The sequence below is a fragment of the Ascidiella aspersa genome, chromosome 2 (assembly GCF_963924565.1).
Source record: "Ascidiella aspersa chromosome 2, kaAscAspe10.2, whole genome shotgun sequence".
NCBI classification, from domain to species: domain Eukaryota; kingdom Metazoa; phylum Chordata; class Ascidiacea; order Phlebobranchia; family Ascidiidae; genus Ascidiella; species Ascidiella aspersa.
This window is the reverse complement of record NC_139448.1, coordinates 27967854-28073951: the sequence shown is the minus strand read 5'-3', so window position 1 is coordinate 28073951 and position 106098 is coordinate 27967854. Positions and strand designations below refer to the sequence as shown.

Below are 106098 nucleotides of genomic sequence, written 5' to 3'. Positions count from 1 at the left end.
GCTGCTTCACCCAACTGTTGCAAGCAAAAGCACGTATAGTTTCTTGTTGCAATTCTATTGCTTATTCCAATTAACATTCGGTCTTATTTTAGAACATATAGCTAATTAGTAATAAAATACAGCAGGGAGAAGGGTTGTGCGTTCGCCGTTCAGCCTATTAGCGGAACGAATTGACAACTTATTTGGGAATCGCAACTATACTGTGCTTCCATGCTGAGCAAAACATTTTAGTTCAGTTTTTTAAACTACGCCAACGCGGCGACATATAAGGTTGGAAATCATCGCAGCACGTTACGAAAGTTTAGTTGGAAAACAGGGATACCTTGTGAAGTTTCAACTTTGGAATTAGTTTAAAAATAGAGTTAGCTCCACCAGGCAACATGTCAATAGAACCGACGTTTCGGCAGCAGATACCAGCTGACAAGCTTTTCAACGTTTTGTTTGTTTTCAGGCGAGACCTTTTAGAACGAAACTAAACTAAAATGGCCGAAGTACTGATTCGCAGATGTCGGCAGTGCGCTTGAGGATGCGAAAACATGACGAAGGCAAGCTGCAATGGATTTAAACGCGATAAGCAGCAGCAGCAGCATCAACAGCACTCCAGCTTCGCTCGGCGCAATGTCCCATCTCACCATAGCGGATGACCAGCAGTGCCTACTGGGCAACGTATCGACGGCAGACAACAATGCTGTGAGCGCTGAGGAAACCGCCAACACGGCCATCATTGCCATTTGCACCTCCCTGCTTTCCCTGCTTATCGTAGTAGGCAACGGACTCATAATAGTCTCGGTGGCGTTGGTTAAGAAGCTACGACAGCCAGCCAACTATCTCATCGTGTCTTTGGCGCTGTCCGACTTCTTGGTCGGCTTTGTGGTGCTGCCCTTCTCCATCGTCTACGACATCCTGGGCGAGTGGGTGTTCGGGCCAATTCCCTGCGATATTCACGTCAGCTTCGATGTTATTTGCTGCACGGCGAGCATCATGAACCTCTGTATGATCAGCATCGACAGGTAAAATAATAATTAATCGGCTGACGTTTCGACCCGAACCTTTGATTGACAGTTTGAGATTGTTTTCGGATTTGTTGCGACACGCTCGCGCTGCTGAATGTGGCATTCTTGTGGGCATTGGGGGCGGCTTAAGGCGGTTTGGGGGTGTGGTAAAATCGTTAACGTATTTTCCCCCTTGGGCTTTGTGTACGTTTGTTTCCTTATAAGCGATTAGACAGATTAAAATAAGGATATCAAAAATAACCTAATTTTAGGTTTAACTTCATCCATTTATTACCAAATTCGGTCCATGAGGTAGCAAGTCATCTCAAGTAACTTGTCTAAATGCCTAAAAGTTAATTCAACTCACTTGTTCGATGAACTATGTCAAGCAAGGTTATTTTCCCCCAAATTCTTCACCAAGTCAAGTCATTGAATAAATACAAAACTGAGTACATCAAGTTATAAAAGTGGTCCTTTGTCACTACATCGCTGAAGCGGCAGTTGTGGGCCTAAAGCCGCAAAAGTGCTAAAGTATGCGTCGCTTAATTATTGCTTGTTTTACTTTGATTGCTAAAGCGGAACCTCTCAAGGGAATCAAGAAGCCATGCGCCCTCCTAAACTTTGTTTGCCAACAATTGTAATGCAAAGACGAATCTAGAATGACTTCCCAATATTTTTTTCTTATTTTTGGGAAATATGTTAGCCAATAAGTTTATCTAATCATGTAGGCTCGCCTTTCCAATTTTTTGAAGATATACGGCATACGCAATATATACCGTTTTGCGCTTCGCGCGAAGTTTTTATGATTTTCAAGCATGGAGATAATTGTCCCATAAACTTGTCTGCCAAAATTATATTCAATAAAAAGAAAATTAGTGATTTTTTCATGGGCCCAATGCGTAAGATTTACTTCTAATTTAACCAAATTAAGAAACGTGTTTTGACAAATTTTTAGTTGCACATTGTGCACGAGTTTACTCGACAACAGCAGATTTCTCACTATCACCTTTTTGTTAAGTACTGTTTAAAAAAAAACTCAATTTTCATGCCCCTTTGCCCCGCCCCTCAAAGAAAAATCCTGTGCCCGTCCTTGGTTAAAATCAAAGACATCTCGATTGATCTTAACACGTGTTTGATTGACAGGTCGTGTAGTTTTGTCACCGTGTTAAAATCCCCCCTCTTTGGTTATAAAATCGACCAGCTCGATAATTGCATTATTTTTACCTTAGATCCTGTAACCGCAAAAGTTTTATGTCGCGACCTTAACACATTTGATTGAATAGCAACTTAACCCTGTTTAAGCCTCTAACCTCTAGTAACCTTTATTTATTGAGAACACATTTCCACAGGGATTTGACATTTTTAAATTAATTACTAATTTGTGTTTACCGCGCTGCGCAATGTTCAATAGAATGCTTATACATCGACCTATAGTATATCGATGTACAACATACCGGGTATAGCCAACACGTCATAATGTATAAAGTATGTTTAAATGTTATGCACTTTGTTTCGTTCATAACTTTTTGCGTTTGGGCTTTGGGTATATTTTTTACTTTCTCACACTTAAAATTGTCCAAAATTTTAATTCACCGTCTTGGATTTATAGATGCTGCAAGACAATTAGTCAAAAGTTGGTAGCGCCTTGGCGCAAAGGCGTCACATGATATACTCGACTAAGAAAAAACAATTTTGTAAACAAGTAATAGTCTCCTAAAACAACCAATCCGTGAGCAAAACCAAAATGGCTGACTCAAGGATTATCTACTTTTTAAGAAAGATGTGAATTACGAAGAAAAGTAATCGGGTTAGATTTTCCCGTATGAAACGTATAGGTAATATAATTTGTGCACCGTATCAATATTTACTTTCAAGTAATTGCAAAAATGACCAATCTTGTGAAAATATGATATTGTTTAGTTCAGGCTAGTAGCAGTTTATTTGAAACGTAGTTGTATGACGTATTTGCACCAAAAACGATTTTCGTATAGTGCTCAATAAAATTATAGTCAGTTTACCTAGCACATGATTATTTTGTGATATTACCCAGGCAAAACGTTGAAAGTACCGCTGCTGCATTGTAGCCAAAAATTTACTGAAGAGGTATCGAAAAATAAATCTGTCAAATGCAAGGGCCATTGCCGTGTTCAGGCGTTCACCTATTACTTTGAACCTACTTCGTTCTTGGGTGTATTCGAGGAGACATATTTTCGCTTGTGCGACACACAAAGCGTGTTTATAAGGAAACAGTTTGTTCATCTTTTTCGCAAATATGATTTAAAGCTTTGCTGCTGACACACCGGCCGAAATCCGCGTGGGAAGTCGAAAGGGTACGCGGCGTAATCCTATTGTTCGAAACCCGGGTTGTGAAAATAAGGTATGGACTTTACGGGGTCGCGTAAAGAGCAACCAACACTCGACTTAAACGAAGACACGCAAATACGTGCATTTATCTGGCGGCAACATAACTGGCAATGCCAACAAGCCTCGAAGTAACTTGGATTTTTTGCTGCTGTGGTTCTTACCCCGTGGTTCAAATTGAAACTTGTTAATACACTACGTCAGCATACTTATGGGTTTAAAATTCCGTAACAAAGTGTTTCTCGAATTAGTCGCATAAATATTTTTATGATTAAATTATCTTAGGTTCCACAAAAAAGTGGACAGCTTGGATTTGACGAAAACTAATCGGAACCAAAATACAAAAAACAAGTTTGATTGTTTGTTCGAACAGCTTATAGCTTATATTTGCTTCAAGCAAAATTAAAATAATTCAGTAAAATGGAACATCCCACATTCCTACAATAATGACATCCTGATTGCTTAGAAAAGGGTGGTCTCTTTGGATTGCCAGCATCTGAACTGAAGTCACAATATCTATTTTCGCAGGGCACACATGATAGCCAACAGCAGTTTATGAATTATCGTGCTTAACATATTATTATTTTTTTTATTTGGTAAAATTTCTTAGATTTGACTTCATGTTTAATTTTTACTTTTACATATAACGCGAACTTTATAGAAACATCCCAATATTTGCGTTTATAGAAGCATTACTAAACTAAACAATGTTCTGCGGGCAACAGAAAATGATGAGGCACAAGTGAGCAAACCTAAATTTGGACCACCCTGATGGTTCAGCAAATATCGGAGATTGTTTGCTTATTTCACCTCTGTCGAATTGTGCCACAAAAATTTCACTTTGTTTTCAGATACCTTATGATCACGAAGCCGATGACTTACCCGAAGAAGCGCACCGGCAAGTTAATGGTGCTTCTCATCGTTACCGCTTGGACGATTTCCTGCCTCATCATACTTCCAGCTTTGTTCGGCTTCACGCAAAACGTCAACGACGGTAAATTCGATTACGAAGCGAAAGTTGCGTTCAATTATAGTTTCGTCCGGGGCCTAGGCTATACTGTTACGAAACCTTTTGCTTCATGGGTGGACGACCTTATTTTAGTCGCGGGCCTAAACCAAACTCAGAATCTCTATGGGGGCCGTTATATTTTAACTGTACACCGAAAGCCATTGCAGACTCACCGAATCTGTCGATCAATGATGGAATCAGAGCAGGCTAAAACAACTAGCCTGCAGTGAGGTTCGAACTCACGACCTCCGGTCAAGCCGCGATTCAGAAGGGCTAGATCTCAGTTGTTAACACACATATGTGTGTACAAATGTTTCATTAAGTGTTTCAACTGTGTAGACTTTACGCATCTCATTATAACCTAAACGACTGTTAATCAGAAATAAAACTAGGGTATTTCGCAATAAAAGGGATCTAACTACATGTTACCTTCGAAACAGGAACAAGATTAGCGCAAAGCACAAAAATTGCTCTTCGTATAGTTGAAATAGTCAAAAATAATAAGTATTCGTGCCCAGTTTGTAAAATAGCTCGCGGGCCAGATGATTTGCGTTGGGGGCCGAATCTGGCCCGGTTTCCAACCCCTGCTTTAATTGTATGTCGCGCGTAAACGTTGCGCCCGGTGATGGCCTGCGAAACTTTGTGTTTGGTTAAATGGCAGGTGCATGGAGCGCTTGCAATACACATCGCGCCCGAAAACGAGAACCTTGCTCATTACGGTTTGCCCGCTCAGACTAGAACGTGGCGATTTGGCAAAAAGCAATCGCTTTTTGTTGAGAATCCGATACTTACGAAAGACCGCGGTATCTTTTATTGATAAGACGCTGTATGACGGACGTCACAGTTGTACAAATTACTTTTATGTATTTCTCCCTATACGACCGAGTTATAAGTCGCCAAACACATGCTTTGCTGCAAATAAAGGTTTCAGTTTAATTAAGTTTAAGGATATACCTTTTTAAGCAGATATTCTAAAACTGAAAGTGGACTGGTTTATATCGCGGTAATTGACATAATGCTGTCAAATGTTTTCAAATATGAAACTTGCCTATTTATATGATGAAAGTTTTAAATAAACATGGATTCGGTTGTCGTTGCAATTTATAGTTTGCTTAAAACAAATAATAAAAACGTTAGAAAGCATTTTATTTGTATCAACCGAAATAATCTCAACCATCTCGCGTGATTTAGTTCGCCGTAACGTCTTACACTTTCTTGTGACTGCAAAGTACAAAAATTGCGATTTAACCAATTACGTGATTTGATACAATGTAAAATAAACCACAAATATACACGTGTTTAGCGCCGGGATGGATTTCTTTGCCTCCTGCGTCGATCATAAAGGAAGATGAACGCTCGTCGCCGCCTCCTTCATCTTTCGACTCATCGTGGTTAAACGGTACAACGAGTCCTGAGGCTTTATTTGATGACAACTCTTCAACCTACTGGACGCCAGCGAACAGGTATGTGTTTAAATAGATAACAACTGTTGTTCTTTGTTCGAAATCAATTTATGACAGCAAAATGAAAATATTTTAAAAGCACGCACATAAAAAATAATTAGTTTGGCTAAAATTTATTTGTTAGGCAAAGAGGATGAAGTTTACATTAAAATGCTATATTAGAACCAGTTTTAATAAGAATTTGGCTTTATCTAATCGACCTTTTTATTTTTGACAAATTTGGCATTAAAGTCCTAAAATAAACTTACCACGGCAAGACTAGGCTAATTACAGCGCGGAGGTCCATAGGCGCCCGGTGTAATCGCTAATTCGATTTGTCCAACCCGGGCGCGGATTCGATTAAGTGTTTGCGCGCTGTCCCGGGTTATTGACGCGTACGTGCCTCGATCCGACTCGGCATTAAGGCGAATACAGTTTACTCTGGAGCGCCAAACAGCACCTTTTTCTCGCTAAGCTCTGGTCAGCGCCCCTTTTGGTAAATCGTCTTTTATATTGCAGCAACTCTACGACTGGAGGGTGGAATTTTGCCCTGGACCTGGGCAGCACTTTCCGGCTCTCGACTGTGTCCGTGGAGAACGCCGGCGACGAAATACACGATGTGCTGTCGTGCGACCTGCAGGTCAGCAACATTACAGCACTCTTCGGGCCCGTGCGCTGCTCTCTAATTCGGTTATTTCTTGCGCTCTGTTTTATCGATTAGCCGACCGTCACTCAATCCTTGGTAATATAGTTTGACAGCGGGAAAGTCGCAACACCGGAATCTTTTCGCGTTCTCTTTGTATTATGATGTTGTTGTAATACAGTGGTCGTCAAACTGTGGGCCACGGCTCAAATGTGGGCCGCAGAGCCATTTTTAGTGGGCCGTGAGTCACTTTTGAATAGCATAGTGTTATCATGTAGTTGTGGGCCGCGCGATAGCCGTACAATCATTGCACTTTAATTTAAAAGTCCTTGTGGTTAATACGTACGTTTTGTTTAGCTTGAATTTAATTCCTCGTCTAATTGAAATGGTTTCATCTAAGGCCGAATTACTTGAGTTTTAAATAAATTTTACGCTTAGATTACCAATTTTAATATTGTCTGCCGAATATAGTCGTGCTTAAGTCCCCGTAACCTTGTTTGTAGGAATACGTTTGCGACGAGAATGCGTCTTGGTGGCGATCTGTCCAGCAGATTGACCTCGAACCCGGTTCTTCGTTGGCACAAGAGTTTACGTTGCACGACATGGAGCTAAAAGTCTTAAGGTAAACTCTGGTCCAGCGGCTGTTTGTTTCACTAGGGCTGATGATGTTGACAAGTTTTAATAATGTATAGCAGGACTGCACAGCATTTAGACGGCTTACAATGTAATGTCATTATTTCGTTTATTAATTATACATTAAATTTACGGACTTACTTTTAGTAATAAGATATTGTTGGTATACGTTCTCTCCAAAGTGACCTTTTTTGATCAGTTAGTTTTATGTTTTACGAACATTTCAACATTTCGCATTTATACACGTTAATACGGCCTGCGAGAAAAAATGTTTTTCTTGTTGAGACCCTTACACCAGTTTAGGAAAGTGTAACCTATTCGAATCACAGGCATACAGACAATCATGCGAACCGCGAATGCATACACTTTTCAAAAAAGATAACTCATCATATCATGGTATTTATCTATTGCCCTGCGAGTAACTCGCATTAAAGTTGAGTTGAATTTTTGTAAAGTGTACCGCGAATTTTTTATATACATATTTTTTTCTCTCTGATAGTTTTATAGTGCGCCACAAACCAAAAAAGTTCGAGACCACTATTTCAAACAATTGTAATAATAAATTTCTTCATTTGTGACCCGACTTTCATAATCATTTTCTTCAATGTCAAACACTTTAAAAATAAAAAAAATAAAAAAAAATAAAAAAATAAAAAAATTTAAAAATAAAAAATAAAATATCCACAGAAAAAAAAAATATTCACAGAAGGAGAATAGCATGAAATAACATAAATCCTCGAAACACGAGGGGAAATATTTACTGAAATATTAAGCTAAACACGCTATAGTTGCTATTTTGCATACATGAGCACACTCTTTTGCATTGCCAAAGGGTATTAAATCTTACACAGGAAAACATTTTAATGCCAGTTAATGTTTAGCTCACTGGGTCAAAAAAAGTTTATAGCAGATAATAAACGGTGTTTAGCAGGGGTGAAAGTAGAATAATTTTCTTACAAGAACGGTGAAAATTTGCTTTCCGGAACCCATAAAAACATCAGAGATGACGTTACAAACTTACGTCATAATACAATTTAATGATATTTTTTTTCTTTTTCTAGATTGAGAATAACCGAAACGTTGAACAACACAAGCAACCCTTTTCTGCGAGAATTCCGCATTTTTGGAGAAAAGGCTCACGGTAAATGCGAATGACGAAGTTAAATCAAATTCTGCGTGTGTAAAGTGTATTTTAAGCACAAAGTGAAAGTCGATATATAACAGTACAGCCTTTAAAGTAACTAATCATCACCTACGTGAAATACGACGGATAGAAATCCGACCTTGATTCAATTTACATCAGTGCTTTCCAACCAGTGGGTCGCGACCCACTGAAGCTATTTCAGGTGGGCCGCATTTTCTAAATGTAAGCATTTCTAAATGTTACAGTTTTCTATTAAATCGGGAAATTAATGCATTATCATGACGTAACGTGTGTATCTGATAATATCCAATATGCAAACTTAAGTTTCGCATTATTGGTAAATTGCATGTGTAGGCTTATGCATTGTTCATTTTCTCATTAACTTGTTTTTCATTCGTTTGGTGATATCTTATTGTGCGTCTCTCAATAAAACTTGCATTAAAAGTGGGTTGGGAACTGAAAAAGGTTGGGAAGCACTGATTTACATAAACTCGTCTCTGTCGACAAGCGCTATACAGTATACAGGCAGCGTGTATTTGTAGACAAGCGCTACAGTGTGTAATTGCATGGGCAATAGAGGCGTATATGCTCATGAACACAATCTCATCGGCGTTAATACGCCGCAAATCGCAGCAAGCCTAAATTAACCGTTTCGACTACCCGCTTCGCAGGCAAAGCGTGTCTAATCAGCCAGCAGGTGTGGTTTACCATCTACTCGACCCTGGGCGCCTTCTACCTTCCGCTCGGCGTCATGCTCTGCATGTACTGGAAGATCTACCGGGAGGCCTCACGATTCAACGCAAGGCATCGGCTCCGCTCGGCCAGCATTGGAGAATCGCAGGTATACATGTTGCGCCATTGATTATTCACTGCTTTGACGGCCTGTCACTGACCGGATGCTGCACTCAAGTTAAACATTATTATTTATTATCCAGTATGGCTGTGTGGCGCGAACGCCAACACTAAGCGCAAACTGTAGCACAGCGGCTAGCGCGTACGCTAGCTTTGCCCCTTAGCAACAAAACAACGGCGGAAAACAATTAGTGGTCATAAGTGAAAAACGCAAAAGTAGAAAGGCAACAAAACAAACCAAGTGTGGTGAAGTGAAAAGTTAAATAAAGCGAACGAAAATATAATTTGGTATTACATATATAGGGTCCTGACTAGCTTTTTCTTGGTGCGACCAACTTGTAAAAGTAAGCCGGAACGATCCGGAACTAATATTTTTGCAGGTGCGAAACGGTTAACCAGACCATATCCTTTTTTACCAGGCAATGTCGTTACATCCTTGAATGTATTTAAACTGAGATTCCACGTACATATTTGTGAACTTCATCTAACGATAAGCTCCAGCTTTCTAAGGGTATTTGTTAAAGTCCCGTATTGACGTAACTTTGTGACGTCTCTGTTAAAATTTGTATGCTTTTCGGTGAGAAAAATTTGTATCGTCTATATAAGAAAATATTATGGGTGACCCATTTGAACTACTTTGAAATTGCCAACGCTCTTTGCGTGCGGTGCGAAATAAATTTCGAGCGGGGAGCGCGTTATGAGGATATAATGTTACCCCGGTGTGACGCACCTTGCCTGTTGTGTCGATAATCATATCGCTGCTGCGAACGTAACGAGACAAAAGATCTGTGCACGCTATAGGCACAATGTTGCAGTCTAAAACTGTTTTCATACTAGTGATGGCTTTATGTGGATGTGCTTATGAGTGTTTTTATTGTACATGTGTTTTATAAACTTTGAGTTTTATTTGTTTATATACGCGTCAGGGACGGTAAGCAAAAACCTGCTGCCAATGGTTTTGGATTCCATAAAGATACGCCCTTTTGTACTGTAAATGTGTATGTTTCGGTATTTTATTGTCCGTTCTAAATTGGTATTGCCTAAATATGCGCTTGTGTTTCCATTATGCAATCGAGTAGTGACTAATCCCACCGCAAAATGCACAAAATCTTATTGGAACCCGTTGAACCCCTTGGGTGGTTTAGTAAACACATTGGATCCCGCGGGTTGTCGTTGCGTCATTTCTAATATACGCGATTAATAGGGCATTGATTTTATAAGACCAACCACTCATACAACGCCTTATTTTTGCCATTATTGATCTTTTTTTGTCACACAGGTTACCCTAATTATGAAACGAATTAAAGTGTATATTTTTCTGACATAAATATAAATGTCGTGATAGGGCCCCCTCTCCATTCAATCTATTTCTAATTTTAAAATTAATGGCAGTTTTAATTTGAACGAACAATGTTATGCGCGCCATTATAGTGTGTCTTGTTTCAATTCGGCTGTGGATTCTTGGAATAGGCATACCGGTGTGCGTTGGTAATGTTATTTAAACGTTAAGGCGAAAAATGTAAAACCCATAATTTAGTTTCCACTTAGACTTGCCACTAAGTCGTATATGGTATTTTGTGGTTTAGACTTATCCCCCTAAGTGGGACGATTGTATTGATATGACTTATCTACGAATTTGAAAACATAGTGTTAACCTGAAAAATTAGGGGTTTAGGTATCCTGCAAGGTAATAAATAAATTAAAAAAATGGCGAATTGTCTGCATTAAAGCAACGAACTATATGCAGAAGATTTTGAGATGGATTCGTGGTATTTTTCAATAAACTATTGAAAAACGTTAATAAATAAAAACCTATGTAAAGTAAAAAACAAACGTTATGAAAGTAACAATATAGTTTCTTAAAATGGTTTTACTTGGCTTGCTGCATTCTATTTAATTACTTTGGTTGGGTATTTAAATAAAAACGCTTTATTCGCTGCCGTAAAAGTTTAATGAAAAATGTTATGAATAAAAAGAGGCTCATTAAAAAAATGTGATGAATACTCGATATCTTTGTATTACCGTCAATCAAAATTTGGTCGAAAACATTTTTAAGTAATCCTGGTAATCTGTACTACACAACTGCCATCAGTCTGCACCCAAACGTATAATATTTACTTCCACTGTTAAACGCAGCTCATAATAAATTCCATTAATCGCCAATCAAAATAAATATATTGTCTCAGACCGATCGCCTCAGTTTGGAGACGTGTTGAATCAGTTTTATATACCTTATATGATAATCGCAACTAGGCATGTCAAAAGTAGAATATCGGATCCTTAGATTTCAATTTTGCCTGTTATATCGGGTAATTGGAACCGATATTTTTTTTCACCACTAAAGGTTGCGCCTAATTTTACATATGCGAGTGGCAAGTTTGGATTAGGGCATGTAGCGGTGGCGAAAGAACTACTGTGCTTGCTTTACATGCATTCATGTAATGCGGGTCAACGTTTTTTCAAGCGGCCAAATACTTGCCCATCGCTTTATTCATCAAGTATCATTCAAATGTAATTAGGCGAGCAAAAATAGAAGCTAAATGATTAAATAAAAATAGACTAGGATTCGATATTCTGGGTTCGTTATCTAGATTCGAAACCTATTTATTCTATAATACCTTTACTTTAAACATCCCTAATCGCCACCTTCGACGACACTTTCATAATAATAATGCACCGCTCTCTACGTCTTTTGCAGGAGTGGAGCAACAACTCTCCGCCGAGCACTCCGGACGCTCTGGGCAAGTCGCAACGCGCACCGACCAATAACAACTTCGCCAAGGCGGCAGGGCAACAGCGCACCGCCAACCTGTCGGAGGGCTACGGCAGCGACTCGATTGACAAGTGCGCCCAGAACGGCTCGGAGCAACAGCAAAAAATGACTGAGCTGACCGTGATCGTAACTGACGAGTTTGAGCGGCGACGGGAGAGCTGCCCAGGCGACAGCAGCAACAACGTGTTCGACGACGACACGCTCTCGTCCGAGTGCGACTACCTCGCCTGCGAGAAGGACGAAGACGGCGCGCGCGATGAAGACGATGAAGCGCTGCCCGAGTCGGCCGACTCCGGCAAGGGAAGCGACCGGACCGATTTCGCTTTTTCGCCGCCGTTGAACGGCTCCTACGTGACGCTGGAAGCATCGCCGCGGTCGCGACAGCGCACGCGCTCGGCGGCTAGCTTTGACGGCTTCACGCGCGCGCGCAATCTAGCCTTAACCGACCGCGCCGAATCGACGGCCAACGGCCTGAACGCTAATACCGAGTGGCGTTTTCCGCGGATATCCGAATGCGAGGGTTCCACTACGCCGGGTTTCGGCTCGCAGAGCGACAAGGGCGGCAGCAATTTGACCTTGACATCGCGCGATGCGTTATTGCAGCAGCACAAGCCAGCAAGGACGCTGTACACGCGAGCCAGTGCCGCAAGCCTGGTCACTAAGCCGATGGAGCAGACTAAACAGCTCCTAGCTCAGCCGCGTCACTCTATTTTCTCCGGCTCGTCGCTACACGCCAACCGCCCCAGGTTTATTCGCATGTCGTCCTCACCTCCCGGTTATCCACCGTCGGGAGGCCACCGCAACGGCCTGGCGGGCCGACACCATTTTAGCGGCAAGAACGGACTGACGATTCCAGATCGAAAGGCGAGCAACGACATCCTGCAAGCCTTATCGCGAAGGAGGTAAAGACTTTTGAATCTGTTTTGGCTTTTATCCCATAGATGTAAATCACTGCTGCGGTGCAACGAATACGAACAAGAGGCTTATTCTATTTTGGTTGCAGTTAAACAGAAATGATAGGTTTGGTTTAATTTATAATTTTATGGCGATTATTTTCAGTAATTAGGGCCTATAGGTGTTGGGGGGTAATTAATAGTCCCGGCAAAAAAGTATTTTATTTAAAATCTTAATGTTTTTTTCGCTCAGTAGGAGTTACAAGTGCAAGCCTTTCTGGTTACATTATCTGGTGGCCAATGGCAGTTTAATAATATCAACGCCCGCATAGAGCTATTTCGACACTTCTCTGTGCTTACTTCAAACACAAAATAAATAGTTTGTCTTTTGCTCGAACGAATGAGAATAATTTAACCCTTTTGTACCCCTTTATGAAATATAACAATAAAATATTTTTTTCTCTCTTTACCACAATCATTAAGGACATTTCTGTGCAGGTCAACCGTTTTCGGTAACATTCGCCGGCGCGTTTCTCTGGCGACATCTCGCGAGAGAATGCGCAACGTGAAGGCGACGCGGACCCTAGGAATCATCATGGGCGCTTTCACCTTCTGCTGGCTGCCATTTTTTATTGTCACTTTCCTTCGGCCGTTCGTCTGCGAACAACCGGAGTCGCAGGACTGCATTCCGTTATGGCTGGTAGGATATATCATATTTTTGCAGTTTCGCTAGTTATGACAGCCAATAAAGTACGGAGTTAAGTTGTTTAAAAGGCCATAAATTAAGTTTAACAAATGTCCTACTCTGTCATTCACATGTTCAATGATAATTATACGTGGCGGACCCCCTTGTTATTTTTTTTAAAGATTTGCTGCTGTCCGTTACATTATAATTTTATCAAAGAAAAAGTGTTGCAACATAAATCGCAATGTAAAGTGAAAAAAAAAACACAATAAAATTAACTTATGTATAGCCAAGTTTATGAAGATGATTTCACTTGCATCACATTATTTTATTTTACTTTTTTGGGTTTGGTTTAAGACTAAAAACTTTTTATTCGTGATCCCACCCCCCCATTTTTGGGAACTAGTTTACTACGAGACCTGCGTATTTTAGTCTATGAAATTGACCCTCAAAGATTTTAGTCATATGTAATTTTTAAATTCACGTTCAATCTCCTGTGTATTGCAGGTCCGACTTGTGCTCTGGCTCGGTTATGTGAACAGCGCGCTGAACCCGGTCATCTACATCGGTTTCTCGTCGGACTTGCGCGAGACGTTTCGTCTACTTGTGTGCTGCAAATGCACCAACGTCGATCGCCGGCTGGCGCAGACCGAACTCCGCCAAGCCTACACCCAGGAACGTCGCGCCTTTACCAACCCCACTGCTAACTCCCATACGCCGGCCGAGAGCATAATGTGATTTCCACGCGCCCTATGTTGGTGCCACATTAAGCTGCTGGAAGTTTGCATACTCCGTTGCCTTGCAACGAATGGTGCTTCCCAGGAGTTTTGGGTTGATCAGGGAAAGACTTGCTTCAAAGAGGATAGCTCAAGTTGTACTCCGCCCACGCCAGAAATAGGACACATGCTTCACTGTGACGTGATGCACAAAACTATATGTACATCTGTCAAAATCGCACGTGCTTACTGCTCAACCTATTTCAGTTTTTTCTTGTTCCGAAGTTTGACAATTATTCGTTCCAACCGCCCGCTCCACCCATACCGAAAAGTTCCAAAGTTTCCTTTTTATCAGTATTTTGTTCGCATCGTCAAAGTGTATTAAACCATATTGCAATTAACTTGTTGGTCGGTACAAAAGCTTGTTAAACTAATTAGTATGTTCGTGCAAGCCAAGTTTCTCCAAAATATCATTTAATCGTGTCTCTTGAAACATATTTCACTTGGGGTTTTTCGTTAACGTAAGAAATAACATGGACTCTTTTTTTATTTAGAGTTTATAAAAACAACGATTAACTTTCAATGAAATATATGCACTTTAATGGGAAGTTGCTTGTACCAGGGCTGCGGAGTAGGAGTCGGACTCGGGACTCGGGACTCGGGACTCGGGACTCGGGACTCGAGTAAGACCTTGTAAAACTACCCGAGTCCCGAGTCCGACATGCGCAGTACCGAATTTTAAAACTGATATGGCTGCCAAATGGAAATTGTAAAGGTGGAATATTTTATTGCGGAATTTTTAACTATGTATTGTGAGTGAATGAATTATACGCCCCCCCATAAGCGGATTGCTGAATATCCACGTTATTTTAGTTACGTAAATTGGTGAAATACAGGCTACAGTGTCCGGGCCGGACTCGGGACTCGACAAAATCGCACATTTGACTCGGGTTTAATATTTTGGCCGGAGTCGGACTCGGGAGTCGGGCTCGGGTTATTTTTAACCAACTCCGCAGCCCTGGCTTGTACTAACAAATGGTAGCAAACATTTGTGTATGATAGTTTGAGACTTGTTTCTTTCTGAGCCTGTGCATTTCAGTTGGTAGAGCGACGGCCCCGGTATGAACGGAGGTCGTGAGTTCGAACCTTACTGCAGGCTATTGTTTTTCTAACCTATTTTTCTTGAATCATTATTGGACAGATTCGAGCAGTCTGCGAGGCTTTCGGTGTACTAACGATATATCTAATTCGAAATATTAGTTAGTTAGAGCAAGTCTCTTTTATAAACATAGCTTTAATAGTTAATAAACAATTGTTTGTACGTAGGCCCCGAGTCTACTATATTTTTTAATACGAAAACTAGCGTTATTTTACCGGGCAGGATTTACACACGACTTATTTCAGTGTGTAGTGTCGATCTTTAATTACCAACTAACACAAACATAACAAATACTTTTTTAAACAAGGGAGTAATGTCGTCGATAAGGGGCTAATAAAAGGGGTCGATTCACCCACCTATGGTAGCAATGACACTACAGCCTGGTTCTGTTGGTACATGGATTGAGCATTACGACCTGGTTAAACTATTAGTTTAAGTTGAGTATCAAAAAATCAAATAAAGAATCTGTAGAAGGGTTTCCATCTTAAAAGGAAAAAGGGTCGTTTTTTTAATATAGCCTACTCCAGCAAAAAGATTACACGATGTCTTGAAATATACCCATGGTCGTAATCCCTTTTAACCAGGTTTTCTAGAGTCGAAGTAAGGCAATGAACACGAGTTTGTTTTATTAGCCGGAGAACGCAGTAGGCCATAAAATAGCGCTGCCCGAAACCAACTTCGCGGTTACCTACGTCAAATGTGCAAAGTTTGTAAAACTACATGAACGTGGCTACGTATTGTTTTTTTTTATTATTATTTTGCGATGCCGCTTTGCACTTGAACAACTAAACCAATACCTATGATATAAGCCTTGACTAGAGTCATTAGACCAGGGGTTCCCAACCTTTTTCCAATACCGTACCACTTAGACGTTTTCTAACGCCACGCGTACCAATTCTTGTATAACAGTGTTTCTTCACCTTTTTTCTACCGCCCCCCCCCTCTGTGCCTTGCGCCCCCTTATATATTAAGCAGCAATAATAAAGGAAATTTGTAGTGTGAAGCGCGAAAGAAATTGAGTTTATTTGGTTTGTATTGGCTAAACCTTAATTTTCGAGACACACAAAAGCTGCTCGTGCTCGATATATTGGTTTCATCGAGGTAATTTTGACAAAGATGTTGTAAAAAGTGAAACATATTGCGTTAATCGTGTTTTAAAAGGGGCGATGGCACACAATGCAAAGGCTATATACTGCAAATAACATTACAAATTGGCGCAATAAAGTCGGATTTCCCCCCAATTAGTGATGCGCAAAAAGTTGTTCGTAGTTTGCGTAAAGTGCAAATTTTTTTTGTAGTTTTGGTGTTAAAATTGGCAAAAAACAGTTTGTGGAGAGGGTGGCATGCTGCACAACTTAGATCTTCTGCAACCATATCGTACTGTTCTGAATAAACACAGCCCCAAAGTTCGCAAATCGCTAAATTATGATCGTGTTTCTCCAGTTACCTTTCTACACATGTGTAATTTTGATGTTATGCATAAGACATACAAGCAGATTTAGTAACTAAAGCAACATGGAACTGATAAAACATTATAAAAAGTCAAATATTGGAATACAGCTTGCGCCCCCTTAAGTTTTGCTTGGCGCCCCCGGTTAAGAACCCCTGTTGTAGAACAACTATTTTGATCGAATCATATTTTTGTCTATTTTTAGCTTACAACTAGCATTATTCAATGCTATTTGTAAATTAAGCTATAAATCAGTAGTTTATATCTATCAAGAGCAATCGTTTGACATAATTAACGCCCACTGTTCAACAGTGTTATACGCTTTACAAAGCAAATGTGCTCCTTGTCGAAAATTGCTATGACCTGTCTTTTGAAGATTGGTAATGGTACGAAACAACAGGAATAATTACGTAACAATGAATAGACTTTAGGATATAAAGTTGTGAATCCAGGTTTTTGTGAAAAAAATGGAAGGTGCTCGCGTACCACCTGGAAAACCGTCGCGTACCACAGGTTGGGAACCCCTGCACTAGACTGTGGTAATAGAAAATGCCTGCGTCATCAAAATCATTCGACTGTAATGGGGAATACCCGATTTAAAGGTTACGCTTGATCAATTCAGCTGTGTAGACAAAAAATTGCTGAGGAAGGATTAGCAGAGCACAACCTTGATGCACTTTTGACAGACAATCTGAACGTAATGCGGTTGTAAAGTTTTACTATTTAGTAATGGGCATTTACCAGGGTGGTGAAGCAGCACTTATAGTTAGTGGAACGTGCTTGGGCGTATTTGCCCTGGTATATAAACACTACAAGAAGAATAATTACGAAGATGAGGAATTTATTCCCAAGGTAATATAATACTAAAAATGCTATTGCCTCCTGATGTGGTACTTTGTCTGGTCTAGAATCTTACCAACCGCTATTTTTTAACGTAAATTGTTTGGGTAGGGTTGGTCAAGTATTATTATTATATATATTCTCCCATATTTATTTCTTCCCTGCAAATCAATTTTGACAACTCGTTCTGTTACTGTAAAAAAGGTGGTACGATTCTACACCAGCGCCCTTTGTGGTATTGAAATAATATCAAGTGCTCTTAAAAATGGTCTGTTCTAATTATCAAACAATAGCAAAGGGGTGATTACTTGAGATAGTTACTTTCAGTTTCAATACATAGGTTCTAATAAAACATAGGTTCTGATAAAATGTGTTAACGATATGTTTAAATGGTTTGTAATTAATATGAGGCTTCACAGATCTCTCATGCACTTTTTGCTAAAGCTTGTGTGGTTTTAGAGTTAATACATTGTGTGGTTTTAGAGTCAGCATTTATTGCAACTTTATCACCATATTTTTTAGGGTACAGTGTTTCCAGATCCAGATGATGACATCTATGAAGAGGATCTAGATGACCCTCCATTTGCTCCTGAACCTGCCTGGCATCATTTTATAACAAAATATTTTGAAAAGGAAAAGCCACCTATAGACAGGGCCATGTTGAGGCTTCACATTTGTACCATGTCTTTTATTCACAGAACAAAACCGGAATCAATTCCCAAAGGTCACATACCGGTTGACCAACAACTTTTAGACGAGCTCAAAGAAAAATATGTTTGAATTTTATCAAAATTGCACGACTTAAGTGATTTGTTTTATGTTGTTGTTACCTGACAAAACAGCATATAACATAACTGCAATATTTTCCCTAAATGTGTTTTTATTCTTTTTTACAAAGTGTTTTATGACCTTTACATTTATTCTTCAAAAAAATGAAATGATTCTTCAAATATAAATAAATTTTAGGCAGTTTGGCATAAATAGGTATTTTACAATAGTATAAAGCAGTGTCACTCAACTGGCAATCCACAGAACACTATTGGACATTATATTACACATCTAGATAAAATAATAACTTTCATAGATACAATTTGCGCCACTGGGTGGCTTATTGTTTGGTGGTAATTAAAACTGGCTATTGAAGTAAAGTAGTTTTGTTTTGCTGGATTACAAACCAACACAATTTTCATTTGGATATGTTAAGTTCTAAACAGAGTACTCTGGTTATTTATATAGTTATAAAGCACTACAATGGACATAAGACAAATTTCAATGATTTTAAACTCTTTCGTAAGTAAACTAATTACAAATACTTACTCTAAATTAAATTGTGAATCTTAATAACTAGCCAATGCTGATTAAACACCTAGCCTAGGACTTGTAACACACTACTTTTTGATTACATTTACTAAAAAATAGCCTATGATATGGCTAAACACTGATATGTAGGATATAAATATCTTATGTCTAAATATAGCTTGAAAGCACAACCACTAACGTTTTCCAACATATTTATTTGAACATTGCTTTATGTTGCGTGCAATCAATAAACAATTGTTAAAAGACGAAGTAAAAACATAGGCAAGCAGATACGAGAGAGAGTCTATTTGAATTCCTATATTTTACTTCAAACAGTTAAATTCTGCTCTGTGTGAAAGCACCTGGAGAGATTAAAACACTTCATAGACGAGGGTGCCGCAATAGAACAAGTAGGTAAAGCAGCAGCAGAAATGGATTAAGCTAAATATGGCGTCTAACTATTGGCAGCAAGATGATCGGTACTTTGCCCGAAACAGGAAGAACACAAATGAACAACACAGTGCTTTACAACTACAGTAATATGAAAACAACACAGCTTGACAGAAACTATCTTTCGATTGGTTTCGCCCGCTTTATTTTTTCATGCAGAAGTTTAAGCCGTTTCTTTGTTTGCTGTTTCAAAACAGAAACTGGGAAATTCTAGACACCAGATTAATAATACTTTCGGAATCGTCGAAGTCTGACATCAGCTTTAACGACTTGTTATTTGGCCCGCATCTGACGAGGACATTATTCCACTCGAAGCTTCGAATGGCATTCATGATAATATCACTCGAGCAACTTTCGGCTGTAAAAACAACAATAAACTAGATTGGAGTCGATAGCTACAGAGAGCTAAAACTTTGTCCCCTTATTAACACCCCTAAGGGGGTAGACTCCTAAACCTATTCTAGGCACCTACGCCATGCCAGAAAATTTGAACAGACCACAATGTTTAATTTTGTTCATAAAGTTCCGGACAAAAATCGGTCTGAAACATATCATAGCAATCCAAAAAGGAATGGTGGCAAAAAAAAGATATGTCCCAAAAATAAATTTCGGCCCATATAATTAAATATTTATTTGAATCATGTGGTACATTTTGGTGCGATACACGTCTTTCAGGGATGTTGCTAGTTTGTGGCAAATTAATTTCACAAATATACGACATTTAAATTTCAAATATTGTGTTACAAATAGAGGTTGTTGGGCCGACAATTTAAGCTTTTTAATTGCCACTGGATTTTAAAACATTTGTAAAAATGGATTCTTGTTTATATTTTTTCGGTCCCTTTCGGTCGACTTAAATTGTCAATATACTCCATAAGCATTTATAAACAAATGTAACCGAAAAGAAACTGTACCGAAAGATTTTGTAGATTTCAGGAAAAATGTATCTAAATAACAAACATTTTGCAATAAGCAATAAAGGTAAAAAGTTACCGGTCGGTTCAAAAAAAAAATTAATTAGAGCTATGCATTTTTGGTGAGTAATACCCTATGTTCAAACTTGCAACGTACAGTACACTAACATAAGCTTTCCGCCAATATTATTTTTTCATTATGCAGCAATGCTATTTCGTAGGTGACTCTATTCGCCGTTGCGTCACAAAAAAAATATTAAATTAGTAATTTAATAAAATAAATCACTTCATGGATTTCAACATAAAATATGGAGGTTTGGCTTGCAAGATTTTGGTAGTTCATTGTTTTTTTAAATTTTAAGGCTCTCTAAAAATTATCTGGGACAATTTACATAAATAATGACGATTCAATTAAAAAAAACGAAAAAAAATTGCCGCCATACCTCGCACGCTGACATTTTTGTGGACGCGGCTCTGGGAGGTGGCGGTCATTTGTTGCTTGAGGTCCCACTCTTGCACCGGGACGTCGCAGTCGATCATTTTATGGAGGTAACTGCTGGCGGCCACATATCCCTCGACATGGCATGCCATCACAGACTGCTTGGCTATGAGCTGTTCCACTGACATCATGTTTATCTGTCGAGGCGAAGGTATATCCTGGCATTGTTTTCGACTTACTATACGGTTGGGAGTGCTCAAGGGTTTTGGGAGGATGTTGCAAGAATAACACTCTTCGAGGAAATCGTAAACGCGAGGATGTGAAAAGTAGCATTTTGTCAAACGTTATTTTAAGTTTCCTGGACGTTGGAATAAAACTGTTCGACCGACATTTTAAACTAGCCTAAAAGCAACAAAAAACCACATGTGTCTTCTGTTAACAACTCAAGGCATATGTTGTATTTTCCATAATATCAAGAAAATGAAGTTATGTTATGGTGAATTTTGTGTTTTACTAGTATAATTAAGCAAGAATCCAATAGAACAATCGATACATAACTCGAAGAATCGATACATAAGTCCATTTTCTATTTCTTACCTTTAGCCACACGTCGGAGAAACAATTCACATCGTCGGCGTCAAAGCAGAGATCCCTTGCCGTGTCCGACGTTCTGATCGCATTGCTGACACCATACTGGTCACTGCTGAGACAACCGGAAGAAATAAGGCTTTCAATTGCTTCGTTAACTGCTTCGTCTAGGCTGGTCGTCACCTGAAATCAAAATGCACATTTTTTTATGCAAAATTATTAAGTGTTTTGTAATGCGGGCTTATTTTTATAAGTAAAGCTGGAAAATACACGTATAAAACACTATTTGTCATTGCTTAGTGAATTCTTAGAGCAGGTCTAAACAACAAAGATCATGTCCCTTATATTTTTTTAAGTTAATAATAACTGATTTAGACTGCTGATAAAAAAACAGCTAACACCAGGAAATATTTTTAAATTAAAAAAGGGATCCATTTTATTGCCTGGTTAGACATTATCCTGTAGGCGAAATAATATGTATTTCTGTTCTATAATAACTCGTTCGAGTGAATTTAAACAGTCTGAAAATCCGAGAATAAAAAGCATAAATCTTGTTGTTCTACTCTATTGCTCGTAAAAAAATGTTTTACAAACTTAAAGTGTATGGTATAGTACAGTGGCTCTCACGCCATTTGGTAACACTTCATGCCGCCTGTTCGGGTTTAAGAAAACGGGAGCCGTCGGGAGGCCTCTGTAGTCGCAAAGAAAATCACAAATTTGAGTTTAACTGTCTAATAAATAAAATATCATATGCTAGTGAAACCCTGAACGCGCAAAACCAATTCTTAAAGAACAACGAAAACGTAAATACTTACATCGCACATCAGCAAGTCCATCTGCAGCAAATCGGCGAGTTCGAGGGTGCGTTCGGTGAGCGAGGAACGGAGGAACGAACTGCGCGCGCACTGAGGCAAGTCGTCCGAGTCGAGATGCAGAAACTGGCCCTTCGATTTAGCGCGGATCTGCTGAATTTGCTTTTCCAGCGTCGAAAAGCGGTAGCCGGTCACCGCGCCGACTGCAAGAGCTGCGACCAGAAAATAAGGTTTACTTTTTTCAATATATATTTCATGAATGCTGGATCTAAACAGAGTTCTGACCGATTAGGAATAAACAAGGAAAAAAACTTAGAACCAAAAATCAGTTTGTTTATAATTATGTAAAACAGTGATTCTCAATCCGTGTAATGTGGAAAACCAGTGTGCATCGAGATTTTTAAGTGTGCTGCGATTTTTTTTTGTAATTTGGAAAAAGTAACTAATTCGCATTACAAATACCGCCATCCACATCAACGATTATATCGATAAGATAAACACTAATACTTCAAAGATGATAATGAAGTTACAATATATATTATTGTTGTTTGTTTTGTTTTGTTAAAAGTCGACCAACGATATTTTTGAATTTTTAGTGGTGAGTTGCTAGCTAAAAAAATCTAAGAAACCTTTACAACTATTAAAAAAAAAGATGTACAAGCGAAAATGAGTGAAGGTCACTTTTGGAAAATCGATGCCAATTTTACTGATCAGCTTACAACTGAGGAGACCTTAACTCGACTTAAGGCCATCCCAATGTTGTCTGTCGCCCCCGTTCAAGGCAGTGGGCTAATATAGGATTAGACTTATTCCAATTACGAGCGTAGTCAGCTGTTACGGAAAGAAATCCCCAGTATTAGAGGTTCTTAACCTTTTTAGTATCATTAGCTCGGAGAACAGTTTGTAAACTTTATCTACTATGCTTGACAAAAGTATGACACGCAATTAATTAAAGGTAATAAAACAAGATAAAAGGTTTCACACAAAATTAGTAAAACAATTACCGAAAAAATATTAATTACCCCTGTATTACTAACAGTTAAGAATTTGCATTAGAGACTGAATTCACGCTAAGCAAAAAAAACATAAAAAGAAACGATAAATTATTGCAAATCAAAACACAGCGTTTTCCAGCATAGAACTACCGAAACCATCGAAATGTAATCGATAAATCAGCGTTATCATGATTGGCAGGCCGGAAGGGCGCCAGTGGTGCGACAGAATTATTTACCCATGCTGTTTAACATACCCGCAAGTGATTCCAATGCGAAAGTCGGCGTCAAGGCGTTGCTGTAATAGGCGAGCTCGAACACTTGCGGAATGGCCAGGTTAGGTTGGACGAAAAGACAGAGGTTGGACTTGCTTTTGCTTCTGCGCTGCTTCGACAGTAGTCCCGAGTAGATGTCGTCGATGCTGAAACAACGTTTGGGCGAATAAACTGTTATTTATGTGTGTATTCCAGCTCGTGGTACCGATACCAAATTAACATGGGAATATCCACGAATAGTCACCAAACGCAAATTAAGGCCTTTTAACCTGAAACAAATTACATATCACCGTTCCAATTTGATCTATTTTGTTTGTTAAGCCACGCCATTATTTGGTATTGGGTTGGGTTGCGGAACTTGTTATTCAAATTATCCGGTGTGGATGTCCGATAAAGTGTCAAATGTCAGACATCCATAATGTGCACATTTAGTCGTACACAACCACATTTTATTATTCAGTGAATTAGGTTATTTTGAAGCCCACATTTTTACAAAAAACAATTTTTACAGTTTGTTTTACTGGAACATTTTTTGCTTAAATAATGCTGACACGGGCGGTATTTAGGTGAACCGTTGGTGTGATCAGGTTTTTTTTAAGGTTTGGTTTGGGTGAGCGCTAAGTAGTTTTAAGAGACCGCAAGTGTTTCATTCAAATACCAAAAAGTTGCAAGCCCAAAATTTGGGAAACCGCTGGAGAAATTTGTTTCGGTCCCCCAAAACACCTTAAAAAAACACTAAGTGTGATGATAATACTTTAAAGCGCACATTTTGGCAAAAAATGTTTTTTTTACACGTACTTTAAGTGAAATCATTTTCGCTCAATTAATGCTGACACGAACGATATTTAGATAAGGAAAGGTTTATCACTGGTTTGAACTAATGTCGATGGTCATACGTGCAGTAATAGCGAGCGCTGTTTACGCTTTTTTGCTGTTCATTTATAGCAGGGATTCTTAAACTGGGGTCCATGGACCCCTTGGGGGGTCCGTGAACTAGTTTTAGGGGGTCCGTCAAGGCAAAATTGAAATATAAGTGTATATTTAAAAAGTAATCAATTTTTCTAAGGAAAGAGTTTAATTATAAATAAAACGTTTTTGCACTGAATATATTTAGACTCCATTTTCCTTTTACATTTTGTGGACCAAAAACTGCAGATTTCTAAAGTTTATTTGTATTGTGACATCAATTTATGACGTCATTTTTGAAAATTTCTTCCTAAGCGTGGTCCACGCAAAGCAAAAAAAAGTTTTAGGGGTCCGCGGTAAAAAAAGTTCAAGAACCCCTGATTTATAGCAATCACAACAGAACATAGAACAAACTAACCTGGAGTCCTCCGACTCGGACGTCGGAAGCTCATCAAAGGAGGAGGCGTCGTACACGCCGGACTCTGACATCTTCATGAAGACGCCAGTGGGCACGTCGTGAACATCATCAACCTTTAGCTCGCAGTCGGAACCAGCAGGGCTCAGGTGCTGGGCTGACTTGACGCTGGGCGTGCTGGCCGGACTGCTAGTCAGCTGGTCATCCACGTCGAGTCCGGAGTCGGCGCTGTGGCGACTTTTCATGCTCGTCTGACTCGACTTGCGCCGGAAGACGACCTCCTTGGAGTGCGAGCAGTCCAGAGTGACCAGGTTGCTGCCGAGGATGTTGACGGCGTGGAGAACGATCTCGCTAAAGTCGCCTGTGTTTTGAATAAGTTTCGATTTTGAAAAGTAAATCTTCGCGGGAATCGCGTTGTTATAGTTTGCGATTTGCTCGTGTTATTGTTTGAGTGTAATACGTCTACTCACGTTATAGCTCCATTATTTTTGGGTGAGCTAAGCAATGTAAGCATGTTTATCGACTCCAAAAGATAATAAAACAAGGATGATTTGACAGCAGTTTTTATTGAGTACTTATAGTTATACTACGCGTGAGAATATTTTCGAAGTACTCATTAAAATACTTTGCGTCTTGTCCTTTTATTTACTAGTCATTTCTGGGAAAGGTATTATATATTTTAGCCTTTTTTAGGCTTATATTTGTGTATTGTTTGACTAACCACACGGGTTTACGCAACCAAAAGACAAACAGGCTTTTTTAAATTATATTTGAACTTTGAACAGTGTGATGGGTTAAACATTTGGGATGTACAAACAACCTTTTAACATATACCTATAAAATGCGGCTTTGGGGTGGCACGATTTCGATTCTTCAAACTAAGATTGGCATTTATCAAGCTAACACAAGCGACTGTTGCCATTTAGTGTTTTGCAAGCAATTGCCTTAAGTGGCAATCAAATAACAAAGAGTTACAAATTAAACCTTAAGGAAACAAGTCAACCAATCGATGCCAACTCTGCTTTAGGTACACACGCAACATTTGAAACCAATTTCGATCCCATAAACATAGATTGGCATTTATCACGCTAACACAAGCGACTGTTGCCATTTAGTGTTTTGCACGCAATTGACTTAAGTGGCAATCAAATGACAAAGAGTTACAAATTAAACCTTAAGGAAACAAGTCAACCAATCGATGGTGCCAATTCGGATTTGCGATTGGTATTGCTTCTAGCTTTGGCTAGTGAGTGAAGGAGTTAAACGTTTATTCGAAATACACGTTGGTCGATAACACGACAGACTGTGAAGCACACTAGTACTAGATGACCACTGTAGCTTTAGATTAGGATGTCGCGTATTATCGGCTGCAGCCAATATCCCATGCCAAGTACCATAATGGGTACTCGTGAGCTATGAGGCTTATATACGTGTCGATGTAGTAGCTAACTGACTAAAGCATTTTGTTTATGAAATGTATCCAACAACAGCAAATACACGAATAAAAAGCAACAAGCTTCCTTACGCTTTTAACTATTCTAAAAAAGGTTGCTGTTTGAGTTTTAATTCTACGAAGTTTGTGTTTTACTTCTTTGATGTAATCATAGCCGCCGAACGTGGGTGTGCAGAGTTTTTAGACGCCCCTGATTTCTGGCAGGGCGTCAAAACACCCTGGAATTTGACCAAGTTACGCGCGCAATTAGTGTGCAAAATAAGTTCCTGTAGCACAATCTTACTTAGTTCACCAAAAGAGTAACTTTTTTTCCTGAATTACCTAGTATAGACATGATGCCATGAAACCTTCAAACTATATTATTAATTATATGTAGATGCTATTTTTATTTAATGTTTGGTATTTCCTACTTTAATGAAAAATTTTCAGCCTACAGGCGCTGTAAGAAAGTGACACTATGTTAAATTGTTTATTTCAGTAATACAGCGCGAAATCTGGTACCTAAGAGCTGTCACGCTATTTGTGTGATTAATAATCATTTTTCTACTGGTTAGAAAAAATGCCCTGGAATTTTAAAAGCTCGGCGCCCATGGATGTAATTTCGTATCGCTTTTAACAGCCGTACTTTCGCCTAAACCTAAAGTAACTGGTATCAGGATAGTAAAAAAAAACAAAAAGTATCGAATATCCCTTCTGCGAAGGTCAGATCGTAAAATCGATTCGGCTCACCAGTGAAGCCTACGTCACTTTTCCGCGTCAGGAGATCGGTGACCAGTTGTCGGAAGTGGCGCACCAGGGTTGGCATGGTAACGCCGTTTCGGAAGTTGTGAAGAAGGAGGAAAGCCACCAGGTTGGTGGACATGAAGGCCTTGCACTGGATTCCACCTGAAAGACACAAGTTGGAAATAAATTAGGGCATATTTAAAAGAGATTTCTCAGTATATCTGAATAAACATATGCAACAGTATCTGACTTATTCATCTACTGTTGCGTTTGTTTATTCAGATATACTGACGATGCCTTTGTTGGCAAAATATTCATATATCTTTTAAGACATTTTAATTGTGTCCGGCCTGAACTGCTAGATTTGCTAGAGTGTGATCAGGAATTAAGGTCGACATTTATCTTGTAATTTGCAAGGGTCAAGGTGATTTCTATTATCACATATTTAGCGCAACATTAAAAAATCCGTAAAAATTTTGCTTCGTCAATTTCTGAATTGCTCCCTAACAGCAACAGTGAATATGGAAGTGGTCGTGCAATACATTTATAACTGGATCGCTCTTCTAAGCGTTCGTGGCTTTTTAGTTTTGCTACTGCTCTTAAGATTTGAATGAAAATAAGTTTAATGGTTAAACCGGTAAGACGTGTAGACACATTACGTTCACATTACACTTGTAAACACGAACATTTGCATAAATGCTTCAATGTTTGGTGTTTTGGACATTAGTCGACTAGTCGTTGTGGTTTTGGATACAGACTCTCAGGCACCAGACTATTATTAACAAGTAAAAAACAAACTTGAAAAAAGCAATAAAATACGGCTCACACATTTGATTAAGATTATGTGATTTCTTAAGTGATGTCATTCAGGGTGAGCCCAATAGCTATGAATAGAATAAAAACACACCAAGTATAAGCGAACAGTGAGAAATAAAAAGTAAAGACCTGATCGTAACTTTTCACTCGTTTTTTTTATTGGTATTTGAGCTTGTTTAAATACGCGTCAGTGGAGCAATAATTTTTGCTAGGCAAAAAAATTGCTGACAATGGTTTTGTATTTCTTACGATAGAAACCCTTTTGTTAGGACAACGACGCAGATGGCAGAATTAGAGCAAACACCTGGCCACTCTGCCTATCTCTCCGCCGTTAAAAAGTTTCTTCACAGACGCGCGTTTAGAACAAATCGCGACAGTCGGTTAACGGCACTAAAGGGAACCACAATCGCGCCACTTTTCCCTTTGAAGAAGTAACTCACAGCACAGCACAAAAACGCTGAAAAAACAAGGCCGCACACTTACGGTATATCATTCGCTCGGCGAGCAAAGTTATCAGCTCGCGGTCGTCCTGGTATTGCTTCGAGTCCTCGAGAATTTGCGACGAGGAGGGCTTTGAGGTTTTGTGGCGGTGCGGACCGGATGCCGAATTGATGACGCCCGTCAATGGATAATCGACCGACGGCGAGGAATTGGAGCGCTTGCCCTGAGACCGTAATAAGGTTGCAGGATGTGGTTTACACGCACAATAGGCCACACACCAAAATTGTGACTTACATAGTTATGTAGAGTAATATGAAAAAATATCGGCGTCCGCACGACGTGTGATTGAGAAAGCAAAGATATTAAAAACACCAAATTTTGATAATATCGACATGTTTTGTTGTTCAGATGTCATCATCAGTGTATTTTACGCAGTGTTTTTTTTATTTAAACGTGTATTGTGTTTCAAAACTCTATATAATTAATGGAAAATACCAACACAAAGTCTGTTGAAAACAGGGGTACACCTGAGCCAGCTTGCGGGCATTTCTAATAACTTTCACGTGCAAAAGTGTCACGATGTCTAAAATCAGCTGTGTGTAATTATACGATTACATAATTCTTTAAAGCACGGGGTATTCAACCCTTCACCAGTAAAGCAAAAATTCCTTGTTTTCATTATATATTATATATTTTTATTGTAGTGTTTTTTCTGAAACGTGTGGGCGCACCATTTGTTAAAAGAGAAGGTACAGAACCAGTTAGCATAACCTTACATAATTTATAAGCTTTTACAGGTAATACCACCACAAATACCAAAACAGCATATTTCTTATGACGTTAATGATGATGTCATCTTTCAAAAAAATTATACCGTCCCCGATACATGTAAAAAAAAGTTTAACGACCCATGTATTGCATCAATTACATCTACATGTAAACAGTTAGGTTTTAGATTTATAAAATCTCACGCATTAAATATCCGTATAAAATAAGAATACTTCTCTTTCAGCTTTCGAAACTGACATGACCCTAAAAATGACACGAGGCGTAACATCACCTTCCCAGCTGGCACGGCGCCAGACCGGTTGTTGTTTGGACCTATGGACCTGGGGAGCAAGTATGTTTGTGGCTTTCCTTGTGATTTACTTTGTTTGCTTTTCTGCTAAAACAGCTGAGTCCGGGCAGCAGCACTGCGTGCGAATAACACGATAACGAACTTTGACCTTTGACGCAAGCGTTGCATAATGCGCTGCAAAAACTAGATTGAAGTTTGTTGTTTGATGCATCGCTGCTGCAAAACATCCCTACAGGCGACGGCTTCTTTGTTACAGACCACCACAACAAGTGATGACTCAAACCAACCATGTGCGAAAACAGTCTGATACTTTACATTGGAAGGAGAAAAGGCACTTACCTTTGTCATAAACACAGAGTTGTTGCTTGTAAGAGTGACTTGTTCGTAAAGCGATTTGGAACGAGGTAAAATGGAAGACTGTGCTGGCAACGAACATGATGGGGAAGAACGGATTTCTTGAATGGCTTTCTGGTAAAAAATGAGACAAAATGCCTTAGCAAATATGTAGCTGATTTTAGGCACAAATGCATTTTGGCAACAGCGTATTAGTTAATTTTGTTAGAAGTATACCGACTGTACAAAGTTAAACCAAATAGAAAATATGTAAATACATTCAATAGTTACTTTTAGAGATTGCGGTGCTCCAAAATTAACCCGAATATGGCCATAGAATCCACAGACCATTTTGAATATGGTGTAGAGTGACATCAGAAAAGTCTCTGGAGTTTTGCTTTGGCCCTGAAAGCAGCAGCACACTTTAAACATGTCCGTAACAGTTTGACAAACTAACATCATACCATTAATTCTTCATTAAAATTCCCTTCAAGCAATTTTTCGTAACTGCAGCACACAGGCACGATATTGACGTCAGAAATTTCACCCTTTAGAACGGCCTCAACCGCCACTGAGAAAATACCAGTTTTTGGCTGGTTTGGAAGACCACTTCGCGTCCTTGTCCCTTCTAAGTATTAAAAATAACATCTCTAAAAATCTTTTCGGTAATGTATTTCCAGCGTTTGTACCTTTATGTGATATTATCAAACATAAATTATATGCGTTTATTTAGAAATACTACAAAACAATATTTTTATGTAAAATATGTTAACAATAACATTTACCACAAGTAATATTTAACACTTTATCAGTTACAATTAAATATCACAGCCTGATAGAAATAGTGGTCAACAATACTCACCAATAAAGACCTCCAGGCTCTGGTTTTCTTTCAACAGCTGGGTAACATACTGCAAAGACAAAAGCAAACCTGTTTATGCAAACAAAAATCAATAAAAAGCCAGACATGGCTCCAGTGGTAAGACCACAGCTTTGCTGCAAACAACAAGCATGCAAGGTAATGGAAGTCGATAAAATAACTAAAGCAACTTACAACATTCAATATAGCTCTGTAAATATGGTCCTTCTCGTTTCCTTTGTCGATTTTTCGGCGAATGAAAAACCCACCAACTCGGCGCATAACAGATCTGAAAAAAATTTATTTTAATTATTAAAGTTACTCATACAGAAAACTAAATGGTATAGTTAAAAGTAATATTTTTATAATGAACAATATAATGACATAGAAAGATTTTGCAATAATTTAAAGTCCCTTTCGTTTTCATTTATGCCAACATTTTATGTGAAATAAAATTGAACACTTAATATTCATTGACAGACTTTTAGTGCGGAAAATTATCACATGAAATTATGACTGATCAAAATTTTTTTGCCATAAACATTTGTTACATGACAAGGTAATAAAATAGGGCGTTTTTGTGCATACCTAAACAAAGGAATGTTCAAGTTATTTCCTGTGGCTACATAGGGTGCTCTTATCTCGGTGTGATAAAGAATAGATGAGATCAGAATGTAGTCAAAATGACTGAAGTGAAGAGGCAGGTATATAAGAGGTTTATCTTCCTGAAAAAAGACAAGCAGCAATTTTATATAGATATAAATCATTTTAAAATCAAGCAACCAGAAAAAAACAATAAACAGTAACTCTATTTGCATTATGAAAAACTGGTTTAAAAACTTTTATTTTATACTTTAGCTCGATATAACATTTCTTAAAAATTAATATTACCTAAATACCTACCTAATACACATAACATATCATGACGTTTACATATATATCATGATGGCTTTTTACACAAACAGAAAATCCCTTACAAAAATTGTATACAGAAACATTTTAAAATAATTAGATGATATATGTTGTTATTGCTCTTAAAATAATTTATATGTAATAACTTTTTAAAACATTAAAGTAGCAAGATCTCAGTTTATAACTTTTCTTCAATTCAAAAACTCTATTTAAAATAAATACTTGTAGCAGGCCCTTACCGACGAAAGTTGTCTTAAAACTTCTAACTGCCCCTGGTGTAAATGAACAGCTGAGGTGAGTTGCCGAAGCATGGTCACAAACAACCAACCGCAAAATCTGTGCAAAACAAATTGTTAAAATTTTATTGTCTTACGATAATATAGTTCCTAAATATTTTCACTACAATTTTCACAAATAAAAAAAAAAATTTTTCAAAGACATTTGACAAACAGGCAAATATTTTGTCCATTCATATTAGGATAAAACTCTTGGCATTTTGGTTTAACCCAGCGGTAACCAATATACAACCAATGGCTGTTATTCTGGCCCACATAAAATTGCCTTGCCCTAAAAATGCCATTTAAAACTAGGTTTTTATGTTTATAGTTTATTAGCCGGAATGCTTGTCGCATGATAAATTAAACCTTTTGAACAAAAAAAAAAGAAACTCACGAATTTATATGCTACCGTCGGTCTTCAATCCTTTTGGTTGTTTTGCCATTAAAAATATTGTTCAAACCATACTTCTACTCACCCTTTTTTACTTCTACTCATTTTTTTAACTTTAAATTTAATGCCTTGACCACACATACGTACCGTAAAGCAGGTGACGTGACAGTTGCAATCATTTCGTCAATAATACGTGCTGCTCTTGCACCCAACTGTTGTTCTAATACAACATCACGCTTCACATCATTGTCATCAAGTGAACAGGACTGATCAGATATGCACATTGTCTTCTGAATTGCATGATGAACTCTAAAAACACAAGATTAGCACATTTTATCAATACGGGTTTTGTTTGGTAGTTAATAAACCAAAGTAGCTTATTAAAAAACAAAATTGCCAGAATAAGAGGTTTGAAAGATTTTGACCAGTAGAAACAAAAAAAAAAACGTCTTTATTCAGCACATATAAAACTCAACAGTACATTGAATTTGTGTACTCCAATTACAGTCTTCATCAGCGATTTTTAACTGTTTCTGACTTGACTAACCACCTAGAGTATATTTATTGCGGCCGCATAGCACCTGGTTACAAAAACCAATTTGCTAATATTTACATGTTTTTATTTAAAGGTAAAAAATAAATTAAAAAATGCTCTGCCAGCTAGACACAATGTTTAGATAAAAGTTTGCTAAAAGTTAAAAAGATAGAATATAACTACAGAAAAACGGCAATATTGCACCTTATGTTAATTTGCATGAGACCTGAAAGATGCTTTCTATGTGTGAAAAGTCATCATATACCACTGGTGCGGGTTTGGAAACCTTTTTAGCTAAAAGAGCCATAAAAGTCAATATATATATATTTTTGGTTATATTTACAGGAAATTTGTATAATATTTTTCAACATCCAGTTAAGTCGATTTAAAAAATGATTTGAATAAGGGAGCTTATTTTGTTCATATTCCAAAAAAGGCCATATATTAAGCGCAAAAAAATTAAGTAAGTGGTCAAACTTTGATACGGTGGGCGATGGTATGCACGGAGCATTTGAGATAAAAATATTTCTTTAAAATGGCTAAAAGCACCAAAACACAATTTAGATAACCCAAAAAAAGACATACTTCGTGATTCAAATATGTTAAAATTACAGAACTGAGTCATGGCTGACATGCAGTTTTATTTGTAAAATCATGTTAACAAATGATAGCATAGATGAATCTACAAGCCAAATTCCTTCATCAAAAGAGTCATATATGCAGGGTTACCCTGCTAAGACCAAAAAATAAGCATGCTTATACAAAAAATTAGGGCGCTCTTTTACTTATGTACGTGAAAATTAATAAAAAGAAAACTTTCTTCAAATGCCGCATACCACAACGCATATTGTTTGGGTTAGGGTTAGCGTTTGGTTGAGGGTGGGTCAAGTTATTATTAATAATAAACATAATATTACTTGACCCACCTTCACCCAAACGCTAACCCGAACCCTAACCCAAACCATATGCGTTGTGATATGCGGTATTATTTTGTTTTGTTTTTTGCATAACTTTTCACGTACATAAGTAAAAGAGCGCCAAAATTAGGCACATAGGTTGCCCACCGCTGCACTAGTGGCACTGGTATGTATATCACAAGTTGAAAACCATTAATTTATTGACAATATCTGTCATGGAGTTTGACCACCGTATCATTTTAGTACGTTTATTTCGTTGTCGCACTCTATGAGTCTACTACCATGCAGGATGCACGCCTTGTACACGCGTTTCTCTCGTTGCTATTTCGCTAGCGTCCCTAAGGTGCAGTAATTATTGGTTTACGTTGGAATTTACATAACAGTGCGTATTATTCGTTCTTTTCATTCTACTTTACTTCTACGTCTATGAGCAATAAACCTTCTACGAATACAACAATATCAGTGTTTCTTACCTCTCATCTGTTAAAACCTTTTGCTTTATGTAAGGAATTGAAGGATAGTAATGGTCCATGCTTTTAGACAGCATGAAATATAGATAATGAAAGGGTTTTGCAAAGGCATTCCTAAAAAAATAGGAAAATTATTAAATTACTAATTCATAGGTGTCACCAATGATAAATAGCAAACCATCTCATTTTACTGGTGTGTAAGCGTATATATAATTATTAAGATAGGATAGGCCACTAAATATTATACATACAAAGTGAAAAACTTAATGCGAAAATCAAACTAAATAACCTATTTATTTAAAGCTGTGGTGTCTAATATTCTCATATATGTAACATTACCTTTCTTTTAAGCCAGGTACATGAAGAAAGTCCTTTAGAGGCTTCTGTGATAAAGACACAATGTCTAAAGAATCCATATTTTGGCTTGAATCAATGTCCTTAAAACATAACAAAAATATTTATAATTTTCACATGTTGATAAAAGGAAGGTAAAATATAATTTATGTAATTAACTTGATCATATAATAAAGTTCAAAACAATATATATATATGTATATGTAGATAACATAATTTATTTATTGATATATTAGAAATATGGCGCTCTTTTACTTATGTACGTGAAAAGTTATGCAAAAAACAAAACAAAATAATACCGCATACCACAACGAATATTGTTTGGGTTAGGGTGCGGGTTAGCGTTTGGGTGAGGGTGGATCAAGTAATATTACGTTTATTATTAATAATAACTTGACCCACCCTCAACCAAACGCTAACCCGCACCCTAACCCAAACAATATGCGTTGTGGTATGCGGCATTTGAAGAAAGTTTTTTTTTTTATTAATTTTCACGTACATAAGTAAAAGAGCGCCAGAAATATAACTTTTAAAAACTGAACCTACATAGTTATATTCATATTTTAATAGCAAAAACAATTAAAAAGATTACCATTTGATTCCAGTGTATTCCACCCATTTCAGGACGACATATTCCAACATTGAGATATGACTGATCAAACTTTTGTTTATATTCAAACAGTTTGTTAGATTCTGTGCTGTTAGGCATGTCGCCATGCTTGTACATGTTGTGCTGTGCCCTTTTTCTTGCTAATCTTGTGTACTTAGGTAGCAAGCATTTAAGCAATTATTTGATTAACAGCAATTTAAACACAGACTGAATTATCAAGCTGCGAGTGTTTTGCTTGATGAGCACCTTTTAATCCAGGACGCAGACTTAATTTTGTATTATATAAAGACCTAGAAAAGCGAAAAAACTATTACAGTTTGCCGTAAATCTTGAACAAAAAATAAAAATATGTTGTCATAATATTTCAATAGGCGCTCTTTCACTATTGTACGTAAAAATTAAAAAAAAAAAAATTTTTCTTCAAATGCCGCATACCACAACACATATTGTTTGGGTTAGGGTTAGCGTTTGGTTGAGGGTGGGTCAAGTTATTATTAATAATAAACATAATATTACTTAACCCACCCTCACCCAAACGCTAACCCGCACCCTAACCCAAACAATATGCGTTGTGGCATGCGGTATTATTATTTATTTTTTTTGCATAACTTTTCACGTACATAAGTGAAAGAGCGCCTTTAAATATCCCTAATTTTGAAAACTAAAGTCGAAACGCCAATTTACACAAAGTTCAAATTAAGGAATCTTAAAATTTGCGTTTTTTTATCGCAAGAATTTTTTTCCCTAATGACTTACACACAATAACACAAAGTCGCTTTTTTCCTAGGCAAAGGTACTTCAGGACCAATCATCCACTTATTGCAAAATAACAGATGGCGTGATCTCTTGTCCATGTTCAGCATCACTTGGTAATCGTATAACGTGCGTGATCGTTGACCCGTGACATCAGCTGACAACGAATTTCGAAATCCAATCCGAGTTAAGTTGATTTGATCCAAATAAAAGAAAAAAAAATCACCTAATTTCCATGCACAAGACTTACAAACCTGTATAGCGTTTTTACTTCTTGTGCAGGTGTGCATCAAACGTGTCTGAACTTTATTGTTTTAACTACGAAAATGCAAAAAAAATCAAATGTTTATGTCTGTTTACTCGATTCGGGAGAAGCTATTCAGTCCTAAGGCGCCGTGCGTATCGTGACATTCTCTTGTAGTACCAATATAATTGCGTTGTTGCGTAATCGCGAGAGCGTATGCTTATGGTCCCCTAGTGCAGTGGTGGGCAACCTTTTCTAGTGGCAGGCCAAAACCAAACTCAGATAGGTCTTTGCGGGCCGTAATTTTTTTACTGTGTACTGTGTAGACTTTACACATCTTATTATAAGGACCGCAACGACTGTTAATAACTAATCAGGGATAACACTAGGGTATATTTTGCAATTAAAAAAATTTTAACTACCGGTACATGTTACACTCGTTGCAGGAATAAGATTCGCGCATGGCGTAGGTAAAAAGTACTTTTATGTACGGTAGTTAAAATAACGGTACCGTAGTCAAAAAAATATGAGGAATAGCCTTGTTTCCAGTTTGTTAGATGGTCGCGGCAGAATGATTTGCCTTGGCGGGCTGCATCTGGCCTGCGTGCCGTAGGTTGCCAATCCCTACCCTAGAGCGTACTAGTTTATTTGATTACGTGTCACTGCAAACCCAGCTAAGTTAATCAGTCGATGTAATTTACTGTTGTGAGAATCTGGCCGTTTTATAATAATCAACACCTCTAAAATTTAAAAATTGACAAGAACGCATTATATACTCGATTCTTCATTTGCACACGACTTTGACCGTAAACAGCAAGTTTATAATGTTATCTGTATATAACTGCTCCAAGTTGACAATAAAATTGTAACGACCATTTAAAAAAAATGCCCCCTCTACTTGTAAGGTAGCCTATACAAAGTTATTCAGGTTGTTACAGATATACAACGCATAAAAGGGTTAAAGAGCACTGGTCTGTACATTTAATGAGGGAAAACGTTGGCCCGAAACGCAAACAACTTTGGTTTATAAGGTTGAATTACAGGAATCGCGAGAACATAGCTCACAATTAGTCTAAGTTAGCAAAAGTGTGATTTGAATTAGGCCTTTTAACTCTCTATATTGCTGATCCTTTAAGCACGTCAAAATTCGCGCTTTTGTACTAAAATTGAAGTGCATTTGATAATAATTATTAGTTTATGGAGTGGCAGAGTGTTATGGTAGCCTAAGCGTTGTTCTTTCCGGCTGAAAGAGTCATCCAAAATCGGGTAAATATAAAAGCAGCTATTAAGATCCAATATTTAAGTATATGATTTTAAAACAGGCAAAATATAATTTTGGGAACCATGTCAAGCGGTAGACGGCCTGACAACCTGACGAAGCACAATGGGTGCCAACCTTAGTCATTAGCTTAATCTAGTTAGATAAAGATGTCGGTGTCTCCAGAAATCAAGGGCAGCACAATCTTTCAGTTATTAATGACCGCATATAGTTTTAGATCAGGGGCGAGTTAACCTACTCGACGAAACGAAGGTGGCATCGGTGCCGATCCAATTCCAATTAAGTTGGGCACAAAAGATGGAAAAACTGGGAATTCAAGTTGGAAAACGTTTCTTAGAAAAAAAACAGTCATTTAGGAGTGGTTAAATTGGACTTTAAATTGAGTTTTACGGGTGGTGACTTTGTACACGTGGATCTGCTTTGGTAATGATGTCAGTTAGCATTGCATGCGGTACTTCTTGCTCAGAATATGGAAAATGTTATTTGGCTTGATGACTTCACCTGTGTTCAAGTAAAGTCCTTTTTCCAAAAGACCTAATTCAAGTCCATTTATGTTACCGAAACGACTAGTCAAGTCCAGTTTATTCATTGAACTTAATCATTACAATACTGTATCGACTGCGTAATACTTTGTATAACGAGGGTAGCTTGTAGAAGCCATTTTGTCATATTGTGTTTACACAGAGAATTTTTGTTTTTTTTTATCGATGTGTCGTAACGGAAAATTTTCAGTAAAAATCTATGGCCTAAATTCTTTGTAACCATATTCTAATGTTTACGTTACTCCTTGCAGCCAATGTGCAAACTATAAGCGGAAAGTTTTCGGTAAAATTCCGTTACGTAGATTTCTTGCAACCACATAATATTTGCAGCGAATTTGCAAACAATTCAAATTGCTGACACCAATTTTTATGCGTCAAGGTATTTACATCCGTTTTTTTGTATATGTTTCAAAACACCGCGGTCTGAACATTAGTCGGTTTCCCCGGTTGTGTGATTTTCAAACTGTTGACATTTTAACTGGAGGCAGAGGCTGTTTCGCAATCGCATTTTGACGTAAAATTTGTATGTTTCGCGTCAGAAATAAGTGTGAAAAAGGTTTAGACCACGCCTTGTTATCACGTGATATTTTGTTAAGTATTATAAGAATTAATGACGTAAATCTTTCTTTATCGCAGAAATTTTCTTAACTGATTCTCGTCTATAAATAGTGTGTTCAATCAATATATAGAGAGAGAGAGAGAGAGAGAGAGAGAGAGAGAGAGAGAGAGAGAGAGAGAGAGATAGAGGCTTTTATAGCTTCTACTCAGACAGCAAACTTGAGTGCTTTTGTGACTGAACCAGAGAGAGGCTTTTACAGCTTTGACTGAAGGCAGCAAAATTGACTGTTCATGTATCTGAACTAAAGGAAAGAATTGGACCTGAATGGCCTCACGAAGACAGGCCATCTCAAATCTTGTAGGAGTGTGGTCGATTCATCTTGGCAATTATATAAATGAAGACTCATTTACACGGACCCAAACCCCTCAAATTGGTGCCCCGAGTGAGGAACGAACCACCTGCAAACTACTTTCCCAAGAAGACTGAAGAAACGAAGCTCAAAGAAAAAATATGTGCCTTAATCTGTATGGACCACCTACAAACGGCCGCCTAAAAACTGTCATGTTTGGAACTTGCAAGAAGCCAGCTTCAGAAGAAATTAATCTCATCGAAAGATACGTGAAGAGACGCTCCATAGCGTCAGCAAAGCATTTGCTTGGAATTCGAAACACGAAATACAAACAAGCGTTGCCGATAAAGACATCACCACTGTTTGGAATCATGGAAAACGAAACGGAATTATGGATTTCACAATAACTGATTCTGCCTAGTTTATCAGGTGAAAATCTATTATACTTTTAATATATATATATATATAATTATTAAAATACCGACCGAAAGGTCTGTAAATTGTTTATGCGACATTTTTTTGAGCCATTCAAATGTGTCCAAATTTTGCCCGCGTCAAAGCACGCGTAGCGGAAATACTTCGTAAAAGCATAGTGATGTCATTCACAAGCGAAAAATATGCTTCAACTCGTGTAAGTCTACAAACACGACTTTAGGGATAAAACCCTGCTCGCGTTCGTAATGTGTTAAATGTTTTATGTGAATATTTTCAATGCATCGCTTGCCTTCGTGCTTTTCAAATGCAACCCCAATTAAATAGGCGTAAATCAAACAATTTCCGTAACGGCACTCTACGTGGAAACTGAACTCGTTTCCAACCGCATTTTCCCTTCCTAAAACAAACAGCGTTTCTATAAACGGATCCGCAGCTACTTATAAAACGCAAGCCAGTCAAAATGACTAATTTTAAGTGTACACTTCTATACGTCTAATATATTATATCTCATGAACCATTTTGTGAAACTCACTCGCAAAAGCTTACTATTTTAACAAGGATTGCCAGTACGCGTTAAGACACTTGACCCTACCTAAAAAGTAGCTTGTTCATCTGTAAACTTACGCCCAAGGCGTGCCTGGCTTACAAGGCTTAGTTGCCACTCGATCGCTTTTGAATATGTTGGTAAGCTAGCAACCGACAAAACCCATTAGCGGTGTTTCCGTAAGTTATCGCTTTTCAACGCCGGTACTTAATCCCTCCAAGCGAAATGTAAAGCAAAAATTCTACGTTTCCAGATAAATTTTACTTATCTTTTCAAAAGAATACATAGCATACGCATTAGTTCTCAGCGAGTGCTATAAATGTATTCCGCAAGTTACCAATGATATTCGGTAACGTCAAATATCCTATAGCTTGCTAGGTCACGAGTTTTCATCGCTAACGTGTTGTTGCTACGTTGACCCTAAATATATCATGGTGGTTAATTCTACCATTTCCACGATAAGAAAATCCCCTTATCCGACCAAGACCTATATGCGGTCGCAATTACAAAATAGCTGGATAGAATTTCCAACAACGCCTGTCCTACTTCACAAACCCTAGAGTTGCCACGCCAAAATGAAGTTATGATAAACTTCGACTAGCCAGTCGAATGACGATAACCAATTTCAATGAAAATGCACGTTGCTCGCGAAATGCCCCACAAATGTTCACTTGTTGCAAAATTGTTATAACTATAATCATTGTATGTATCGCTTTTGAAGCGAAGAAATGTAAATGTTACCATTATGTATAAGTTACTCTATGTATCGCGTATAATGTAAATTAAATAACCATGTAATCGCTATAAAGTATATATCATTGTATGAATCGCAAAGAATATAAATTTAAATGAATATATTGCAATAATTAATTGTCTCAAACTTTAAGTGTAACCTGTTGCGCCTATATATATATAAGTATAGAAAATATGTGTGTCTATAACCAAAATGTTAATAACCTAAGTTTGAAGTGTTGCAATAAAAATGTTCAAGACATACGAACACACATCTGCCGAAAAATATTTCGCATTTTTCAGAATACAAAAGCACGTTGGACAGCGAAAGGTCACAGCACAGCGCAGCGCACAATGAATGGCTTTCCGGTGACGTCAAAATTACAACGCACCAAACAGGGAGTTTCCCCTGCTGCCGCACAGATCGCCTGAAAAGCTCAATCCACAGCAATGCAATGGTGTGTCAAGCACACAACAATTTCGAGCAACTCAGCGAACGCTGACATCAAAGTCCTCGGTTGCTAATTCAGGCACCAAAGAGAAAACTTTCTCGAGGAATCAGGAATCTGACTAAAACAATTGCGCAAATGCGTTATGTGATCGAACAATTTTCGCGTCCACGTGTCCACACACATTTCACAAACAAATAACCAGCTTTTAATATGCAAGCTGTTCCAAAATCTAGCGTGGGAATATTTGTAGAAGCCATTTTGTCATATTGTGTTTACACAGAGAATTTTTGTTTTTTTTTATCGATGTGTCGTAACGAAAAATTTTCAGTAAAAATCTATGGCCTAAATTCTTTGTAACCATATTCTAATGTTTACGTTACTCCTTGCAGCCAATGTGCAAACTATAAGCGGAAAGTTTTCGGTAAAATTCCGTTACGTAGATTTCTTGCAACCACATAATATTTGCAGCGAATTTGCAAACAATTCAAATTGCTGACACCAATTTTTATGCGTCAAGGTATTTACATCCGTTTTTTTGTATATGTTTCAAAACACCGCGGTCTGAACATTAGTCGGTTTCCCCGGTTGTGTGATTTTCAAACTGTTGACATTTTAACTGGAGGCAGAGGCTGTTTCGCAATCGCATTTTGACGTAAAATTTGTATGTTTCGCGTCAGAAATAAGTGTGAAAAAGGTTTAGACCACGCCTTGTTATCACGTGATATTTTGTTAAGTATTATAAGAATTAATGACGTAAATCTTTCTTTATCGCAGAAATTTTCTTAACTGATTCTCGTCTATAAATAGCGTGTTCAATCAATATAGAGAGAGAGAGAGAGAGAGAGAGAGAGAGAGAGAGAGAGAGAGAGAGAGAGAGAGAGAGAGAGATAGAGGCTTTTATAGCTTCTACTCAGACAGCAAACTTGAGTGCTTTTGTGACTGAACCAGAGAGAGGCTTTTACAGCTTTGACTGAAGACAGCAAAATTGACTGTTCATGTATCTGAACTAAAGGAAAGAATTGGACCTGAATGGCCTCACGAAGACAGGCCATCTCAAATCTTGTAGGAGTGTGGTCGATTCATCTTGGCAATTATATAAATGAAGACTCATTTACACGGACCCAAACCCCTCAAGCTATAGTGTACTCACTTTTAGGATTTGTCGTTATTGATAAGTAGTTTTTCCTATAAAATTATAGTCGTTTTTTACAGAAATGTGACGTTTTATTTAGTCAGATATTTAACGAAAAAGCACTTCTAACTGCAAACCCATTTCTACTATCCAAAATGTCAAGGGATTGTTGTTTATATTATTATGGTTGACCCATACGTCATTGTTATGGTACAAGGGTTGCGGAGTCGGTATGTTTTGCTTGTGCCGGACTCGGGACTGGACAACGTAAAACTACCGGAGTCCGACGTGCGCAGCACCAAATTTAGAAAATTCATCAAGGTCATAAACTGTAAAGTTGGAATAGAAAATAGTGAAATATTTTCCAACCATGTATGGTGGTGGTACATGAATTATATGACACAACTAATCACCTATGGGTGGATTGCTAAATAATTACCTTATTTTAATTATGCAAATGGTTGAAATCAGGGCTGCGGAGTCGGAGTCGGGACTCGAGTAAGGCCACGTAAAACTACCCGAGTCCAGAGTCCGACATGCGCATGTGCATGCGCAGTACCCCATTTTTAAACTGATATGGCCACCAACTGGAAATTGTAAACGTGGAATATTTTCCAACCATGTATTGTGAGTGAATGAAATATACGACACCCCTATAAAGTGGATAGCTGAATATCCACGTTATTTTAGTTACGTAAATTGGTGGAATACAGGTTGTAGAGTCAGGGCCGGACTTGGGACTCGACAAAATCACACGTTTGACCGGAGTCGGACTCGGGTTTATTTTTTTGGCCGGAGTCGGACTCGGGTTATTTTAAACCGACTCCGCAGCCCTGGTTGAAATACAGGCTGTAGAGTCGGAGCTGGACTCGGTTTTCGACGACATCGCACATTTGACGGAATTCGGACTTGGGAGTCGTATTCGGATTCATTTTTCGGCCGGAGTCGGACTCTGGTCATGTTTAACCGACTCCGCATCCTTTTTTGCTTTGGTACAGTGATGGTTTAATAAAACTTTGGAAATCAGGCCCCGAAAATATTTTAATAGGACAACCGCTATATCATTATGTAACAAAATAACAGATGTCAGTTTTGGCTAAGTAGTAATGAACGCAACGTAACACATAGCACGGTTTTCGGGTATAAGTTCATACGAACCAACCGGCAAATCAGCAACAAAACGTTGGCTTGCCAAACTAAAACCAAAATACGGACGATTAAAAGAGATTAAGCGCAAAACTTTGCCCATTCACCCAAAGAAGGCAAAACAAAGTCTGGCGACTGCTCCTTCACAGAGGTCTCGGTGCTGTGTAGCGCAGTGCTGAAAGTCGATGGCGTTTCTACGCCGCTCAAAACCAACATCGTTTTAGTGCCGCTCCGCCTTCCAAAGAGGATGTCAGTGTTCATTCGGTCGCCGACCATTAGAGTCCTTTTGGGGTCAACTGTTCGCGCTTTCTGTGGATGTGGCAAGTTATGCAAAAGAAGCCGCGCTTTTTCAACACTTTTATACTGCAATTATTGCAAAATCCATACTGCATACAATACAACATAACGACATGTGATGCTCTAATAAAAGTTACTGCTAGTTAGGGCTAGAGATGACATAAGTTTTGCCAATGCGCCCCCAATAAACTTTCCCTATTTTACCACTTTGGTTATATTTTGGAAACCAATCTTTTAAGGTTCGAAACATGTTTACCGCATCTATCTACTCCTACTTGGCTTCTAATTAAATAAATTCAAACGAGAACGCTTTATTTTAGAAATAGTTTAGATCAGTCCTTTAAATTAATGCTTAAGCTTTATCAAAGGTAGCCGAGCGCTTTTATGTTAAAATTAGGGATATTTCACAAAGGGAGCTTAAACTATCTTTGCGCAAATTACAGACGTACCTGCCTGTTTTTTTTTTCACTGAAGCAATTCAAAACAGATATGTTTATGAAAGTTTGTAGCTTTACGGGAAGCTTCACCGTACGTACCTGAATGCAGTTAAACATGAACGTTCCTGGTTTACCACACAATACGTCGGGTTGTCTTGCAGCCACTGTACTAACGGATATCACGATGCAACCCGTTCCAGGAACAACATGTTGGCAGTCACCTAAAACGTTCCGGGCAAGTTTGCGACAGTGTTAGATGTTCAGCGCATGTAAATAAGAGAAATCTGTTACACATTCGAGGCGCCCGCAGAAAATTTTCCAGGGGAGGGGGGGGGGGGGGGGGGGCTTCAGTACACTAAATATGAAGTAATATAACTATAAACAATAATAAATAATCGCACTTTCAAATTCCAGAGGGGGGCATGTTACACATCATGTGTATAGATATAATACAGCTGTTTAAAAACATGCTGTCCACTGAAGACACACTTATTTAGAAATGTTATGCCTGGTGCTTTTAAGAGGTGGTACATTGTTCACTCATCATTAAATACTATCACAAGTCAAGTTTTGAAAGCCATTTCATCTCACCAAGAGGTAGCCTATTGTCATCATTGGTTGCAAGGTACAGACAGTTTGGATCACGCAGGTAAGACGCTGCCTTTATTAATTTTGACAAACTAAAATGTCCATCAAAACCCACCAACACTGCATTCACGTCAGGGTCAAGTATGCACCTACAAAAATTAATTTCCATTAAACTGCTTTACAATTACGTTGCTTGCAATATATAGATACGACAATCTAACAAAATTATTAAAATATGTATTTTGTTTAACTATGATGAATGGAACACTAGACATCATATACATCATACATGGCAACATTTAAATCAAAACATTTAAAAAAGTTTCACTTTTTAACTTCATCATAGTCTTGACTTGTAGCAGTATTGTCGGGACCAATTCCAAAGCACTGTATACCAAGTGTCTCCAGCTCTTCTGCCATGCTCTCATTGCCAATCACATACACTTTTCCACTAATCTGAAGACAAAATTGGCAATATGATACCTACACAGTTGTAAATTTTCTTCAACTTATTATAAACCGTATATGACTTACCTAATTAAAAAAATAGCATTGAGCAATAAATGAGGAGAAATTAAACAAGCAGTCATACGTCTAATTAAAGCTAAGCCTCCTTAGTGTATGGCAAATTAGTTGTATTACAACAAATCAAACTAACTATTGTGATTTTATATTGTTAAAAAATAAAAGTATTACCTTAGCAATATGTTTGAGGTATAGCGCACTAGTATACGCTGTTCCAAATATTGTCTCCTTTTCTGAAGGAAATCCAAGATTTGACAGCTTAGCAACATATTTATCCCTTGATTTAGTGCTGTTATTTGTCACAAATAGCACTTGTTTTCCCATTTCGTGAAGATAATTTACAACTGTTGCTGCACCTAGTTAAAGTACAGGTTTATTGGTCAAGGTTCTAACCAAACTTGTGTGGCATTTGTTTAGTAACTGGTAATTTTAACATGTGGTTTTACATATACACAGCTTGCATAATCTTATTAGGAAAATGTTAAAAGGTTTATAAAACCAAAGTTTGACTAACTTTATTGGTTAAATAATTCACATACACTAACTTCAATAAGCTTTATTTAAAACACATTTCCACAATCTACACTAACATTTCACTTACCTGCAATGGCATTTTTTCCTTGCCATAAAACACCATCACAATCAAACAAAAATGTGTCACAACTTTCAAGCAGTTCTTGAAAAACTTTTTCAGAATTTGCATCAGTCATCTCAGTTAGAAGTGAATATTAATACTTTTAATGTAGAACACCTAAATGGTTCAACAACGACAGTTAAGAAATCTTACTATACCAATTAGGCTACCAGCGCTACCTATCAATTTACAGCAATACTCAAGGTTGCAAACAAGAGTTCAGTAACGGGAACAAATATCACAAACAAAAACAGATTTTTTTAGGAATAGCAGGAACTAGGTGTAAACTTCTTTACTAAACAAAATAGCATTTCAAATAAATTAAAAATGGCACGTTTATAAACTGGTTGACCAAGCAGGGGATTTCCCCAAATTATATTCACACTAATTTGAAACTATAACCAAGTGTTTATGTACTGACAGGACATATGATAACGTTAGATCAAACGTTTTCTATGCGCCGATATTTTTCCAGGAAGAAATTTGTGTTTTAAAATATGAGCTGTTCTGATAAGGCTACGACAACAATAAAATGTGTGCCTTTTTTTATTAAATATAGACGCTATATTAACGATTGCATGTTATTGGCATATGGACTGCTTCGAGGGTATAACTACGGCCGTATGAACTGCTTCGGGGGAAAACTCGAACCATGGATTTATTCCGTTATAATTTTACTTTTTGTGATCAAATTTACCTAGTTATTATATCGTTAATATTGTTTGGCCCCAAATGTTGCTGTTATAAGTAGCCATCTTGCGCCATATTATAATGAGCATCCACACTTGGTCATGTTATGTACCATTTAATCTGTTTTGGCGGCTGCAACGTAAATCAGTTGTTTTGGTTTTGTTCGAAGTGTATCGACCTTTTTAGGTTATCAACTGAAGATGAAATCGAATAAAGTTGGAATTGTCGGAAGGTAGAAGTAATTTGCATACACTTTGTTCCTAATTTTTAAAAATTGGCTCTGGTTTAGAATCCTGACACGGCATTGAAACATTGATTAATGCAACGCACAATATTTAGATTAGGGTGTCGTTTTGGGTGAGGGTGGGTCTACTATTATTATTTAATAATATTACTTAACCTACTCAAACGTTAACACGCACCCTAACGTAAATAGTTTTCATTTTGGTAGGATTATGGACTAGGGTTCCTCTTTTTCCCGGATTTTTTCGCTCCCGGGAAACAGGATTGAAAAATGAAAATTCCCGGGATTCCCAAAGAAAAAATTATACCTACATTTTCATCATTTTAAAGTTAAAAATTATTTTATATTAGCTCCAAAGATTTAACTAAGCTCATTTATGTTCTGTAGTCTTGCTTCTGCTATCTTACAAGACCTTCTTGTATTAAAGTCAGCACCAAATAAAGCAACTTAAGGCAACAACTTTAACAGGGTTGGTAATAATTTAATATTTCTTTGTTTATATAAGTCAAAAATGACAATTTTTTTGCAATGTTGCCGAATAACTGGGATTAAAAAAATTCCCCGGGATTCGGGATTGTTAATTCGTGGGAAATCACAGGAATTTCCCTTCGAAACATTCCCGGAGAGGAACCTTATGCTAGACCAGCATCCATTTTCCTGGTTTGCTGTTGAAAAGAGTATAAAAATCTCTTTTCAAATTGGTTGTAAATCAATGCACACATTGCAATATTTTATTTTTTTATATTATATGATTTTTGTTTTTTTGAGTTTGTTTCTGTTTGGTTTGTGTCTCATTTCTAACTTGATATGTTCTTGATTACCTAGATTATTAGAACCCTTGTTGCATTTTTTGCAGATAGGCAATTTTTTATGCTTGGACTTGTCCACCTGTATCCCCAAAGAATCAAATTCCCTATTTTTAACACCTGCTGTCTGTTTAAATTAATAGTAAAAGTTGTGAAATTAACATGCCAAATCAGTAGCGAAAAAGAAATCACAAAGAATGTAATAATAATGTCTGAGCTATTATTCAATACTAAAATAAGGGTAAAGGCAACCAATGTTCAAGTTTTACATTTGATAGCACTGATACTTCAAACTGATTGCACAACTGTGGCCTGTATAACCCGATGAATTTTTTTTGTAGTGGATTGATTGGTAGAAGTTGGGCTATGCTTTTTGCTGCTGCAGATTATGATGTTGTTCTTTATGATGTGATGAAATCACAGTTGGATGATGCAATGATCTCTATAAAGTAAGTACTTTTTTGTTATATTTATTATTGTACACTGTTTGAATAACGTTAAACGTAATAAAATTAAATGTTATGAATGTTGCTGGTCTTATTAAAACAATTATAGATTTATTATGGTTCATGATGGTTATTTGGTTTGCAGAACACTAAAATACAATGTTACCAGTTTTGCCCAAAATATATTTGTGGTTATCTTATGCATGTCACTTTTTATTCATGTGCACTCATGTGCAGTCCAAATATAAAGAAATAACATTTTTATTTATAAAATAATATCAAACCCTATAGAAGTAGGTAGAATATTTTTAACATATAAAATGATTTAAAGTATTTTTGTGGATGAACAGCTATATTTTCCATTAGGATATCAGTTGAAGTTAAGTAATATAAAAAATTAGGAAAGGTGTTGTTGAAACTATGGAAGATGGTTGAGTGATCATCTAAAGCAAATATTCTACTTTCAAACTTTCACAAGAAAGTAAAAAAATGTAATGACAATTACAATTTAAAAATGTATATATCTAGATAAAACAATGTTTGAAAATAAAACCAACCTTGACTTTCTTGTGGTAAAACTGATTTAAAAGCTTTATGTATGAAAAAGACCTTTAACTGAAATTACATCTTTGTTATTAATTGTGTAACTTATATTTATAACGAAAAGACTAAGTATTCAAATGTCCAAATCATGTGCACTTGCACCAACAAAAGTGTTTAAATGCTAGGGCCTTAAAACCTTTTAGCACATAGTAGACTCTATATTACATACCTTTTTCAAAAAAATGATCTCGTGTAGGGGTCATTTAACCTCCTAAACTGCTTTTACAATATTTCAACCTTACAGTTGAGCTTTCCAAACTTAAAATAGTTTAAATTAAATTACTAAGGTTGTTTTAACCCTAAGACACCAGTTGAAAAATTTGGAACAAAAAGGATTGCTGAGAGGCTGCACATCGGCTAATAGCCAGTTTGACTCTATCACAACAACAGAAAACTTGACAGAAGCAGTTGCAGATACTGTTCATGTGCAGGTATTGAATATCGCCTGTTGTTAGCAATTGTGATATATATTATACAACTGTATAAAACTACAGGAATGTGTGCCTGAAAAAGTGGATTTAAAGATGAAGGTATTAAGCGCTATTTCAGATGCTTGTACAAGTGAGCAGACAGTAATTTCCAGTTCAACTTCATGCATCCTGCCCTCAAAGATATTCAGCCATTTGGCAAGGGTTTCACAATGCATTGTTGCTCATCCAGTAAGTGCAAATTTTAGTTAATAAAAATAATAAATAAATAAATAAAAAATGGAAATAGTTTTAAAAGAATTTGAAAATACTTGTTGGTGTTTGCTTTCAATGACTGTTGAGACAGGACATCTGTCTTTTTCCATTGATGTCATGAGAATTAATGGGAATTCAACTAACCGTCAAACTGTTCAAATATAATAGATATAAATGAAAAACACATATGCAAACAGAACAACTAATAAAATACAATTAGGGTATCAGAAACACAAGGGTAAATAGAAATATATTCTTTAAGGATGTCTGGGGCTAAATTTTTCGTCTCTTCGTACAACCATTGTTTTATTTTTTAAGTTAGTCACTTTTTTGTTTGCATGTAGTTCTAATAAAACTAATTTAGGCAATTTTATTTCATGTGTAAGCGTGAAAATACTATTTTAGGCACTTTTATACTCATACATGGCTAAAAAACTAATTTGGGAGTTTTTTGATCTTATGGAGCTCTTAATGTAACGAAATACGGAAACGTTGGTTGAATTAACAATAGGTACTAAAAGGCTGGCAGAATCTTTCCAGCCTTCTGGTGACAAGCATTTTTGGCAAAAATTCTTCGGTTTTTGGTCGCGCCCCTTAAATGATGTGTTCGCCAAAGGAATGTATGAACCTTGCCATGTTTTGGCGATAAACGAGGCTATTAATAATAAAATTAGACAATAAACGTAGCGCCGAAGGCGCAACAAATTTTGTGACATCAAGTCAGTAACAATACATAAGGGACATGTGAAGGTACAACCAGGGGCCTGGGGATGCACATACATGTCTGCTTTTCTTGCTTTAAAGGTGTTACATAGATAAGCTGTTTTCAGGCAAACTTGTGTAAAAACGTGCTGCTCGAAACGAAAAAATATTCTTAAAAAAAATTTCAAATTTATATTGCTCAAAATAATGATATTTATTATAAAATTTAATAGAAATTGTCACAGTCACATTGCAACATGCCACATTGTATGCATATTACCTTTGGGATAGATTTGTTGAAAACAAAGACACATAAACCTAGCAAAACCAGGCTAAAGTACACGCGAGCGCTAAAATTTTTTGCATTTGCGTAATTAAACATCAAAAATATACTTTAGGCCTTAGGGGGAGAAGCATAGCCTGGTACATCCTTAATATGCTGATGCAAATGTTATACCTGTACATTTAACAGGAATTGGGAATTCAACTCAATATACAGGAAATCAACCCACTATAGAAGTACTTGCCAATTCAAAGTAAAACTGCCAACACGTAACAATTGTATGATCAAAAGTGTGTACTTTTTAAAATAATAAACAGTCTATATGCCTTACACTGGCTGTTTCTCACTAAACAACGTGCTTCACACTACCTTATCTTTTTTCAAAATGACACAACAAAATTAGTTTCTGCCAATTGTAGTGTGTAATGTTATTACTTTTTACATATTTCCGCTTTTCAAAAATATATGTGATTAAATATGTGTGGAAACAACCACAAGGTATTTTGTAAATTGGATGTTGAAAAAAAAACTTTTAAAAAAATATTTTTTCGAAAAAAAAAATTTTGTTTTTCAATTTTTTTTTACTTAAATTTTTTTTTTTGCACCAATTTCTTCGGTTTTCTAGCTGATTCTTCGGCCGACATAGTCGCCAAGTTGCCAGCATTCTGCCATACTGGGTACTAAAGGTAGTATATATATTTAAATATTCTTGGAAAGTTTATGACTGTGTTGGCTACCTGAGATGATTTGTTGTAAAAATCTTTCAAAAAGTAATAGTTCATATTTTTTGCCATACAAAACAGTGAACAAGTTCCTAAAATTTTGCGCAAAAAATGCACTTAGCAGGAACACTGATTGGTATGCTCCAAAAGTATTGTGCTGTCTTTTGTATATATATTTTTTTTAATGCTTAATTCCAACCATTAGTTGTAAATAAGAGTTATTTTGTGAAACTTATAAATATTTCTTTTCATATCTCAAAATTTATTGATGCCATTCACCATTGTTGAATGCTATGTTTGATATTATTTTGTTGTGATAGGTCCAAAAGGTCTGATTCAATGTTTTGGTGCGTTTGGTCCTTGTTTATGGCTAATTTTTCCATTAAGAAAATTAGTGTATTTTTTAGTGTATAACTTGGCAAAACTTAAACCTCGCTAAGTTTCCAAACAAGTCAAACTTTTAAATGTATTATTAAAACCAAAACTTGAATCAAAGGAATATTATTCGCCTAACATAATTTATCAGTGAGGGTATCCATTGTAATGCCATAAACTTGTTGTTAATGTCCAGAAATTGCGGGAAGCACATTATTGGCTAAAGGTAGGATTATTATTTTATTTAATGTCAATTATTTTATGAAACTGACTTTCATCAGCTATATTAGACCTTTTTTGGCTAAAGTAAGTATATATTTGTTTTAGTGCAATCCACCCTATTATTGCCCAATGACTGAAATTGTGCCACATCCCAAAACAAGTACTGCTGTGATACAAAACACCAAAGCACTAATGTCAAAAATTGGTCAAACTCCTGTCATGCTGAACAAAGAGGTAGATGGTTTTGGGGCTAACAGGATCCAGTATGCCATTATGAATGAAGCTTGGAGGTTGGTTGCTGTAAGTACATGTATTTCTGTTATTAGTTGGCATATTTAAATGGTTATAGCATTATATGAAATTATTTTCCGTTTAGCTGTTACTAATGTATACATATTCCAAACAAAACAACAATAATAACTAATGTGTACGTCCAAAAGTGTCCAAACAAGTATGAAAATTCTTATAGAACTCCACATATATATTTTAACTGTGACCTATTAAGGAAATGTACATATGTTTATTTTGTTTCAGACTAAAAACACATCCATAGTTGCCATGAAAACAAACTTTATACTTTTAACTTAAATGCCTTCAAATTTCTAAACAGTAGGTTTTTTTCTGCTATATTTTAAAATGAAAACCAATTCCAGACCTCAATAGAGATAGACACAGTTTTTTTTTTTTTTATAAATACACATAAGATGCACTGAAAATACTAAATAAAACATTTTTTATTTTATGGGTATAAAGACCCTTTAATGTTGTATTTTCCAGACTGTTGTTAGCTGCTGGAATTCGCAATTGTTTTTAGTTTAAACCTAAGCAGTTTAAAGTCTTTGTGGCCAATAACGACATTTCCAGTCCATGAAAGGCCAAATTACTATAGTCTATCATTTGTTTAGGATGGAGTAATGTCACCCCAAGATGTAGACAAAATATTTACTGATGGCTTGGGAATGCGATATGCTTTTATTGGACCATTTGAGACTATCCACCTGAATGCTGAAGGTTTGTTTTTTATTACTAAGGCTAACTATGTTTTTTTAATTTGTTGTTGTGCTTTAACCTAAAGGCACTAGAAACTATATGGAAAAATACAGTGAGTCGATACAGAGAGTTTCCAAGACGTTTGGACCTGTGCCAACATATGATGGTAAAACTCTGGACCTAATTGACAAAGTATGTAGTTTTTTATTATATATATTTTTTGTCTGCAAAAGCGTAAAAGTTTTTGAAAGACAACAAACTAAAATCGAAAAAAAATAATAGGCTATGGTCAGCCATATTATTAACAAAATGACTTGTAGAAACTACAAACCTAACTTTAAAGTTTTTAAGGTCAGGTTTGCATATTGAAAGCATTATGGTCTTGTACATCAAGGTGATATACACTTATAGGAAAGATTTTAAACTATGTTAATATCAAATATTCCTGTACTATATTATACCCTTTTAGAACAGCCTATGGATTCACACTGTAAAATATACCTACAAGTCTTTCCGACCAAAGAATATTATTTTAAGTTATTTGTTCTGACCGAAAAACAAAAAATGCTGACGGATTTTCGATGAAACCAGAGTGTTTTAATTAAAAAAAAACTAGGTTTATCTAGTTGGTCGGGTCCGCGATGTACAAAAACAATTTAGTTTTGGTCGGTATTATTCGCTTTCCTCATTCCACGGTATTTATATGACACTCTTGCTTTCTTGTTTAAAAACATCCCGTTTATCCCCAAAAGCTTCACCCGCCCGTTTTTGCTAACTTATTAAAATAAAATTCAGGAAATCACGTCTGCCATTCCTTCCAACACAAACGACCTAGAAAAAAAGCGCACCTGGCGAGATGAGCGTTTGTTTGCACTTTCTGCCCTTAAAAGAAACATGAATAGTAAACAGGGTCAATGATTGTTCATCTTTTATTGTGTTTTTTTACCTTGGCGTTTTGATTCGTATCAACATGTCTTCTGCACAAACTTCGCCAATCATATTATTTTTTAGTTGTTGCAATAAGTTCATATGGAAAACAGTGTGTCGTGTCCAATATATGCAGTATTTACAGTGCTCTTACACAGCTAAAATAACAATTTTATTGTTTTTTTCCTGTATTACTCGTTCTCGCATGCATTTTAAAGTGTAACTTCCTCAACATATAAAATTTTTCGCAACCTATCGTGCATTGTTTTTTTAGTAATTTAAAAGAAAGAGATCGGATATAGTGGCAATGCGCGACGTTTACCACTAGTGTTGTAAACAAGCATTTGAAGTGACTAAGGCGCATTGAAGGTTATTTAAAAAAAGTTGAGTCCCAGTTATTAGTTGCCAAAGTCACCTTCGAATTAAGCTATTTGAACAATATATCTTTGTATGATAACCATCTTAAAATTAAGGTGAAATAAGTTTTGTGCACCAGAACCCACCTTGTCATGGCATTTAAAAAATACAATTATAATTTCGGTTACAATAAAAAAACAATCAGTTTAAACCACAGTGCTTGTCGAACATTTCTTGTGACGTCATTTGAAAATTTGTTGCACTTGCGACGAGGGAGTCTAGTGGTAAGACCAAGACTATCCCTAATCCGACATGCTCATGCGCAGAACCAAATTCGAAACCGATAAGAACGCAAACTGTAAGTTGTAAGGATGGAGCAGCACATGGTGGAATATTTCAAATCACGTATTATTGGTGGACGAATTATATGATACGGCGCTGGTCTAGAATCCTACCACAGTTCTAAAATCAACGCACAAAATTTGAGTTAGGGTGCGGGTTAGCGTTCGGGTGTGGGTGGGTCAAGTAGTATTATATTCTTTGTTTAATAATAATACTTGACCCACCTTAACCCAAACGCTAACCCGCACCCTAACCCAAATGGTGTTTCGTTGTGGTAGGATTCTAGACCAGCGCCTATGATACCTTTATGTGTGTAGGATTGCCAGGATATTGGCAAAATGCAGGCTGTAGAGTCGGAGCTGGACTCGACAAAATCGCACATTTGGTCGGTTTGCTCAAAAGATCGGGTATCTCTATCAAATTATCAAACAAAGTTTCGGGCATTCCTAGTCTTTTTGCCATGGTTAGAAAATAGTTTGGTTTTACGTAGACGAACAACAGAGTGTTTGTTGTTTAAATGTTATTTAATGTTTAAAAAGCCATGGATCACAATGATAGAAGCAATAGTTTTTAGATTACCACTTCCATCCGCATATGGTTTGCGAGTCGTATGCTGCCTGGACAGTTCGCACATCAATATAATGCGAAAATCTTCTGCCAGTTCTCTGAAAAATTAAACGTCACCGTACCGTGCAATCATGCGGAACGTGAATAGCGAACAACTACTTGACGTCACCAATTAAACCCCTACCGTTTTTTGAGCCGTTCCGGTAAAGTAAATGAATTAACATGTGAAGGGGGACTCCCAAGAGGAATTTACAAAGCATTGCTCCTAAAAGGCAAGTTTGATTGTTTAATGATTTTTAACCCACCAGTCTGCATTTCATGGCACTTCACGCCGAGATCTCGGGTGTGCAACGTCAAATTTTGAGGTGTGCAGGTGTGCAATCCTGTTTTTGGCACACGTTAGGTTGGAAATCCTACGACAATTTGCTTCTTTATGTAATTTAAGTGCAATATGTCAATTCAGGTGTGCCCACTAATTTTTGTTTAGTAGTAGAAGCAAAGGCAACCGCCAGTCCAACATTGTGTTTATGTGGCTTTTGCTGCACTGAATGAGTCGTTTTTATGACGTCACGATAACACTTTTCATTTAATGAATCACGCGTAGCTTCGTGTCAGTGAAATAAAAAAATTGAAATGTGTTTTTTATTGATGGTTTATATGTCATACACTATACTTGGGGGGTCGCCCAAGTTATCAAAAACTAAAAGGGGTTGCGAGAACAAAAAGTTTGGGAACCACTTATTTAAACCATACTTAAAAAAATAAATATAAATATATTAAATAATAGTTTGTTACACATATTAACTTTTTTTTTCAGTTATATTTAAATAAAATTTATAAAAATGTTTTCACAGGTAACCAAAGCAAGAAATGGCAAGGTACAGGGTCTTACAGAATATATCGGACAGCGATGAATCTGGCCAAGAAGACACTAAGTTTAACAAAAGTCCATCACTTCTGGAAAATGTAAAATTATCAAGCAGTGATGACGAGGGTGGCAAAGGCAGCTTCAAACTTCAACGCACAATTGGTGTTTTCACAGGAATAAACATTGTTGTGGGCTCTATGATCGGCTCTGGTATCTTTATAGTTCCAACTGGAGTTTTGAAGCACTGTATGGGAAATGTGCCCCTTAGCATTGGAGTATGGGTGATTGGGGGTTTAATCACAATAGGAGTAGCCTTATGCCTTTGTGAACTAGCCACCATGATACCCCACTCTGGTGGATGTGCCGCCTACTTTAAGGAAATCTATGGCGACTGGTTATGCTTTGTTTACCTTTGGATGCTTTTGTTCTCTGCTCAACCACAAGGAGCAGCTGTTCAAGTGATTGCATTAGGGTAAGTTTTTGTGCACCGATTATCTTGAATCCAGTATTTTCCCCCATCAGTGGGAGTGTGTAATTGTGTACAGTAGAGCCCTGCCCAACTGAGGTGATTGCTAAATAACATCTAATTTTAAATAGGTGTATAAGTTTTGTCTTGATAAAGATGATGTCAATCTACTCTACCTTTTTGGCTTTGCTATTCATTATCCAGATACATAAGTTTATAACCTATTTTTTTAATGTTTAGAGAGTATGTTTCGAAAGCAATACAAAGTGCCACTGGGCAATGTAATGAGGACCATCCAATACTACTTCCCAAACTGATTGGTTCCGTTATCTGCCTGTTGGTGTTGCTGTGCAATATTCTTAATGTCAAGCTAGCTGGAAAATTACAAGTAATACAGTTCATTCATAGTTTTTTAACATGCCCTTGCATTCTTATACTGTCGCCTGTCGGTAGATACTTATTTATATGTAACGTACATGTTAAGCCATAACTTTGTTATTCCTAATTAAGCAGCAAGAACTAAAAGAATAAAATTTTGACTGTTCGCTTTAATGACATTTAGGTTACACAAGTTTTGTTCTATTTTTTACCCAACTTTAATTTGTTTTGTCAACGAATTACTTAAATTTTTATGTTTTGTTTTAGGATTTTTGCACAGTTGGAAAAGTTTGTGCTTTGGTCATTATTTGTGTTGCTGGCCTTATTATGGTTGCAATGGATGCAACTATTTTAAAAGAAAACTTTTTAGGATCCAATGTAAAAGAAATTACAAAAGCAGTTTTAGCTAATACGTCTGCTTCAACTACAAGGCAAGTACTTTTTGGCTAGGATGAATTACATCGGCAGGCCCTAGTTGCCGTCCCCTGCTCTACAGCCTGTATTCGGCCAATTTACGTAACTAAAATAACGTGGATATTCAGAAATCCACTTATAGGGGTGTCGTATAATTCATTCACTCACAATACATGGTGGAAAATATACCATATGCTATTCTACCTTTACAATTTTCAGTTGGGCGCCATGTCAGTTTAAAAATTTGGTACTGCGCATGCACATGTCAGACTCGGGTAGTTTAAAGTGGTCTTACTCGAGTCCCGAGTCCGACTTCAGCAAAAAAAATGACTTCTTGAGTCCAGAGTCCGACTCCGACTCCGCGGCCCTGATGTTAACCATAAAATATTACATTATTTCGACAGAATTTTGTTAATAAGGAGTTGTTTTTATCGCTAAAGATATAAAAATACTTCAAAGGTTAATTGTTATATTTTTGCTCATGCTATTTTACACCCAAAACCTAATGTGGTTGTACTTTTTTTGCAGTATCATACATGTGCAACAGGTTGGATTTACAGACTTCAGCCTTGGTGTATTTCAGGCCCTATGGGCATATGATGGCTTTGATAACATTACATTTGTGACAGAAGAGGTTAAGAAACCCCAAAAAACTTTGCCTCTCATTATTATCCCATCAGTTTTCTTTGTGATGACCCTTTATATTTTTGTTAATATTTCATACTTTGCAGGTAAGATTTGTGCATGGGTAAAAAAATTATTTGTTGTAAATTTTGAGCTGAAAGACCTTTCTGGTCTTTAACCTATTTTATAGCTTATAGACACATTTATTTTTTTTAAATTTTAAGCTAAAAATTAATCTTTCTGGTCTTTAACCTATTTACAGCTTATATTATTGATACCTCTTTGTTTTAGGTTTGTGTAAATTTTTAGTCCTTGGGAAAGAAAAAAATACCATTTGTTTCGAAACCATTAAACATATATTCAGTGGCTCCAGCTCAAAGCCTCCAAACACATAACCTGTATCCAATGGCTCTGGGTCGATCTCCATAGCCCATAAACACTTATCCAATGGCTCCAGCTCAATAGTTGTTATATTTAAAAAGTTTTTTCAGTACACACTAAATTAAGTTACATTTGCAAATTGCAATTTGATAAAATTAAAATTATTTTGAGCTAAAGCAGATAAAATATTGTAGCTTCAGTTCTGCAAATTTAAAAAAAAGATTCAGGCTCCGAACTCATTTCTCAGAAAAAGAAGGGTTACATTAAGTTCCTTAGCTAAATTTTTATTTTAATATTTATTTGGCTTATTTTCTTTCCACTTTGCTGCTGATAGTCCTAAACAGCGACGAGTTGATGTCTTCCAAAGCCGTTGCAATCAGTTTTTCCAACAAAATCCACCCAGCTTTGTCTTATGTGGTAACTGCTGGTGTCTGTCTCTCTTTGATTGGTTCATTGAACGTGGGCTTTCTCACTGCTGGAAGGATGCCTTATGTCGCTGGTAGACTGGGATTTATGCCTGATGTAAGTAAAGTGTTTGTTTTTTTGACAATGAAACATTGTAAGAATTTCACCCAAACCGCTAAACCATGTCATAGAACAGGGGCTCTTAAACTGGGGTCCATGGACCCCTTGGGGGTCTGTAAATTAGTTTTAGGGGGTCCATGAAGGCCTAATGGAAATAATAGTGTATATTTCAGAAGTAAACAATTTAAAAAAAAAAAAAACTTTAATTAAAATTAAAAAGGTTTTGCACTGAATGTAGACTCCATTATAGTTTCACATTTTTTGAACCGAAATCAGCAGAGTCTATTTGTATTGTGACATCAATTTATGACGTCATTTGAAGAACTTTGTCGCCTACTGTGGTCCACCCAAAGCAAAAAAAAATTCGGGGTCAGCTAAAAAAAGTTTAGGAACCCTTGTCGAAGAGACACAAAGAAACATAACAATCCTTTTCTTGATTGTGTGTTATAATTTTTAAGTGATTGCTTTTGGGCAACGCTGTCGGTGTGATAAATTTTATAAAAACATTTTATGGCTACTTTTTAGAGCTATTCAGAATTCAAAATACATAATGATATAATCTATGCGGTTACATTACTAGTCTGCTAATATTCCAGATTCTTTCAATGGTACATGTATCCTTTGTTTCTCCAATGCCGGCCCTACTGTTTAGTGTCATGCTCATAGCAGTAATGATGATACCCAGTAGTGTTGAGATTTTACTGGAAGCAGTGGTGTTTGTCCTTTGGTCGTTTCGGACTCTTTGGGTCCTGGGTGTTCTCATACTGCGCAGAACCCAAAGCACATTGCCCCGTCCTTATAAGGTAAGATTACTGGTCATCAGATAAGATTGATAAACCGAGTGCTTAAACATGTAAGAATGTTTACTTTGGTTAGATTACTGTTTATTAGATAAGTTTTATAAACTGATTTGCTTAATCATGAGAGAATGTTAACTTTTTATGGCGGTAGATATAAATGTTATATACCGGGTTTGCCATGCAATTAATTTCAAACGTTTTCTTGGCTAGAGCTGATGGCACAGTGTTTTAGGAGTTACTGGTACTCCTTCAATGAAGGTATGATTTGCATTACTGGCCTTCGGGCTTTCTCATACTGAGATTTCCATTTCAGGTCTACACGCTGACTGCAGTTGTGTCTACAATCGTCGTATCCTATATTACAATCATTCCTCTTGTGTATCAACCGCAGGCTCTTTATTTATTGGCCGTTTTCCTTGCCGTGGTTTTTCTCGTTATATATAGACTGCAGCTTGCGCAGTACATTTCACTTACTGGCATCGGTAAGACAACAATCATATTGCAAAAGCTATTGCTTGTCGCTTCGCCAGATGAATGAAATTACTGTTTGCTTAATCCTCAAATGTCCAATGTCCACGTTATTGTTAGCTTCATTAGCTTGAAATGTTGAAGGTTTTTTTTGTTTGACAAGTAATCGAGAAGCGTTGATTTTGTTTTTCACTTTTATCCATTTGCACTCATTTCCTGTTGAATGATCATGAGATAGTAGATTTATGTTTAGTTTTGTATGGAACCGGTACCGTACTGCGTTTAAGTGCGTTTTAAATTTTATTTCGCTTTACCTTTTTTGTTATTCTTGGCAATCGAGTTTCTCGCTACAAAATATTTGCACTTATACGGCGAGAAATTGACACCGTGAACAAATTATTGTCCCTATGATGATCGAATAAGAACACGATAAATTACTGATATATTCAGGCGTACTTTTACCTATACCACTTTGTCGTTGTTTTTGCCAAACTCCAACGACAAGTACCTTTACAATCACTGCTTTTTTGTTTATTTGCTTGTTGAGCAAAAAACAACTAATCTCCTGCGTATTCTTGCTTTTGCAAAAGGTGTGAAAAAGGCACTTGTTACCCTATAGACTGGTGGTGAGCAAATTTTTTTTGTCGCGGCCCGAAGACTCTTTCCAGAGCTGTTGAAGTGCCACTACGTAAAACCACTACTAAACAGTGGCGGATTCAGGATATTTAATTTTAGGGTGAAATAGCACACGGCGCATAATGTATAAAACATATAAACTATAAAACGATGAATATACGCGCACAGCGCGAAATTGTTTTTAATTACATTAAGCTATTCAAAAAAAAACGCGGCCCATTAAAAATGGCTCTGCTTAAATTGTGCACAATTCTAGAGAACTGTTGGCCATGCCAAAATGAGAAGCTTAAATTAACACATGAATTTGAAGTTAAAACATGAAACGGCTTTTTTCATTTTTAGAACATTTTAAATAAACTTAATGCGTTCGTTTAAACCACAAGCGCAATGAAACCACTAAAACTGCAGAAATTGGTGAGTGACAGTTTGCCAACCACTGCCGTAGAGAATAAATAGTCCGACTGTACAAAAGCGGTACTTGTTGTGTTGCCGGGTGGACCTACAAAATGTTATATCACATTAAATTGTTTAAAATATTCTGTTCGTAATCCTTTGTAGTATGTACGATTTTTAGATCAATTTACGAGTAATTTATTAGTGGAGTTTGCACAATTTTTTGTTACTATTTGGAACTTTATTGATGGTGATATGTGCAATAAATGGATTGGTTGAACAAAACAAAAATAGTGTTTTGGTCTAGAGACTCTAGACTTTAATAATAATTGTTGGTCACTTTTTTAAAAGTATTTAATTGTGTCAAACCTAATATAATTATTTGATCAAAATGTTTAAAATGGTAAAAATTTTAACCTCCTATAAAACAGTCAATGTTTAAATAAAGTGTTAATAGTTTAGTCTGTCAACACGTTTTTATTGACTACATGTATACGAAAAACATCGACTTTATTTGCTAGGCCGAAATCGGACTCTTATTTGTTTCAAACGGTCCACGCGCCACGAAAATAGGTAAATGTCGCAATAACATTAGTATTCAAGACTCGCATCCTTTTCGACTTGTTAATTTAAATTCCGTATTGACAGGAGCAAATATAGGCAACGAAGCCATACCACTTCCACTCTCCCAAACATATTTGTTTTGCCCTTTTCATCAATATAAATGCAACAAATTTTCTAGACTCTTTTAAGGCTATGAATCCTACAATTAAGGAAACATTTTTAGTACAATTTGTGTTTTTGCGCGAACTTAGTTTCATAAAGAATTTTTGTTGAACATTTCCATGTGACTAAGACCGTACTGGCGCTTCGTAAACTCAAACGACAGTGTGTTTGACTGTTTGTGCGTCAGCGTGTCACGTCTCCTAGACTTAAATTACAAAAATTAAACATTTTGTCAATTTAAAGTTTAAACCAAACTAACATATAAAACAAGCACGTTGCAACCAACTCTTGCATAGATTTAAAATATTTTTTGATGGCAGATTTAGCAAGAATTAGGCCTTGAACTCGAAATTAGTTACCGTTTCATTAATCATGACGCCACTTTATGGCTTTACTTTAAGAAGTTTTTTTTTTATAAAATATCCTGCCCCTTCTCCTATGCTACATTCCAAAATATCTCGATGCGCACTGAGTTTAGACATTGTTTAAGACTGACTTTATCCAGGCGTTTATGTCGACATATAGTCTAGTTATACGTTATCCGACACGATAACCTTCCATATAACTAAAAGAAGGCAAAAGCTGTCCCGATTTCGCAGATCCGTCTGTGACGTAGGCTAATTGCGTAAACTTTTACGAACTTCAGTTAAAGCATAATTTTTCTTGGCTCCTGTTTGACAAAGTCTTTAGAAGATGCTAATTCAAATAGGGCCTACAAATTATATTAAACCAAGATAAAGATAAACTACAATATTTTCCTGTTCGACAAACATATTGTCTAAAATACGATTGTAACGTGGTTTGCTGCACAATTTGAAAGATCAGGACTGGACTCGAGCGGCGAAACAATAAATATAATATTAATTGGAAGTTTTTGGGACTTGGAGAAGTCACAGTCAACTCATATGCGATAAAAAGTCAAGTACCAATCATTGTCAAAACAAGTTAAATTCAATCAAAATAAAATGATTAATTTTATAACTAGTAAACTCGTTTGATCCAGAGCTATATGTTGATAATAGTACAACGTTGCTTGCTTTAGATTAAAAGTTTATTTTTAAAAAATCTCTCAGCTTAGATACTAAATTTTCCTCCATTTTGGTTTAATTTTATAAAAAAAAACAATCCCGCTGCAAGAAGTTAATACACGTAGACCTGCTATGCAGGCATTCAAGCTGGACGAAGAAATGTGTCAGCTGAGACGTCACAATTGAGGCATGCCATTTTTGAAAAGGGAGTGCGACTGCAGCAATTCATACAAACTTAAAGCACCAGAAAACGTGCAATGTTTACTATTCTTTAGCAAATAGTATATATTCTGCGATAACCATCTCTTTGATATATCTTTTGCTTTGCCAGATGTTGATGACTGCACTGGGAAACACTAAATACGACTGGCCAAAAAAAAATAGCACTCAATTTTCAAAGAGATTAGTAAAAAAGGAGTCCGGATGTGTGGCTGTCATAGGCGTAGCCAATTGGACCACAGGGGCCATGGCACATTTATAAATATTGTACTCCTAATAATAAATCATTTTGTAGCATTCATGACTACAGGATATACACAGAACCAACGGGTTAATTTTAAAATTTCACCAGGATTGTTTCTTAGCAGATTATAGGCTAGTGGTGTTTTCATATTATACTAGTTGTAACAATTGTTGTAGAAATTAGTGTTTTATCGCTTTGCAGCCGCTCTAATATTTTGTTTTCCAATTGATAGACCAGGAAATTAGAAAAAGGCAAACTTTTTCAACATCCCAAATTTAGTGGTTTTATAAAGAGCCGCATAAGTTATCGTGTCATGAATTTTTGTGCAAGTGCTGCGGGGTCGACAACACATGGTAGTGCTGCGGAGTCGACAACACATAGCGTTTCAACAAACTGTGATCTTGAAAAAAAAAAACTGTGACCTCAACGTTTTAACAAACATGGTCAAAGCGATCTCTCGATATATATTGTTTGGTTTGTTTTGGAAACTCGAAGATTTAAAACTATGTAAATATAAAAAGTTTTCTTTTGTACATTTTTACTATGTTTTTGTCCGTAGACGGGCCAGGTCAAAAATAGAATGAAATGCACGCAATATGGCGTCATAATATGACGCTATGAAACAAATAATCTAACAAACTTGGTTCGGTATTACGTTAGGAATTGTGCACAAATGTTCAATTTAAGTCGAATTTAAAGAAAGAAAAAAATGCGCAATGGACATATGGCAATTACAATATAAACCGGGTGAAACACACAACATGGCTTTAACTAAATTAGGTTGACGAAGTCTGGATCGGTATGTTTCAGGGTATAGAAAACGGCGGGTATCTCGTTCATATTTTAGTGACGGAATACATTCTTCCCTTTCGTTTAAGACAATGCAACAGTGAAAAATAGGCCTACGCTTTTCGTCTGCAAATATGCCAAAAGATCGCGTGTAACATACGAGAAACGTGGAGCATACGTAAATAAATAAAGTTGGGCGGGGCCTGACTAGATCCATTCCTGGAAAGAATGTTTACGATACAACCATAGCTGTAGAAACTTGCCCTTGGTTTCGCTTAGCTTATGTATTTTAAGAAGAATGTGCCGCGTGCCGGATAAAATTGATTGGCGGGCCGGGCGTATCTTGCCCTGGCCAAAAGACGTCATGTATAATATGGCATAAGGCGTGTGGATTAACTCTATACTCTATAAAAATTTTTTTTGTAAAACTAAAGCATAAATACTGCTATTTCGATAAACATGCGAATCTCTTTTATGTGCCCAATGAGTCACGTACCGTTCTTTTTTAGGCTGAAAGCTTGTTAAAGTCATTGACTTAAGTCATTGCAACACTGCTGCAGAGAAACACTTAAAAAACAGACCCATCCTGAGTTTGATCACAAAAACTGAATTTGTCCTCAAAAGACGTCATGATTCGGTTGAGTGGGTTTGTTTTTTGTTTTTCTCTCTTTTCGATGACGCATTATTTCTGACTATTGTCTATTTATGTGTTGCGTTCGTATTAAAGGTTCCAAGTACTTCACTCTTCTAAAATTGTCAAAGAATGTATGCCCTATTACACGTTGTTAATAAGGGGCTATGTATAAGGCAAAACAAAACAGGAGTAATAATTTATGAATAAAATCCAGAAGGTTGAACTTGGTTACTTACACATAGGCTTCAGTAAGATTGGTTAATAATTTTGGCGCATGTAGATATGTGCTGTGCTGTGTCTTCTTCATATTTTAAAAATATTTAAAGTTGGTAGCCAGCTATGTTGCCATATTTGTTTAAAATATTAGTTTTATTTTAGAATAATGGTTTGCCCACCTAATATACTTTACAAATTAAACTACAAAATTAATGAAGTTAGTTTTGATCAGCTGTAGGTATATATATAGCTATACAGAAAAACAGAACAATATTGAATAGTATGGTTTTGCAAAAAAATTCTCGAGTACATGTATATTTTAAAAATAATTTGTTTGTGGTGCTAAACTGCTAACCTTGTTGTGTGTATATAGGCCATCAAATTTAGAGCAACAACTTATATTTTTGTAAAATGTCCTAAGTAAGATCACCAGAATGAATGCAAATTCCTACAACATTGATATAGTGGTTGAGAGCGGTCAGGTTGAAGATTGTGTGAAGAGCATTTTCCATACAGTTTTGCTTCACCGGACCACAGGAAAGTTTCACTACAAACATGAAGGCACTTACTCAATAGGAACTGTGGGCACTGAGGATGTGGACTGTCAGAATGTCGACTTTACATATGTTAAGGTGTCATCTGATGTACTTAGCCAGCTCATATCTGAACATGCCTCGTCATTTTGCGAGCAACTGGAAAAGAATATGGGCAACGATTATGCCATGGGCACAATCACTTTAGAATTTCATCAAAAGCGAAGGACAAGGTGGCCTTTTAATGACGAATGTGTGCCATGGGAAATGTGGAATATACAAGTCACCGAACGAACATTGTCTTTTGACACTGACAAGGATTTGGCAAGAGAGACAACTGGTGCCCTGTTGTGTGACAAGGTGACTTCTATCGTTGAAGCCATTGGTCGTCATGACTTTGTACCAAAAATGCCCACTCAGAGTGACCTGTCATTGGTATTTGAAACTTCCCTACCTGATGTGCAGACTTATCTTTTTAAAGTTCGGTGTAATTTTGGTGATGTTGGTTTTACCAGCAACCCAGAAGGAAAAACTACAACAATGGGTTCAACTGTTCGTAGACTCTTTCGAGATACCTTGATCTCATGAGAATTCTAAAAATTGCATTATTTTTTTTTTCAGCTGCATGGTATTAAAATAGTTGTGCATATTTTGTTTATATTATTGTTTATAAACTGTGTTCGTTTGCACTTCCTTAAAATTAATAAGGATGTTATTTTATTACACATATGAAAATCAGTACAATGACATACCAGAGTTGTCTATTGTTGGCATATATATTTAGTTAAATAATTTATTTTACATTTGTTTGTGGGTAAATATAGCATATTGGCTGTCAATGCATTTGACAAGTGGTAGAAACTAGTTTAAACTGAATAAAGATTGCTTTAATGTTTACAAACCTTTTTACTATAAAAGCATTTAAACAAACTTTAGCTTTATTTTTTTGCTTATTAATGTTCTTTTTTGTCAATTCAATACCATGCGTTTTTGTGATTCATGTTGTGTTTTGCAGGAACAAAAAATACTTTTCAATGGCACCTCAACATAGATGTGTTTTTTAATATCTCATTTTTTATAACTAAAAATGTCACTTCATTCTTTCCATATTCAACATGGTTCAACTCACAATTCCAATCCTATATGGGGGAATGACATTCTTCCTTGCCATTGTGCACAATGTTTTTCTGCTTTACTATGTCGATATGTTCGTGTCAGTGTACAAAATCGACAAAATGTCATTTTGGATCGGAGAGGTGAGTAATTCTAGTTTTTAGACACTCAAATTAACAACTTTGTTAAATATTTCACCAATATGAGATGTTAATCTATTTTGTAATGATGATATGTAGACAGTTTATTGAAAACAGGTATAAAACATAAAATGATTTCTTAAAATTTATAGAAATGTTTATTTTGCTGTATGAATAGGGATTGTCAGTTTCTGCACAAAAAAATAAACCTCTAGATAAGGGCAAAAAATGTGTTTTATACATGTTTTTCACAATATACAAAAGCAAAAATGATTTTTACATTTTATCATCTGGTGAGATTTTTTATATACATTTATGGGCTTCTATTTGTAAATGATATACATATATATATATGTATGTATATATTTAAGGTTTTGTACTATTTTTTCTATTTTGTAGGTGTTGTTTCTGGTTTGGAACTCAATCAATGACCCACTGTTTGGCTGGATTAGCGATAGAACCCTTTTACAATCCGACCCAACGTCAAAGACACTTTCAACAACCGATGTCGTGCAGCAAAGAATTAAAAATCTTTCATGTTGTGCACCTCTCTGTGCATTGTCGTTTGCCTTGTTCTGGATACAATGGCTTCCAACTGCCCTTCAATTTGCCATTTGTCTGTGCCTTTATGATGGCTTTCTGACTTCCGTGGACCTGCAACATACAGCTTTGCTTGCAGACCTAGCAATTTATGCCAAAGACAGGTATTTGTTTGTTAATGTATGATGACATGTGTATGTAATTAAATCGCATTTCTAAAATGTAAAGCTGGTTTGATACATGCTTGTAAATTCTTATTGCAAGTTGACATTTAGCGTTCTGTGCTAAAATCTACTTTAGGACAAAATAAATAAATTTCAAGTAACTTTATTTTCAGGGCAAATCTGAACAGATGGTGTTCTATATTTAGTGCTTTTGGTTCAGCCAGTGTGTTTTTATCTTATATGTTTTGGAACAAACAACATATATTTTACTTTCAGGTAAGATGCTTTACGGAAGTTTAGTTTCATGTGATTTTTAATTTCCATTATTCTTGTATTCATAAATATAAAATGTTACCATATTTCTTGTCAGATATTTTGCACCTTCTTGGCCTTTTTATCTGCTGTGGGATTTATTGCTACCACGAAGCTGCTTTTAGCACAATACCAAAAAGAAAAAAGATTGAGCAAGGGTTATATGGAAAGGAGTATTCTAAAACCGGAAGGTGACAAAACATGTTTTATTTAAAGGCTTAAAGTTACTGTACTGTTCATTTTAATAGTGTTAACGGTTTTTTATTTTCTTTTTTTGTGTATTTTTAAGTCTATTGTGCTCAATTATATATATCTGAAGTTTAAATATTCTCTGTATGTTTTTAAGTACAATCAAAAAGTGATTTGAAAAACACTCAAGCTGAAAGTCTTGGATTGAAGAAGTATGTTGCCCAACTTGCCACAAACCACAACTTTAGATGCTTTACCTCTATGAACCTGCTTCAGGTAATATGCCTATTTACTTGTATTTTTGGATCAAAAACAAGTTTACTCTTATAAGGCACTAGATGACTCCCAGAAAATTTGTCAATATAAATTCCTGGTGATATTTTGGGCAACTCTTTTTTGGTAATGTGGTTTACATTCAATTTTAATGTCATCTTCAGGTGTTTCACTGTCATTTCAACAGCAACTTCTTTCCCTTATTCTTGGATGCTTTAGTTGGAGATGGCGTTGCTCCAGGAATCGGTCCCATGCTTATAGGTATGTTTTTCTCTAAAAATGTCGTTTGCCTAGTATAACTGACCTATTCATGCATCAACACAAACCTTGAACTATCCTACTTTGGCTTCTATTTGATGAAAAAGTGGCTGTATTTCACAATGGAATTGCATGGTACTACGTTGCACTACTCATTTTGTTTGAAAAGGTGCTCTTTATCATATTATGTGTGTAATGTCATACATACGTTCGCATTCCGTATAATACAGGGGTGTCCAACAAGCGGCATGCGTGCCAAATGTGGCACGCGACCAAATAAAAAATGGCACGCCCCCCTGAAATTACTTAATTTGTTATTCAGCCAATTGTCAAAAATTACAAACTTTTATGCATTAAATTGACATTGTTTAATCACAATATAAAACATTCGCTGCAAGCACGACAACTAACAATGACTTCTAATACTATAACATTATATTGTAGTGGAGGCTAGCATTCACATAACTATAAAGTTTGGTGTGAAACAACAAAAAGCAAAAGTCAGCTTACCGACGGACATTTAGATGCAGTTATGCGCACTGCTAACTACACGTTTTTATTATTTGTAAAAAAACGCTTTTATTGTTAGAAAGAATTAGTTACTAAATTTTGGCACGGGAAGAAGAAACATACTTAGTACATTGCTTCGTTCGTGCATTATTACCATATGTTGCAAAAGTACGAGTCATTCAACACACGCAATAAGGCAACCGCACTTCCGTCGCAGGAAGAATTAAGTCGTTAAAGTTAAATATGTTTATGTTGCCTTTTGTGTGTGACGCAATTTTTCATTTGTTAGCAGCTGGCTATTTGCTGACTAAGAGATGCAACTGGTCAAAGACATTTCACACTTTTATATATTTTTCAAATTTTCCTTCACAACACGAACGACCAACGTGACTGACTGTTCCTGAAATACTTCGTTCTTAAAACGGAATGCAGGACTAAAAGCAGGCGTCATTAAAACTGAAGTCAACCTCACTCGTAACTTGCGTTATACCTAATAAACGTTTTGTTGTGCGAACAATACTCTTGACTGCGAATAATACTCTGAAATATATTTCTATTGGGAGCCAAATAGCTAACCTTAGCCGTGCGTTGTCCACAAGGCACTTGCGTCTGAGTCGTTGCGTTTTTGTATTTTCAGTATCTCTTACCTTTATTTTTGACTAATTAATGTTTGTATTCAAACTTGTGCTTTATTTTTCCGCCCAAAACTGTGAAGTTTTTTTTCGGGATTCAACTAGTTAAACCATTCAGTATTAGCAAACCTATTAATTGCTCAATTTCGCTAAGACTTTCAAGAAAAAAACACCGAACGACTTGTTAAATAATTTAGTTTTTTAATTTGACAAATAGAGCGAGATGTGGGTTGCTTTCTCATTTTAACCTTAAGAACAAATAGTGCGTTCCCTCTTACCGTGTTTCTAATCCAACTTCTGTATTTTCTGATTTGATGCAAATTTGAAAATTCTGTGTAAGATTACGTTTTTTATAAAAAGTGATGATTTATAAAAGTAAAGTACCAAAATATTTTCCGGAATCTGTCACCTTTTTCCATGAGAGATTTAATTAAAAAATTGCAAATAAAACTTACAAAAAACGAAAACAAAAAACGTTGTTTTGACTTTGTTTTTAGTTTTGGCTTTCGCGAAGAATATAGTTCTATTTTTTTTAAAAGCTAGACTAGTATGACGCCAAACTCCGTTTAAACTATAAGTAATACTCGTTCAGCGATTGGCTTCATAACTGGCCAGGTGCATGACTCAGCAAGCCCAATAACGACGGCGTGTAAACTGCAGCTCTAACAAGATTCCGCTTCGTTTAACAAGGTTGTACTTTAACGCGTTTTCCGAACAGGTCTCTCCTTCGTTTTGCCGCACGTAAACAACCTCTACTTCCTCGGACTGTGCGAACGCCACGGCGTCTACCACGTAATCCGCTGGCTCTTCATGGTCAAGCTTGGCCTGGCCGTCTTCATGCTGCTTGTCGGCTCGGGCCACGTCTGGCTGCTGTGCGTCTTTATCGCGAGGTGAGACTTTCGCTATACGCAATTTGGCGTAAAAAATAGCGATAAAAAAACGCGCCACTGACCCAGGTTTTGCCGAAAACAAAAACGGAAAAAACACTTGTTCGCGAAAATTCCACTCAATTAAACAACATAAAAACGCATAATGAAGTTTCAACTCTATTGAGTAAACGATAAAAATGCTCAACCTGATTAAAACACTGATAATCTCACAGCCTTAGTTTGCATAAAACCGCTCGTTTTTTATCTCTTTTATAGAATGTTCGAGTTGGTTGCCATATTCTTATTTTAACTGTTTTTTTACCGTAATTGGATCAAATGGTGTCTGCTGTCAAACGTTGTTATACCACTTAGTTTACACCAATAGAGCGGTCCACATTGCCTGGGAAGTTTTCTTGCCACTTAAACTGTTGTCTATAAATAAATTAGTGTAAGCGAACTATCGTCAGTTGCCTTCGTTTTGCCAGTTTACCGTACATCATTAGCGAATGGTTTTTAGGCATTATGCCTATCGATTTAGCTCTGCAATTAAATGATCGGCAACTGTAAAAGACAAATCGCCAGGTAAGCATTTGCAGTTTTCAGTATATCAGATAACTTTCTAGCCTAAGCCGAATACCAGGTCGTAGCATAAGGTAGTCGTCCGATGATCGAAATTCTAGGTTTTAAAAGCTTTTTTTGTATAATTTTTACCCAACCTTAGATGGGTTCTATTATTAAAAAGCTAATACCGGATGTTGTGGCCGTACTATTTGATTTAAATATCAGTCAATGTTATAGGAATTACAATACAAAGGACAAAATATTTCCTGTCCAGGTAGACAAAAACCCAGAAGGGGAGAACTATCCTAAAATCTCTGGTTATTTGAACTTTGTGGACGTTGAAGTTTGTTTTTAAACAGGGTTGCCCGTGTTTTAAGTTTTACAATGAGATTAACGCAGTTGCTTTTGTACATCACAAAGCCACAACTTAATTTCCAGTGCCTTACTATAAGGCCAATCAGTGAAATATATCATTAAAAAACACAGATACATTGTCGTACACTTCATCGGATTATGTGTCGCAGTGTCATATTAATAAAAATAGGTCGCACACAAAAAGTGTGTCATTCCCTTATGAAGGCTTTCCGAATAGTTACCCGAAACGTTGGTTTAACAAATATATACCAGAAGAACTCGTTTTTTATTATACTATGCCTGGTACAAACAGCATATTTATTTACAAGAACGTTTCATTTGTTGTTTCTCCCAGCAATCGCGTGTTTACGGAGGGCACGTGCAAGCTGCTCAACCTGGTCGTATCCGACTTGGTCGATGAGGACTGTGTGCGCAACAAGAGGGAACACGCAGCTTCGGCCGTACTCTTCGGCATGTCTTCGCTGCTCGCCAAGCCTGGACAGACCCTAGCCCCACTTGTTGGAACGTGGCTCCTCGCCGTGTATACAGGTTAGAATGGCTGAAATACGCCCGCCTCGCTGTTGTCGCTGATAAAATATTCGCCCAGTCTTTAAACAAGTGTTGCCAGTTTTAAAAGTATTCAAAAAGTTAAAGTCGAGACATTTCTATACAATTTTCCTTAAAGTCAAGTCATTTGCAGTAAATTGAAAGTCTAAGTCCAGAAGTTCGAAACTTCCGTTATCTAATTTTAACTATATAGGATATCGATAACTTATTCCATTTCAACAACAGTTGTGGCATAACGAACATCCGAAACAAACGTTTATTATGCATCGGCCACTAAATATTTTTTTATTAAAACTTATATAACAAAAACACTTGAGTACATTAATTTGAAGGGTTCAGTACATTTTACTTACGTTACCGAAATTCACTGAAACTGGTAACTGTGTCACTAAAATCTACTGCAGTGGTGTAGATCACAGGTATATTCCAATAAACAATTGAGGTTACCTCACAATTCAATTGTAATGGTTTCACATAAATCATCGTGAGCTTATTATTTATTATTATTAATTATTAGTCTGCCATACGCGCTGCGTTTCGATGGTGATTCACTTGCAAGCGTGTAATCCTACACGCGTGTGTCTTTTTGATACTGTTGTGCACAATAAAAGTGTAATTGATGGTAATACCTGAACATTAAGATTTCACGCTGTTTAGTAATCAATAGCGATTAGTTCACATAAAAAACGAATTTTACGTACAAACTTGCATTATTGCACGAGCCGTATTAAAGGACGGCCATTTGAGTGTAACATCGTTTTAAATCTAAGTTGTACAAGGCCATTCTCCTAATCACCGTTTTCTCGCCTCGTCGACTTCATATGGATGCAACCTTTTGTCGTGCGCTATTCAGGAAGAGGCGTGCCGGGCAAAACAACAAGGGCGTGGTGTTTTTCGCTAACCCCAAATGTATCCACAGGTCAAGACGTGTTCCAGCACTCAAGCGACTCTCCAACACCAAAGGAGATCCCCTATTGGCCGAAACACCTCCCGGGCAGCCCGAACAATTGGATGTCAAAACGCGAAGCCTGCTTCTTCATTCTCGTTTCCGTACCCATCGTGTGCTCTCTGCTACAGCTAACGGCCTGGAGTCGTTTCACCCTCAAGGGGGCGCGCTTAAGCGAGGTCAAAGCGTCAAGGTTAAGGATGGAAGACGAGTACGTTTGATTCCGGCTTTTGCCCTCTTCGCGTAAATCGTCCGAGGTACCATTTTTCGAGGTGGTGGTTGTGTGTGTAACCAGGTTTTTTTTAAGGTTTGGTTTGGGCGACCACTAAGTAGTTTTAAGAGACCGCAAGTGTTTCATTTAAATACCAAAAAATAGCCATATTTGCTTAAACGAATTATTTATTATTTTTTGGGAAACCGCTGGAGAAATTTGGGGACCGTTTCCCCAAACACCTTAAAAAACACTGTGTGTAACAGTCTAAAGAATGAACAGTTGAACACGTATTTATTAAGGTTTTACGATTCCAATCCGAAGGCTGTTTCCACTTTTTTATTCATCCAATTTTTATCCGTTTACGCTATGTGCAGTTGATTTCCCAAGTGCCATTTTTATAAATTACAGAACAGCCCTTTTAACACGATCCTACTCAATTTCCTTTACTTTATTTTAGTTATTAACAAACGTCCCAAATAAGATTGCAGTTGTAAACTTTATTGCATATTATACCAACATTTTGTTTTTCGAAATATTCCATTATGCAAAGTCGTCTTTTTCGTCGCAGTCAGTTGTCTTTTCAAGAGTTTCATTGTTATGGAAAGCAGAACTATTATTTATTTTAATTTTTTTTTTACAAATTTCGCAGTTTAATCGGTTGTAACAAAACAGAAGTTATTGCGTATAGTATAGAAAAACTTTAAACGTCCTATTTTCCCTCTGTATAGCACTTGTCTAGTACGTCTACTCTTGTTCAATGAATTTTATGTTGTTAGAATTTTATGGAGACGATAATAATTTCAACTGAAATATTCTTTACCACCACGAGTATGTTGTGCGTACATTGTGAAAGTAACTTTTATTTTGCAAATAATGCTGTTATCCACTGTACAGTGTAATTCATTGTTAAAACATTTTCAGTCGCTTTGTCTGACACCGTTTAGGTATAGTACCAAAAGTTTTGAACTATTTCTTTTTTCGAAAAAAAAGTTTATCGAATTTGGTCAAATTATTTTTACTTCAATGGACTACAGACATAACTCTTTGTTTCATTTCAACGCAGCAAATAGTATTTATTGTCAACCGCTGAAGTATGTTTCGCTTCTGTTGTATGATAGTTTTCGTTTTTACCTGTTTGTTGTATGAAGTTTTATTTCCACCTACTGCAGAACGTGTTGCTTTCCAAATGAGTTTTTAATTATTTTATTGTAACTCTTGGTTATGGACCTATTGTTAATCCCTTTGGTAAAGTATTACTTCCACATCCCAAAAGAAACCATGTTGTTATAACTCTTTATATAGCATCATACTCGCACCTTACTAGAAAATAGCATACTACCTTTATGAGTGTTGTAAAAATTTGAAAATGTGCTATGTACTTGGCAATGTAGCTCAAAAAGTTTTCCTATGCTTTTTTCTATTGCTTGCTTTCCCAAATTTAAAATTCATGGTCCCCCAAAACTACTGTTGTTCATATAAAGTATCTTTGTGTTCCGTTTTATCAAATATTTTTCGTCGCTTGTAGCTGGATTGATTTTAAGGGTTGCCGGGAATTGTTTCAGCGGACGGTGGATTTTACCAGGGTAAACAGGAACGTGCAATAAACTGCAGAATAATTACAAATGCTTATTTTTGTGCTAGTTGAGTTCCAGGCTAACTTGCTCAGTCAAGTCCATGTTATGTGATTTGTAGTTTTCAACTTTTGAAAATATTATACTCATTCTAACCCAACCATTATTTCGCCAAGATTAAATCTAAAACAAGCCCAGGCGTACAGGTTATGAAACGTGAAATTTTGCCAAACAATATATTTTTGTAAAAGCGTCAAGTCGTTGCCAGAGATGGCTGCAGGTCCGGTCTTTTGTTCAATCGACTTATGACAATATAAGTATTTTACTCATATTAGTGCAAGACACGAGCAATATAATTTCAACGATAGGAAAAATTATAGTTAGTAGGGGCTCGAATCTGCCTGTGAAGAAAAAGTCCAAACTCAAGCGGTGGTGAATTCTTTATCGATTTCGCTTTTCCAACCCCGCACGTTCCCATAGTATCATACACAGGTAATTTTTTTGATATTTTACTTAAAATCGCGCCATTTTAAGAAAGTTTAACTCGGGCATGAAGAACCTCTTGTACTTCCGCACGGGAACCACATTACTGAAACTCAAGAGCGAAAAATGGGTGTGCAGTGACTAAAAATTCAAAGCATTTGTTAAAACTTGTACAAGAATATCTGGGTGGTTACTCCCACATTGTGCAATTAGTTATACGCATTCCTACATTTTTTCGCCTTAAGACTGAAATTTTGTGTTTGCTAATCTAGGTAAAATATAAATGGTAGACTGCCCGTCTAAGTTGGGATAGCTATTAACTAATTACTTGCCTCAACTGTGTGGTGTTAACATCTATAAATTTGGCTGTACGACTAAAATTATTTTCAAGCACAAGAGAAAAAATAACGATTTCATATCTTTGTTTCAAAACTCGGCCACGAAAACCATATTTAAAAGCAGCTAACCACTCGGTTGAAAAAGGCTGGCAACGCCGAGTAAATGTTCATCTGTATTGCGATCTCTCTTGTTTCTCGATCCGTGTTCGAACAGAGGACCAAGCGAATTCATCTTGGGAACTTCCTTGAACTGCTGGCTCACGTGGCGCTCGATCAAGGACGACGTAAGCTTTTTAAAGGTCGCCTTTCGATGCTTTTCGCTGCTCTGCGGAAACTTGGCGATAAAATCGCCCAGAGAGCTCTGATCAGCGTTCGGAAGCGCAGCCGTGAGCACGGAAAGGAAAGTTTGCTTATGGTTAGGAAGAGCTTGGATAACCATGAGGGCTAGGGATGATATCTGTGCTTCGCAGCCCTCGTGTTCGCCGTGCCGGCACAGACCCCGCAGAATGCCTCGGAAGACCAAAGCGACGAGATCTTGCAGGAACAAGTGTGGCTGGTCACGGAGAAGGACTTTCAGTAAGGGCCACATGATCTGAGTTGCTTTGAAGCAACTAGTCGTATCGTGCCACGACATTGCTTCCAAGGCGTTGGTGAAGACACAGCCTCCTGCCTTTATCGTAGTGATTGCGGCTCCGAATTCTGTCAGTTGGGCGAGGTGTCCACCTCCGATGACCGAGATTTCGTCTGCAGTCTTGTTCCCGGCAAGTTCGGCAGCCGTAGGGGGATTCTTGTTGACGCAGACGCTAACGAGCAGGTCGAGATGCTCCCGACTCAAAGTGCGAAGGAGCTGTTCCTCGATTATCTCCTCGTCCGGTTTGTCTTCCACCTCGGTTCCGTTACCGCATCCGTTGATACGACCGGATTCCTTTTTCTCGTATTCCTTCCACATCGGAGCGAGCCGCTCTGTCATGATGCCGCAGTAGGAAACAAGCACGAGGTTGCCGGCAGTTTCCACTTTATCCGACGGACAGTTTTTCAGATACGGCACTAGAAACATCCGGATCAAGCTTTTGAGTCGAAGCACGGGAAGGGTTGCCATGCCGTTGAAGAAATTCGCCTCTAGAACTTGAAGGATCTGCTCGGAATAGAAAATATCCGGAAAGCTTTTGCTCGCGCATCCGACGATCTGGTGGCAGCTTGAGAGGTTCATGATGAGGAAGATTTGAATTCTTTCCCAGTGAGGTCTACTTTGTTCCTCTGTGTCCGCGGATGTTGCGGACACCTGATCAGGGTTCTTGCACACCAGAGACTTCTTTTCGCAGTCTCGAAGGTGAAGAGCTCGAGCGTTGTTGGGGTGAGTCTCTTTGCTGACCTCGGGCGACCACATGAGCGACACGATTTTGTTTAAAGTCATCGCGAGCTCGATCAGTCGACCAATGTGCGCCCCACAAGGCTGAACCACCTTTTCGTTTTGATAAAATCCACCAAATTGCAGCTGTTCGTGGTTGGAGGGAACTTGTGACCTTGTAAGCACGGCCAAGGTCAGAGTGAGCAGGTAATAGATGTCGGATCGCATTTGGGAGTGAGTGTCGCTTGCTTCGGCACACAAACCAATAGCGCGGGCAAAGTTTAAGGGGCTTGCGAGTGCTGAAGCAAGCTCGGGTGAATTTACAATGAAACTCGTCGTTTCCAAGATGTCTTTGATCAAACCACTCTGCGCCTCGAAGTTTTTCCACTCGTTGCTGATTAAAATGAGACTCTCGAACATCGAAACCTTCTCAAAAGTGGAAAACGCAAGCGGGTCGCTGCCGAGACGCTGCAGGATCAAACCTTTGAGGAAATCCATCATCGGAAGGCAGATCGTCGGGTGGTACTTTGCAATCCTCACCAGGATCACTCCAACTTGCCTCCTCAGCGAACAAACACTGGACAAGTTTTGTTTCTGTCTCGTTTCGTCCAAGATTGCAAAAGCGCGATCGCAGAGCAGCTGGAAATGTTGACAAGGATCCGACGATAGGGCGACCAATTTACAGAGAGAATAAGCCGAAGTCAGGAGTATCTTTTGAACCTCGTAATTGTCGGTTGTCTTTGAGAGGTAATTATGCAATAACTGTTCCGCCTGTCGGATCGGGAGCAGGTGGGTCTTGTTCTTCTCGGCGGCCGCGCCAACCACACAGCCGAGAACGGTGTCCGAGAAGGTCTGCGAGCTCTCGAGAAGTCCGACATCGTCGGGCGAAGTTGCGAGCTGGTAGTGGACCGACTCGAGGCAAAAGTTGACCACGTCGATTGGCAATGCGACGGCGCAAGCTCGCAACAAATCAATACACGTCGAGCGGAACTGCTTCGCAAAGATGCTCATCTCATCTTCGTCGCCTCCGAAATCAATCTGCTCCAGGTGAGTAAAGTTGGTTTGGTTCTTCGATAGATGCTTTCCGACGAGGACGAGAAGTTGCGGAACGGAAGAGAGAAGGCTTGCATCCTTGCGGATCTCCTGGTGTCGGAGTAGTTGGATGCAAGCCAGCAGGGGGGAGTGAGCCACGACTCTGCTCTCGTGCCTAGCCAAGTCGAACACAACGCTCAGGAAGCAAGCAAAGCCCTTCAAACCTTGCGGAAACTCTGCGTTTTTGTCTTTGTCCTGCCAGAGATGAACAACGTGTCCGACCAACAACGACAAGCATTTGCTGATGGTTTTCAGGAATGCGAGGGAATCCTCGTTTAACTGCTCGATGGCACAAATCGCTTTTACGTATTCGGCCACAACCTTATCGTCGGTCAGCTTCAGAATGATCTTGCGCTCGTTCGGCGCGCCTTTACGCGACGCGATTGTGAGAATACACTCGGCAGCTGCCACGTTTACTCCAAAATTAGGATGCAGAAGTAGGAACAAAGTGTTAAGGATGTCGCCGTTGTCGGCGAAAATTTGCTCGACGTTGATCCACTCGAGGTAGACCGCAATTGTTTTCAGCGACGATGCGATTAGGTTCCTTTCTCCACCTGCCTCCAATTGCTCATTAATAACGTTGCGGAGAAAGTTTAAAACTTCCGAGGACGAAAAAGTCAGCGCTTGTCTGAGCTCCTTTGAACGACTTTTCACTGAAACAGTTTGATACAAAACAACGTCCTCGACCAAACCGAGCAGCATTCCTTGCACAACATCAGTCGAGCTTTTGCTTTGGCACAAAGCGAATACTTGAGGAAGCATATCGGGCCACTGCTGCGGCCAAACGTGCTTCACAATTTCGCACAAACAGCTGGCGATGGCCGACTTTACAAATTGGGTTTCGTTTGCGGCACATGACGAGAGATGAGAAAGCAAGTTGTTTTGAAAGGATAACTTTTGTTCGTCGCTTATGTCGGTCCATTTTAGTCGTGCCGTGTGTTTCACCAATTGCCAACCGAAATATCGGACAGTGGGAGGAAAAGTTCCATCACTTGCCAAACGGAACCCGATTTCGCCGCTTTCTTGGTGGTTTTTATAAGTTTCGCAAAGGTTAATAGCGGCGGTGCGTATTTGTGAATCAACAGTGGGGTCCAATAAAGTCTGTAGCGCGTACGCTAGCTTCTTAAAGTCAGTCTCATCCATTTTTTTAGTTATCTTCTTGTTTAATCAAGTCTTCTGCTTGAATTACCAAAGCCTTACGGTGTTGCGGAATCCGTTCTTTTTCTTTGTTGGAAGAGTTGGGTTGAACTGAATTTGATGTATCTCTGCAATATTTTGTTTTCATTAGTTTCACATATTACATAAAAGTACACAGTATATATGGAACAGTTGTTTTGTACAAAACTAAACAAACGCTGCTTAAACGAATAATATCAACATTAACAGAAAGAACTAAAAAATATTTTAATCGCTAAAACTAATCTAAATTAAAACGCTTTACAGTAAGCCTGCGACGTGTGTGTCGTCAGAGTCGGTTTGTTTGCCTAAAATCGGACTTAGGTGAGATCAGGGGCATATCTAGAAAATCAAAAGGAGGGTCATGAATTTTCAACTTACAAATTCCCATATTTTCTGTCTATCGTTAATGAATAAAGACGTCATAAAATAGTGATTTGTAAGGACATCATAAAAATTATCACACACAACCAATTAACGTCCAGCAAAAGTGAACTTTTGCGACGCAAAGCGAACACGTGCATCGAAACCCCTTAGTGTGCAATCGTTAACTTCAGGCAAAAAACTAAACCAAGATGGTGAAGTATGTGTGATTGAATTTGGTAGAATCATGTTTAGACTATCAGCAACGCATTTTCGTAAGTAATGTGTACGGAACCATGCTAAATTGCAAGCACGTCTCTAGCCACCTGTAATACTAATCGAAGGACATCGAATGTACGGCTATTAGGGTTGTAAAGGGGTGGAAAGTTTCCGGGAATTTTGAAGGACCCGGGAATAATGGGAATAATGGGAATTTTCGAATTTGGCATTTATTAGGTTAAAACATTTGTTAAATATTTCATCAACCAGAAAAAAATATTAAAAAACGATCTTAAGCATTTCTAGACGAGCAGGAGATGCTAACCGGAAGCGACTAGTACAGGGGTCGGCAACCTTTTTGTGGTCGCGGGCCTAAACTAGAAAGGTCTTTGCGGGCCGCACAATAAGTTAACTAACCATTGTGTTATTAAAATGTTAGAACAACTGTAAATCAGGCGGTATCGTTTTTTTGCACTTAAAGACGTGTGTAATTACATTTAAAAATGCAGTAAAGTGTTGGCGTGAAGCGCAAAAAATAGCGTTTGTGTGGTGTAAAATTCGGGTCCACACGTCATTATTCATACTACTAATGAAAAGTGTAATGAAACTACTTGGAGAAACGCAATAACTTTATTGGTTAATCTAATCAATATTTGCTAAGTTTTAAAGTCTGGGCGTACCTGTCGAGCGAAGTGAGCGCGATTTTTTTTTGGTATACCGGTATTTCTTTTAAATTTCTTTCAAGTTTTTATTACACTGCCGAAAATAATAAAATGGTAAAAAAAAATTAAATACGTTTTCCGTTTGTCCGTGACGCACCTGTCAATTTTCCACGCCGCTACGGTAAAGCACTAATCTTTTGAAAAGACATTACAAAACGTAAACCAACCGGATGTATGAAGATTATTCGCGAGTAGTGGGACATTTTTTCGCACTTACGTAGTTAAAATAGTCAAAAAGTAGTCAGCTTTTTGAAATTTGTCGTTAATTTTTTTTAATTTATCGTTTAATTTTATCAAAAAAATTTAGTTTTGATTTATATTTAAAGTCATTTTATCCATATTATATCCTCATTAGATCAATATATGGTATAAAAACGTGTAAATAATGACGTCTAGGTTATTTAAACCAATGTATTTCTAACAGGTAAAGATTTTGTCAAAATAAATTATTTTTAGGTCAAAATTTGTCAAAATTTTAATTTGTCAGGTCAAAATTTCTTAATTTTCAGGTCAAAAAATAATCGCCCTAGACAAGGGGTTCTTAAACTTTTTTTACCGCGGACCCCTAAAAAAATTTTTTGCTTCGCATGGACCAGTGTAGGTAAGAAATTTTAAGATGACGTCATAAATTTACGTCATAATGCAAACAGACTTCAGCAATTTATTGTTTCCTGTCCTAAATATGTGAAATGAAATAAAGTCTAAATATATTCAGTGCAAAAACGTTTTATTTTTAATATAGCCTACTATTTACGTTGAAAAATTGTTTGCCTAAATATACGCTGATAGTTGAATTAGGCTTTCATGGACCCCCTAAAACTAGTCCACGTACCCCAAGGGGTCCATGGACCCCAGTTTAAAAACCCCTGCACTAGATTGATGATTCATTTTTGCAGTTAATAAACTAAAATGTGTTTGTATGTTCGTAAGTATTTTAGTTATACATTGTACTTTTAATCTAAACAGTATAAGGCCATTGTTTTCCTGTTTTAATATCAAACTAATATTGTTTTAAAAGTTTCCGAAAATTTCCATGGAAAGTTCAGGCTCGAACCCCCTAACCACTGGATACACCACTGAATGGAATACTTCTCTTTTAGCATATATATGCCTCAAAATCAGTCACACATATTTCATGTTTTTTACCATATACACAAGTTTTTATGAGCTCTTGATTTTTAAGCCCAAATATGACTGAATATTAAAATTCATAAATATTAACATTAATATTTTAATAACGTTTTTTTTATGACTAATTTAAATTGCTTTAAGTAGTTTGTAAAAATTTCTGATTGATATCTCTTTTATTTCTGGAGATATTACACAGTGAAACTTCAAGCTGCATGCTTCCCTTTGTTTTTTTTAATGCCCTGCAGACCACAGATAGTGATATAAAGTGGCTTCTCTTTAATTTTTTCTAGGAATAAACAAACAATTCACATAAAACTTCTGACAATTATGGCATCAAAGTTAATTTGTTGAACCTAAGTTTGTTTAATTTAAGCAGATATAACCTAAGATGCATGAAACTTATATTACCATTATATATATATACATCACAAAAATGCTAATCTCAAGGCAAAATCCTATTTGTTGTTGTTATGCCTCTGTTAAAAAAATTATAATAAAGGTAAACAAATTTAATTATCTGAAAGAAGTACACCTCTACCCAAATAGCTCAGAGAGATGTGAAACATAGCAACTTTACTAAAAAAAATTTTTCGAATGAGTAAATATCAGACCTTGCAATGCTTCTCATTCTTATTTACACTTCAGGGGGAATCTTCTCTGGTTTACCAATGTCCAAACACATTTCGTTTTAAAACAACATTTATAAAATCTGCAAAACATCAACACAAATTTCATTCATTTTCACATGAAGAATGCAAACATATGACCTAATTGGTGTACATATTTGAAAAAAACTATGGTCAAGAATTTACTTTGTTATATTTTTTAGAGAAGGGTTTCGAACTTTTCACTCTCCCCTCTCCGAATAATATGTTTCATAGCCACAAAGCCCATTTGCTTACAGTCTGAATTATACAGTGTTTTCATCAATATAAACAGCGCTAAGTTGTGTTCAAATAAGCAACTAAAGTTAAGTCCAATGACGCCATGCGAAAAAAAACAAACATTTATTTGGTTTAAATGGGCTTAGTTTAAAAAAAAACTTAAAAATTGGACATAAACATGAATACTACTTAATATAATAGTATTGTAAAAATTGTGATTTTATATTAGTTTAAATGGGCAACATGATATGCGCGCACAGCGAAAACATATCACAATGAAACAAAGTTGGCAAAAATATACAGTTTAGGCAATGCCTGGTGCCCAGTGTGTATCATGTCACATTCAGGTTACTTAAACTGAATCTAGAAAATGGGAAAACCAAAATCATATCACTAAGGATTTGTCAAAAGTTTGCTGTTATAATTACGCTTAATATTTCGGTTGCAATGAAAAAAGGCCAAGATAAACTAATTTATAGGCTACAGCAGTGGTTCCCAACCTGGGGGTCGCAAGGGTTGACTGAGGAGTCGCCGTGTAATTTAAAAAAAATGATATAAGAAATAAGCAATATGAACTAAAAGTTGAGCAGTATGGAAGAACAAAAGCAACTGCCAGTCTAACAATTGTGTTCATGTGGCTCTTCTGCAGTTAACCAGTCGTGTTTATGACGTCAGCACTACAACTGATGAATCAAGCATAGCTTAAGCCAAACAAAGTCTAATAAAATCAATGGACGCTCAAACTGTAACCTTAGCTTGTTGTGCATATACTTCCGAGTTCCGAACAAATCCGGACATTTTAGTCAAATTTTGATACGATCCGTCTAGATTTTTTTCCCAATTTTGAAACGTGTTTTATTGGAGCTGGTTTATGTATTATGGGCCTACACTATATTTGAAGGGTCGCGTAAGTTATCGAAAACTTAAAAGGGGTCGCGATAACAGAAAGTTTGGAAACCACTACTGGGCTACAGCATGTGGACTCCTAAAAAAACGCTGTTAAGTTTATCACAGTCCCTGGAATAACAACTTAGGTAAATCCCCACCAATGTTAAAAATGCCGCCGTGCGCTCATAGAATGCTTACGTCACACATTTATTGATAAAAGGCCTGCCTGGTACGCCATGAAAGGTTCCACGTGCACCACAGAGTAATAAAAAGAATATTATTACAGTTGAAGAATCAGCTTGCAGATAAGTAATATGGCAATGTGGAGTCTGTACTGCATTTAAGTTGCACGTGTGCCGTCCGGGCTATAGTGTTTGTGAGTTATCCAAGCCCTCGTCCAGACGAATTTGCATTCGCTTAAAAGTCAAAATGTAAGCAGACTGGGCAGGTTGGATGGCACGAATATTACTAAATTTAGTAACTCCTCAGTAAACATAATAAGTAGTTAAATTGTGGTATCCTGTCGATAACAGTAAGTTCACCCGTTGTGCCTCGAATGACAACATTAAAAATACCGTGTCATTTTTTCCAAGGTTTGTTACAAGCATAACAAATGCGTATAAAGTATTACTTAGTCCTAAACAAAGTGTGGGCAATTATTTTGTGACAAGGGGCCGCATGATAGACGAAAGATGTCCTGATCAAAAAAGGGATTACAAATACATATAATATAAAGTGTGATTTCTTTGTAAAGATAGCTATAAATATTTTAAATTTGACAAGCTGATATAAGAGTGTAGCAATAGGTAAGTATGCGTTGTATGTATAATTTATTCAATACAATATACCAAAAAAAACAAACATAAAGGTGGTTTAAATTGCTTCCGACCAGTGAGCCATTTGCCCAGATCTGACCTAAACTGTGCTCTACTTCAATTGCGTTGACCAGGGATTTAACATTTTGCATTGTTTTCTATAACTTATATATCAGGCTGACTGACACAACATTGTTTACAAGTTAAAAATCGACTTCCCTTAATGCATAATTAAGCTAAAGGATTCAGTTTTTATTTGATATTTTGTAAGGCGAATGACAGTTTAATTTAGAATAAATCGTATTTCTTATAGTGCTTAAACATTCAGACTGGTCTAAAATCCTATCACAGAGTTCAAACAATTATTAAATCAACGCACAATATTTGGGTTAGAATGCGGGTTAGCATAAGCGCTTTGGGTGTGTATATATATGTTCTTATTTATAATGCTTGACCCACCAAAACATAAACGTTAACCCACTTCCTAACCCAAATAATGTGTGTTGTGGTAGGATTCTAGACCAGCACCAAATATTCTGCTAGTTCTCAGCAGGGCTGCGGAGTCGGACTCGAGGAGTCGGTTTGTTTTTGCTGGAGTCGGATTCGGGACTCGAGTAAGACCATGTAAAACTACCCGGGTCCGAGATGCGCATGCGCAGTGACAATTTTAAAACTGATATGGCCGTCAAATGGAAATTGTAAAGTTGTAATAGCATGTGGTGGAATATTTTCCAACCATGTATTGTGAATGAAAGAATTATACGACACCCCTATAAGTGGAATGCTGAATATCCACGTTATTTTAGTTACGTAAATTGGTGAAATACAGGCTGTAGAGTCAATGCCGGACTCGGGACTCAACAAAATCGCATATTTGCCCAGAGTCGGACTTGGGTTTATTTCTTTGGCTGGAGTTGGACGCGGGTTATTTTTAACCCACTCCTCAGCCCTGTTTCTCAGTGTTAGTTTAGATTTAACATAATTATTTGCAATTGTTAAAAAGGTAAAAATGAGCCTAAAGATGTTGACTACTTTATTTAGATACAAAATATGGGTAAAAACAAAAAAGGTTTGTCTGACAAAGTCAGACAGTCAAAGTTAAAGCGAAAATCTAATAACACTCTTGACCAAGTTCGGAAAAATCCTTTTGAAATCAAGATCAACAAACAAAAGCACACCATTCTTGGAAGAAAGACAAAACATGATAAAGGTTTACCTGGTGTGTCAAAATCTAAAGCTAACATCAAGGTACTGTTTTTTTGTTCTCTGTTAAATAATTTTTTGTTTTGAAGTATGGCTCTAGTCCCTTTATATTGAAACATATTTAAAAATTTTGTATAAACATTTATATACACACTACAATCTTAATTTGTGATGTGCATTATTTTAATTTGGAGCTATAATCATAAAAATAGATGAAAAAAACATTCAAAGGTAGTTGGTCCAGTTTATTAGATCAAATATTTCATTTTCTTCAGCGGTTAACCTACTAGTATGTTTTTAGGTAGAAATGTATTTGATAAAGGATTGCCATGGTTACCAATGTAGAATTGGACGATGATCATTACTACCACTTCTGAGTTGACATTATTGGACATCCATAATCTCAATATTAAAAGGCATATTATATTTTAATGGTTATTCTCATTTTACAGAGGAAAGAAACTTTACTAAAAGAATACAAACAAAGGAACAAGACTAATCAGATAAAAGATGAAAGATTCGGAGTCAGTGACTCAAACATTACACTGGAGGAAAAAATGCTTCAAAGATTTTCCCTCGAGCGAAAAAAGAAACATGAAAAGATGTCTCACTTTAAGTAAGAAAAACAAATGTCCATAGAGTACCTTGTTTGTTTTAAGAACACTAATGAGCCTCAACTGCTTTCTGTATTATTGTAAATATTTTGATTTTTTATGTATATATCTATTTTTAGTTTAAATGAAGAAGAAGATCTGACTCACTTAGGTCAATCACTTTCAACTATTGAGAAGTTCGATGATTATCAAGAAAGTGATAATGATGAAGAAAGTGGTGTTATTTCAGGTGAACTGGGAAACCAAATTTTTCCTTCTGTTGTCTTATCTACTATATTTAAGCATTAAATGTTTGCATTTAAAAAAAATTGTTTTACAAATATGAGTCTGTTATTTTATCTTATTTTAGTAATTGGTGGTGAGATTTTAAACAGTTCTACTAATTTTCAAGTCTTTTAAGATAAACAACTAAGGTTTGAAATATTTGGTTTTGTTTTACCAGGGGAATATGTATCGCACGCTCATTTTGGAGGTGGAATATTTTCAAAGAAATCTGATAAAGATGCTCAAATGGACGAAGAAGACAAAACTCGTACCAGGAAAGATGTTATAGACGAAATTATTGCTAAATCTAAACAAGCCAGGGTACATCTACACTTTGTTATTTTAAAGTGTCATGTTTTGTTATTTGTTGGTACAGTTGGTGAAAAAATGTTATATAGCTGATTTTAAAATCTGGAGAATGATTGAACAAACAATAATTCCCTATTTATTTTATTATGTATATATTAATATTTTAGTATGAAAAGCAAACGACCAAAGAAAAATCGGAGGAGTTGAGGGATAAACTGGATGACACTTGGAAGGACTTTGAGAAGCTTATAAAGTTTTCGAAGCGCACACCCTGGGGTATTAAAACATAAAGATCAATTTACAATTTCTATGTCATTAATATTAGTCTATACATCGTTTCCATTAAAAAATCAAAGTAAGATGGCAGCACTACAACTTTTTTAGTAATTCTGCAAATGCATAAAAGTTCTCTATTACAGTTATTTACAAACATAGTATACTTACAAATTCAGATATATACACCTTTATGGTATGTAAAACTTGTTAGTTATTTGTTAATATTCTTTTAAAAATATAGATAAAGAGATGGCACGTGAAAGTGAAAAACCTGATGATTATGACATGGCCTTAAAGCAGATGATTTTTGAAAGAAAAGCTGCACCTTCTTCAAAGTATGTCTATTTTTATGGGAATCACTAGCATTATTTTTTTATGTGAAAGAAGAAAAATATTTCAAAATAGAATGTTTTAACTTGCCTAGTTTAATAATTTAGTGCAGTTGTCGACAAATTTATGAACTGTGTACTTTTCAAACTGAGACTAATGTGTAGAATGTAGAACTAATGTTTTTATTTTTCTATATAAAACATTAGTCAGCATACAACTCTTTAATGTTAAAGGAGCAAAAGTGATGCTGAATTAGAGGCAGAACGTCAAGCCACTCTTAAAAAGAATGAAGAAGAAAGAATTGCTCGCATGCAGTCAAATTTCAATGATTCTTCAAAAAAGAATTTCGCCCACTTATCTGCAGATGCGATCGAAGAAGAGTAGGAACAAATCATTGTTTAAAGTTTTTGTCCATTTAGTAAATTAACTTTTCTTGACCAAAGTTAGCTCTGACTTTACAAAACCTAAAAAATGTCTAAAACGCTTCTGGATGTTTAAGGGGCATCGTCAAGATAGAATCCAAAGTTGTAACGCTATCCTTCTCTGATTTAAAGCAAAACCATTGATAGTTTCATTGATTATTATTGATCTTCAATTTCACTGAATATTATGTGTCATATTTATACAACAACAATAGATTTAACATTTAGTTTTATTTATACATTTTTTTAAATTCTATTTTGCAGCTTTTATGTTGAGCCAACATGTGAGGATCTTGAAGTAGATCCAATGGAAGAGCAAGATGACGTTGAAGATGAAAATAAAGTTGATGGATTAAATAAAGATGGGGTACAGTAATGCCTCAAAACTGCTTCACAGTAAACGAATTGTATTTAAGAAATTTTGACAGAAATACAATAATACAAATTACTTTTTGTATTACTTTTAAACATTAAAAAATGGTCAATTTTAAAAAGTATAATATAAATCAGGGGCTCCCAACCATTTTTACACCGTAGCCCCCTTTGAAAATTTGAGAAATCAGTGCCCCCCTATTTTCAACCTTTTAAAAAAATTAAGAAACGTTGTTTAGGGACCCCTGTTGTAAATGGACAATTTTATATCAAAGATTGTTGACGATGACGCGACTCCGAGTGATAGTGAAGAAGAAGAAGAAGAATCGGAGCTTGGAGATCAAGGAATCGAGGATGACCAGGAGGAGGGGCAGCCTGAGGAGCAGGATCAAGAGTCGGATGATTATTCAGACATCGACTCCGGAAACGAGGATGACGTGGACATGACCAGTGTGGAGGAAGAGAATGAACAGCGAGCGAATATCTCGAACAATGAAAAGGAAGAAGTTCGGAAGACGTCGAATAATAAATGTTTGTTTGTTCTTTGGTTTTGCACTTTGAAACTGTAAAACATTCAAATTTGATTTTTATCTAATTTGTATTTTTATAATGAAGATTTGTAAACACTCGTTTTATTTCTTACTCGAAAAAATAATCTGAAAACAAGGGCTGCGGAGTTGGACTGAGGACTCGAGTAAGACCACATAAAACTACTCGAGTCTGACGTGTGCATGCGCACCACCGAATTTCAGCTCGGGACTCGACAAAATCGCACATTTGGCCGGAGTCGGACTCGGAAGTCGGCCTCTGGTTTATTTTGTTGGCTGTACTCGGATTTGGGTTATTTTTAACCGACTCCGCAGCCCTGATGAAAACACTACTTTTAAAACTTATCATTCGTCATATTTTTTAATAAAATGCTTGTATTTACCTTTATAGTAACTAATTAGCACATAAGGGTGATTACAACACGAACCATACAACTTTCAAGACTGGTCTTGTCAATACTGATGGTTTGAAATTCGCGATATATATTTAACGATAACGTAATCCAAATATGTTCCACCCAAAAACAGGAGTCGTGAAACATCAACCGAGCACTTTCGTTCACTTCTTTTTCGCAGTTCCCGCTTCCTATTCCGAATTCGCGTCCCACGTCGCCAACGAGGAATCGTCGAATCGTGATCTTGCGGCACAGAGTCTCGTCGCCGAGCTAAGGACGAAATTTGCGCCCGGCCTCAAACAGGGCAACAAGGCCAGGATGGTCGAGTTGTTCGCTTACGTTTGGGAGCACTGTTGTCGGACCGCCGACTCTCCCGCTCCAAATTTGGCGATAGTTTCTTCACTTGTCAGGTGAGTGCCACAATGCCACATGCCTTCGTTACATTAATCTTTTTAGGGTCAAGAATCGGGTTCTATTATTATTTTCATAGCGCACGCAGTGTTGCAAACAAGTCGTTTTGAATTGACGCAAGTCCAAGTCAAGTCATTTGTAAAATTGCTTTAGTCCAAGTCAAGGCTTTTAAAAAATATGTGGTGAAGTCCCAGTCCAAGTCATCGGTTGCCTAATTCAAGTCAATTAGAGCAAGTCAACTTATCTAAAAAAAATAAAAATATTTAATCCTATTATCCGTTTTCGTGCATTACTTGAGATAAGTTGCTCAATTTTAGAATAAAATGTTAAATGAAGACACTTATTTTAAACCCAAGGCATTTGACTCAATGACGTCAAGTCATTTGTTCAAAAGACTTAGTCAAGTCAGTACAAATTACAACACTGAGTACACGTGGTAGAATAATTGCCTGTTTTTAAATATAACTGTATGTTTTGGAACACAATACAAGTCTTCTTAGTAATTTTAATAAAAAATACCAAAGCCATAATATTGTTTTAGAAAACGGACCAGCGAAATGCCGATTTTATCGAATATTATAGTTTTACTATTTTTCTTGTATTTATGTTAATTTATAAAATCCGATTATTGTAACTGAAAAAAAAGGCCTGTTTTGTTATCATATTAAGTGAAAAAACGAATCTACTGTTGTTTCGTTTTCGCAGAAATTTTCAACACTTATCATTCCTTTATAAACTTTTGGATTGAACATACCGTCAAAAAATTAGAAAATCTCTGTTGATTTTCGTTTATATTATTGTAAAAAGCTTTACTAGTTTATTTATTTATTTAGGCCTCTTTTCGAATTGTGTTTGATGAACAACTTGGTTTGTGCCCAATGCATTGTCGAAAGAATGAAAAGATCTTTTCAATCGTGTTTTCGATCAAGAAAGTCAATTAATGTAGCGTGGCCGAGTTTTGCTGTGGTAAGCAAGAGGATATTTGACGTCATACAACACAAAACATGAGATATAGACGCTTGATGAATTTATAACTCGCAGCTGATTTTGTACTAGTTTTTAGCATGGCATAAAAACTATCACCAATGCAAAATTTCCCTTTTCACTAATATTCACTAATAATTTCAAAAGTCGGACTTAATGTGCTACCAGTACATCATTATCTTTCTAATTTGTTTAAAAAAAGTGATTTGCCATGTAAATTTTTAAAGTAGGTAAAAATCTAACCCAATTAGCGTAATATATCTAACCAAGGGCAAAAAAATCAAACCTAAGGATAGATTTTTCAAATAAAAATGTTAGTATGTTAATGAAGTTACGCTTGTTTTTTCATTGTGTAGAATTGAAAGCGTGTGATTTTGTTACAGCTTATACAATTCAAGTTGATGAAGAACTTGTTTTCGACAAGCGACTTCAGCCACCCCGTCATCACTCCGGCTTTTCATTTCATGTGCAGTCTGTTGAACAAATGCGGAATCAATAATATAAGGTTGATTTGGTTCTAAGCTTAATCTCTAACAGTTGTGTTTGACGTAATTTTAACTGAACCCTGATATATCGAAAATATGTTTAGCATCTGAAAAAATCAATCTATGTATATTTCTGTTGATTTTTTTGCTTCAATTAATTTGGTTAAAAATCAACACTAAAACACCGTTTTTGTGTAATCCAACTATTTTTGGTAGGCGTTCTGAGGAACTATAACAACCGAGTCCGGGCTATGGCGCAACCCTACATTTAGATAACCAATATTGTTCCGATATTATATATCATCTTGTCGTATATTAAGTACGATTGTCAAGTTATTATATTATAGCTTTGTAGAAAGTGTGCCGTGATTTTGCTTGGTTTTCTTTGTGTGAAAACCTAAAAAAGTAAAAAAAAACACTGATCTAGGGTATATTTTCGGAATTCAGTTTAGATGTTTTTGTTTTCCGCAGTGACGTTTCGCGAGGCTTATTCGTGTGCACGATCCTGTTCGAGTTCGTGTCGTTTTCGAAGCGTTTTATTCCCGACTGTGTGAACTACCTGGTGACAGTTCTGTGCCTGGCTCTCTCGTGGAAGGCAAACGATAAAGGTTGGTCGAGTTTCGTTATTAAACGTTTCGGCCCTTGGTCGTCGATACAATGGTAACGAATGAAGCACTGTAAACCGCAAAATTATGCAAGTGCGCTGCTATTGCTAGTTATTTATCTTATTGGTCAAGATCGCTAGGCAAGTGGTTTCTATTCATTTAAGGCCCGTTTACCTACAGCTGCACTGAGCTGAGCAAAGCGTAATTTGCATTTAAATTCTATTGTGGCGAGCGTTTCACGCTTTGCTAAACTCAAGCCCCGTGCAGCAGCTGCAGCTAGCTTAAAGTTACGCTTTGGAGCGATTTTCACGCTTTGCTAAACTCAAGCCCAGTACAGCTATAGAAAAACGTTACGTTTGGAGCGATTTTTACGCCCAGCGCAGCTCAGTGCAGCTGTAGTGTAAACGGGCCTTTAGGACACATCCAATAAATATAGTTTCTGCCATACAGATATTTAGTGCATGATATCGGATTTTGTAAATAGGGATGACCGATAGTTGACATTTTGCCCTGATACCAATAATACCCGATATTTTAACAAAAAGGATCGCGGTCCGGTCCGATACTAATGACGTCATAACTATGCTCCAACAAACAAAATAGTTTAAATTAAATCGTTCAAGAATAGTTTTTTGGGGGATATTAGGTCAAACGTTTCTGTAGTTTTCAAAAATGTAATTACCACCAAATGTTAACAATTTTTTTTTGATGAAAAAAAGGTAGCAATTGCTGCATTGGGCGACAAATCATGGCTAACACCTATATTAATTTAATATCGGATCGGCACCGATACCACCCTATAGAAGCGGATGGGTACCGATACCACCACTTGTCATCGGGTATTGGCTCCGATCTGATATTATGCACAAATCCTGTTCGAGTTTCGATATTATCGGACATCCCTATTTGGAAATTACACAAGCAACATTTAATATTTAAAGGTTTTCATTATAAACTGAACAGAGCCTGTTACCCCGAATCGGCCTGGTTTAATTTTGTCGATCAATAATTACCTGAATTTGCCTCTAATTAAATCACCTAGACCTGTCAAACATTGTCTGGTAACAAACGTTTCACCGTCATTTTTTCTAAATTTTTATGGTTCCAAGCAAACTTAACACAACATAGTTGTTCTCCTATATTGTTTTTATTCAGACTTTTTTTTATCTTTGCAGAACTGCCAACTGTAGCCAGCGTCCGCCTAAACAAACGAAACTTTCAACTACTTCGATTAAAGGAAGGAAAAATTGAAGACGACAAGTTGAAGCCAGATCTCATTGCACTCGTAGCGTCGAGATGTGATACCATTGCAGTCAATGACACAACGAGGTATACACTTTATCTTGTCATGTAGTCCTCAGGAGAAATATTTTCCTGGAAATGTTTACCGCAGTGCTGAATTTTGAACTACGCCAGTGATTGTAAAAATTACATTTGCGCCACAGTTTATCATCCTAACTATACACGGCATCGTAGTAGGTCAGGAGTCACCAAACGACGGCCAGTTCCGGCCGGCCAGCCTAATTTATTCAGCCAGCGGCTTATTACCGATATGATCTTAAAATATGTTTATTAATACTTTATTACCCGAAATGTTTGTCGGATGCAAGTTCAAGCTAAATTTTGATGAAATTTAAACTAAATGACAATTTCCTAAAGATTAGTATAATTTTCACAAAATATCTAGTTCACCTTTTCCTTGTTTATAATAATGACGTTAGATAAGGTGGATAAAAAATTTTATATCCGGCCTCCGATCTTCAATCTTTACAATTATCTAAACTATTTTTGAAAAAAGTAAATTCCAGATGTATTACCAGTTATTTACTATGCAGTATGCATGGTACATTAAAGTAACGCAATCTTGATTACATGCCTACTCGTAATGCAAATGTATTCCAAAACTACAAAAAAGCGGTACAAATGACAATCTCTCGAGGCACAGTGTTGTTAACTAGTCTCATAAACCAATATGTTTAAAATGTATTAATTTCTGACTGCTGATGAATCGAGATTTCATGAATCGAGTTTCATTCGGATTAAGAAAATTAGCAGAACTGATGATGCTTTTTTGCGTAACTATATAGTATTCTGCTTTTGTTAAATAAAGTTGTTTTAGATCTTTTTTACAACCTTTGTGTTTTGTTCGGATCATATGATATGGAAAAAAGATCAACAACTAGAAATGTCGGAGCAGGCTTAGATCCCGATATTAACAAAAATAATAATAATAATAATAATATTATTATTACTTCATCTCTGACTGCTGCTATGCTCTTTTTCACTCAATTAAGTAAAGTTTGGCCGATATCACTTTTTTGGACCGATATTAATACCCGATTTTTTTACAATTTTGTCAACCGATACCGATACCGATTTTTTTATATACCTAAGAAATGTTCAAAATTTGAATTAATTAAAAATAAAATCCACATAACGTTTTAGTTTATATACCTTTATCAATTATATATATTAAACTATTATTTTATTATATCATATTTTCGTAGTAAAATATCGGCCAAAGTATCGACCTACATTTACCGATACCGATATCGGTAGAAGCCAAATATCGGCCCATATATCGGTCTATCTCTACAATTAAGCATAACTTAAAGCCTTGAAATCTTTATGCAGGCTGCAGTTACTAAACGTAGCCCTCCAGTTGACTACGCGGTTTCTTTCCTTGTACACTGACCTTGTATCCTTTGACGAAATATCCGCTCCTGTGACGCGCGTATGTCGAAGGCTGCGGGCGGAAATCGACCAATCAGAGGCGCTGGTCGAGTCAGCTGACCGGCTTCTGCTGCTGATCGAATCGAACGCGGGCAAACCGAGAAAACCGATTTCTTTCGGAAGAGAAAAGCCGAAAGCTTTGCGACTCATCAATCCAAAAATAGAAGCCACGTAAGTGCAACTTTGTTATCAGGTGTAACTTTTTTTTAGAATTTACGATCGATTTTTTTTTAACCAACTTTTTTAGTTCGATTCGGCGGTATGACCTTTTGTTTAGGGCGTAATATATTTACCTATCTACAAACGGTTCGGCATTCAGCAGGCAGTTTTAGTTCTATAAATGGAAACCTCTTTCCGAACAAGGTAATTGAAAGTTATAGAGAAAATAAACAAAAATTGTGCATTTTAGCCTCGGGTTGCAATTCAACGCAACGCAACGTTTTCTGCCTCAAAGGTAGCAATCCTAAGCTTTCGAACGATATTATCCTGGCGGCCGTACTTTTTGTCTAAAAAATTGTGCATCGGTATCGGCTAAATTACGAAGACTCGGCTATTCTGAAATTATACCTGTTTTATTGTTTTGTTTTTTTTTCTTTTCCGTATCCCGCGTTTTCATTGCCTTGCTGCTTAACTTAGCTCTGTTTTTTTTTTAAAACCGATGAAGCCCTTAAAATTATATCACTTCGGATTCTATAATAAACTGAAACTTGATGTTGGCTTCGTACTACGAAGTTCGTAGTCAAACGGGACACAGGTACAAACAAGTTCTTCCAGTTCACCACGTTCTTCAGTAGCATGTGCCCATATTTCCCATTATGCTGAAGTATAAGGTTAAATTGTTGTTCGCCATTTCGCTTTAGATCTTCCGGTTTTTTTCAAGTGTTTATTTTTTATTTTTCGTTTTTTTACCACTTTTATCGATACGATCAGTGCATAACTGTATATACGCATACCATGTCCGAGCGATTTATGCTGTCAAACCCTGTTTAGGTTCAACACCCGTGATACTTTTTAGCCAGAATCGGACACTTCTCTGTTGGACACTATGTGTTGGACACTATGAAACGCGTTCACTTGGTTTTACTCAAACATCAGACCCATTGAGAAAAACAGATTTGACTACTGTGTGAAATAGAGTCATATTTTTGTTTTTAAGTTATAAACATTAGACTTGGACTCGTAGTAGGTCAAACTAAAACGAATTTCCATTTTAACGCACAAAACATTAGCGCAGCAGGCCCGCAATTTAAACTTGCCTAACCCAACCTTGCTCCACGCAGCGGCGAGCCATTCCAGAAAAAGTCGCGCAAGATGAACCCGATGAAGCGTGAACGAGAGCGTTTGTTGCACAAGAAGCGTCGCGAGCTGAAGGGAGCTGTGCGTGAAATCAGGAAAGACGGACGCTTCATCGCCAGACAAAAGCGCCAGGAACAGGAGGAACTGTGAGTTTTTTGTTGTTGCTGTTGTTGTTGTGTATTTATGAGTATTGCTTGAGCGAATATGCTGTTGCTACCAGGCATAGTATATACTGCTGAAAATAATTTCTTGTTTTATCCGATGTTTCGGTTACCAAAATACGTTGGGCTTCCTTCAAGCACCCGCTAATAATCACATGCGTGTAATTTATCTTTCAGTGACGCAGAACGAGCTGCTCGTGTGAAGCGGCTCCACGGTCTCCTGTCCAATCAAGAGGGCGACGTGAGGAACATCGAACGCAAGAAGTACAAGCTCGAAATATAATAAACTTTACCCCCAAAACACGTGTCTCTTCGTTTTGTTGTGATACTGAACATACCTTATTTCCATGTAATGCTTATTTATTCTTGCAGTTGTTAGGTTTCATTTAAGGGCAAAGTTTCTATAGTTTCTGCCACGGCTGCGCAGTCGGACTCGGGACTCAAATAAAACCACGTAAAACTACCAGTTTCCCGTGTCCGACGTGTGCATGCGCGTTTTCAAATTTCGAAACTGATTAGGCCGCAAACTGTAAATTATAAAGATTGAATAGGTGGATGAATTTAATGAAACCCCTACGAGTGGATAGCTGAATATCCATAGGCATACCCAGGTGCAAATAATTTGTGTCAATCCCGGAAAAAAGAAAACTTTTAAAAACATTGTCGTGTTTTTAAAACTTGATGCTTAACAAATTAAAACAAAATTGAGTCGCGCCCCATTCCTAACCTTTCAGCCCACAAAACCTTGGGAATTCACATTTATTTCACCAGCCCCAAAACACTTGTTGTCGATGTGGATAAGCTTCGTTATAGAGCAATTGATACAAACGCCACTCATTAGGTTTCCATTTGGGTACCGTACACCCATTGCTTGAGAAAGCCTTCTATGTTGTTACAGAATATAAAATTGATTTCTTTACTACAGCGATTTCCGAATATTTCATCCCTGTAAATTAAGGTGAACCATAATCTTAGTGTTAAGACTAACAAATGCCGTGTTAAATCTAAAAACCTTTGGTTTATTGATAAATGAAAACAGTTCTTCACGACGTTTAGTTAAAAACAGTGTATGCGTTAAACCGGTCCGATGCATTCTTGATAAATTCATTGTTTATTTACTAGAAACGTGATTGTTTAAACTTTTTGCCGTTTTAATCAGAAACACATTAAACCAGCAGGGATAGTTTAACCTTGATAAAGTTTCCAGTCGTTAAAGGAAATTGCACATTATGTAACCAGAGATGCTGGTTTCCTGAATAATTTAAAGCTTTGAACGCGTGGTGTTATTTTCAGTTGTTTCGGGCCACACACTATTCGAGCTCCACTGTAAACTGTAAAATCATGGCAAAAACTCTCGAACTTGTGCACTGGCGAATTTCGAAGCCGATATAATCAAATATTTCCGATTTTCGACTCTTTAACTGCGCCTTTGGCAAAGCGATTTTGTCTATTAAATCTTAGGAGAAGCTATTGTACTATTAGTATACTATAGAGCAGTGCTCCGCAACCCGTGTGCCGCGGCACACTGGTGTGCCACGAGACCATGCCAGGTGTGCCGTACTTTTTACAATAGTATTAACCTAACTTAACTGAAAAGATCACAAATACACAGCAAGAGTATAAATATATTGTTTTCGAACTTTACACAAAGTGGTAAAGGGAGATTACAAAGTGGAAAGGGAGATTATCCACACGCTTGAAATCAATGAAATATCAGTGCAAATGTATTATTTGCATTTTGTGATTGTTTAAATTAATATTGTTTGCTGTTCTGAAAAATAAATTAGGCGAACAATAACAAAGCATAATTGTCACGTTATTTTTAAAATATTCTATTGAAAGCCCTAAATATTCTCTGACTTGGTTTTGCAACGGGGTGCAATTTACATGACTTTGGCTGGGACCACACAATAAGGCCTACAAATCAACAATATTTCAAAACCCTCCAATATTTCAAAACCTCCATTGTTTTGTAATGATAGTTAACGCAAAAGTATGCACTTTAAGCATACTTTAAGAAGGTGGTTCTTAACTAGGGTTCGATCCAACCCTTGGGGTTGGACGCAGCTGTTTCACGGGTTCGGGAACGTCCCCTGAAACATAAATGCTGTTATAAACTGTTGCTACCAGGAAAAAACAGCTCCTCTGGTAATTGTAATTGTTAACCAACGTTTCGGCAACCTATACAAGCCGCCTTCGTCATGGTGAATGACACTGAACGCTCGTCGCTCGTACAAAAAATGGAAAGCAAATAAAGGAAAAAAGCAGAAATAAACGCAAGCAACGAAACGATAAGAAAATAATTAGCGACTGCCTCTAGTCCTTCAGCAGATGCTTGTAGCATGCAGAAAGCATCACGTCAGTTTTGACGTTCGTTAACAATTATAATTACCAGAGGAGCTTTTTTTTTGATTTATATAAATGCTGTTATTCCAAGCTAAATTCGGATCTCTTTTATGTTCCAAGGTGACATGTAATGTTATAAAATGAAAGTTTGACCAATTTAACCCATATAAATACAAGTTTATAATTTGATCATTCCCAGTTTCAGCTGCTAGGAGGAAGAAACGAATACTGATAAAATTTGGGGTTCGACAGGTTACCAAAGGTCTAACCATGTGTTAAGTGTGCAATTATTTTCCCAACCGCAGCTTGTATTTTTGAGTTGATTTGGCACACAGCTCGGCGCATATGTTGCGCTAATCGTTGCATAATAACACCGGGGCAAAAACGTTCTTTGTTCAGTATTGCAGGGGGCGAAATTCGTGCTTGGAATTTAGCCTTAGTTTTGTTCACGAAACTTGGAAACTGCGCTGCTAATAGTCGATTTATGTCTGATTCTACCACAATTAATCACACATATTTCACGGTCTTGGTTTATTTTTTCGTCTGAGTTTAACGATTGCACACTGTGGTCTCGCAGCTGGCGCCTGACAGGATTGTCGACGATGCACGTGTTGGGCTTTGCGTCTAAAGATTCGCTTTGGCTGGACGCTTTATTTGGCTGTAGTTTAAACGGCGGTTACGGCGCCGTTGGGGCGCCGTTGTTTTGGTATTGGGTTGTTACCCCTGTTTGGGATTATTGATGGCTAATGGGTGGGGTTAAAGATTAAGTTAGGGTTGAAATTAGGGGGAGTTTGTGATAGTGATGAACTTATGGGTGGGGTTTGAGGTTAGTTGAAAGCTTGTATTGGCCTCATTCTAGCCATTTAGGTCTTATTATCTATGGTTGGTTAGGACTGTTCGATTTAGACGTTATTACGTCTATTAGGTAGTATTTTGGTCTTATTCCGAACTGTGTTTTATCTCAACGTTGGTGTTGTTGTAATTTCTGTTATATGGCTGGAGACTTTTATTGGCCGCCTTAAGATAATTTTGAAACACCGTAAATCAGAAAAATTATAAATCAAAATAATGTAAAACCTAAAGTTTTCGGCGCCTTCAGCGCGTTTATTTATTAATCGCTCCTTAATCTCTGGACAGTTTACTCTAGAATATTTGTTTTTTGTGTATTATTGATCTTTATATATTTTATAGGTGTGCCGCCGAATTTTTTTTACCTTTGTTGGCGTGTAGTAAGTAAAAAAGAGTTGTGGTCTAGAATCCAACAATCAACAATATCATGCAGGGTTATACCTTTGGCTGAAAATAAAGCATTTCGAAAAATGTTAGAGCTACAGAACTGACATCTTCCCTATTTCAAACTTATTTAAAACCTATGTTACCGTCTATCGCCGAAAATTAAATATTTTAATAGGGTTCATAACTGACTTAACTACTAAGAGCAGTGGTTCCCAAACTTTTTTGGCACGCGGCACACTAAACAAATCTCAACAATTTCGCGGCACACTTTTTAACAGAACAACAATAGTAATTTTACAATCGCCCTTAACACACGACAAACTATATGTAAATGTCTCAAAATTATTAATTTGTAATGAATGGTGCGTATTTAAGTCTAAAATGCTTGCGTGTATGCCTATTGGTAATACAAATACTTTTTTTTCAACATTACAAAAAGCTTCGCGGCACACTTGACAATCTCTCGAGGCACACTAGTGTGCCGCGGCACACAGTTTGGGAATCACTGACTAACAATGTAAACATACAACAATTAGTTTTTCAACTTTGAGATTAACAGTACCCCCCGAAACCCATGAAATATCATTGTAAATTTTATTATTGGCATTTTCTAATTGTATAATTAATCTTGGAACTGTTTTGAAAAATAAATTATGCCAAAAAGTATAGAATGCACCAACGTCAGGTTTCATTTTTTGAATATGGTATTAGAAGCCCTCGGTTGCTATTGTACAGGGGTACAATTTTTAGGACTGTGACTGGTTTCAGAAATTTTTGGAGGTGTGCAAAACCGTAAAATCAGAAGATGAAGCAATGTACTATGTCAAAATTTTGGCGGCTTCGGCGCGTTTTATCAGAAGTCGCTATTTTTCTATTGTCTTCTTAGGATATTTTCTGATGTTGTTTTTTGTCAATCGACATATATTTCGAAGGTGTGCCGCCGAATTGTTTTAGCTCTGTTGGCGTGTCACAAGTGGAAAAGGTTGCGGAGCACTGGTTTGAAGTATACCCGTTTGAAGAGTAGGCTACTGTTCTAGTCGTCCAGGTCTGATGTTGTTGCAAAACAATTGAAAAAAGCAAAGGAAACGCAAACATAATGCGAAACTGGTAGACCTACTCTTCGACACAAAAATGCGTCTATAAAGGAAATTGTGAAAAGATGATTTAAACCTATTAACTAAAACTAATTAAATGGTGTGGTTGTTATTTGTATGTCAAAATGACGCGGCTTTACTGAAATAGCTCACTGGTGGGCCACGTTTATCGGTTGAGAAGCGCTACTAGAGGTGGTATTCAATGTTTTTCCTGTAGTTTAGAATAGGTCATTTTATTTCAAATATGTTGCACCTCTTGTAAAATTACACCTCTTCCGGAAGGGTATAAAGCTCAGCCAAAAATATAATTTCGGGTCGACTTGATACTATAGTGATTTTTGCCGACGTCATCTATTCTTATCGTCCTCAAAAACAAGCAGTTACCATTTGATATTTCAGTTCTATAAGCTTTTCAGTATCTTATTTTACAGTATCGTGTTTAACATGCGAAATTAGGTCCTTTTAGGGGCGACGTCCGAAAAAAAAAGAAACACAATCATGATATGTTATTTACACTTACAAAGTTTGCGTTATCAGTTTACCTAACTTAACATTTAGCCTATAGTTGTACCCTGCATTATTTCGCTAGTCCTTTTGATTTGCCTTAAATTTAAGCTAAAAAGATGCGTGGTAGTCTGTAAATAATGGTTTGCTTTCTTTTATTGCCCACCTTATTTTACCTTTATTATATTAACAACATTTTTCAACCCTTTATTGCCCTATTTCGCAAATTCGCGATGCAACACAACATAAACATTTTGTATATAACCCCAGGTTAAGAGTTTTATCTCAAACTTTGGCATGACAAAAGTAAAGAAAACTTAGAACTACAGCTATTTTTAGTAACCCTGAAAGTAAAACATTTACCCGATATCAAAAATATGTTAAAACAGAAAAAATTAGTCAAACAAAATTAAAATTAGTCTCGTTTACCTTGACCCAACGTTAGACTTGAGGGAATCTTAACTTCAATGCAATTAATCATCAGGGAACTGTGACTTTACTTATTGCTTTTCAGTGGCCAAAGATACAATCTCATGTAATTAATAAAATTACTCATAACAATGCCGTCACTTTGCGGATAATTACTCACAGGATAAAAGTCACTGGCTTGGACAGGGGTTGTTGTTGAATAATGTTTTGATTAAATTTGTTTACCTTCATATTTTGATAAAAAAATTAGATTTTGTCATTTTATATTTTTAGTTTTTGTTCATGCTATATTGCGTGGTATAGTTTTGGATTGAAAAGAGTTTAGAAGTTCGTTAATAATTTTTGCTAATGACTTGACTTGATGTGAAAATACCTCTTTTTGGCTATTGACTAACCGTTGACTTATACAAGGGCATGGCTTATAATTTATTTTTCTAAATGGTCTGAACTATATTGAAATAATTAGTTTATCACCTGTTCATTTGGGTCAATATTTTTGCCGAAAACTAAGTATAAATATTATTTCAGAGAGTTTCTTACGAACGAATTTCTAATTTTGGAACTTAGATTTTCATAACTGACTGATATAACATAGTTTTTGGTTCACTGTGTTCAGGATCATGCAAAGTTAATTATTATGCAATTTATTGGTTAGCAAAAGCTTGGAAAAAAATCCCACCAAAAGTCCTAAACCTGCATTCAACAAGCAGCACGGTCAAATGATATAACAATATTAATATGAACTGGACTTCCCCAACTGGGAGTTACGCAACAAGTTTTAGGCGTCGGCTCGCCGGTCTATAACAATTTACAACGGTATTACATCTTTTAATTTTTTTTACTTTTTCTGACTTTCAATAAATGCATAATTCAGGATACGCAATTCCCGGCAAATAATTTCTTTTCGATATAGTAAAGCTGATGGGCGTTTTTTTTTACAAACTTTCAGTAAATTTGAGGCCTTTCTGTGATGTCGATTTGAAATGGTATTTTCAGATGTTTGGGAAACTTACCTAATACCTTATTCACAGACCAATTCATATCTAATAGCGCTTTTGTACTTCGGTTGATAGTAATGGCACTTTATCCCAGAGCAATGGTACATGTTCAATCATTGGTTGGAACTGATGTATCATGTCGCTGGGAATTAAAGCCATTTTAGCGTAAGTACACTGCCTCTGGCAACTCGTCGTCGACGGAATGCACTGAGTGAGACTACGACGACATATTTATTCCATGTAAGCGCGGACAAATGTTGTAATTTGTTGGGGCGAACAATAGTCGAAAGCAAGATAAAGCCCTCTCTGGCGAACTATGTATATATATTTTAAGATCTTTTAGCGGTGCCTGACCTGAATTGCATGCTTTGTTAAGAGTAGTCTGCTATTACTGATTAGGAATTAAGACATTTATGTTGCAAGGGTTAAGGTGATTTCCAATGTCACATATTCAGTGCAACAAGCAACGTTCATTTTAATTATTTCGTCTAAAGAAATAAGTGTTGCGGCGTATATGGAATTCTAGCGTAAAACAATTTTTGCTATGGCGGAAAAGAAATGAAGTTATACAACTTTGGCAAAAATAAATTTAACATTATCTTCGCTGAAACCTTTCTAAACGTTTGCCTGCGTTACGACTAATTTTAACGTTTGACCGCAGTTAGAAGTGTTTAAATTGTTGTCAGGGCAGGATGTGTGTTATTACTAATATATTATTTTATTGTTTGGGCAGAACGCGACTAGTCTAGTTCTAGAATAACTGCTTCCAGACCGCGATTCTAAGTAATTTTAAACTCGTTAACTTATTATCCAAAAATAAACTGCTAGATCTTCTTTGCACACAACCAACAAAATAAAACAATAGTAACAATTGTACCAGCTGAACGGGCTTTTAACTGAGTTGATATAGAGGCGGTACCTTCTTTGGAAGATTCGTTATACAACAAAAGTAGCCCATGGCCATGACCAACAAAATGGCGGCTTGAAAATGGCGGTCGTGCGCCGGCCACGTGTTTACAAAGCCGAACGTTACGTAACCGGTTGCGTAACGACACCAATTGCCGTCTTGAGTCAGGCGCGCTTATGCAACTAGTTTAGGCCTTTAAGTAGGTTACATAAGATTCAAGGAGGCGGGAAACCAGGATAAGAAACATTGTCTCGCGACCGCAGGGTTGGGTAACCCAAAACGCGCAGCAAAAGTTGCCACGAATTTACCGCTCGCGATTCGACTGTAAAAACAAAGCTGTACGCAACCAGGCTGCCTTTACTCGCGTTTCTATACTCAGGTCTACCAATGAAGCTTTAATTAAAGCAAGTTTCTACAAAGACGAAACGGATTGTTTGATTTAATTTAGGTTTGCCATATTTTGAAACGCGAAATCCCGGACAAATTTACTGCGGTTGAATTGACCAACTCCAGATCAGGGTGCGTGACAAGCTACTTCATAAAGTTACAAAACGAGACATCATTTTTATATTAAAAAACGGAAAACACTCGCGTTTCATGTGTAGCGTAAAAATGGATTTGTATATTTTTTGTTGACCAAAATGCTCTTTTCGAGGGTGCGATGAGACGCATGGCGCAAAAAAAGTTGGCATTTGGGTCGTAAAATTGACAAAAAATGTAGTTCGTAGGGGGCCATGGGTATACTGAATCGGGAAACGTTTCTTTCTACAAAGATGACGTACAATTCATTGATAAAAAGTAATTGTGGTGCTTATCTGTGTGAATAATTTGCTCGCATTTCACTCGTGATTTTATATTTTCTCTTTGCCAATTTGCGTCGCAAAACAATAACCTAAATTTTATAGTTAGATATTAACCAACTCAGCTTGAACCTTCCACAGAGATAATTTTAATGATTGAAGTATTTTTTTGTGTTTTTGCTAAATAGTTAGTTTCGGACACCTCTTAATTAAAGCAAGTATGTTTTAACAGTGGGCGCAGCGTACGTCCAATTGGTGTTTATGCAGTTCCATATTTGGTAAAATAGCACTATGTAATATTGTTGGCTTAGGTTTTGTCAATATTTGATTTACAGTATAAAAATGAATAAACATGCTTCTACTGGTTAAACGTTTTAAACTAAAGCTGACAAAATTAGAACGCAAGACACGAAAACAAAATGATTAAAAAGTATTAAACTTGGTCGTATGTAACGTAACAATGAATAACATTGCACGCACAAGTTACTTCCTGTGAATACAAAGCTGTTTACTTAACAAAAATCCCTTGCATGTCATGCAAAATCCTGACGTTTAGCAACCCCAACTTAAGTACTTTGCAGTTTTGTATGTGAAACGTTTGGTATCGTTAATCGTTTGGACGCATTTCTTTACAACTAGTGTTTTTTCATCTTTTAGCGAAGTCACCCCTGAGACGAAATTCAAATACTCATGTAAAAAAACACACAAAGCTATTACCTACAAACAATTATAAAAACAAACAAACAAAACTGCAAAGTTGCTATTCGGCGGTCAACGATTTTTAAATCTTTATCGAGGGAGACCAAATAACCTAAATTCAAATAAGTAAATCATAATAGTGATTTTCCGCAGTAAAACACCGTTCCGTTTGCAGTGACTGAGCTACCATACGTACTGTGTATCATTAATACATGAGGTCCATTATTTAAAGGCAGGCTCGGCATTGCGCTATACGTCATTTCCACAAACGCTACATCCTACAAACGGTCGTAGCTCGTCGTTGAAAGGGCAGGCAGCACGCACGAATATTGTAACTCGTTTAACGCCTTGTAGATCTCTCCGTTTAGGATTTAGGTAGTAGCCCTGATATCAGACCATTGCGGCGTTGTTAAAATGTGCTTCGCTGGTACTTTTAAAGTATATCGAAGCTGAAACGGCTTTCTTTTACAATTTATTTGTATTAAAGTAGCGTATGTGATTTACTCAACCAGTGCGTGGCTTTTTAACTTACTTCGGAATCTATTGGGAATAACAACAGCGCAGCGTCTGTTGTCTGGCCTCTAGCTTATTCCAGAAGGCAGGAAAAAAACAGTCAATCTGTAAAAGCCCTTCACCAAATTAAGAGCAGATATTGGTACCCGAAATATAAACTAATCGACGTCGATTTTTCTATTTAAATGCCTTAAATAAACATAGAACGTTTTAACTTACGTGTCTTGAATAATTTGGAGCGTGTTTGTCTTTAGTAAATTAAAAAAAGTCACTTTTTTATTTTAAAAAGTCACTTTTTGGCAACGCAATGCAAAATCTTACTTACTTATTATAAGACAACAAAGGCTGTTGCTGCCTGGCATAATATTAATAAAAAAAAATCCTCTGGTAATTATATTTGTTATCCAACATTTAAATAAAGGCATTTAAATAGAAAACACGAGGTCGGTGAGTTAAAGTACAAATATAACTACCAGAGGATCTATAGTTGGACTAAAATACATCAACATGTTCCTAATTACACCAAATAGCAAACCTAGATGAAAGAAAGAATATACTATACGGTAACATGTATAGTTAAGGCGTGAGTAGTTGTCATTCTAGGAAAACTAGACTATTAATATCCAGCGAGCTAAATTAACGTTTTTCTCTTTCTTTTTAAAGAACGACTGAATAAACTGGCTTGCCAGCTGCCACAACGCACAAGGCAGCATCTTTCTTTCAAAGTGCCGGCGTTACGGTCGAGCGATTTCGTGTTACATAACACTTTGCTTTGTTAAAGGGAATGGCTGTGAATATCGCGTTTATTTTTAGCTTTAATAAATAAAAATCATACTACAAAAATTAATCTATTATGTAATCTCTACTATATATATATGTGTGTATATAAAGATAGAGTTTCATAACTTTAAAGTAATTTTAACAGTGTATCCCAATGTTATAAATTAGTAAGTTTGAAAACAAAAGCAAATCCCAGAAAAGTGCAAGTCAGGTCATTTTCAACAAAAGTCAAGTCAAGTTACAGTTCTTCATTAGCTTCCCACCCAAATTATATCCAAGTTATTGCAATAGCAAATATGCATTTGTTTCGTCTTTGTCCAATAACTTAGGGAAGTGGCTATTCACCCGGACAACAAAGTAGTTCAAATCGACATATAAACACTAACAGGTGCAAGCGTAAAAGACGATTCGGTCAAATAGCCTACACCTCTTGAGGCTATTTATCTGGCAAACAAAGTATTTTAAAACGGTTTCCGTAAAAATCATTAAAATTATGTTAAATTGGGAAATAAATTTATTACTACCACCACTTAAACCCAAACGGTAACGCAAACCCTAACCCAAATCAATTAATAATCACGTATTGATACAAGCTTAAAAAATGATCCGGTCAAATAACCTCTTTCATATCTTAAACCAAGCAATTGAGTATGATAAAAATTCTACGTATTTAATTCGTTACCTTTAATTGCCGTTTGTAATAATATCAGGCAAATCAATTTATTCAGGTAAAGGAAAGGATTCGAATAGTTGGCAATGTAGACATTAAATTATTTGCCTGACATGCTTGCTACGAATAAAATATCTATAGTAAACTGTATTTGTTCTGGGTGTCGGTATCTGTCTAGTCTACCGTGTCTTGATTCATTCTTATTAGGACCTTTTTCGTGATTTTATTCCTCTCGCATCAA

General features: G+C 36.8%; 10 protein-coding genes across 10 annotated transcripts; 7 read left to right on the top strand and 3 right to left on the bottom strand.

Annotated features, from left to right (window-relative positions):
- Positions 1–585: 585 nt before the first annotated feature.
- Positions 586–14767, top strand: LOC146164672 (octopamine receptor Oamb-like). Its single transcript, XM_083381477.1, has 10 exons — positions 586–1010; positions 4205–4347; positions 5666–5825; positions 6324–6444; positions 6951–7069; positions 8142–8221; positions 8896–9065; positions 11775–12751; positions 13241–13442; positions 13935–14767. The coding sequence occupies exons 1-10, from the start codon at positions 619–621 to the stop codon at positions 14163–14165; spliced, it is 2595 nt and encodes an 864-aa protein (XP_083237603.1). The 5' UTR covers positions 586–618; the 3' UTR covers positions 14166–14767.
- A 2626-nt stretch (positions 14768–17393) lies between these two features.
- LOC146164671 (uncharacterized) lies at positions 17394–18966 on the top strand. Its single transcript, XM_083382571.1, has 2 exons — positions 17394–17604; positions 18115–18966. The coding sequence occupies exons 1-2, from the start codon at positions 17482–17484 to the stop codon at positions 18370–18372; spliced, it is 381 nt and encodes a 126-aa protein (XP_083238697.1). The 5' UTR covers positions 17394–17481; the 3' UTR covers positions 18373–18966.
- A 128-nt stretch (positions 18967–19094) lies between these two features.
- Positions 19095–35137, bottom strand: LOC146164670 (uncharacterized). The gene is made up of 19 exons (XM_083381362.1): positions 34835–35137; positions 34228–34325; positions 33892–34002; positions 32114–32275; positions 31537–31633; positions 30974–31110; positions 30581–30674; positions 30389–30437; positions 29991–30154; positions 29818–29931; positions 29533–29661; positions 28158–28338; positions 26865–27020; positions 24686–25043; positions 23344–23507; positions 22098–22306; positions 21292–21465; positions 20699–20891; positions 19095–19699 (listed from the first exon to the last, which is right to left on the bottom strand). The coding sequence occupies exons 1-19, from the start codon at positions 34967–34969 to the stop codon at positions 19530–19532; spliced, it is 2895 nt and encodes a 964-aa protein (XP_083237488.1). The 5' UTR covers positions 34970–35137; the 3' UTR covers positions 19095–19529.
- A 7751-nt stretch (positions 35138–42888) lies between these two features.
- On the bottom strand, positions 42889–45617 carry LOC146164669 (glycerol-3-phosphate phosphatase-like). Its single transcript, XM_083382441.1, has 6 exons — positions 45468–45617; positions 45038–45222; positions 44670–44797; positions 44345–44490; positions 43853–43974; positions 42889–43328 (listed from the first exon to the last, which is right to left on the bottom strand). The coding sequence occupies exons 1-6, from the start codon at positions 45574–45576 to the stop codon at positions 43101–43103; spliced, it is 918 nt and encodes a 305-aa protein (XP_083238567.1). The 5' UTR covers positions 45577–45617; the 3' UTR covers positions 42889–43100.
- A 702-nt stretch (positions 45618–46319) lies between these two features.
- On the top strand, positions 46320–53705 carry LOC146164668 (lambda-crystallin-like). Its single transcript, XM_083382277.1, has 8 exons — positions 46320–46422; positions 47582–47689; positions 48594–48720; positions 48784–48948; positions 51382–51576; positions 52182–52287; positions 52352–52458; positions 53062–53705. The coding sequence occupies exons 1-8, from the start codon at positions 46391–46393 to the stop codon at positions 53182–53184; spliced, it is 963 nt and encodes a 320-aa protein (XP_083238403.1). The 5' UTR covers positions 46320–46390; the 3' UTR covers positions 53185–53705.
- An 899-nt stretch (positions 53706–54604) lies between these two features.
- On the top strand, positions 54605–60248 carry LOC146164667 (Y+L amino acid transporter 2-like). Its single transcript, XM_083381193.1, has 8 exons — positions 54605–54731; positions 55314–55799; positions 56034–56181; positions 56439–56602; positions 57114–57316; positions 57925–58112; positions 58712–58918; positions 59229–60248. The coding sequence occupies exons 2-8, from the start codon at positions 55330–55332 to the stop codon at positions 59451–59453; spliced, it is 1605 nt and encodes a 534-aa protein (XP_083237319.1). The 5' UTR covers positions 54605–54731; positions 55314–55329; the 3' UTR covers positions 59454–60248.
- Positions 60249–64645: 4397 nt separating this feature from the next.
- LOC146164666 (autophagy-related protein 101-like) lies at positions 64646–65815 on the top strand. Its single transcript, XM_083381195.1, has one exon. The coding sequence runs from the start codon at positions 64703–64705 to the stop codon at positions 65387–65389; it is 687 nt and encodes a 228-aa protein (XP_083237321.1). The 5' UTR covers positions 64646–64702; the 3' UTR covers positions 65390–65815.
- An 80-nt stretch (positions 65816–65895) lies between these two features.
- On the top strand, positions 65896–73841 carry LOC146164665 (solute carrier family 68 member 1-like). The gene is made up of 9 exons (XM_083381194.1): positions 65896–66057; positions 66454–66758; positions 66932–67034; positions 67129–67243; positions 67417–67535; positions 67697–67793; positions 69651–69822; positions 71072–71265; positions 72203–73841. The coding sequence occupies exons 1-9, from the start codon at positions 65917–65919 to the stop codon at positions 72448–72450; spliced, it is 1494 nt and encodes a 497-aa protein (XP_083237320.1). The 5' UTR covers positions 65896–65916; the 3' UTR covers positions 72451–73841.
- A 934-nt stretch (positions 73842–74775) lies between these two features.
- Positions 74776–81593, bottom strand: LOC146164664 (exportin-5-like). Its single transcript, XM_083381845.1, has 2 exons — positions 81498–81593; positions 74776–78540 (listed from the first exon to the last, which is right to left on the bottom strand). Exon 2 carries the CDS (start codon positions 78416–78418, stop codon positions 74960–74962), a length of 3459 nt encoding a protein of 1152 aa, XP_083237971.1. The 5' UTR covers positions 78419–78540; positions 81498–81593; the 3' UTR covers positions 74776–74959.
- Positions 81594–84523: 2930 nt separating this feature from the next.
- On the top strand, positions 84524–95176 carry LOC146164663 (nucleolar protein 14-like). The gene is made up of 17 exons (XM_083382084.1): positions 84524–84721; positions 85129–85292; positions 85410–85519; positions 85733–85875; positions 86031–86139; positions 86381–86474; positions 86703–86849; positions 87156–87258; positions 87539–87794; positions 88388–88616; positions 89451–89583; positions 89985–90106; positions 90558–90694; positions 91867–92020; positions 93326–93595; positions 94705–94866; positions 95059–95176. Exons 1-17 carry the CDS (start codon positions 84524–84526, stop codon positions 95162–95164), a joined length of 2637 nt encoding a protein of 878 aa, XP_083238210.1. The 3' UTR covers positions 95165–95176.
- The last annotated feature ends 10922 nt before the right edge of the window (positions 95177–106098 follow it).

Coding starts and splice junctions, on each gene's coding strand:
- LOC146164672 (XM_083381477.1), top strand. CDS start 619: ATGTCCCATCTCACCATAGCGGATGACCAGCAGTGCCTACTGGGCAAC. Junction 6,445..6,950: donor TGCTGTCGTGCGACCTGCAG/GTCAGCAACATT, acceptor CCTTGTTTGTAG/GAATACGTTTGCGACGAGAA. Junction 8,222..8,895: donor TTTTGGAGAAAAGGCTCACG/GTAAATGCGAAT, acceptor CCCGCTTCGCAG/GCAAAGCGTGTCTAATCAGC.
- LOC146164671 (XM_083382571.1), top strand. CDS start 17,482: ATGGGCATTTACCAGGGTGGTGAAGCAGCACTTATAGTTAGTGGAACG. Junction 17,605..18,114: donor ATGAGGAATTTATTCCCAAG/GTAATATAATAC, acceptor CATATTTTTTAG/GGTACAGTGTTTCCAGATCC.
- LOC146164670 (XM_083381362.1), bottom strand. CDS start 34,969: ATGTACAAGCATGGCGACATGCCTAACAGCACAGAATCTAACAAACTG. Junction 30,675..30,973: donor TTGAACATTCCTTTGTTTAG/GTATGCACAAAA, acceptor AATTTTTTTCAG/ATCTGTTATGCGCCGAGTTG. Junction 25,044..26,864: donor AAGTGACGTAGGCTTCACTG/GTGAGCCGAATC, acceptor TTCAAAACACAG/GCGACTTTAGCGAGATCGTT.
- LOC146164669 (XM_083382441.1), bottom strand. CDS start 45,576: ATGACTGATGCAAATTCTGAAAAAGTTTTTCAAGAACTGCTTGAAAGT. Junction 44,798..45,037: donor ACCTCAAACATATTGCTAAG/GTAATACTTTTA, acceptor TTTTGTCTTCAG/ATTAGTGGAAAAGTGTATGT. Junction 43,975..44,344: donor TGACAATAGGCTACCTCTTG/GTGAGATGAAAT, acceptor GGAACGTTTTAG/GTGACTGCCAACATGTTGTT.
- LOC146164668 (XM_083382277.1), top strand. CDS start 46,391: ATGAAATCGAATAAAGTTGGAATTGTCGGAAG. Junction 46,423..47,581: donor AAAGTTGGAATTGTCGGAAG/GTAGAAGTAATT, acceptor TTTTTTTTGTAG/TGGATTGATTGGTAGAAGTT. Junction 48,721..48,783: donor CAGATACTGTTCATGTGCAG/GTATTGAATATC, acceptor ATAAAACTACAG/GAATGTGTGCCTGAAAAAGT.
- LOC146164667 (XM_083381193.1), top strand. CDS start 55,330: ATGGCAAGGTACAGGGTCTTACAGAATATATCGGACAGCGATGAATCT. Junction 55,800..56,033: donor GTTCAAGTGATTGCATTAGG/GTAAGTTTTTGT, acceptor TTTAATGTTTAG/AGAGTATGTTTCGAAAGCAA. Junction 58,919..59,228: donor CATTGCCCCGTCCTTATAAG/GTAAGATTACTG, acceptor TTTCCATTTCAG/GTCTACACGCTGACTGCAGT.
- LOC146164666 (XM_083381195.1), top strand. CDS start 64,703: ATGAATGCAAATTCCTACAACATTGATATAGTGGTTGAGAGCGGTCAG.
- LOC146164665 (XM_083381194.1), top strand. CDS start 65,917: ATGGTTCAACTCACAATTCCAATCCTATATGGGGGAATGACATTCTTC. Junction 66,058..66,453: donor TGTCATTTTGGATCGGAGAG/GTGAGTAATTCT, acceptor TCTATTTTGTAG/GTGTTGTTTCTGGTTTGGAA. Junction 71,266..72,202: donor GCTCCTCGCCGTGTATACAG/GTTAGAATGGCT, acceptor ATGTATCCACAG/GTCAAGACGTGTTCCAGCAC.
- LOC146164664 (XM_083381845.1), bottom strand. CDS start 78,418: ATGGATGAGACTGACTTTAAGAAGCTAGCGTACGCGCTACAGACTTTA.
- LOC146164663 (XM_083382084.1), top strand. CDS start 84,524: ATGGGTAAAAACAAAAAAGGTTTGTCTGACAAAGTCAGACAGTCAAAG. Junction 89,584..89,984: donor CGTGGCCGAGTTTTGCTGTG/GTAAGCAAGAGG, acceptor ATTTTGTTACAG/CTTATACAATTCAAGTTGAT. Junction 92,021..93,325: donor GCAGTCAATGACACAACGAG/GTATACACTTTA, acceptor ATCTTTATGCAG/GCTGCAGTTACTAAACGTAG.